Genomic DNA, 124,756 nt, shown 5'->3' with positions numbered 1-124,756 from the left:
ATTTTGACCAAACATTTTGTGCCAAAAAAATGCCCATTTCTCAAAACTGAAGCTATTTGCAGGACCAGGCTGGCTTCAAAGAATTTCCCAGCTTGAAAAAATGTTGGTGGGGAAAAAGAATTTTGAAATTGTCTAAATGTCCCATTTTTTCCAGCTAAAAGTTTTGGTTTTCATTTCAAAATGACTTTTTGTTGAGCAATTTAACTGGATTTAGAATACATTTTTTTTTAAACAGCTCAAATTTGAAATATAACATGTTTAAGATAGCCAAACAAAATATTTCAATTGACCCAAATGAAAAGAAACAAAAATGGCCAGTTTGTGAAAATTGTAGAGATTTTTGACAGTTTGTCCCAATTTGGGATGGTGTAACGGGGCAGGACTCACCCCTGCAGTGCCTCCTGCTGGTCCTCTCAGGAATTATCTCTTCCAGCCTCTGGAGCGCCCTTTGCAGGCCGGTGTCCCACTGCCGCTGGCCCCCCGTGTCCCTCCCAGGACCTGGTGCCCCCTTGTGTTTGGGGTGCTGCCCCCTAGCAATACCCCAGAAATCTGGGTCTCCCCTCCCCAGGGAACCCCCAACCCTCTAGCCCCATTTTGCCTCAGTCGTGGGCTACTGCCAGTCACCATCTAGCCCCCGCTCACTGGGGCAGACTGCAGTGTAAAAGCCACTCGTCATAGGCAAGGGGGTTTTGGACCTCCTGCCTCTGCCTACCCCGGGGTTACCCCCTGCAACCCCAGTACCTAATTGGCCTTCCACTAGGCCACAGCCTGGGGGGTTTCCAGGCTGGAGCTCCCCAGCTCCCTTGGTCTTCCCCCAGCCCTGCTCCACCCCAGGTACCTTCTCTCAGTTCTCTGCAGCCAGGTCCCTCCCTCTCAAAGCTAGAGAGAGTCTCTGTCTTCAGCTTCTGGCCCCAGCCCTCTTATCAGGGCCAGCTGGGCCCTGATTAAGCTGGCCACAGCTGTGGTCAGCTTCTCACTGCTGTCCTCACTCTCTTGCCCTCTCCAGACTTTTTTAACCCCTTCAGGGCTGGAGCGGGGTGACCATCCCACTACAGATGGGGAAAAATCTTTTGAAATCTCAAAAATTCTCATCATCTGGGAAAATCATTTTCTGGCCAATCCTTCTCTTTGAAGTCCTCGAGCAGTTTTGTCATCTCATTCAGCAATAGAGCTGGATGGAATCATCACACAAACAGCCTCCCCTTTTGAAAAAAAATTTGACAAGAAAATATTGCTGGCATTTCACAGTTCTTTCTACGACCTGTATTCTGCCCTTGGCTAATGGTTATCAAGGGCACCCCCAAATACATCATTTAGCCCCAGGACAAGAATATCCAGAGATAGAATATTAAAAGAATAAATGGGAGCTTTAGAAGGGATATAAACGTTCGTGTTCCAGGTTATAAACTAACATCTGACTAACTGGGCTCAGTCAGATGGAAATGTTCTCTGGGGGCAGCTTATCCCACAAATAGCTACTAAAAGGGTTTCTTGCAGATTCTTCAAGTGCATCTGGTATTGGCCACTGGCAAAGACAGGACCCTGGAGAAGACTGACCCCTGTCCGGCAATTCCTATGTCTCTATGAATCGTAGGATTAGAAGAGATTGCTCAATGCATGGCTCATCTAGTCTAACCCCTGCCAAGATGCAGGATTTATAGTGTCTAAGTTATCTAGAGTGAGCTAGTTATCTAGAGCTGAGATCATAAAGGCATAGATTCCTCTAGTGAGGTCTGGATGGACATGCATAACACAGCTTGGGAAAGCTACAATAATGGAAATCTAGTTTACAAGAAAATTAATTTTCTCTCCGTAGATCTAACCCTGGTATATTTTAGGTACTTTAGCTCATCTATTGGAACAACATTGGGATACTGCTCATTCTTACTGCAACAATTTTACTAGTCGCAAACAATTCAGCTGCCCGATAGAAATCTGTTAAAACAATTGCTGTCTATTACCATACTTCTCATGTCAAGAAGCCAAATTCCATTCTCATTCTATATTTAAGTAAATCCAGAGTAATTCTATTGACTTGAATAATGCAACTCCTGTATAACTAAGAGCAGAATTTGGCTCCAGGAATCACCAGGGAAGCTTTCACATTTGGTATTTCCTCCTAAGTGTTGAGCTTGAGGTTTTTGCAGTGCAGACAGTACAAACCAAAGGGTCTTATTCCTAGTTTAATTCATTGCAATCCAACGGACTTTGCTTTAAAAAAAAAAAAAATTCTACAGGGATAATATTTTTAGAGTTGTGGTAGTCTGCTGGATGAATGTAAAATTGAATATCTGAATGTAAAACTGCTGCTTCAGTAAACACCAGAAAGTCTCTCAACAGGTGGAGTAGGGATACATTTTTTCAGCAGTAAATAGAAATCATAAACTAGGAAGTTTGTGAATAACTGATCAGACTGTAACATTTTCATTCCCTTAACAAGATCACAGGAAAACATTCTTCCAAATACTCCACAGTTGTTACCTGTTTAGAAATAGTTGTCCATTTCTTTGCCGTTCCCATATTTTAGATATATGCAATATATCTGTCTTCCCTTACGGTGGAGAATTTCTAATGAGGTGCCATAAAATTAATTCCTTCCCTTATATGTATTACAGTAGCACCTAGAGGTTACAGCTGCTATCACTTTTACTAGCAAGAGTGTCTGAACAAACTGTATTCTGCAGTTTGATTTTTTTAATTTGCCGTGTCAGGAATGTAGATGTAGCAGCTCATTTTTCAAGTAGTATGAATCTGTAAATTCTTGTAAAATTGACACCGGTATCTTTTATACATTTCCATCCCTTGCTTAGAAATGAGTGATTAAATTATCCTCCATCAACAGTTATAAGGAGAGATGAGTTAAGGTCATTTATAATCTACCCCCCCCCCCCCCCCCGCCAATGCTTACTCTGTATGGGTGATCAGGCCTATGCCGTAGCTACACGATCTCAGGAGACGTAGGTTCAATGTCTTGGCCACTTCCTTTGGGATGCTGGGCAAGTTGCTTGGACCCCAGTTCAGTAAATATTTAAGCATAAGGCTAACGTTAAGCATGTCAGTAATCCCATTCAAATTGATGAGACAACAATTGTGCTTAAAGTAAGTCACATGCTTAAATACCTTGTTGGATGAGGCCTTACGTGCTGTCCCGCAGTTTCCCATCTTTAAAATGGAGATACTTCCTTTCTCCCGTTCTTTGTCTCGCTCATCTAATTAGTCCCTGCCCTGAAGTTCTCTCAATCACTGTCTTACTGTGTGCTAGCTCTGTGGGGTTTGTACTAACTCAGTGGTGCTTTGATCTCCACTGGTGTCTCTAGGGCAGGGGTAGGCAACCTATGGCACACGTGCCAAAGGCGGCACGTGACTGATTTTCAGTGGCACTCACACTGCCTGGGTCCTGGCCAGCGGTTCGGGGGCTCTGCATTTTAATTTATTTTAAATGAAGCTTCTTAAACATTTTAAAAACCTTATTTACTTTACATACAACAATAGTTTAGTTCTATATTATAGACTTATAGAAAGAGACCTTCTAAAAATGTTAAAATATATTACTGGCATACGAAACCTTAAATCAGAGTGAATAAATGAAGCCTCGGCACACCACTTCTGAAAGGGTGCCAACCCCTGCTTTAGGGACTACTGTAATTCAAATAATGTTTTCTATGCTGCTTTCTTTAAGAAAATGACCAACAAATATTCTCCTATTTTCAGCTTCATATGGCAGAAAGCCGGCTGTCCCCTCTTCTTTCCAAAGGCAAAGCTATTTCAGTTCAGTGTACACCTTCTTTCCCTGAACCCCCTTGCAACAACAAAAATAAAAAATCACCAGCCACACGTTTGGTTTGTAAATCTTTTTATTACAAGAGTTGTCTTTCCACAGTAGTAAAGCTTTGGCACTTACAGTATAAAAAATAATCACCGATCATAATTACACCAAATTCCTCTTTATCAACTGCATACTAAGTTTCTTCAATACATTTTTTCCCATATAAAAACACTTGAGGGATGGGGAACAAAACTGATAAATAACAGTATGAGATACAAAGATACAGCTAGAAAAATAATAGGATCATTTAGAAAGAATTAGGACTGTGCATATTTTAAATATCACAGTGATGGGGTATGCAGTCACTTAGGTTATTGCTGGCTGCACGCTCAGGTGAAAGCATAAGAGTTCAGTGGACTTTCCTTCCTCTAAACGTTAGTAGTGTCGTTTTTGTTTGCATGGCAAGGGAGCCTTCCATCCCATTTACTCCTCCTGCCCCGGTATTATTTTGATCCCCAACCAATTCAGTATTTTCAAATGAAAAAAAGATACTAAATTGTGAACGGTATCAAACACTGAGAAAAACAAAACAATACACACTGCTATCAATCATGAGAAAAGTCTGAAACGCGCCAAGAATGATGCTTGGAGAAGCTGTGAGTTGAGCTTAAGCTGGGAAAGTGACTCCGGAGCAGAAGGCCATTCTTAAAGATCTGGTTTTGCTAGCATCACTTGTTTGGATGGTCATCTTGGTGGATAGATTTTTGTTGTTGATGGTGTAAGACTTGCTGGATGTTACTTTCCTGGTCGATGTTGTGTGTCTGCCTGTACATCTAAGGGCATGAAGCACTCAATTGGGCAATTGACATTCTGTTGGGAGGAAAGGAAACCAGTTAGTGCTCAATACTGTAAAAGACAAGTGTTGTAACGTAGTAATCTCGGCTGAGAAATGCAGCCAAACTCCTTGCATTTGCAGCTGTTTAGACTTCTCACTACAAACCATTCTATTGATCTGCCTTAGTATGGGAAGGTTTGGAATGGAGAAGAACTCCCATTATTAAGAACTCCCTCAATCCAGCAAAGTACTAAAGCATGTAGTGAGACTTAAACCTGTGATTAAGTCCCATTATAATCAACAACCTTAAGCTCGTGCTTAAAATTTAGGCATGTGCTCAAGTTTTGCTGAATAAGGGTTTAAAGATTTTGTGTCAACTGCAGAACAAATAGAAATCTGCAAGCGGTTCTAATCTATGATTATTATTAATAACGAGTTGTGGGTAATACACTCTTCCCTCCTCCCACCCCAGGCAAGGCTCGTAACGAATGGACATGGGGTCTCTATACGTACAGTATTTGTGCTCTGGTGGTATCTCTGTGAAAACTGTGTGTAGGAGTGGCCAGCAGCGCCTTCGGGGGCCGTCTCAATACCAGGTCTGCGACAGTTGTCACAGCGCCAGCCCTAGAGAAACACACCTCAATCAGATACTGTTTCCAAGGATCCTCATAACAGATGAAGTTAATACTTTATACACAAATCAGATTTCATCCCTGGGGAAACTGCACTGACATCGATGAAGCTACTCCGGTTTGACACCAGTGTAACAGTGATGATTCACATCGCAAGGAAGTAGAAGATGGTGTGAAGTTAAAGTAGGGACTGGTCTCCGCTTTACCCTCCTCCTTATGCATTCCCATTCGTTGCTTTTCTTGCTACTGGCCTCTCTTCTGGCTGTGTGTGACACTAACGTGGACACCCTTTGATTCACAGTTGAGGAGTGTGGGGGTTGGTTTAAGTAAGTCTGCAGTGGGGTTCTCAGACTTTTCCAGCGTGGGCTGCATTTCAACAGTGAGACTGTTTCATGAACACTTCCCCCACTTACATGTCCCACTCTCCTCTCCCTGACCACTGTGTGAGCATGTAACTGTCCACGCAGCAACTGCTTAGCTGGAAAAGTGTAGGAAAGTATGTATAATTCAGCAGCTGGAAAGGCGGATGAGCTAGCCCCTATCTTCAGAGGCCACCACTAAAAGCTTGTGGCCAGAGTTTGAGAATCTCTAGTTGGTGTACTGGACGTGTTTGCAAAGCTGGGAGAGGCACAAAGGCAACCAACTTTGACTTTTCTTGATATTCATCTCTGATTTTGTGGGGGAAGGGCCTTTCCAAGTGTTTTTCAGAGGTGACAGCATTCCCTGGTCATGTAATTGCTGACTCAAACCTAAACGTCTAAGGTTTTAGCAAGCTATTAATAAAATGTCACATTTCCCCCACTGGTTTCCCAGTAATATGCATCATCACATCAGGATTAACATGCCAGACTAGTTTTGCCTACCTGCTGTCCTCCATAACAAGTACAGGAGCAGATGGCACCAAGGTACTCTTTCTGCCACTGTTCTCCTACGTGGTACATCTTACCATCATCATAGCATGTTGCCTCGTCTGCGGAGAATCAGAGGAAGAAGCAAGATTCCGTCACATGGTCTATATTTGCTTTTAAGGATTAGGACTTTGGGGGTAGGGAGGTGGGGCGGCTAGAGCAAGAACCCAGGAGGCTGAGCTCCCATCTCCAGTTCTGCCAATGACTCATTGATTGGCGTTGGGGGAGGCAATTGATTTAAAGCACTCCGTTTACTCATCATCTGTAAGGCAATGCAGTGCTCTGTCCCGGCCAGCCGAGAGCAATTCTGGGCCCCAGGGCCAGGGGTGGAAGTGATGATATGCCGTCACGTCCAGGACCAACTGCGCCGGTCAGCGGGGCCCCCCAAAGTACAGGGCCCAGAGTGTCACACGGGTCCGTAGGAGCCCTGCGTCCCTCCCTGGCGATTTAAAAGGGCCCAGGCTGCTGGCTGCCGTCGCTGCTACCGCAGCAGTGGCCAGGGGCCCCCGGGCCCTTTTAAATCCCCCCAGCCCCTGGGCAATTGTCTCCTTTGCCCGCCCTGTCGGCGGGCCTGGAGGTTGATGAGCCTGCTACAGCCTTGTCTAACAGAGAAGGGTCGTTTAGTTCATGCTCTAAAAGCCAGAGATCCTAGCTTGAGTCCCCCCTACTGTTCACCCACCATGGAGTGCCGTGTTACACAGAGTAAAACAGGCCCATTTTAACCGTACTTAGGTTCCACCCACTCTGTGTCACAACGGTGAGATGCTAAGAGCACAGATAAGATGAAAGCCTGAAACTAATTAACGTCAATGTGAAGGGACGTACGCGGGTCACACTTGAATTCTCCCTTTCCGTTGCCAAGACATGTGCAGCTCATCATCTGGCCGCCCTCGCCCTGGCGGTCCCACTTCTCCCCGATCTTGTAGTTCACCCCATTGTCATGGCACCATTCTGAATGAACCAGAGGAACAACAGTCAGGTGGTTACTCTACACAGGCCTGTTACTTAAGGGGCAGAGAATTGATCTGTGAAGCCTAATGGGCCAACCAAAGGGGAGGAGGGAGAAGTCCAAGGAGAAATCCATGGCTGATGTAAACAGGCACAACTCTCTGGATATGAGCAGAGTTGTCCTTCCTTTTCCCAGCTGTCGATCTGAGACTAGAACTTTACGCGGGAGAGGGGCCATTTTAGTTTGGGTAAAGGTGGAGGAGCCTCTCCAGGAAGAAATGGGTTGGAAAGAATTTAAAAATGTCATTCGTAGGGAATCCCTGGAACTACATAAAAAGGAAGCTTAATTAAACAGGTACGGGAGAGAGGCGGGGAAGAAATGTACTTGTCTTTTAAAGAAGTAAATACACAGTATAATCATTTCACACAGATAATGGGAAAACGACAGTTAAACCTTGTGTACCAAATGATGTAATAGAACGATTAGACCTGTGAAAAAAATGTCTTCCTTGTAGCAATTACTCTCAAAGCTACATACAACATAGAAATTCCCTTTTTGCTTTGCTTACTTTGTAATATAAAGCACAATTTAAATCAGTAAGACACACGCCCTATAGAATCACTTAATCCCGTTGACTTCGTTTCATCCCCGACCCTTCAGCTGACTATTGTCTACGTAAGCCCAAGTCCTGCGAAGACTAAAACTAAATGCGACTGCAGTGGTGCTGTTTGTTTGGCAATGCTGGCTCATTGCCAGCCTCAAGGTGTTAGGACAGTACATTCAAACCAAACCAAACTTTGGTCCCAAGTCAACTTAATGAGAGTTGTATCAAATCCATTGTGCTGATGGATTAAGTTAGGATTTAGAGATCAAATATATTTAATTATGCAGGGTTGTTTCCTTAAATGACTGTTCTGATCTACTTTAGACACGCAATCTCTGATTTTCAAGCATTAACTGGACTCACCTAGCAATGGAAGGGAAAATGTTAATTTCCTCACAGAAGCATTACAGATAAATACAAACATGACCATTGCTTATAAAGTGAACAGCAGGACTGGATAAGCTGCAAAGTTCAACCACAGTTAACCAGTTTTCCATCATTTGATGATGCAAAACATGTACTAGAGTGTGCATTTATTTGCTTCATGTTTGGGTCAGATTGCATCTGCCAAACATGCCATTAGTGCTAATTAGGCATGGAGTTTAGCAGTCTGCAGGGATGGACAAAAGCAAGCTACTCACTAGATGAATCGCATCTGAAATGACCACTGCCAAAGCCTAAGCACTGGCACCAGAGTTTAAAGCCCGTTTCAGACAATCGCTCCCATTCCTCTCCAATGGAGTAGAAGGAGCCAGTGTAAGTATCATAACATGTGTCGTCAGTTGGCTGGTTCACTCCTTCAGACACTGGAAAGAAGAGAACAAAGAGGCGTTATACACAGGGATACAAACCCAGAAGAACGGTCATAACTGAATGCACATTCCTAATAGTGATGGAGCATTCGTTTAGCTGCGCTGTCAGCATAACAGCCTCCCTAGCATTTATTTACAGGTGCGCTTGGCAGAGCAGTAGAGTGATGATAAAAACTTCATAGGTGAAAGTTATTTTCATTTTGACCTGCCAGGTTTCAAGCGTGCACACATTTTGCATTTGCTACTGGAAAGCAATGATCTAACTAACCCACCTTTACAAAGCAACGTGCTGGACTCGCACGGAGCAGTGGGCGTTTGGATTCTGTGATCACAATGGGGGAGTGATACATTTCAGGCATGCTGGGTCTACAGGGGCTCGAGCTGAACTCTGGCCCAGAACGAAACCTCAAGTGACAGAGGAGAAGGTATACCTCAGGAAGGGATCTTGCTCATGTAAGGTCCCAAAGTCTGCCCATGCGTGGAGTCGGACTCCACCCAGCCAGTTTGCCCATATACAGCGAACATGCCAGGTGATTTACAGCCAGCAGAGGTGTTGGTTACACCACAGCTGTCAGGCAGGGAGAGCTGGACCCTGTGGCCCAAAGACAGCCTCCTAGAAGGCAACTCAATTAACCAGGGAGATGACACAGCAATTCATCTGGCCAATTGCCATCCGTTGGTCACCAGAGAGACAGGGAGGAGGAGGTGGACTCAGAGTAACCCCTTTGTCATGGTAGGTACATTATTTTGGTTCCAGTAATTTGATGTGGGGTGGGAATGTTGGCCATGACACTGGCATTATCACAGGCCTAGCATCTCTGACTTCTGCTAGGACAGTCCCTTTCACCACCAGAAGTTGGTCAGCACCCACCTCGCTCTCAATGCACATTCAGGCAGTAGACTAGCCTCAGCTCTTATCATCGAGTCAGTATACTGCATAGTCATCTGCGCCACAGAACCAGAAAGAACTGTTTCTTTAGTGTCCGTTGTAAATAAGATGTGAAACGAGGAAACAGGGTGCTCCTAACCTATTGCACTGCAGCCTAACAAGTGCCCGGTGAGATCCGGGCTGTGGGTAAGAGGTGTAAGGCAGAGTTTTGCCCAGACTGTTTAGCTTTAACCTACCAGCATTGCCCACTGTGACAACCTCCTCCAGAACTTTGTGTCTCCTACGATCTTTCAGTGCCTCCACGATGATGTTGTAGGTGGCACCTCTAGTAAGGCCGGTCAGGGTAGCAGAAGAGGAAGTTCCAGGAACTCTGAACTGCAAGTACATCACCACAAAATTGCTTTAGCAAGAGTATGCTTCTTAGGCTGCAGGCTGCTGGAGGGTAAGGCTGTTGTCTTCATACGTGATTGTACCATGTCTAGCAAAATGGGGTCCAGTCCTGTGGATCCCAGAGTGCCTAACATATCAATGAATTCAGCCTCCATGTCCCATGGTGAAGTAGGGATCTACTATGATCTCAGTTTTAGACAAAGGTGAAGTGATTTGCCCCATATCACCCAGGAAGTCTGTAGTAGAACAGGAACAGAACCCAAATCCCCAAAATTCCCAGGGTTTTACTTTAGCCACAAGACCATCTTTAGACCAGCAATATTAACTTGGCTGCCCCATTCCACTACTGAATTTCATAGTACCATAGAAGTGTAGGACTGGAAGGGACCTCAGTAAGTTAGTTCAGCCCCCTGCACTGAGGCAGGTTTATGTATTATCTAGACCCTCCCTGACAGCTGTTTGTCTAACCTGTTCTTAAAGCCCTCCAGTGATGGAGATTCCACCACCTTGTCTCGGTCTCTTCTTAAGCATTTTTATAGGATAAAATCCCCAAGCATCTCCTTTGCTGTATTAGCACTTTCTTACGGAGAAGTGCAAACAGAGCCCTGGGGTCTTTCTGTTTTAGCCAATATACCTTCTGTTCTCCCTCAGGCACAGTGCCACCCTCAGGGCCTGCCCTCAGCCAGAGGCTAAAACAGCGTTAATCTGGCAGGGCTGCTAATACTACATGGTGAAGTGGCAAATAGAAATTACCTAGGATGGTTGCAGATGGAATCTTGGAACCAGAACTTGCTTATATCAACTCTACAATGCAACCACGGGAAGCTAGAATCCCAAGGTCCTGTCTCCTTAAATGTCTGAGGACTGCCGTAGTCAACTCCAATAGTGTGGCAGCATTCACAGTGCATCTGAGAAAAAACAATCAATTACCTGTAAAGGCTGTTCGTCAGTGCCGACTGGTTGGCAAGAGATGACGTATTCAGAGCTCTCCAGCAGGGGCCTCCAAGAGATGGTTGTCTGAGAAAGAGCTTCCTGGCCTGTGGTGTCATTGCGTCTGGACCCTGGTAAGTGAGGGAATGATTGCTCAACCGAGTCCCCTCTCGGGACTGGGTACCTGTTACTAAGGTTGATTTCTTCGTCCACATCTGGTGTCTGCAGCCTCGGCCGGTGCCTAATGGGAGTTGCTGTGGTGGGAGCGGTGGTCCTTCTAAAACCATGTTCCTCAAAGAAGACTTGCTGTCCCTGGTTCACTAGTGTTTGCTGGCCACTGGTGCCTGGAAGTTGGATACCATTTCCAGTCCTCTCCACAGTGGAAGGTACATCCAGAATTTCCGGTCCGCCTTGGTTGGGGTGCGGCAGGGTTACCAGCTGCAGGAGCTCATCTAGCCAAAGAAAGGTTAGAAGCAATAAAGCAAAGCACCTTAAGCCCCAGCATTAGTTATGATAAACTAGGCAACTACAGTGAATGCTGTAAAGCGCTCAAAGCAATTAAAAGTTAGCAATTCTCCCACGAGTACAGCACACTTTTTTTGACCTCTCTGGGATTACTCTACAGAGGCTATTTTTTTATATCTATATTTTGAAGTGTGGAGAGGGTAAGAGAAAGTCTGTTTTTAATTTTCATACTACTGAGGCAAAGCTATGGTCACTGCACCCAGAGAAGCCACCAATGCGCAAATTAAGAAAACAAGAGGTGATTGCAATAGACATTCGTAGTCTATCAATTGAAGAAAACCTTGGGCATGTGCGAAGGGATTCCCTCTTATGTTATTGAGGTCTCCAGCTGGATGACAGAGATTTTACTGGCTACATTCTCCTTGCAGCGCCTCACAGACAAGACACAAAGTCAGACAAATTCAAATGTATCAAAAGCGTGCATCAAATGAACAGCTTCCATTTATGTGGGCTTCTCCCACTGAGCCCATCACAGGCAAGAAGGAAAAGTGAGTGTTAGCTTTCATTTCATTATGGTTGAAAGGAAGAAACAAACTGAATGCAATCTCAGGTCTTCAGTGTCTGAGTCCACTGAACTGTGCTTTGCATTGTTCAGCAGATCACCTCGTCCGTTGCAGAACCCCTGCTTATGAAAATGTATCCCTCTTTTTAAGGAAGAAAAAGAAAATGAAGGAAAAAATGCTACTTTCTACAAGCAGCTTGTCACTTAGGGAAGGCTTGCATTTGATTAACAACATACACCAGTGAAAAGGATATTTTAAGCAATGTTATAAAATTAGCCCTCTGGAGAAGACATTACCCCCAGGGCTGAGACTCTAATTCCCCACTTCTCCCCTCGGGGTGGACCGGAACATTATTTTACCTGTCTTTTTCCTGCCAACCAATGGCTCACTCCTCTGATTGTTCTTCACAGCAATGATGTAGATGGTGTATTCGGTTCCTGGCTCCAGACCTGGGGAGGAACAGAATGACCTCATGCTTGAGGAAACCCCTAATTACAAAATGAGTCCGGGATAGCTAAACAGAGACTCCTCAAGGTTTCGCTCCCTGCTATGGTTTATAATACTAGAGCTTTCTGCACAAATAAAATGCACTTTCCAATCAGAATCGTACTAAGCACAAAGAATCCATTTAGGTTTCCTTGTGTAATCATAGAATATCATGGTTGGAAGGGACCTCAGAAGGTCATCTAGTCCAACCCCCTGCTCAAAGCAGGACCAATTCCCAACTAAATCATCCCAGCCAGGGCTTTTTGTCAAGCCTGACCTTAAAAACTTCTAAGGAAGGAGATTCCACCACCTCCCTAGGTAACCCATTCCAGGGCATCACCACCCTCCTAGTGAAAACATTTTTCTTAATATCCAACCTAAACCTCCCTCACTGCAGCTTGAGACTACATCGTCGTCTTTGGCTTCTCCTTGCTCTAGCAGGGTGTAATCTGCACTAGCCCTTTACCTGGTACAGATTATTTGTCCTTCAGTGCCTGCTCAGTGGCACTGGCTGGCACGTGGGGGGGATGGAGTGCATCCCAGGCTCTGCCCACATGCACAGCTCCACAGTGTCTGATCCCCACCTGGGCCAAGACCCGTGGTGCTGGTAACCGTACACCTCCTGACCCCCCTGCTGGATCACATGGGGAATGCCACCATCTAAGTGAGATTCTCAGTTCAGTGCAGGGGGCATGAACCAGATGAACTCCCAAATGGAACAGACGTACCGGTAAGAGTGGCCTCCGTGGTGCCGGCATGGGGGCGAGGGATCAGCTCCTTGGGCTGTGTGCCAGGTCTCTCATATCTGAGGATGTAGCCCGTGACCCGGGCACGGGGCGGCTGCCAAGTAATCAGCAGGGAGTTGCTTGTGGTTGTGAGGAAGCGCAGATTGGAAGGAGCATCGATGGCTAAGAGCAAACAAAATCAGTTAATGAATGTGGTAAAAGCAAACATGACTTCATCTCCGCTGCCCTGAGGGCTGAAGACAAATGACGGGTTTCCATGGGCTGCAGTCACCTACTGACGATAATCCACTTCATGCTCAAAGAGGGAAAAATAAGGCTGTAAAATGCAGTAAACTATATATAAGATCAAAGTCAAGGAAAGCATAAGTATAATTTCTGTTCAGATGTAAAAAGAAACAAGAAGTGCCATTTACCGGTGGACGCATCAATCACTACGGGGGAACTGCGGGCATTCTCGTTCACGGTGTAAAGGTAGATCTTATAGTCCGTGCCTGGTTGCAAGCCTGGAATTAGAGTAGAAATATTACAGTTTCAGCCTTGCCTGGTTAAAAAGTGATACAGAAAGCTGCTGCAATCACTGCTACAGGTAGAATCTAACTAGCTCTTAATGCCCAGGCTGGGTGTGTTGGCTGTAGACCTGCAAAGAATTAGGGGTGAGATTTTTCAAAAGCACCCTGTTGGCTTTACTTTGCTCCCAAGTCAATGGGGGCAGAGTTAGGTCCATGCCGAGTGCTTTTGAAAATCCCACTCATAAATCCAAGATGGTTATTACCTTTATCCAAGAAATACACATCTTCTAACAGGGTTCATCCTCCTCCCACCATTGCTCTCCCTTAGCTTCAGATACAGGGCACAAAACTGTGACCAATCAGTGCATAAAGGGTTGCTACAAGGAGATGGGGACATTGTTCTCATTAGTTCTCAATGATCAGGGTAGGAATAATGAATGGAAAAGCAAAACAATATACCAATGGAACCAGCAGAAAACGTGAATGGAAAGATGATCTAAGGAATGGAACCAAGAGGGTCATGAAATGATAGTCACTGGAGATCTATTCAGATCTTAGAAGGTTCCTAATGGAGATGGTCTAGAAAGATCAGACCTGCACGAAATCAGGCAGCTGGATCTCTGGACCGACTAAGAGGGCTCTGATCATGATGTGAAACAAGGTCTGCAAAGTGCAAGTGAAAAATCCAGTACTCAAGAGTATTAATGGTCTGAAAAAGTGCACTTCCTTAGCAGCTGCTCTGGAAAACACTTCCATCCGCAGACAAAATGTGAACGCTCACAAGACTATTTTCCTGCGCTCCCATCAAATCAGGGCCAGATTCTATAACCCCTCCATGCAAGGAATGTCTGTTATCTTCAATCTGCTCTCAGAGGGCTTGGTAGGATCAAAGGCTTTAATGAGGGTTCTCAAGGTTAATGTGTATGCGTGTTAGAAGATCAGCATGACGGGGCACCTAAATTCCACCTGAGCTCCATTCCCACCAAGGTATCCCCAGTACAGATTAGCAACCAAATGTATCTCCGATGAGCCTGGTCACTGGAAGATATTACAATGCAGAAGAGATGGTCTGATGAAGAATCTCATTTACCGGTGATGGTGTAGGATCTAACATCAGGGCTAATGGTCCGTTGAATGGGGCTCTGGCTATCTGCTGAGATGGCTTCAACCTGGAAACCGGTGATAGTTTCTGTCTTGGTGCGCCAGGTGATTGTGACGGTTGTCTCGGTAACATCTGTCACACGGGCTCTGCGGGGAGGGCTGATATCTGCACAGAAGGATCTGAGATCAGTATAACGGGCAGAAGCAATGATTTGACAGGGGGTAGGGAAGGTCTACAAGAAAAAATCCCCTAAAAGAATCCCCTGAATCTTTGAAATTCATCAACTATTTTTAGAGGGCCACATGCTGATGATGTCTTCACTCAGTTGCATCTGCTAGGTCCATACGCAGGACTTAGCCCATTGACTCCATGCATAGCACCTGCTGCTATTTGTAAAGTAGGATTGCTTACTCTCGAGGGTGGTGACCACACCATGGGCTGGCTGGCTAGTCAGAGAGTCCTTCAGAGCATACACACTGACTTCATATTTGGTTGCCACCTAGAAATAACAAAGTTATACAATGATCAGGGAGCTACATGGAATGTCTGATCTTCAGAAAAGCAGGTAAAGCTGGGACACAGGGAAACAAGCATGAGCTAATCAAGAAGTTAGTAGATTCACATTGGTTAGTCACCATGGATGTCCTATTTAAACATAAAAAGAACAGGAGTACTTGTGGCACCTTAGAGACTAACAAATTTATTAGAGCATAAGCTTTCGTGGACTACAGCCCACTTCTTCGGATGCATCCTGAAACCTATTTAAACATGAAACTCGTAAAAAAATAGAAATCAAGTGAGCTCAAAATCACCAGGAGGGTTAGATTTACTTCCAGTTAAATGCAAAAATAAAAAAAGTGAGATCTGATTTTCATCTCAGTTAAACTGGCATAACTCAGTTCAAGTCAATGGTGTTACTTTGGTATAAAACAGACGCAAGTCAGAATTGAATCAGGCCCCTGTTTCCCTCCCCCTCTTCCCCCAGCAAACCACATTTAGGCTGAAACTGTTATTAGCAACTGCTTGAAACCTGAACTTTGAAAATGTATTTGAAATAAATATATGAAAAAAATTGAACTGGGAAGCCTGGTAGAGCAAGGGCAGCCAGCACTAGGAACCCAAGATCCTTCATGAATGTTGGCCAGCAGTGCTAAGTATATATTGGAGTACAACCATAATATTTGCTGGCCAGATAGCTGGCTAAAGAAAAGTTGTGTGATTATCTGCTTACAGCAGTTCCAGATCTATAACAGTAGTAGAATCATAGAATATCAGGGTTGGAAGGGACCTCAGGAGGTCATCTAATCCAACCCCCTGCTCAAAGCAGGACCAGTCCCCAACTAAATCCCCCCCTCAAGGATTGAGCCCATAACCCTGGGTTTAGTAAGCCAATGCTCAAACCACTGAGCCAGCCCTCCCCCACACACATGGAAGCTTAGGATTCCTGAGAAGAAGGTAATATATGGACTGAGCTACCTAACGCTAACAGAAACATTGTACTACCAAAGAGTGCTCTGCTTTGAGAAAAATTTCCATGGACGTTCCAGATCGCCGTTTAACTGGGGTCAGATCAGCAGCCCTTGACTCCACTGGAACTAATTCAGTTTAGAGCAGCTGGAGCTGGCCCAATTCAGGTTTGAAAATGAATTTAATGAAAAATTTTAATTTTTGCAAATTATTCAGAAGCTTCAAAAAAATGATCAATAGATTCACTGAGTCTAAGGCCAGAAGGGACCGTTAGATCTTCTAGTCTGACCTCCTGCATAACACCGGCCAGAGAATTTCACCATTCCTCTGGTAACAAGCCCAGTAGCTTGTGTATGACAGACGCATATTTGCCAGAGAAGGCCCCAGGCTGTATTGGAAGGGGCGGCGTGAAGAGGGGACAGGCAGACTGCAGTTTAAGCAGACAGATCCACTGTCTTTTAACTATTGAGATCCAAGGGACTATGCCCACAGCTAACCAGACTTAAAACAAAGGCCAGATTGGCAGGAGCTCTACTGATTTACCCCTGCTGCAGTTCTGGCCCAAAGCATTTTTAAATTGCTTAAGAAATCCAACATCCCCCCTCCCACGCCGCACCCGTTAAAATGAAAGATCAAAAAGTCACCATTAATCCCGACACGGCAGCAAATGTGCTGTCTGGGGCGAGGTTAATTTCTTTCATCGGCCCCGTCTTTTCCTTGGGATTCACTCGCACCCTGTAGCCAGTGAGACGAACGTTGGGCGCGTTCCAGTTGACTTTCAGGCTGGTTGGAGTTACCTGAACAAACTGCAGGTTCGTTGGAGGAGGAATCGCTGTGAAAATTGTAATTAGACGACCATTAGTTTGGGAGAACATGGCACCAGTCAAGATAGCTTTTATCAATCATGAGTATGAAATAGTCCTAGGTGTGAAATACACAAGCAAGGGCCTAGGGTAATGATCTATGTTGGGTAGCTATTGGATCCCGTCACCGTATCCCTAGGAGCTAAGGTGTTCAAGGATCAGACTTGGATGCCTAAATCTGTGATGCTACTTCTCTCCAGAAAAGCTGGCTTTGGTGGTGCATACATTCAGTAGGTCAGTCTCTATGTCCGTTCCTCTTCTGCCTTTCTCTACTCTTCATGCCCCCAACATGATATTTTAGGTCAGTTTCACCCTGCCTTGCAGCTTGTCTAGCTCCACTGACCTCTACAGAATTACTCCAGATGTACAAGAGCACGAGAGTGGAGCAGAAGGCCCAGTGAGTACAGAGAGGATGTAAAAATACCACCACAGCCAAATGGGAGCATTTGACAGCCACCTACACAGGTGTAGAGACTACACAAGGCACTGGAGACTCAGGGCTGTGAAAGCCATAATGCTGTTTACATATGATATCTTCCTGAGCTAATATACTCAATGCTTGAATAAAGAACTTTTTAGAAGAAATCATTTGGTTCCTATAAACTGAAGAAATAGAAGCACCATGGGACATATTGATTGTCTTATTAGTTGTCATTCTTGGTCTACAACAGAATATATAGCTTACCATCATGCCCACCATTACCACGGTGCTGCAAAGCACTCTGATTGCACAGCATGTAGATACAATGCAATTCTCCCTTGCTTACTGAAATAGGGCCTCATTCAAAGCCCATGAAAATCAACAGAACTCCAATAGCTTTGTAAAATGGTCCCAAAAGGGTAAACCCAGACAGTGGTTTAAGAACTATTTACATTTATGACAGGTATAAACATCCTGTCCAAGATTTCTTTTTTATATTAATCTGTAAATTAAGATCCATAATCTTCCCTGCACTCAGGAAATTTTAGTGTCAGCTTTTCATTTGCAAATTAATGGAGATGTCGATAGTAAAGTGCTATCAGGACTTGGCTGGCAACGCGGGAAACTCTGCAGTAGATTTCAGATTGCTGGCAGCAGACCGAGCTCCCATAATAGTTCCGGTCCCCATTTCTTGAACAAAGACCCAGTTGAAATTTATACGATCACTGGTGTGAATTGGGAATTATTTAGCAAGAGGAAAATTCTAAATCAATATAGGAGGAAACAGTAATTATTTTGTGTGTGCGTGCGTGTGTGCACATGTTTCTCTTATTCCAGAGAGGAGATTGGTTAATAAAAAGTTTAATCAATGGATCTAGCAGGATCTGGCTCTGATGTGGTCTCTAGCGGGACGGCCATGCTCCTGTGAAAGAGTGTATCACACCAGCGTGGATGTTGTCAATGAAGCACAGTTGTAGCTGTGAGACAGCAAACAAGGTAACCTGCAATATCCAGAGCCAGAGAGAGTCTAGGCCTCTCTTGATGGAACTTTTCATGGACTCCATGTCAGGCATCGGATGCTTGAACAATCTTATCTCTCCTGTTGTACCCTTGAAACAAGGACCGGATGGTTACGTACTAGAGGTACTCTTTTGAAGGGAGCCTACCTTTACCCTGTTGTGGGAAAGGTGCAAATGACAAGCTGGGGGCAGGCTGTAAGCATACAGCAGCTCTTTCAGAGCAATGCCGAAGAGGGATGGCAAGCACTTGGGGTACAAAAGGGCTAAGTGGCCTATAAGTATAGCAGGGACTGACCTGAAAGAATATGTATGTTTAAAGGATGGGTCCTGGCCTCCGATCCATTCCTCCTGCGCTGTCCTAGCAGCACAAAAAGGACAGGAAACCACCCTTTGATATCATCTATCCCTGGTCCTGCCAGTGGATGCCCAGGATGGCAAAGAGAGGAGGGGGTGTGGCTAGTGTGTGATATGCTCCTGGAATGGCTCCTTGAGGACTGTTACTCTCTGCTCAGGCTAGGCTGCTCTAATGTGTGCCGGGGACCAGATCACCCCCTGAATTTCACTAGGATCGGTAGACACAGGGGCTAAAAGGTGATGGAAGATGCCTGCTCTGAGGTATCTGTGATGTGGCCCTAACCCTGCTATCCTCAGCAGCCGACCGTTATTGTAACTCTCGTCTTCCAGAGGTTTACTCAATAAATACTTAGTAATCTTCAAGCATCATCCACCTCTCCAACCAAACTAAGCCCCCTCTCAATAGCAAATATCCCCCAGGCTCCTACGGAGGTTCTCCCGCAGCCGGGCACCAGCTGCACACAGAAGGACACAGGAACCACCAGGGCTTAAGCCATGGTTGCTCTGGCCTGCTGGGCGGTGTAGACAGAGGTGTACCTGTGGACTGGGTCCCGATCAGGGGCTGGCTCTCCAGGTCATTGTGCAAGGCAACGATGCTGACAGTGTACTCAGAACCGGGCCTGAGGCCATGCAGCTCGGCAGTGTCGTCTTCACCGTCGGGGGCAGGCACTAGCTCATGGATTCCATCCTCAGGGCTTGAGTAGGTCACCCTATAGCTGGTGACTTGCCCCTGGGGGCTTTCCCAAGCAATTTTGATGGAATCGACATCCACCTCAGTGAATGTCAGTCCTTTAGGGCGGTCAATGTCTGTTAGGCAAATTAACGGTAAGAGGTTATGTGATAAAAGCAGGTTGTGGGGAGGGGGGAAAAAAGCATTCTGATTACATGCAAAGCAGTCTTCAGATTTGCAGGTGCCCGATTCTCCCCTGCCTTGCACAGATCTTTACACCTCCGCTTAGTGAGTGTAAAATGCAATGAGTGAAATCTCAGCCCCGCTGAAGTCCATAGGAGTTTTGCCATGGACTTGAATAAGGCCAATATTTCATCCCACCATGTGTCTGCTTCTCGTTTCCACTAAGGCCCCTTTACGCCACTCGGCTCAGACAGAAAGGCCTTAAAATGCCAGAAACGTAATTTTCACCCGCTATGAGTCTCCTTTCCACTGGCCCAGTGAGGTAAGGCGCCTTGGTGTGCACTGAAATCAGGCCCCACCATTCTGATTTCATAGCCTTTCCCACCTCTGTTGCGCTCACTCTTCACTAGTGTAAGTAACCGTACGAGGCCGAGGAGCATCAGTCCCGCAATTTTCTTTCATAAATTAACATCCAATTAAATCATTTGTAACAACAGCAAATGACTATGTCGATTATATTCTAAATCCATAGAAACCTTTGGCTTTGTAACGAGCGTGCAGGGGATGCCCATATACACACAATGATCTCACAAATATACCCACAAATTAGAGCCCCTCATTGTCGTAATCTCATGCGATTACACGTGAGTCTAAGATCGTAAGCCAGGGTAAATACGCACAGCTCCGGTGAGGACTTCTGTGGAGCCATCCACATTTACACCTGCTGAGGATTGGGTCCGTAATCATCAGCTATGAATTAATCTTCATAATGATTCACAGAGTCACTGTTTTGCAATGCGATGTTAGCCCTATAGACCTGCATTCCCTATGCTTTAAGGTTAGCAAAGGTGATTTTATAGGAAACTTTTGGCTTAAAACTGATGCAGCTCGTGCAATATGCCTATGCAACACTTCAAGAAAATTCCTGTTCTGCTTACCATAGTTTTATAGTTATTTGGGTTAGATTGTGGCTTTACAGGCGGGCCTGAGCAAGGACAGGTTCATAAACCATGATGCACCAGGAGTAGCCCTGGGAGACACTGAGCATTAGAAACACTCCTCTAAGTGACAGATTCTTCCCTGCTTTCCTCCTTGCTCCCCCAAGTAGTACCAGCAGGCCAGTACGCAGACAGATGGGCCAAGACGCCGCCCACTGCCCTCCCAGCTGCTCTCGGGAGTGAGCAATCGGGTGTGTAAGTCATGCTTACTTTTGCATACCTGGTTACAAAGTCTAGTGGCCTACAAAAGGGTGTAAAGCGGGTTCTTACTCCCTCGCTCTGGCAAATGCTCTAAGTTAAAATCTAGCCCTCTAAAACCACCTTTGCCCTCCAGCTCTAGAAATGAGGTCTATGCAAAACATTTTTCAAAGATTCGCTAAAGGCAAACAAAACAAACAAAAACAAAAAAGAAAAATGATTTTGCTTTGACCATTTTTAGTGAAAGAAAATAAAAGCACGGCATTGTGGGGGATTGCATATTTTGGCAGCATTTTGAGGGGACTGCATATTTTGGCAGCTGATCCGGCTAGCTATTTCTTTATGAAAGGGGCGCTTGTCCTTTTCTGGAATCTAGATGTCCCCAGAGTTCCCACAGTAAAAGGTGCACACTGCAGAAGATACTAGAGGTGGGTTTGGTGGTTGTTTTGTGTCTTCTGTGAAATTAAATACATACTGGTAACGGCGGTCTCAACCAGAGGGAGGCTCTCTCCATTTTGATTCTGAGCATAGACACTAACCACATACTCGACTGTGGGCTGCAGGCCCTCGATGGTAGTTTGGGTTTGATCTGCAAGAAAAAGACAACACCAGGATAATTTGGAATAGAGAGATGATTTTGTGTCTTAAGCCTAGATCGTCAAAGGTATTTAGATGCCAAACTCCCATTGAAATCAGTCCCCTTGGTGCCATGTGGCAGAGAGAGGAGCAGAGTCATACTCGAAGCTGTGCATGGTGGCCGCGTGGAGGTAAAAGTGGCTATGCAGATTGTCTCCTGCCCATCTCCGCAGAAACTCTGTGTGGGTTGCTTGGGGAAAGCAGGAGGGGCCAGGAAAAGGAACGAAAGCAATTTCACTGAAGGACTCACGTGCCCCATGCTACTCGCTACGTAAAAACCAGGGACTAGTCAGCGTGGCTCTGTCTGGGAATTCTACTGGAGAGTGCAGAGAGATTCAATCACTAGTGGTCACATGGCAGACCTGCTGTCTTTGCTGGAGGGGGCTGAGCACAGCAGGAACTCTGCAGCCTCTCTGGGTGGCTGCTGAGAACCCGCAGAGCTGGGGCAGGGTTTTCTATGGCTCGCCAACCTTTTCAGCTTTTTGCAGCTTCCTGGCCTAGTCCCTGGCATGGAATGGGCACAGCTCACTGCAGAGCTTGGGGAGGTGGGAAGAAGCAGGGGGGTAGCACAGCCAAGCAGGTACACATTCATTCTCATGGGGAATTCTGACTGTGTGCTTCGACTCGTGGGCCTTATTTTTAAAGCTGGACCAAACTTTGGTGAATTTGCCTTGCTGCAGTACTGAGCAAAGGTACTGAACTGTGCCCTAAGACCCGCTGTGATGCCAAATGGCAGCAGAATCAGACTAGATTGGCAGAACCTGGCCTGACTCACGTATACCAAGGCTCCTTCAGCCTGCTCCGACAATGCAAAGAGCCCTTCAAGTGAGTGTTACTGTCATTCATACCCACTCGAAGGCCCCTTGAGGCTGCTGGAGCCCCGTGATCAGTCTCTCCACTCTCCACGTAAGAGAAACAAAACAAATGCAGCCAGATCCTCACCACTTTTTGGAATGGGATTGAACATTAACCTGACCTCAGCAGCAAGCAGCCTTGAGAGCTAATCTCAGCACAGCTGGTAAAACACACTGAAATGTCCCAGAGGGCAAAATGCAAAGTCACCAGAAGAGCCCTTAAGCCAACATGCTCAGGCCGGGAGAGGGAAATCTGCCCCAGGCACTCTCAAGTGACTCCCCTAGGGGCTTTACGAAGTGGTGCCGATGGACTCCAGCCAATTGGGACGAGATCCCTAGGGATATGAAGACATACTCACCCGCAGGGACAGTTTTCGTTTTCATGGGCCCATGGCCATCCTTGGGGACGCTTGTCACTCGGTAACCCGTGACCGGAGAAGTTGAGGGCAGCCATCTGACACTGATGCTGCTATCCTGAACATCGGTCACTTGCATCTGGGATGGCGTGTCAATCTCTGCACATCGAAAAATAAGCCCCGTGAGCGTCTGCAATGCAGGAAGTCTCCTTTCCTCACCGTATCCCATGTCCGTAGGGCCCACTGTGACCTCCCACCTGCAACTTCTGCTTTTCTTCTTTGAGACTGTTACTGGTTTTTTAATGGAAAACCCATGCTGCTCTGACTTATTATTTGTACCATAATAACACATATTCTTATCGATCGCGTTTATTACAGTGGTGCCTGTGAATGGAACTCCATTGTACAGACAGAGCAGTCGACAGTCCCTGTTCCAAGCAGTTTACAATCTGACTAGGGGTCCCAGTCAAGAATCACATATCAGGACCATAGTACTTAGCTCACTACATCCAATACCCATTAAGGGCAGTGGAAGTCTTTTAAAAGGGCCATTAAAGAGATTTTCCATCTGTTTCAATGGGAGTTGGCTCAAACCTTATGCAAACAACTATCAAAAGACAGTCTCTGCCCCAGAGAGCTCATCAAGGGTAGTTCCTATTAGGGTCAGAGAGTACCTATGTGCTACAGTGCACTAAAAATGCCAGAGATAAGATGCAGCAGACTAGTCATCCTACATCAAACAGCCAAGTGGTTTGACACCCCTTGTGTGAGGAGCCAGCCTTTGCTTGGTATGCTCACGCCAACAAAGATGGATGTTAAATGGTTCTCCCTAAACAAGTCCACAACTCTGGTAAGTTTGTTTAGTCTTATTCTCAACTCCCCTCTCCAAAAGCTGCCCTCCCATTTTGTAACATTATGAACACGATGGGGCTGTAAATCCCTCTGGGGTGTAACTCCATCAAAGCCAACGGGCCCATTACTCCCAACCGAAACAGAGGACAATGATGAGATAAACCAGAATAAATAAATACATATATGGAGATACACCTATCTCATAGAACTGGAAGGGACCCGCAAAGGTCATTGAGTCCAGCCCCCTGCCTTCACTAACAGGACCAAGTACTGATTTTGCCCCAGACCCCTAAGTGGCCCCCTCAAGGATTGAACTCACAACCCTGGGTTTAGGAGACCAATGCTCAAACCACTGAGCTATCCCTCCTCCCAGAAGCTAGCAGCATTGTCCATGTGTCTCACCTGTTTTGTACGTGACCGTGACTGGCTTGCTGCTGGCGGGGCTGTCTCCACGGCCTGTCACTGCGTACACAGTGATGGTATAGTCTGCTGCGGGCTTCAGGTCGTTGATGGTGGCAGTGGACACGGTGCCAGGCACGGTAAACTCCTGGACAGGGCTACTGCCACCTGGGAGGGCAGGTCAGAAAGCAAATCTGATGAAAATGCTGATAATTATTCACGTTTTAAACAAAAAGCAAGGGATGATCCAAAACCCACTGAGCTGAAGTCAGTGGAAGACTCCCATTGATTCCAATGAGATTTGGGTCAACCCATAATAAGTTGGAAAGGCCTTTTTCACCCCAAACCAAAAGGCAAATGAGAGGCCCATGGAACTCCCACTGAAATGAATGAGTTTCTGGATGTGGTAGGCGAAGATGATTTGCCCCACCTTTAAAGTTCAGTCATGATATTTACTTATTGGTAATCTTCTCTCGGTGCATATCCATCAGCACACTGCCTCCATCTGAGTTCTCAGAGCATGCTGCATGCTACAATCATCGATCAGATTTGCCCTCACTATTTGCTGCAGTTTTTAAATGGCCCAAGCTTAAAGCTTCACACTTGGTGTCAAGGGGGAACTCTTGTAGAAGTGGTAATATTAGATCACACTGACCTGTTTCACCATAGGTTATCCTATAGTATCTAACAGTAACTGCGGGAGCATCCCAGGAAATCACCAGGCTGGTGGGGCTAGTGGCAGTAACGTCCAGGTCCCTTGGAACGTCGGAAACTAGAAAAGAGGGCAGGGTTAAAAAAAAAAAAAACGAACATTTGACACTCCCCAGGCTCCTGTTACTCCACTTACACTGGAGGCTGTTGCTACTAACAAGTCTTTCCAGTAGCCCACAGTTTGCCATCCAGTCTCTAGGTGACGTATCTGGCTAAGAGCCTGAATGCAATGGCTATGGAAAGATTGCTATTGACTTCTGTGGCCACTAGATTGAGCCCTAAATGTGTCCCTCCTGCAGAAAAACCTCGGGGAAAGGGAAATTGCCCAGAGAACTCATTTCTGAAGGCTACTGCCCTTGGTGGGAGGGCTTTGATGTCTCCCATTGGAGGGCAAGAAGAAAGGCCTCAATCCTCCTGGATCTACCAGCCCAGGAGCCAACCGGCAGCTCCCTGGGTTTTTCCTTTGCTTTGGTAGCCCGACACTCTGAGGCAGGCTCACCACAAGGTCATTTAAATGTGCACAATGGACATTGGCCCGAGCTATCTGAATTAACACTTAGCCTCTTCAGAAACTCCTTTGTATGATAAAATGCCTTGTCTCCTTAGCAGACAGATTTTCTGTGCTTTGGGCCTGATCCTAAGCTCATGGGAATCAGTGGGAGTCTGTCCATTTAACTCAGAAGCCTTTGAATCAGGCCCTTTATTCTCTAGCCCACTGGTCTCCAAAGTGGGGTGCGCGCACCCCAGGGAGTGTGCAAGAGGATCCTTCGGGGTGCGCAGCAGGAGGAGTGCCGCTGGAGCAGTGCCACTTTTTTTTTTTCCCCTTCGGCAATTCAGCCGGCTTTTTTTTTCTTTTCCCCCCTCCCTCGGCAGTTCGGCTGGGAGTCCAAGCAGCATTTTTTTTTTTTTTTTGCTTCGACAGTTCGGCCGGGAGCAGGGGGTGCGTGCTCAAAAATTTTTTACTGATGGAGTGAGTGATCAAAAGAATTTGAAGACCACTGCTCTAGCCAACTTTCTGCTCTGCTGTCAGTAGTTCAGTTACTTGCCAGCCAGCCGGAAGGATTCAGTTTAACAACTTATCAAGATGGGGCAGGAGAATTTCAATGTACATTATGTCTGTCTTGTCTCCGAACTGACCTGTAGTTTGCTGGCCAACCAAGGGCAAGCTCTCCTCTCTGCCGTTGACAGCAATAATGCTGACCACGTACTCTGACCCCGGAGCCAGGTTAGTGAGGGTGATGGAATTCCGAGAAGGTGGGACACGGTCTTCCCTGGGCCTGGTGCCACTGTGTTCCAGATGGTGGCGAATTTTGTAGCCGGTGATAGTGGCACGAGGAGCAACCCAGTGCACAGTGAAAGAGTTGGCAGTTCTATCCGAAAAGTCAATGCTGGTGGGAGAATCAAGACCTGGTCGGGGTGGGAGGATCCCCAAGAAAAGGGACGTTCAGATTATTTGAATAACAGATACATTTATTTTGAAATGATGACGGATTTCCCCAGCCCCACCCCACGGTGGGATTTCAGAATCCTGCTTGCACTCCTGCCAAACACTGTTCAGCACTGAACCTATAAATATGTAATGATCCAGATCATACAGTGGTGTTAAAAAAACACAGGAACGTAATGGCAAAAAATGGAATCTCATCGCAAGTTCAGTCCACATTTGGAGTCCTCTGAACTTGAGGTATTTGACAATTTTACATGTTTGCCCAAACAAAAACACCCAGCCCTGGTTTCAGAGAACAGAAAAAGCCAAAGTACAAAACCATTAGAATACTTCTGCTGCTTGGTTGTACAATGTCAGAGGGATACAGTGGAGGGACCTGATCCTGAAGTGTCTGGACCCCTCTTGGGGGGACTGAACACTGGTCTTTTATTGGGCCAAATCCTCAGTGGATGTAAGTTAGCATAGCCCCATTGAAGTCAATTATACACCTTTTAATTAAAACCAGCTGAAGATCTGGCCCTTTGACCATTTTGCTCAGCACTTCCCAAGCTGTCTCTCTGCATCACTCCCTTAAAATCTTTTGTGCAACTCCCCAACAATATAACCATACATGTCAAGGAGAGCAAAATCTTAAAGGCTTTTATGCCCCAATTCCCCATAGTGATTAGCGTTGTCCTATCAGTGAGCGGTTAATGGAAGAGATAGAAGCAAACGGAAGTTTTCCAAGCAGGTTTCCACATACCTGTTTTCTGTACGCCAGTCAGAGGGGTGCTCTCATGCTGCTCATAGACGCTGTAGACGCTCACCAGATATTCAGTGCCAGGCAGGAGACCTGAAGGATTAAACCACACCAATTTAGACCCTCGCAATTGTCAGATTCTCGGAGCAACTGAAAAACCTCAGCAATTCTGACTGACACAGCTCATGATGTTAAGTGACCGATTTTTGCTTAGCCTGTGCAAAACCTGAGCTTAATGGATAGTTAGACATTTGAATCGAGCTAAAGCTTGGGCCTGGTCTACACTGGGGCGGGGGATCGATCTAAGATACGCAACTTCAGCTACAAGAATAGCGTAGCTGAAGTCGACGTATCTTAGATCGACTTAGAATCACTTACTTCGCATCCTCCCGGCGCGGGATCAATGGCCGCTGCTCCCCCGTCGACTTCGCTTCCGCCTCTCGCCGAGCTGGAGTTCAGCAGTCGACGGGAGAGTGATCGGGGATCAATTTATCGAGTCTACACTACACACGATAAATCAATCCCCGATAGATCGATCGCTACCCGCCGACATATCCTTGGTTTTAAGCATGGGAATGGCCTTTTGTTTTACGGCAGTTTTAGCCTGCAACAAGTGGTGGTGGTTTCTTTTTTTATTGCTATTTGGCAAGGATATTATTTAGATGGGTTTGTCAGCAGGGATTAGTTTTCCATACAGGCCTCCCAGCTCTGAGCATTTAGTGATACACAGGGCCAGATCCTCAGCTGATGTAAACTGATGTCGCACCACTGACTTTCAGTGAAACGATTCTATTTTACGCCAGCTAAGAATGCGGTCCTTTATTTTTAAAGCAGGGACTGTCTCTCACTCAACCAACTTGTCCAGTTTCTAGGGAAAATCCTCCCAACAAAACACAACTTTTGTATCGAGACGAGCAAATTAATTATATGCTTGTGAGAAAGGGAAGAGATTAGTTACATGGTACTGCTGAAATTTCAGATAGAGCATTTATTTTCCTTTCCAAAATCAGAAGACTCAAAGGGGACCTTTTGCTTATTTTGATCCTTTGTGTCTTCATCTAGACCGCTGCACTGCAAGTCATTGACTTTTTGTCAAACAAGATAGGCAATATGTACCTACCCTTAATAGCTAACCAGGTTCAATTGCCCCCCAGTATGATGAATCATCGTCCTTGTCTTAGCGGGAAAAGGTTTACATGGTTTGATTTTAACTTCGTTAAAACAATGAACCGAGTCCTTCGCTGGGGTAAATTAGCATAGCTCTAGGGAAGTCAATGAAGCTACGCCAATTTAACCCAGCAGAGAATCTGGTCCATTATACTTATTCCAATCAATTTCTTGCTTTTCCTTCCCTTTATGCTGGGTCTCCAACAAGAAATTCACTGGAGAGCTGGGGTTCTCAATGTGTTCAGAGGATGGACCGCATCTTTCGGGAAATTATCTCACGGACCAACTCACCTCCAACTCACAATCAGGAGAACCATGTCTCCCCAATTCATGACTGCTCCATGTCCATGCGGCAGCTATACCCATTAATACATAGGAGAGTAATATTAAGAAAGTACTTTACGTATTTGTATCTATTTTAGTGTAATTTAGCTGCTGTAAAGCAGGGGGAGGGAGCCAATACCATGTGACCACCTACTGACCAACAAGTGCTCCGCAGACCCACCAACCATCAGTGGACTTCAGCTTGAGAAATGCTGCTGTAGAGAAGTCCCTGACGTTCCGCTGACCTAAGCCGGTAACCTCTTACTTGTTAAAACCACCATGTTGTTGGAGGGTGAAATGGTCATCTCAGCAACATCTTCCTCTTTCTTCACAGGTGAGTAACGCACCAGGAAACTGGTTAGTTCAATGGATACTGGAGGAGTCCAGGTCACACGCATAGCATCTGGCCCCACGTTGGTGAAGCGCAGATCAGTTGGAGCAGGAACAGCTACATGCAAAGAATATTGGGGTTGTTTTTTTTTTAACATTTTCTGGAAGGTGAGCGTTTACCAAAGTGGATGCTCAGGGAATCTACAGTGTATCTCATGCGAAAAAGAGGCTACGGTGTCAGACCCATGCAAAACATACTCCTAAGCTACATTAAAACACTCACGCTACTGTCAGGCTCCTTTAACCTCTTGGCAATCGCTGATACTGAAATGTATTCTGTTAAGATAATTTGAAAACAAGGTGGCAGGTTTCTGTAATATTGGGCTTGCAGCTGCAACTTGGGTTATAGAGACGTGGCCAAGAGAGGCTTAAGTTGCCATACAGCAGTTTACATATGAAAAAGTCCTTTCACCAAAACGGATACATGCATACATAGGGGACGAGAGGGTAGCTCCATTAAGTTCCTTCACCTCTACGTCTACTTGTGTGTTTAAGGGTTTAGAACCTCAGCAGCTTACTCACATGTGACAGGGTTTCATGCACAAACTAGTTCTCAGTTCATCTTCTACCCATGCACTACAGAGAACCTTGACAGTGTGACATGCCTGTGACTAGCGTGTGCTCAGGGAGCGATGTTTCTTGTCCATCTTTTAAGGCAAGATTTGAAGAGTTGGGCCACCACCAAAAAAATACAAATAGCTCAAATGACTTGACTAGTGAGAGCGTCAGGGGCTAAACCGAAGAGTGTCTCCAGAATTGTATCGACCCTTTGGGGGGTCCCATCTCACTCTGGGGATTGTGATTCAGGATCTTATACTTTGGGGATCACATAACTCAAGTTTAACAGTGAAACCTGAAAATCCAGCTTGAATAAGATCCTGCCATTGCAGATAACTGCAATATAAAAATGCAGTTCATGCACAGGGCTAAAAAAATGCAAACTGCATCGCCCTTCCCATTCTATATTTAAAACAGAAGCCGGTCCTTGTCCTCCCCTCCCCCCATCACAGTGAGTGGCTCAATTCTTCTCAGAGAAAGCCCCAGTCTCCCTAGCAGCTAGTGACAGCATGAAACACCATCCAGGTCACAAACACGGAAGTTTTCAAAATTCACCCGTTTGCTGTGTCAGAGTGGTAGGGGCGCTCTCTCCGCCATTAATGAGTGTGATTACGCTGATGTCGTAATCAATGCCCGGCTCCAGGCCTGTGACTGTGTAGTATCTTACTGAGGAGTCCACAAAATCTTCAAAAATAGGGACACTTTCTCCTGCCGCAACTACCATGATGCGGTAACCAATAATGGTGGAGGCATTTAGCGGAGTCCACCTCAGGCCGATGCTTGTATCAGTTATGTCAACAAAGCTTAGGTCAGTGAGCTGGGGCACCTCTACTGAGTGCCAAGGGGAACAGCAAAGACACACAGAGGCAAAAGAAAAGAGGAGGGGGAAAAATAAGGCAGTGTGCATCAGGTTACACGTCTTAACAGTGAGGAAACGGTCAAGCGATGATGGTGATATGCATCATTTTCCCACTGAGGGCCCAATTGCGCCACCTTTTCTCACATGAAATAGTACCTTGCAACACACGGAGGGCCATATTTACACAGGGAAAGAAGCAGGCAGGAATGCAGGATTTCAGTGGGAGTTAGGTGCCTAAATACCTTTGAAGAGCTGGACTCTGCCTGGTGGGATGTACAATAGCCTAATTGGTTTAGGCGCCTAATTCCCATTGAGCTTACTGTAAGGATGAGACAATTGGGCCCTGAGGTGGTTTTTTAAAATGATTCTCTTAAAGACATACCCAATTTTAGCATTTAAAAAAAAATTCTCTTGTCTGTTAATCTTTAAGCAAAAGAAAACTGGATTAGTGATAACTGACCCTCGAGAATTTTTTTAAAAAAATACTCAGAATACTATGCCCAGCTGCAAGTGTTCAAATCATAAAATTATCAACACATTGGGAATGCTGAAATAACTGGAGTGGGCCCACTCCTGAGCTGGCAAAAACTGCTGTAGTTCTATTTAAATCAATGAAGGCAGCTGGTGAAAATCAGTGTATCTTTAATGAGCCAAAAGAAATTATGATGATTTTCACCAGCTGAGGTTCTGGCCCGGTATTCTTAAAGTCTTGCAGCTATAGCTGCAGCACAGGTGCTAAAACAAAAACCCCAAACTTGGGAGCAATATAAAGCTTGCTTAGAAAAACTAAGTGGTTAAAAATGAGCTTTTCTAGGATATGGGTTTTCCATATGAAACTCACAGCATCACCCAGCTCTGAATGTTATGCTAGGAGCAGTGTGTGGCTGAGAAAAACTGACTTGGTTTCTTAACCAAACTTTACAATCTTCAAACCAAGCCATTGAATTAAGATTCATTTGAATAACCTTCTACATGCATCCTAGATGTTTGCATAGTTAACAAGGCTATGGAATTTTTCCGATGGACACTACAACTTTAGCAAAGCTGCTCTTTTCCAAATGTTAGACCCAACAGAAATCAGGGATTTTGCTATGCCTTTAACTTCTAGGCACCAACTCTTCAGCTGGCACAAATTGACACAGCTCCTTTGAAGTCAGCAGAACGGCACCAGCTCAGAGTCTGGCCCTGTAGCTTTAAGGACCAAATTCTGAAGTCAGTGGGAGCTGGGGACGCTGCTCCCCTCAGTAAGAAAGGACCTATGGCTTATTACACTTGTGATAGGATCATTAGGAATTAGCTGGAAAAAGGAAATATCAGATAGAATTGGCGCAATAGGCTGGTTTGCTTAATAACTGAGCAAATATTTCTTGCTCCGTTACGAAAAACAAGTATTTTACAGAATAAGTGTAGCAAAATGTCCATTTTCTGTAAAATAACTATTTATCCTCATGGGATGCATTTACCATATCACCTTTCAAGAGTATCAAAAGACACAAAGGATGCCATTTTGGGGGGCTTTTTCCCCCCATTAGAGCATGGCACAGGGTTAAAGCCATTGTTGCTTTAATGCAGCAGTGTTGTATCATTAGATACCCACAGGAGTGCACAGCAACTCAGTGAAGCACAGACATTTTAAAAGCAGGGTTAACAGCAAGCATTTGCCAAACACACGAGCTGGCATCGTTTCATGGCTTAACGGAAACAAAGCCAAACAAAACCTTCACAAAGCAAAACTAGCACCCAATCATTCAGGGATTCAGATGTTTATCGTAGTACTGTGGTACTGGGACTACATGGAGACATCCCAGCACATAGATCTGCCGCTAGCTCCGACTAGTACTACATTACGTCCCGGCTTCTCCTTCTTTGCCGGCTCAGATCTGCTGGCTGGGGTACCATGGGGTGGAGTCAAGGCACTGCTCAGTCCCCAGCCCACCTGTGCAAGTGAGGCAGTGTACCGGTTTCACAGAGACAGCTCTTCCCCAGCGGATGGGCTGCCAATGCGTAATGGGGTATAAGGGCCCCCTTACTCACCTGCACTGGCACATAGGGCAAGTGACTACCTTCCTGCTAGGGTCTAAGCCTGCAAATCCTCCACCAACAGCGTCAGCAGGAGGTTCATGTGCAGACTGCTTACAAGGTTGGTCTGTTACAGTGACCGAGGCGGTTGCTCATCTTTCCATTACCTTGTGTGATGGTTTTGGAGATGGGGACGCTTTCCTTGTTGTCCTTGACAGAATAAACACTGACGTTGTACTCCAGGCCAGGGCTCAGATTTTCAAAGATGCAGGAATTCTGCTCTGCACTGACCACTTCCTCCAGGGTGTAACCCTGCTGCCCACTGGTAGGAACAGTGGTAACTCTGTACCCAGTGATGCCTGAAATACATAGATCACAGGAATCAATGCGGCGGATTTATTTAAACCAGGCTTGGATACAATCGCTCAGAGAAAAAACAGATGATATTAAACAGATGCTCCCTATCAACCTCAGCGGGGCACGCAAGTGCTTGCTCAACGTAGGATCGGTCCATTTTGCACTGACACACTGAGATACATTTCCAAAGAAGTGTCCAATGGGGGCTTAGCCACGCAGCTCCCATGAGCATTAACGGGAGACACGGCTAGTCTCTGCAGCGCTTTGAAAATGGACTCTTAGGAGTTACCCAAAGCCAAAATTCTAATGACAAGAAATAGGAAACGTTGCATCTCTCAGCTCAGGGTGGGGGTTTTCAAAAGCACTCAGCATTGGCCTACCAGTTCCCATTGAAGTCAAGGGAAATACTCCCATCCACATCAATGGGAGAAAGGTTAGGCCAAGATTGGGTGTTTTGGAAAATGCCCCACTCACTTTTAGTGAACTAACCCCACATTTTCCCTTCCGGCCAGAAACCCTCTTGGTCTTTTTTTGCTTTCTTTATTTCAGACTCTATGTTAGCTAGCGAGGATACTGGCGCAGACTCCTCACTCCCCCAATCCTACCTGACTTGAAAGGCAATCTTGATCATCCTTTGGAATGTCACTGTTTGACATGGAAGGTACGGCTTTAAGAGTCCTGTGGCAGACTGTTTTCATACAGGAATGCAGAACATTTGTATTTTATCAGATGATATTTGAATGTAACTGAAAATAACATATGCCAAAAGATGACATGGCAGCTAAACATTTAATCGGTGCCTGGTTAACAACCATCGCTGTGCCGTCAGTTACATTAGTGTAATTCTGGAGTAAATCAGGGGAGATATTCTTGATCTACACTTTCGTAATGCGGAGCCGTTTCTGATGCTATGTAATTACCTGGACTTGTGCTTCTATCCCAGGAGACCGTCAAGATTCCAGTGTCAGGGTTAGGCTCCAGATGCAGGTTAGTCGGTGGGGATAATGCTACAAGAAGCCAAATGCGTGATCAGTTGACAATCCCAAGAGTCATTTGAAAAACAAAACAACCCAAACCCTTAAAATTAACCAACAACTAAAGCTCTAAGATATAACTGCATTTGCTCCAATCCCTCAGATAGAGACAAGCACCTACAAGATCTCTATCAAGCATTCTTAGAACTACAATACCCACCTGCTGAAGTGAAAAAACAGATTGATAGAGCCAGACGAGTACCCAGAAGTCACCTCCTACAAGACAGGCCCAACAAAGAAAATAACAGAACACCACTAGCTGTCACCTTCAGCCCCCAACTAAAACCTCTCCAGCGCATCATCAGAGATCTACAACCTATCCTGAAAGATGATCCTTTACTCTCACAGATCTTGGGAGACAGACCTGTCCTCGCTTACAGACAACCCCCCCAACCTAAAGCAAATACTCACCAGCAACCACACATCACTGAACAAAACCACTGACCCAGGAACCTATCCTTGTAACAAAGCCCGATGCCAACTCTGTCCACATATCTATTCAAGTGACATCATCATAGGGCCTAATCACATCAGCCATACCATCAGGGGCTCATTCACCTGCACATCTACCAATGTGATATATGCCATCATGTGCCAGCAATGCCCCTCTGCCATGTACATTGGCCAAACCGGACAGTCTCTCCGCAAAAGAATTAATGGACACAAATCTGACATCAGGAATCATAATACTCAAAAACCAGTGGGAGAACACTTTAACCTGTCTGGTCATTCAATGACAGACCTGCGGGTGTCTATATTACAACAGAAAAACTTCAAAAACAGACTCCAACGAGAGACTGCTGAGCTGGAATTGATATGCAAACTAGACACAATCAACTCAGGACTGAATAAAGACTGGGAATGGCTGAGCCATTACAAACATTGAATCTATCTCCCCTTGTAAGTATTCTCACACTTCTTATCAAACTGTCTGTACTGGGCTAGCTTGATTATCACTTCAAAAGTTTTTTTTCTCTTACTGAATTGGCCTCTCAGAGTTGGTAAGACAACTCCCACCTGTTTATGCTCTCTGTATGTGTGTATATATATCTCCTCAATATTTATTCCACTCTGTATGCATCCAAAGAAGTGGGCTGTAGTCCACGAAAGCTTATGCTCTAATAAATTTGTTAGTCTCTAAGGTGCCACAAGTACTCCTGTTCTTTTTACGGATACAGACTAACACGGCTGCTACTCTGAAACTAAAATAGCTTCCTTCAGAGCTGTACTCTGATGCCACATGCAGTAATGTTAATGTTATCTGAGAATCAAAGGGAGAGCAGACTCCTTTGAGACTGAGAAGAGAGAAAATGACACACAAATGCTCTGTTTTAGGGGTTTAGCAATACTACTACTACTACTAATAATAATTCTTTTAGCACTCAATTGAATTCAGGCCAAGATCTTAAGGTGCTTTATAAAAGAAAATCATTAGCATTATTCTCATTAAATATAGGGAAGAACTGAGGCAAAGAGACTTGCCCAAGGGTATCCTGCAGTGGCAGAGCTGCAAATAGAATCCAGCCCTTCTGAGTCCTCCACTAGTAACCTACCCACTCAGCCACGCAATGACCTAACGAAGTAGAGCCAGAGCATTACAGATTAGTAAGGGATATTCAGATGTGTCGTACGTGTAGTTATTCTTTTGATGATCGGTGTGTCTCTGTCCTGACCGTCCGTCAGGACTGAAATGCTGTAGACATACTCCACTCCAGGAGTCAGGCCAGAGATAACAATGCTACCAGATTCAGAAATCACCTCCCGTGGGGCTTCTCCACCTTGACTTGGTCGCACACCTAGCTGTAGAGGAGCAGAAAGGGGGAAGGTTGCATTCTAGCCTCACATATGAACCATCTAGGTGTCTATAAGCCTTCTGGACACATCCTCCAAAGTGATTAGCTGACTTGTTGTGGGGAAGTTGGTCTATGCTGGAGCACAGAGGGCATCGAAAGCCCTGTAGCTGGGTAAGCCTCAGGGAACACAGCATCATGCGGCAGAACGGGACAGTGCCACCTCATGGTGCTGCATGACGGACTATCAACTCGATGCCCCAAACATGGGCCTGATCCAAAGCACACAGGAGTCAGCGAAAGATTCCCATTGACTTCAATGGTCCTTGGATCAGGCATGTGAGCGCATCACCTCCTTTGCATAAATATTTTAACCCCTGAATAGTCACTTCAGATTAAGAAGACAAGACACTGCCCCGCTCTACTCAGTGCTCCCATATTTGTGACTACCCTTCCTTCCCCAAACCATCCTCTCTGGCCATTCGTTCTTAATGGGTCCTAGCTGGGTGACAGCTAATGGAATTAAGCAACAGAGAGCAAAACAGATCCAAAGGCTTCCGTGGGAAAATACCTTGAAACCAATCCTTGGCGCAGGTGTCCAGGTAACAACAATAGAAGTTTCTGTCACTTCTGTGTTATAGGGAGGGATGGAACCCATGGGCTGCACTGTGAAAGGAACAGATAAACGGAGTTCAAACGCAGCACTATCCAGATTTCTGTAACGCTCTGGGTAGCCCTTTGTGATTTTAAGGGCAGAGGGGGAGTGAGGGAGGGGTGTCAATGTTTGTTACCATTTACAGTATTTTTTTTTTATTATTCATAATTTGGCTGATCCTGGGATATATTCGCAGACTTAGCATGGAAAAAGCTTTGACTGAGATTTTGCATTTTATTCTTTAAAATACTATCAATTAAAAAAAAGATACAATTACACAACATATTCCTAACCTCGAATAGACTCAGTCCAATCAAGTAGTTGTGAAAGGTAATAGCTTTCTTTATCTCAGCCATGCAGTGTCCTTGCCAGAAATGAGGCCACATCTAAGGCGGACACTATGGGCCAAGTGCATCTCTGGTGTAACTTTACTGAAGTCAATAATATTACACCAGGGATAAATGTGGATGCTTGGTTTTAACTTCATACTGATACAAAATCCACACACTCCGTTGAACAAAGGATGTGGTTATCAGCCTTATTGATGAAAGGTTTTGATTTCTGTTGGTTTAAATCACAGCTTCATCATTATTTGAATAGCAAAATCTATCTATTCTTTCTACAAGTATGCAGTGGTTCTTAACGAATTCATCATAACACTATAATCTTTGGGAAGAAAAGGCCATTTTATCCACTACGCATTCCCTTAAACCACTAGCTAACATATCAGAAAGGCTCAAACATAGAACTGTCTGAAAATGTTTTTTTGAGGGAAAATGGCTCTCATCAAAATGCACATTTCCATGGGAAATGTCAGCTTTTAATCATTTTTTCCCCCTGGGTTTTTACTGCAAAATTGGAAAATCCAACTAACAATCAAAATATGTTGGGTGAAACTGAAAACATAAGCTTGCCTGAAATGTGTTGGTGTTTGGGTTGCCGACAACTGACATTTTTGGAAATGTTCAGTTTTAGATTTGTTTTTCAACAAAAAGCTGAAACATTTCATCAGAAATTTCTAATGGAAATGTAATATTTTTGGTTTTTGTCTAAATTTCTTATGAAGTATGGTGGGAAAGCCATTTCCCGAGTAGCTCCATTCAAATATTATTTCAAAGGAATATTTTGAAAGGCGAGTTAGAATGGCCGGTTTCAAACGCAGCCTATGCTTTTGAAGAGGACAGTGTCACTGGTAAATGAATAAGCACCCATAATGCTTACAAGTAGTGAAGACCGAAGTTTCTCTGCTACTTTGCTGGTTGCCTTTCACCGCCACAAGGTAGACAGTGTACTCGGACCCAGGCTGCAGGTTCCTCAGTGCGTATTTGGTGGCAGATGGCCCCACGGTGTACTCCTTTTGTTGGCCTCCTCTTGTGGGACCTGCAGTCAGTTGGTATCCTGTGATCGGAGCACGTGGTGGAGTCCAGGCCACGAGCACTGCAGACTCAGTAATGTTGTCAAACCTTAGGTTGGTGGGAGCATCAAGTTCTAGAAGGAAAAGCAAAGTGTGTATTAACAGTTCTTCCAGGGGTTTAGCAGCCTACTTTAGGCTCTCTTTTGAAAAATCTCGGTAGTTGTTTTTTTAAAAATACCAAAACATATGCACCAATTTTAATTAAAAAACACCACCACATTTCTGGGGAGGAATACGTTAACCTAAAATAGTCAAGCGGCGAACTATGCTGTAAAATAACCCTATGCATGCTTGTCTCTCCTATATGAATTATACAAGGTCTTTGGAATGTTTCATATGTCTCCATACTGGCATTTTTATCCTTAGGCCCTGACACAGCAAAGCACCTAAGTATGTGCTAAAAGTTAGGTACATACTTAAGTAGTGTGCTGAGGGGAGGGACAGCTCAGTGGTTTAAGCAGTGGCCTGCTAAACCCAGGGTTGTGAGTTTAATCCTTAAGGGGGTCATTTGGGGATTTAGTTAGGGATTGGTCCTGCTTTGAGCAGGGGGGTGGACTAGATGATCTCCTGAGGTCCCTTCTAACCCTGATATTCTGTGATCCCGACCAAAATGAATACAGCAGAGATGTTAGCCCCTGACAAAATGCTTACTTACAGGAATTAAAGCCCAGAAAAGGTCCTGGGAAAAAGAAGGCCCAATGGGAGTTAGGCATCTGAATACCTTTAAAAATCTGGCCCTATGTTGCTTAGTGCAGTAGTTTTCAACTTTTCCATGCCCCAATCCCATGTTGCAACTAGCATCAGTCAAAAAAATGTTCCATCTAAACATTTTTTTAAAAAGAAAATAGTGTTTTTTTACTAAATGGAAATTTATTAAAAATCCATTTAAAAAACTATTAATGGAACCTACCCCTCCAAAAAAAAAAAAAAAAAAAAAGTCAGTTTTGGGGTTCTCAGTGTTTTAATTTTTATCAACATTTTTTGGGGAGGGAAAAATTAACTCCCTTCCCCACCCCCATTATAAAGAAAAGGAGTATGGTCATAAAGAAAGGGAGAGTTATTGTGACCCTCCTCAAGCCTGTTAATGATCCCCATGTTGAGAACCAGTGGTTTAGAGGATATAAAACTCGACTGACACTCGGGCTTCTTCCACACAGAAAACGATAGCGTTGTATCTCTCTTTCGTATGTAGACCTATATCTGGTTCTCTGTTATACTGGTACAGAATTTGACCAGTCAGCTGTAGGAGGCTTTTATCACTTCCTCCACCCATGCAAAACAGATACAAAAGCACACACAATCATAGCTTATTTGTAGGCCACTGTTTAATGGAAGGACAAAAGGAGAAGCAAGTTTGCATCATGGGAAAACTTTTGCTGGAGAGTTTTTCTTGGGAAACCTGACTGATTTCTTTTCCCCAGGACTTTCAATCACAGGACACAACACAGCTGAATACTTTTAGCAATGTGGTTCAGATAAAGCAGTTAAGTGGATGATCGCAGCCTATGGAAAACAATTCCAGACGTGTGTTACTAGGTCTCTGCCTGCCTATTCAAATGACTATGCTCAGCTTCGTATTCCAAATAAACATCTGGGGCCAGTTTTGCAAAAGAGCTCAGCTCCCATTTAGGCACCTAAATGAAGTGGGCGGATTTTCAGAAGCGTTCTGCACCCGGCAAACCCCAGTGAGAACAAACACTGGAACTTTTAGGTCTCAATGGGAGCTGAGCTCTTGGGAAAAATCCGTTTGTTTGTTTGTTTTTTGTAAACAGCGAAGGAAATTCAGGGTGGGATTTTCAAGAAGTGTTTTCAATGGGACTTGTGCTCCTAAGTCATGTAGATGCTTTTGAAAATGTCCAGGCACCTAAACTTATTTATTCTGAGGAAATGAATAAGATTAAAATGTCTTCTGCTTCTTTCTCTTTCAGACACACTGGGCCAGACTTTCAACAGTGACAACAGCCATTCAGAATACGACCAATGAGAGTTGGGCACTTTTGAAAGCCTGGCCCTGTGTGTAACTTCAGAATCAAAAACTGGGACACTTTTGTGTCCACTCTTTCAGGGTTGTGAAATACTCACAAGAGCCACATTCTGACTTTCTTTGATCAGCTTCTCTTGGGTCGGGAAAACACTTCAAGGAGCGGATCAAATCATAGCTATACCCAGCTGTTGTTACACAGCGCTTGTCATCAGTAGATCTCAAAGCACTTTACAAAGGAAGTCAGTATCATTATATCCATTTTACAGCTGGGAAAATCAAAGAGATGCTGAGTTTCACCTTTATCCTGTGCGTCCCTCAGTCCCTTGCTTCCAGCCTCTCTACGGTTGTGGGAAGCAAGGGACAGAGGAACTGCCAGGAAGTCCCTTTCTCCTCACACCAAGGAGCCAGAGGAGGTGTTTTGCAACGAACTGACTGGGCCACTGACACTGTACTGTCGTCATTAACAAAACTGTGAGAGGTTTTGCCCTTGAACAGTGATTAGTGGGAAACATGCACTCCCTACGAGCCTGATCCAAAGTCCCATTGAAATCAATGCAAAAAACTTCCACAGACTTCAGTGGATTTTGAACACAGTTCTGTGTGGCAACAGTGAAACAGGGCTGTAAAAACACCTTATAGCAGGGTAGCCAGAGGTCTTGAACAAACATTTTGTACCCCCAACGTTTTGATTGATGAGGCAATTGATGCCTCCTGAAAGGAGTAGCAGGATATCATATGACGAACCAGGACTGACATGGTAACGTTGAGATGTACTGTCACTTAACGACATGCTGATTTCTGTTCTTAGGGGCACACACAGAGCTCCTATGGCAGTCAATGAAAGCCAAGCGTGCATGCCAGCAATCAACATTTAGATTGAGATGTAAAAAGGCGGTCTAAGCAAGTTAGGCTCCCAAATCCCATTGAAATTCACTCTGAGTTGCCTTTGCAAAGTCATAGCCTCAGACTTTTGCTAGCAATGAGCCAGAAGGGCACACACCTTTTCAATCAATTAAAAAAGGAAAGCAAGAGAACTCCAGCCACATTAAATTGTTTCCAAACACCCTGAGAGTTAAACCTCTATTGGAAAGCGCTGGGAGAGAATTCATCTGCTAAGGAGATCACTGCATGATCAGCTGAATTCTCAGCCCCATCATTTTGCTTATTGGGTGCCACATGGCTGGAACGAACTGTTCCACTTTAGGTGATGTCTTTACATGTTGCTCTAAAGGAGGGGAAAAGAGTCACTTCCAAGTCCATAAAAAAAGCGTCAAGGAATAACACTTACTAGTCGTTTGCTCTCCGGTCAATGGCTTGCTCTCTCGGCCCTGGAGCACTGCAAAGACCTTGAAGATATAGGTCGTTCCAGGTAAAAGGTCAGTAACCTCAGCAAAGTAATTCCTGGTAGAAGGCAGTTTCTGTCCATGTACACCAGGGCGGTTAACCGGGATGACTTCCACCCGATAGCCAGACACTGTGCTCGATGGGGGGGTCCATATGATGGTGATTTTGACATCGGTGACTTCCACAAACTGTAGGTCCGTGGGTGAAGGAACATCATCTGACAGAAGAGAAACATCCAGTAAGACAGAGGGATTCCTTACAGAATGGTAAAGGTGACTCCAGGAATAAGGTGCGGAACAAGGAAGAAGTGAGTTCTGACTGAATAACTAAACTCTTACACATTTGACTGAGACCATTTACACAACAGAAAATGTCAAATAAGCCCTATCTTAACAAATGATTTTAAGAAAATACCTGAGTCTACTGTACATCTGAAATTACACTGGGTGGCTGAGAAGATTTTAGTCTAAGATTTGCACTTGGATTATTTTGTTGGCACAAAAGAAAAGCTAAAAAAATCAAATGCGCGAAGCAGCAGAATGTCAACTTCGTACAGAGCCACAAGTTTGAAACCCCCAATTATCCAATGACTGGAAACAAGAAGCTATTTTGCTAATTAAGAAGAAAAGGCTTTAAAAACCAGCAGAATAATTGGAGAATCTATACATTAATTTTAAACCCAATCCCTTTACAATTAAACTACAGGGTGTGACCCCAGCCTCACTGAAGTCAGTGGTAAAACTCCCATTGGCTTCAATGGTGCAGTATCAGAGCCATTGTGGAGTCTTATATTCAACGGAGGTTTCGGATTACTTGTGCAAATGAGTTCCACGTGATGCCTTATGGTTAACCAATACAAACATCGGTAATTCTCAGACTATATGGATGACAAATCATAAAATCATTGGACCTAGTTTATTCCTGGCATTGTTCTCATCGCAAGAATGTCTGATTCCACTATCACCACACCGGCCCTAATTCTTTCAGAACATTTCTTTTTGGTTCAGTTAAACAGCCAAATTGATTTCTTTTTTAAAATTAAGGGCAATTTTTTTAAAAAAACTGTGGGTGCCTATAGTTAAGCTCCCAAATCCATAAGTACTGAGCAATTTCCATCCTAATGACTTCAGCAGGGGCTCAGTACCTGAAAAAAAAAAATCTGCTTAATTATTCAGGTATTTAAATATGGATCAGGGTACCAAACCCTAGTCACCTGAAATCTGAAGTATCATGGCAACCAGATACCCTTTCAATGCTGGTAATATGATCTCGCAAGAGAACCTTCATGACGACTTAGAAAAATCTGTTGAGATTTTCCCTTTGCCTAGACATGATCTTACAACAGAGATCAGCCTTTTGACTGGCCTGTCATCCTACTGCTAGGAATAGGCAGCAGGTTTAAAACAAATACAAGGAAGTTCTTCTTCACGCAGCGCACAGTCAACTTGTGGAACTCCTTACCTGAAGAGGTTGTGAAGGCTAGGACTATAACAGCGTTTAAAAGAGAACGGGATAAATTCATGGTGGTTAAGTCCATTAATGGCTATTAGCCAGGATGGGTAAGGAATGGTGTCCCTAGCCTCTGTTTGTCAGAGGATGGAGATGGATGGCAGGAGAGAGATCACTTGATCATTACCTGTTAGGTCCACTCCCTCTGGGGCACCTGGCATTGGCCACTGTCGGTAGACAGGATACTGGGCTAGGTGGACCTTTGGTCTGACCCGGTACGGCCGTTCTTATGTTCTTATTAGTATTATTGATTCTTTGTACTGCAATAAGCACCTAGGAGTCCTAGTTATGGATCCCATTGTACTTGGTGCTGTACAAACACAGAAAAAGATGAGCTCTATGTAAGCGGTCTTGTGTTGATCTAGCTGTGGAAGTGTGTTCACTTAAATCTGGCTCCACCGACAAAGTTCCTCTCTGCGCCGATTTAGTATTGCAATGTCCCCAAGCGCTGTAGAGTCATGGTGGATGGAATTAGCTCCACGCAGTGTCAGCGTAGACAATGCGTTGCTTACGTCGACACTTCCTGGCTTTCGGGAGCCATCCCACAACGCACCACGCTGACAATACAATATGAGCGCCCCTAGTGAGGATGTGCACCCCAGACACAAGGAGCAAAGCGTGCACACACAACAATCAATATGAGCGCCCCTAGTGAGGATGTGCACCCCAGACACAAGGAGCAAAGCGTGCACACACACACAAGTGATTTAATAGCCGCGGGTGCTGTATGCCGACGTAAGTTAGGTTGACATGATTTTGTAGTGTGGACGTGGCCTAAATAAGTATTAAGACTCTGCATCCCAAAGTGGTCATCTTTGATTAGCAGAAAGCAGCATTTGACTTTAATATGTCAATGTTTAAAGCTTTTACATGAGCTAAACATTGGTGAGGTTTTCAGTAAAGGCCACTCTTGATTATATGCCCATTCAGAGCCTTTGCTGGTGGTCCACTTACAGCTAAAGCTGGGCTCTAGAGGCTGCATTTTTCTTTTAATTTGGCCCTGCTGCATCTGATAAATTGCTTTGGAATGAGCAAGATCCCAGGAAGCATGCTGGCTGTTACCTTTGGATGGGATGCCCGTGGTTTCCTGCTGGATAAAGACGGGAGTACTCTCTTGATTTTCTTCCACTGCATAGATGGTGATGTTATACTGAACCCCAGGCATTAAGTCACTGAGAGTCACAGAGGTAGCAGTGTCAGGCAAGTTGAGCTCTGTGCTGCTACCTTCCACTGATGGGGTATAGACAATTCGGTAGCCTAATGTGACAAAACAGACATGATCACCAGACGCAATCATTACCACCAGCACAAGGAACTGTAAAAATAAGAAATAAACACATTTTCCCCCAGGGATCCAAAAAACACCCCTGAACTTTTAAGAACATGCTTCCCAGGTTTGTTATGGGGATGACGTGGGGGCAGACAGAGGCCATGGATGCAGACGATAGTGGGGTTGTGGTTAGTCAAACCTGGATCTACATGTAAATGAGGCAGACCTGTGATGGGAGCTTGTGGTCTGCTCCAGCTAACGACAATTGAAGTGTCATCAACTTTATCCACGTTATGTTTGGGAGGTGCATCAGGTGCTGTTTAAAAGAGATGAAGGGAATAACAGATGAGAAAAGCAAGTGAGGCCAAGACATGTCCGAACGTCTGAGAACAATCCACAGAATAGAGATTTCCAAAGCCAAGCACCACATCCCAACATGTACCTGTTGTCTGGGAAGTAGACAGGATCAGATTCTGTTCTCCTTCTTCTGAGATCTGATAGACGTTGACGATGTACTTACGTCCAGGTAGCAAGTCTGGGATGTTAACGGAGGTGGCTGTGCTCGGGAGATCTTTGCAAAAAAGAAAATAGAAAAGACTTAGCAACGGTTGTTTTTTTGTCACCAAACAAACCAACCAAAAACTCTGGGTTGGTTCTGTTGAGTCACAATTTTCTTGTGAGAACATTTGTTTGGTCTGAGCCTGCTCTGGAGTCCCATCACAAGCCCCACAGAGCCTAGGACAGTTCCCTACAACTGGCAGGCTACTTAGAAGAGGGTCAGGGCACAGACTAGCCAGGGAAGAGTAGGTCAGCCGTAAGGTGCCGTGGCAGGTTTGCGTAGCAACCAACTGCACTCTGCCTGACTTCGGCCACTGCTATGAGTCCAGCACTGATTTCACACCAACTCACACCCTGATTTTCTAGTTCTGTCAGGGAGGTTTTGAAAAATTATCTGGGTGGTCCATGCATAATTCATGTAAAACATTCAGAGGGGGCAGCAGCTGAATGGAAATCAATCAAAGAATGTCATTCTTTCCCTCATATTCTTTTCCGGAGCATAACTCCTGGGAGTGTTTAAGCACTATCCTCATAATGCCCCCTGTGAAATATTACCATTCCCATTTTACAGAGAGAGAACTGAGAAACGGAGAGACTAAAGTTGACCTGCCCACAGTCACACCCGGCAGAGAGAGGGATGAAACCCAGATCTCCTGAATCCCAGCCCAGGACTTTAACCACCAGACCATCCTTCCCAGCCAGTCTAATATGCTGATATTATAGAATGTGGAGATCTCAATGGAAAAAAATATGAAACAAGAGTTAGTCAGCTCTTGAAAAAAAGGACGGTTCTAAGAATTCACCCAGATATAAGAGTAGGAGAACCAACTCCCCACCACAGAGCTACACAAATCTACCCCGGCCGAACAGGTTCAAACATCTGGCTTACCAAGATACTGCGGCTCATCCCCCTCCTCGCTAAGTTCGTACTCAACGCGGAATCCTGAGACAGTGTCAGAGGCGGAAACCCAGGAGACTACAAAACTACTTGCTGTAATTTCTGTGACCGATTCAGAGGTAGCAACCACAGGAGAAAGGGGAGTTGTCTCTCCTGAAAGGGTGTTACCTGCAGAGGAAAAAAAGATGGGGAGAGGTCAGAAGGTTTTATTTGAATTAACAAATTCCAACCCAAAAGAAATGAAGGGACAGATCCTCAGCTGGGGTTAACTGACATGGCTCCATTGTCTTTAGTGGAGCTCTGCCGATTTACACCAGCTAGGATCTAGGCGTACCTATTACCTTTCTAAAAGGGTAAGTATGCAGTGTGGCAAATAAGCAAAAAAAACAACCAAAAATACCCAACGTCTATTATAATATCCACAGAGGATGCAGCTGAATTTTTAACAGGAAACAAATAACTTAGGGAACGACCTACAAGGAAGTAAAGTGTAGGAAGGCAGCTGTATGAAAATATGGTTTCATACTGTTACTTACTAGAAATAGGTGTAGTACTAGTGGTGGTAAAATCAAAGCGGGTGACCTCTCTATGTCCATACTGCTGCACGCTGATGAGCTGCCCTTCATACAACACCCCAGGTTTCAGGCCAGAGATCGTGTGGGAGTTCAAGTGACCTGGGATGGTGGCTTCTTTCCACGGCACTCTCTGGTTTTTCTAAAAGAACAAAGACATCCAATACCATGAAAGAGACCCCCAAAGCCCAAGAGCAGAAATCTCGAATTACGCTTTTATATGGTAGCCCATCACTGTGGCATCTGGACGCCTATATCTGTGGCAGGACTCATATCAGGATGAACAAAAGCCCTTGGAAGGAGGAGGGGCGGGCAGGGTGGCCCTCCAGAGGCATTTCGCTGTGGTTAATTTATAATGGGAAACTGGGTAACAATCCTGTTAAAATTAGGGATGTGCCCTGAGGTTTTAATGGTTCTCCTTTGAAAAGGTTTAAGCAGCAATATATACCCAGCGATCATTCAACAAGCTAGAAAAGTCAGCCAGCAATTCTACAGCAGATACAATATTTGGAGATCATCCAGTAACACACTTGAGCTACTAGCTCAGTGGTTTGAGCATTGGCCTGCTAAACCCAGGGTTATAAGTTCAATCCTTGAGAGGGCACTTAAGGATCTGGGGCAAAATCAGTACTTGGTCCTGCTAGTGAAGGCAGGGGGCTGGACTCGATGACCTTTCAAGGTCCCTTCCAGTTCTAGGAGATAGGATATCTCCATTAATTAAATTTAAAAAATACCCCCTGAAAACAATCCTCAGCAAGATTCTTCCCCTCTGACTCACACTTGATTGCTACGGGAAATGCTAAACTAAATCCCCATCTTTCTAAGGTCAGGCCCCCTGGTGTTTAAAGCCCATTTCATTAAGGACCTGATCCAAAGTCCATTGAAATCAGTGGAAAGATTCCGACTGACTTCAAGGGGCTTTGGACCAGGCCCTGATTGTTCTCGTAATGCCAAGCGGTGGGCAAGCACCGACATGTTTAATGGATGAGTAGACATCTGTAATGAGTGTTGTCTGGGGCACTGTCAGACAACTCATTTGCATTGGTTAAAATGAATCATTCTTAAATATGAATAAGCCAGCAAGCTGCGGCTAAGCAGTTTTGGCTCCGACTTTACAGAAGAAAAGCAATGACTTATGTTTATTTAATCTTCTGCCGGCTGTTTACATCTTTATATCCTGCTCATTTTTACCTCCTCGTTAAGGTGATACAATCTATCCCAGTTGTTCCAGTAATATGTCCATGGAACAAAGCCAACGTTCCCTCCAAATAAGGAAACTTTCATAAGGATTTATACTATTCATCCCACACAATCTCCACCTGCCTAATTTCCTAGCATATTTGCTAACTCTGCAGGTCCAGATCCTCAAAGATATTTAGGCCCCTAACTCCCATCGAAATCATAAATTCATAAGCACATGGATCAGTTCTGCTCATTCACAAATATCCATGATCACTGTGCATGGTTAGATAATATCTGTCACTTTTAATCCTCAGTGCAAATGTCCTCTACAGTAGGGCAAGATCACTGAATTAGCAACTAGACCTGGATGAAAACGTCATCTTTCCCCTCCCCCCCTCAAAAAATGCCTTTTTTTTTTTTAATTTTAACAAAACGTGAATTTTTATCAGGAAATTTCTGTTTTCATTTGCATTTTTCAGGTTTTCATTGGGAAAAAAATTCAAAGCCCCAAACCAAAAATGTTTTGATTTTTGGCTTTTGAGAGCTTGCATGGATGTCAGGAGCTACAAACACGGATGATTTATATTATGATTGAAGGACGCACTTACCGGTTTCCATCGGAGAATATACTTGGAAATGTGAGAGGATTCGGGTGCATTCCACTGGATAGGATGGGAGTTGGGATGACTTGCACTCTCGGTGATAATCACTTGCACAGGACCAGTGGCACCTGAAAGGGAAGTTCCCCATTTTAATTTAATTAAGGAGTTTTCCCCTCTAGTTTTCTATTCAGTGCATCCAAAATTTATTAATCAAAATGCATTTGCTTGTCCAATATTATTATGAAGGTTTGAAAGAAATAGTTTTTCACTCTATCCCCCAGGCTCCACCACTCGTTATAGCAAATGCTCTGGTACACCGATCTCTCTTGCTCTAGGCATCAGCATTTGCTGTCTGGATAAACTTATGATGGAAGAATTGTGTCTGTGATGGAAGACTTGTGTCATAAGTGGTATGGAAAGAGACTTGCAAAACAGAGTCAGATCGTTTGGCAGAGCATGGGGAATAAGAGAACTTTTTCAACATGTGCTTATTATAAATGAAATTTTATCAGTTACTATTCACTGCAATTTGGGTTAATTTTTAAAAGCAAAAGAACTCTGCTAGCTTAAAGCCTCATCCTGCTCCATGCTAAGAACCTCTGGCAAGGTGCTGAGGATTCTCAATGCCTAAGCCTAAGCCAACGGGAGTTGGGTATGTTCGGCACCTTACTAGACTGGGTCCATGGAATGCTCGCCCAGAATTAAAATTGATCTCCACAGCTAATCAGAGTCTGTCCCAAGGCAGGATCAATGTCCTGAGAGCGGCACAAGGCAACACTGTAAAATCAGGGTGCTTCAGAATGCTGGAGAATCTTAGATGCTGACCAGCTGGAGAGAAGGTCAACAATATGGCCAATGCCAGCAAAAGGTTAAGAAGTCTCTTACATGTACTGGAACAAAAACAGAACTAGGGGCAAAATAAATTTCCATATAAAAGAGCCACATTTTTGTGGAGATGTTTACGGATAGGTTAAGTATCAGGGGGTAGCCATGTTAGTCTGTATCTACAAAAACAACAAGGAGTCTGGTGGCACCTTAAAGACTAACAGATTTATTTGGGCATAAGCTTTTGTGAGTAAAAACCTCACTTCTTCGGATGCATAGAGACTCTATGCATCCGAAGAAGTGAGGTTTTTACTCATGAAAGCTTATGCCCAAATAAATCTGTTAGTCTTTAAGGTGCCACCAGACTCCTTGTTGTTTTTACGGATAGGTTGTGAACCTCTTATTCAGGAAATAGCACCTCCATCCAGAGGTGAAAGTAAACCGGTCTGGTCCGGTACGGCATACCGGCAAGAGCCAGTACGCCATGCCGGACCACACTGGCTTCCGCGGCGGGGATTTAAAGGGCTCTGGGTTCCCCGCTGGGAGCCCAAAGCCCTTTAAATCCTCCCCGCAGCTCCGGCAGCCGGGCTGGGGCCGGGCTGGGGCCGGGATTTAAAGGGCTCAGAGCTCCCAGGTTGATTTAAAGGCCCTGGGGCTCCCAGCCACAGCCGGTGCCGCAGGGCCTTTAAATCTTGAGAGGCCCCGCCTCTTCCGGTTGAGGCCACGCCCCCCTCAGGACTCCGGCAGTACCGTTAAGTCCTGTAAGTTACTTTCACCCGTGCCCTCCATCTCTCAGTGGGTCTAGGCCCATAACATCATACTATTGTGTGGATAAAGACCCCAGCCTTAGGCTTCAAAAAAAAAAAAAAAGGAGGGGGGTCTCTAACAATCTCCATTACATTTAGTCAAATGATACATTCTTCCATCTTGTTGGAAGAGGCAATTTTTCTGCTAATGATTGAAGATCATCAGTTAAAAGACACTATGCATTTTACTGCCTTAAGCACCTGAGTGGAGGAAAAGCATGACTTGCACACACATGCCCACAAGCCAACCAAGAGCCTGGAGGTTTAGTTGCAACAGAGCACTTTTGTAAACTCAGAGACCAGATTCAGAAAAGCACTTAAGCATGTATTTTAAGTGCATCCCTAAGCAGCAAAGCACTGAAGCACATGTGTATGTCCCACTGACTTTAAGCAAGTGCTTAAGTACTTAGTTGAATCAGGACCAAAGATGCTAATGGCTTGCTCCAATGCCCACTGGAGACCAACAGAAAGGCACCCACAATTTCACTGGGTATTGGATCAAGCTCATAATTCACAGCACCTTTTGGTCTTGTTTATGCTCCCTTCTCCGACTCCTCATCCCTTCCCCTGAACTACGCTGTGAAAAGCTTTCAAATAAATGCGGAAACTCTCATCTGGTATTACACTAGTGAGTGTAAGTTCCCAGGGAATCCAGCATTGAGCCGTCTGACTCTGCGGGATGATCTGTTATTTTAGCCATTAAATCCTCCTTGCCCCACCCCTTTTTTTAAAAAAGATTTCCTTTTATAGTTTGTTTGGATAACAGTGTAACATACATACCTGCATATACTTAAAAAGACTTCCAGCCAAACAAATCCATACCCACACAGAGAATATTTCAAAGCCTGTCTAACCCCATATCTACATTCAGGAACTTTATATTTGATTTATGTGCACATTTCCAGGCACTCTCATGTCTAAAGAAAACCCGAAGCCTTGGTTTCCAGTCTAACGGAGTGCATATTTCACATAACTCAGCGAGATGTTTGTTTTAGAAGTCTGAGGAGTCAATAAGGCACAGTAAGAAACTCAGCAAAGAAATCCAGAGGGCTGTGTCCCATTCTTCCCTTCATTGGCAGTCCTTAGTTCTACCCTCCAATTCCTGTTTTGTCTCTCAGATAGAGTTCATTTGTGAGTCTGATTATGTGTCTAGAGAGAGAGGGGAAGGATGGGTAGGACCTGAGGTACAAAGGCCCCGACCCACAAAGGTATTTAGATTCCTATCTTCCACTGAAATCAACAGATGTTAGGAACTTAAATACCTTTGTTGATCTGACCCAAAGAGACTATGTAATTTGGCCAAGGACACACAGATTAGGGCACTAGTTTGGATTTGGGAGACATTGGTTCAGTCCCCTGCTGTGCCACAGATTTCCTGTCTGACCTTGGGCAAATCACTTCAGGTATGTCTACTCTGCAAAAAAAACCACCACCACCACCACGCAGCGCTGAGTCTCAGAGCCTGGGTCAACTGACTCAGGCAGAGGGGTCTCCCGCTACGGGGCTGAAAATAGCTGCGTAGACATTCAAGTTTGGGGTGGAGCCGGGGTTCTGAAACCGGGTGTGTTTCTCAGAGCCCAGAGGCAAACATCTAGATGGGCTTGCGCTAAGTCCCCTGACCGGAGCTCTGAGACTCACTGCTGTGGGGGAGAGGGGGTTGTATTGTAGCCGCACTCTTAGTCTCTTGAGGATGAGCCTCACATCCTTTCCTACCTCACAGGGTTGCCATGAGGATAAATCATTAAAGATTGTGAGGTGCTCAGGTTCTATGGTAATGGGGGCCAGGGCCGGCTCTAGGCACCAGCAAAACAAGCTGGAGCTTGGGGCAGCACATTTTTAGGGGCGGCATGGCCGGCGCCAGAATGCCGCCCCTAAAAATGTGCCCCGGCCGCCCTAGCTCACCTCTGCTGCTGCCGCTCGCGCGCTGGCTGATTCGCGCACCGCTGCTCGCCCTCCCTCCCAGGCTCTCAAACCTGTCTGACCTTGGGCTTGACAGCCTGGGAAGGAGGGGGGACTCCGAGTGGCCGTGGCGCACGAGCCGCTTCTCCTCCTCCCTCCTAGGCTTGAGAGCCTAGGGAGAGGAGGCAGGGCTGGGGATTTGGGGAAGGGGCGGGGTTGAGGCGGGGCCGCGGGGGGGGGTGTAAGAAAAAACGGGGGGGAGGGGGAAGGGCAGCCAAAAATCCTAGAGCCGGCCCTGATGGGGGCCATACAAGATGCAAGTGGATCTAAAGAACCCACTTTGGCCAGAGCCTGGAGAAGTGGGGCCAAAGCTGCTGCTGGGTTGTCACGCCCCTTTCATGTAACTGGGTGGAGAACGAGCAGCCCGTGCAGGACCACTGATTCACCAGGGGGCTGGAATAAATGGGCTGAAAGGCAGGTGATGACCTCTTCCCCACATCCCCAGTTGGGATGAAAATTAAAAAATCTCAGATATGTTCATGAGCTACAAAATATTTCCGTTTTTGTCAGTCAAAACATGGTGTTTTGATCATTTCAATACATAATTTTAAAAATGTCTTGGGTTTTTTTGTTTACTATAATTAGCTTACATTTCAAACCAAAACCTGATTTCAAACTAGAAACCTGGAATTTTTCATTCCAAAAATGTCAAATGCCAACAATTTTAAGTGGTTTATTTCCCGCCCCCCAAATTTTTGAAGTGAAAAATTTGTCACAAGCTAACAGTTCTCTAGAAAAACTTCAGTTTGGATGAATCGGCATTTTCTGATGGAAAAACATTTCATGAAAAAAAAAAAAAAATCCTGGCCAGCTCTACTTATGAGTACTAACTTGCCAACTACTCACAGATCATTTTATTCTCCTCAAGACAATGTATGTATGTAAAGCCTATTGTTTTGCTTTATCTGTGTTTTCACAAGGATTCCATTTATATAAACTAAAAACACCACTATGCACAGTTACATCTTCACTGCAACATACTTTTGTTATTAGAGCATGCTGTTTTGCCTCAGAGAAATTTGCGTGATCAGACAGTAACTACACAGGTCCATAAAATATCAAAGTGGTCCAATGGTTGTTAACTGAGTGCTTACCTTTTTCTGAGTCTTGCTTTATTAGCAATTTTTCTGCCAATAAGCAGAATGGGAAGCATCTTGTTGATGTAGAAGAAGTTATGCACTAAAATTACTCTGTCAATTTTAATGGAGCTACTCAATATTTATGCCACTGTGGAAGCAAGATCTGGGCCAGTGAATCAAACAATACATAGAGAGTGGAACTGGTTTTCTATAAATCCCTTAGTCAGAGTGTTTGACTGTAAAGTTTTAATATTATTTAAATTAAGGCCCAGTGGGAGAAGCAACCTTTAAACAGAAAAGTTGGTGCAACGGCTGCTCTTATCACGTTATGTTCATGGAAATACAAAAGAACAAACCAGCAAACAGAGACATTGACCTGCCTCTGAATATTTCCTAGAATTGATTGGGCAAAGGAAAGTTCAAAAGTTTTGTTCGGGGCACCTGCCATGGTGCATTTTGCTTCAGCAGGTGGGTTGGGTAAGAAAGGTCTGGCCATACATGGTATAATAGCCTCAAGCAATATATAGATAGTAGATAGATTGTAGAGCTATAATGTCAGTGAAACACCAAAGTGGAAATAAAACTACAATGGGTCAGATTCTAGTGTGAATCTAGTGTAACCCCAGTGAAGCCAAATGAATGACTCCAGATTTTCATTGTGATCAGTCTCTGGCCCTCCATTTGTAAGCTTGACACTTTCTTGTGTCCGCCTTCAGGTGGAAACGGTTCTGCTCTAAAAGAAAACCAACAGGAATTTCCTACCATATTGGGAGCTGAACAATTGCAAACCATCCACAGGCAAAGGAACCTAGAGAATTCAAACCCTTACTTGCTCGTTGTATGTAGGGAAAACCACCTAACCTTATTTGACGTTGACAAGGATACAAAAGGACATGCAGATTGCTAAGATCGGCAGAGGAAGCAGGCTGGGTGTTTACCCTGTGCTCCGCTCATGCAGCCAACCCCATCCTATCACACTAAACCAGAGCTAGTCAGGAGAATGTGTTTAATCGTTAGGATTCTTACCTGGATAGGTCTGCAGAGGTTGACAATGCCACTCTCCAATACCCCGGCCGTAGCAATAGCACTGGTATCTAACACCATGAACATACTTCTCCCACGAATCCCCAATTTGATAAAAGGTCCGGGATTCCGAATCCTGGCACTGGTCTGAAGGCATGAAACAGATATAGGTAAGTGTCAAATGTTGACTTAAATGAACAAAAAACCAAAACCAAAACGTTGAGTCAACACACAGGAGAATGATGAAGAGGGAAAACACGCTGCAAACAGTGTTACTGCAAGCATTACTCAAAGGGGCAATAGAAGTCTAACTTCAAAACTAGAGTACATAGAAACTCATCCAGACCCTAAAAAGCAACAGAGGGTCCTGTGGCACCTTTGAGACTAACAGAAGTACTGGGAGCATAAGCTTTCGTGGGTAAGAACCTCACTTCTTCAGATGCAAGTCTGAAGAAGTGAGGTTCTTACCCACGAAAGCTTATGCTCCCAGTACTTCTGTTAGTCTCAAAGGTGCCACAGGACCCTCTGTTGCTTTTTACAGATTCAGACTAACACGGCTACCCCTCTGATACTTGACATCCAGACCCTAGATTTACTACTGCAATGGCAAGTCAGATGTTTGGGTGTTAATTCAGCTGTGGTATGTTTTGGACCATGACAACACTCCAAGGACAGGCTCTGATCATGCAGTCCTTCCTCCCCCTAAAGTCAATGAGAGTTTCTCTTCCACAAGGAGCTGGCCAACAGATATTATTTTGGAGCCTGGTTCTGCTTCAGCCACTGGGCCTGTTCTTTTCTCATTTAAAGCTCAGTCTTGTTCCCATGAAGTCAATGGCAAAACTCAGGTGTAAACTCTAGAGTAACACCATTCGCTTCAACACACTGATTCCAGACATAGGTGAGTGCAACTCACATCTGAAACCGGCTCAGTAGAAGTCTTATTGATGGACTGCAATGAGCATTAAGAATTTGAAAGAATAGGGACTAGGTTTGGAGAAATCAATGACAAAATTCAACAGACAGCACCTTTAATGATATTTTCCAACTCATTTTAAAACAAATTTCTTTCCTTCTTTCAAAGGAGCAATTTTCAAGAACTTTATGATCTGATCTCTAGTAAATCCGGGCAGACATACAATAAATAAAGCAGAATTTAACCACTAGTCCTTTCTGAACTGTTGCCAAAGAAAACATATTAAAGTTCTCTTGGGGTTGGTAATCGCAGATCAAACAACTAAGTCTTATCATCAGATCAGAGTTCGTTTTTTGGTCAGAAAAGTACAGAACTACGATGGTTTTAGCTAAACTCTGGCATGCTATTAACACGTGCACTCTTAGCATTGGCCTGCTCTCTTCTTGTTTGGCTGCCCAGTATAATAAGCAGCCAAATAAAATAAGTTTAGTCCATGGTAAGATAATATTTGCTGGTGCAATCTTCCATGCTTTTTAGTTCAGTCAAGAGACCAGAAGATTTCCGCAAAGCAGAGGAAAAAGAACAATTTTACAAGGTAGAGTTTAGCATTACTGGCTTGCTCCACACAACAGCTGATTGCATGAAATCTGAGGTTCCCGCTGAACGCCTTATTTGTCAGAGTTCCGTCCAATGAGTAGCTAAAATGACCAGTTACCCCGTAACATTGGCAGCTACTGAAGCTAGAGTGTGTTATAGCGTAGGAATACTCCAAGGGAGGAATCAGTAAGGAGTAAAGTTGCCACTACCTAGGGTTATTGCAGATATTATCAGCTTCTCCCACTACACGTCAGATCGGTTGAGTTAAGTCAAATTCTGCTCTCACTCACTGCGCTGCAACTCCTCTGAAGTCACAGTCACTCCAGTTTTCTCCTAGTGTGATCGAGGGCAGATTCTGTCCAAAGATGTGGCCCAAATTCACCCATCCGCCCTATCACACATTTCCTTGTTATTGCATAGCTACAACAAGTGGGAGCAGCTGGGAATTAACCTACCGACAGGATCACATTTCCATCTCCCACGACCCTGGCCAAAGCATGTGCAGTTCAGCATGTGTCCTTCTTCATGACGCTTGTGGAATGTCTGGTTAACATCATAGGTGATGTCATCAACGATACACTGGTCTGATTGAGAGAGAACATGATACTTCCCTCAATGATTGCTTTAAATAAAAAAAGTTACGGAATACTTCTTCCGCTGAACATATTCTACCCCTTCCCCATCAGTGCAATGAGACTTATTGCCATGAAAAGCTATAGAAAAGAGAGACAGGATTGCAAGTATCTGTCAGAGATAAGTGTGATCTTCCCAGGATAGGATTATAAACTATGATCCCCTGTGTCCACTTGTCAGCATTGATGTTAATGGGACTATTTGTGTGATTAAGGGACGCTTGTAGGAAGGAGGTTTGCAGGATCCAGGCCCAAAGTATTTAGCCTTATTTAAATCGGGTTCCCATGGCATGTGGATTATAGCACATGAAACAGCAACTAAAATGACATATTAAAAAAATCACTGGGTTTGCGTATAAAGGGCTAGATTGTGACATTCTTACCCGTGCTGAGTAGCACTTTACTCCTCACTGATTTCAGTGGAAGTAAAATACTACTCAGTGTGAGCAAAGGTATCACAATACAGCCCCAAATGTTCTCCGCACTTTATTTTGCTTGGTAATTGACGACACTTTGTTGTAACCCCAAGAGAAGAACTGATGCATTATACGCTTAAGTTATTCCTCGTACCCACTGATGCATGATGCAGGGCCAGATCCCCCAATCAACAGAGCGATGGCAATTTATACCATTTCATAGAATGTCAGGGTTGGAAGGGACCTCAGGAGGTCATCTAGTCCAACCCCCTGCTCAAAGCAGCGCCAATCCCCAACTAAATCATTTGAGGACTTGGCCCTAACCCTTTATCCTTAAAGCAATCTGGTCAATAACAGCTAGTTTAAGAAAACAAGCAAACCTGAAAACCCCTGTAGAAGCGAGTTGCTTTGTGAAGCAATCAACCATCATAAATATGGCCTGTTATTTGTGGCAGGATTTAGCTGCACTGCTAGTAGACAGGGCATGGAATCAGCCTCTAAAGACCGGTGTTCGATTCTGGGTCCGCCACAGCCTTCCTGCCCTTGGGCAAGTCATTTAATCTGTGCTGCCCCTGTTACCCATCTGTAAAATGAGGCTAGTACTTCCCTGCCTCACGAGTGTGTTGTGAGACTAAATCCCCTGGTGCTTTGTAAATGCTGAGATATTACAAGAAGGCCCACAGAGGTTTCCCGACAGCTGTGATCTATCAGGGGGGTTGAGAGAACCCACACCCTTTAAAAAAAAAAAAAAAAAAAAAATATTTCCCTGACTAGGTTACTTCTCTCTTTTCAGCAGAAGTTGCTTTAACCTGACAGTTTCCTTTCACTCTCCCCCCATTTCCCCTCATGACCCATCCTTCAGAGATCACAATGCTGAGTGCTGGCCAGTTAGGCAGAGTTAGAAGGGAGCTTTACTGAACAGCAGGTCCTTCAGCTGTGCATCTCTCACCGTTCCGCACAAGACGCATGGAAAACTTCAAAGCCCTTGAGAGAGCCTTTCCGTATAAATTATATCCCATTTCAGCAGTGGTGTTAGCATCCTTTCTTGGCTCTCTGACAGCACCCTCTGCTTTTTCCAGACATGAATCCAACGCTGTAAGTAGCTTTAGGATGATCAAATGTCTACGCTCGCCCCTTTGAAGTCCTCTTTTTTGGTGCTGTCTATGCACTTCCCCACTTGGGCTGCTTAAAAGAAATCTCAGTACTGTCCTGCCAACTTTTCATACAGATTAGCCTGCAAAGGTAATTCAGCCTACACAGAGGAATTAAAAACCTCACTGCAAAATAGCAAAATAAGACTGCACTTCCCTTTAACCCCGCCTTCAAGCTTCAGACTAGCCTGGGGCTTTACACAGGGGAATAACCTCAATTCAGCAACCAGAGTAGCTGTAATGGTGCGGACCCTTAAATATAAGCAAGAGAACGCAGGGATGTGCGTTGATCAAGCGAATTGAGGTTTAGTGAGTGCTGAATTGGCACTATTCCTGAATGTAAACAATATCTGGATCTTTGTACAAATATCCCTCCTGCCTCCACAAGGGAGACCTGTTGAAGTAGAATCGTTTTTGGGGGCTGCTCTAATTCCCAATGAAGTCAGTGGAAAGAATCCCTTTGACTTCAACGAGAGTTGGATCACGCCTTTGGTGCATAAATTAAGACACATACCTCTAAGCTGGGAGTATGCAATGCAGGTCCATTCGCCTCGGCCATTTCCGGCGCAAGTGCATCTCATCATATGGCCCATGTCGTGCTGTTTGTCCCACTGGTCTCCAACACGGTACATGACACCTTCATTGGTTGTGCAGATTTCCTCATGGGCTGTTCAAGAAGTGTGAGGGGTTTTATTTAGAGTTACAATGAACACAAACATTCATATAATCTGCTATACACATTCCCACAGTGCTACGGGCTCCATACTCTAATGTGAGGGGTTTATGACCTCACTAGGTTTCCAAATCCCACTTTCACTAGGTGCTGATGTTCTCTAAATGTAAGTCCCTGACATTAGTTTATTCACTCTAAATCAGGTCTTCCTACCTCCAAACCTGTTCGGCTCTAACTACAGAGACTGTGTAGTTATGGATGGCTGTGCAAAGTGGGTGTAAAACCCACCACTGCTGGCCACTCACTTTACACAGATGTAAATATCTATGCAAGGCACAAAGGGAGTGAAGACCCAGCCATGCTGCCTTTAAAGGACCACAAGAAAGAGGAAACTATCACCTAATTGTCACTTTACTTTTTGGTAGACAGGAGTGGAGGAAGATATCTTTTGTTACAAGCCTCCTACCAAACTATACGTTCATCACCGTCCAAAGGAAAATCATGGGCCAGACCCTCAGCTGCTGTAGCTGTGTTGAAGTCTTTGGAGGTATGACAACATACATCAGCCGAGGACCTAGACCCTATACTTTCACCTAAATTACCTTTTCTAAAGGATTTTATGTCCTGGCCGAATTCCAACACAGGTTGGACATAAAATTGCCGACATAAAATTGCCTTCACATTTTCAATTAGATGTGGTATTCTTTTTTGCCACTTCATGTCTTAAACTGTCACATCTCATTCCTATGCTCTGTTTAACATGTGCTGGGTTCCATCCCAGAGGTGGCTGCATTTCAGTGGCGGGTGGAATGATCCTTGAATCTGTCACCTATGTCACAGGGTGCGGTGGGGTTCAGTTAATGTTTGTTAAGATATTGAGATCCTCACATAAAAGGCATTGCTATAAGTGTAAAGTTCTCTTTGCTCCATACAGAATTGTATGTACATGAGCAAATGTAGCATGGGAGCTGCTGAGTTATAAAAGGTTTGCTGTTTAAAATGGGTTCTCATAGCTGCCTTGTGTTCTGATCTTACAGGAAGTGCTAGTGCTCTCCGTTGCCTTAGATCTAAACACACACAACTCCTTTTGACATCACTGAGACTGGCATAAACTGAGACCTGCATAATTGCCACGGTAACAGACTGATGTTAGAAGCACAGGGTCATCCGTAACGGCAAGATATGGCAAGAGGAAAGGATGAGTAGCGAGGAAGAAGGCTTCTGCAGATATAAGGCCAGATCCTCTGCTAGTGTAAACCTCTGTAGTGCCACTGACGTCAATGAAGCTATGCCAATTTACACCGGCTGAGGATCTGGCCCAGAATTCTCTGCAGCAAATGGGCAGAGTAAATTTCTTTCTATTTGTAATACCAAAGTCACTGGTCAAAAATCCCCTTTAAAAGCCCTAGAAGAAACTTGAATTGGACTACAGCTACCTGGAAGCCACTAATGACTGAAAGTTCACCACAGTGATGGATGCAGCTCAGTGGACACTGAGGGCTCCACATCCCAATTGCATTTCATGGGCCACAGTCTGAGAACCACTGGTCTTAAATAGAAACCTCAATGACTGGTCTTGAACAGAGACCAGCCAGAGATCTTCCCACCCAGCACCACCATCCACAACTTACCAGCCATAGGGCAGAAGCCAAACTTCTGTTCAGCATCGTAGTTCTGGGTGGTTCCGCACCACTTCATGTTGTCTTTCCGTCCCTCAGAAGTACAATCAGTGTAATTGCGGTTGTTATACAGGAAGGGGAAGTGGCACAAGGCACCATTGGAGTTGCCACCCCGGGTTTGGACCAGAACTACAGAAAGCAGGAGGAGTAAAAGAAAGATGTATCTGAGCCGGCATTTTCCTCAGAGGATCCAGGCGTTGTTTCAGAACACAGCACGAACCCTCAGTTTGCATGTGCCCCCTTACCAGAGTACCCTTAACCCTCTTTTCTGACGGAGACTAATTTAATCATGTAAATGTAAACTTTGTGAAAAGTTGGTCCACATTTGCAAGGAATTTGCAAAACCCAAAAGCACCCACCATCCCCCATGCACAGAGGTGGAAAGAGTGGGCCTGGCCACGGGAATCATAGAGGAGTAGGGAAATCCGACATAGGCCCGCTGTGCCAGGGAAGCATCGGCATTGGAATCGTAACAGCAGCTTCACAATGCGCACAGATTCCCCTGGCAGAGAGGATCATCTGAGGTCTGCTTTAGAGTTTCTTTGCACCAACAGAGTCATCAAGAACAAACAGGAATAGGAAGAGGGAGCTGGTCCAGTGAGTCAAATATTCTCTCCGTTATAGGAGAACAGGAGTACTTATGGCACCTTAGAGACTAACAAATTTATTTGAGCATAAGCTTTCGTGGGCTACAGCCCACTTCTAGCCCATCAAAGCTTATGCTGAAATAAATTTGTTAGTCTCTAAGGTGCCACAAGTACTCCTGTTCTTTTTGCGGATACAGACTAACATGGCTGCTATTCTGATCTCCGTTATATGACATCTGTACAACCCCATGGAAGTAAATGGGGCTGGGTGGATTTAACTGAGAGCTGGGCTGTGACCAAGGACTTTAAATAAAACCTCAGCCCTTAGGAAACAGTTGCAACTTAATGATGTAGAAATAGCCAGGAAGAATGAAGCCTTTGCTTGCGTCCTCCTACACTGAGATTTTCCCAGCCCAGAGTGGAGCAAAAGGGAACTCTTAGACACCTATCACCAATGCAATCCAGAGCAGCTGAATTCCATAAATTCTCTTAAAATAGAACAAATGGGACATGATGGAAAGGGATGTAGAGTTTCATCTGAAGGACCCAGAAGATATTTAAAAAAAAACAAACCCATGCGAGTGAAACACTACTCAAAAACGACAGATCTGAGAAGTAGTATTTTACCACTTTACTAAATCTACCAATACATGAATAACTTCAGCCGCGCTTCACTTAGGGGAATTTCTGCTGGATCTGACCCTGTCTGGCTGCTGTCTTATGGAAGGTCCATGGGCTTCCAGACATTGCCCTTCCCTCCCCACCCCAGCTGATGTAGAATGTTGCATTAGCCATGCCACAGCACCCCTTCCCAGTGGCAGATTAGGATTGCTGCTATATAAAGCAATCTGATTGGGGAGTCAGGATTAAGGGAATGACATCAGAGGATTGCACAGATGAGACTCCGGGCAGTATCCTACCCTCATGGCCTAATATGGGCCAGGGCTCTTGTCTGACTGGTTGAAATTCAACCTTGGATCAAAGACCGTGAGCTATACTCTGTTTTAACAGCTTCATTTTTAAGGTCAAGTAGGGAGAGCAATAGAACACAGATTTTCTTAAATAAAAATGCTAATCTGGGCCCTTTCCCATACAACACTACAGGAGGAGGCCCTCGCTAGCTAGTTAAAGAAAACCCTCAAGGGCAAAAGGATAGTCATGTAGTTCCATCATTTCCTCCTTTTCCCTAGCTACTCCTACTTCACCAGGGTAATTGACACCTTCTCCACATCCCAGGATTGGGAGTTTAATGTTTGCAAGATGCAGGGAAGATGGGGAACATGTTCACAAGAACTATTCACGCTCTATCATTTTCATCTTATCTTCAGATGATGCAAATCAGCAGCTTCAGTGGAGCTGTGTCCATTTAGACCAGCTAAATCTGGCCCAGACAGTATTTATATTCACCATACCCAGATACTAGACATTCAACCTATTTTTCCCCAATACATTTCTCTAGACAAGCTTACCATTTTGTTCAGTACAAAAGGAGTATCTGTTGTCCTGTTCAAAGTTGGAGGTTGTGCTGCACCAGAAGTGTCCATCCGAACGACCTTCCGTGGTGCAAGAATAGAAAGTCCTCCCACCATAGGTGAATGGCAGAACACATGGCTCCCCATTAGAATTGCCACCATAGGTTTGGGTCACAGCTTTAAACCAAGCAAAGCACAACATTACATTACGGCTCAGTGTCCCCACTCCAGTTCTTTGTGCCCTAAAGTAACTCTAGCTTCACTGGACCAGATCCTCAGGTGGTATAAATGGCACTGACTTCAATTGTCCCAGGCCAATTTTATACCAGCTGAGGATCTAGCCCTGTAACATCATCATTCAACCTACATCCTCCCCAAAAAACATACTGCTGCAACTTAGTTTGAATAAAGTTGCTAATTCTGAATCCCATGGCTTTATTCTCCCACTGCCGTAGGTATATAATAAAATGGGAGTTACTTCTGTCCTATAGAACCAGGCCCCAAATAATCAAAACCAGGAAGAAATTCTGATTCTTTCCTTTCCCTTCTCCAAGCCCCTTGCTGTTCCTCATTTTGCATGCTCTTCAGAGCACCCTTCTTATACATTCCCCATGATCCTACTTTCTAGTGAGGGACAAAACTCCCCATGGGGTTTTCTCTCCCCTCAATGCACATAGGAGCCATGAAAATTCAGACACGTTATGAGTGTTGACCTAGGAGAGTGTGTCCTTATGTCTTTAGAAACTGGGCTTCACTACAAGTGAAAACAACAGCTGAAATTCTCTTAGTGCCTGATGCACTGAAGTCAGTGCGACTCTTTCCAACGACTTCAGTGGGCTTTGTATCAGGATCTTAGTTCAGAGGCTGCACTAAAGACACTTATGTAGTTAAAATCCTTTTGCATGTTTGTCCCAATCCCGCAAAGCACTGAAACACTGACTTCCATGGGACTACTCACATAGTTAAAGCGACGCACTTGCTCAGCGCTTTGCTGCACTGGGGCCTTGATTTGTCTAGGTGTGAGCATTAAAAGAAAAGCTCATACCTGTCTCCTGGCAGCTGACACCATTGCCCAGGCAAGTACAAAGCATCTGTTGGCTGCCCTGCGTCTTGAGCCACTGCATCCCAACAGAGTACACCACCCCACTGTCAGTAACACAGTGACCGTATGGCTGAGGCTGAGGCTGGGGCTGAGGCTGGTAAAGTGCAGTTCGTACATCTGTGAAGGTTGAGGATCCAGATCCTACGGCAGAAAGTGTTAGAAAGGAGGGAATAAGCAGCAGGCTTTAAATCCAAAAACAAGGAACAGAAAATCTAGGTTAAGTGCTATGATGTTAACATTTAACTTTCTTAGGCATAATTATCTGCAGATATTTTTATGAATCGCTTTCCGTTTTCATAACATTTGTTTGCTCTTCAATTAGTAAATTTCAATAGTAAAAAAAAAAAAAAAATCTCTAGCCACGCTAATAATCCTCCCCAACCAGAGCGACTGCACAGCCAACAACTGTGACTAGAGCAGGTCAAAAAACGCCAGTTTTTCACAGGAAATTTTTTTTGGGGGGGGAACCCCCAAAATTGTAAGATTTTTTTAAAGTTTCCTATGAACATGTTTTGCTGTTGTGGATGACAAACTGAAATATAAAATTGAAACCAATGAAGAAAGGAAAGGAGGAGGAAAAAACCCCAAACTGAAAAACTGGGTGGTTTGGTTTTTTCCCCCCAGTTTTTCCACCAAAAAACTGAAAAAAAATCTCAAAAGAAACCAGTTTTTTCATGAAACGTCTATTTTGGGAAAATGCCGTTTTCCAACAAAAAATATTCTCAAAGGAAAATTTTCAACCAGCTTTAGTTAAGAGTAAGATGAAAAGAGACTCAGAGGCCTCTTCTGCACTTGAAAACTTTTGCTAAAAATTTCCCACTTTTCCTACCACCAGTTTAGCTCCACCTGCAACAGCCAATATGGGAGAAAAAGTATAGGCAAGGCTTTGACAACCATTGGAGTTTTAAAAGCACAGTATGGTTTAGACCTGCTCAGAGCTCTGCTTTAAGTGCTAGAGGTTTCCCGGAGTCTGTCTATACCAGCATTCCCATCATGGAGTGGAACTGGTGATAGCAAGAGTAGGAAATTATTAACACAAAACCTAGTATACCCACCCCAGGGGAAAAGCTAGATTTACACATTAAAAGCAGAACTAGGTCATTAAAAGGACAAAGAACCTACATTAAGAAGGGCTTCAGAAGCTGAATATGTTGCTATAAACCTAGGACAGAGGACAGTGTATACTAGGAAACTAAATAAACACCATACCAAAAATCACAAAGGATCTGACATACAAAATACAATTTAATACACAAGTGCCTTGTTGACGTTTCTACATATTAAAGCTTGAGCATAAGTGGATGTGTTTATCTTGCCAGAAGAATAGTTTAACTTCTGACATCTACAAGATATTCAAGTTTAAATTCGGGATATTTAAAATAAGGCACCCTGTAGAAAGCCTATAGCTCAGTGGTTTGAGCATTAGCCTGCTAAACCCAGGGTTGTAAACTCAATCCTTGAGGGGGCCATTTGGGGATTTAGTTGGGGATTGGTCCTGCTTTGAGCAGGGGGTTGGACTAGATGGCCTCCTGAGGTCCCTTCCAACCCTGATATTCTATTTCAAAAATATTAACCCAAAGTGCCACATTTTCAAGATATAGCCTATATTTATAGGTCCATAAATCAGTGCATGCTATTTTTTTGGCACCTTTGAACATGCACATGTTCTAATCTGCATGTGCAAATCTCTTTTGTGCATGCAAACTGTGTGTAAATGAATTCGGTCATTTGCTCATGCACAAAAGATGATAATGTTTAGTCTCCTGTCAAATTTTGACCTTAAATATTGCACATCTTCCTCTCGCAAAACTCTTGTTAACTTTGACAAGATTTTTGCCTAAATCAGTGCTGTGTGATTCAGCACAAAATCTTTTTTGTGTGACTTGTACTGTTCAATGCCCCCACTTACCAATAAGATTTACCACTTACCAATGCCAGGAGTTTGCACAGATGAATGCCTTTCACATTTCCACTCGCCTCTGCCGTTACCAGTGCAGATGCACTGAAGCAGGTTTCCTCGGTTATCCTTCTTGCTCCAGGTATCTCCAATTCTGTATGAAGTCTTGGTATCCTGATCATTGCACCTATCTGCAAAGGAAAGGAAACATTTATAACAAAGGAAGCAAGGCTTAGTTTTTCCTATATTTAGCAGCATGCCCATCACAAAAGGAAAGATACTGGGTCCTTTGTTGATATTCCATGATTAATCTTCCACAGTACAGTTCGTCTTCCACTACCAAGCTCCATCACCCCTACCAAGGTAGCCATATGCTTTCAAGCCCTGACTCTATTGCAGAAAGGAACATGCTGGGAAGCCATTCTAAAACATTGGATGAAATCCTGGTCCCATGGAAGTCAATGGCAAAACTCCCATTGATTTCAATGGTAAAAGATTTCACGCAGTGATTTTAAACATTCTTTCGGATAGCACGTTTTTGCTCCCAGTGTGGACAAGGCAGAATGTGAAACCGACTCCTGGGTTACTGCCCGCTCTTGCTAATAGTTTTCAAAACCATTTTAAGCACCTTGTTCCTTGTGGGGAAAACCCTGCTAAGCTGAAACCCGTTATAATGTTGTTTAATTCTAAACAGTTTCTGAGAATGGGCATTGCATGCTGTAGACAGGGCCCAGTTGAACCTCATGGACCTATTTCACATGAACTAAATCCTGTTTGATAGGCAATATCTTTGGGTCAAATTCTTCACCCAGAAATATGCAATATGAATCCTGTCTTTAAATAATCTACCACCCGTGATGAATTGAGCAAATAGGTTCAAATGATAGCATAATAAACTATGTCTAGCTGCACGCAGAGCCACATGGATTAACTCATTCTACTTCCATTCCAGCATTTTACCCTCACATGCAACGGCAACTCGATACAATGACTCACGTTTACTCATGGGTCAAAAACGCTTTCATCTACTCTATGAACAACTGTGGAATGAGGTACACACCACTTCAGATTGCCATTGAGCTAGGGTACATTGGGTCAAAAACTAACATGTGGCAAACACATTAACAAACCACAGAAGATAAAATGACACAGGGCTGTGTCTATACCAAGAAAGTGGTAAGTGGCTACAGGGCTGATAATGTATTTATATGTACACCTCTACCCCAATATAACGCGACCCGATATAACACGAATTCGGATATAACGCGGTAAAGCAGTGCTCCGGGGGGGCGGGGCTGCGCACTCGGGTGGATCAAAGCAAGTTCGATGAATTGATTACATGAATGAGGAAAAGTAAAATAGATGTTTAAAATTGGTCTAGTTTTAATAATCTGAGTTATTAAAAGAAGAAGCATAAATAAGGTTGGGATGTGTGTGGTGGGGAAAGATGAAATTTTTAATCACCCAGTGTGCTTTAAGAAGGAAACTCTTTTGAAAAGATTGCTATCATATATGTCCTGCTTTGAGCAGGGGGTTGGACTAGATGACCTCCTGAGGTCCCTTCCAACCCTGATAGTCTATGATTCTATGATTCTATAATGCGGTTTCACCTATAATGCAGTAAGTTTTGGCTCCAGAGGACAGCGTTATATCGAGGTAGAGGTGTATATGAAAATGTGGACATTTGCCCTCAGAAGATCAGGTGTCTCAGGATGGGCACCCAAGAATTTAGGCACCCAAATCACTAGTTACTTTGGAAAATCTTGGCCATAATACTTATATTTTATCCACACATCAGTACTTACACTACTACGTGGGCCACAACTATCATTTTATACTTAGACAATGTATTTATCTATGTGATTACATTTTGGAAGCAAAACCCATTATTGGGGGGAAAAAATGAATAGGTTGCAATTTGCTATAGCGTTCAACAATAGACTCCAGAACTGTGAGATGAAAGCAGGGAGCATTGATTATAGTAACTTCGAAGCTTGCACATAACATGTTCCCCTTCTGCTTTGTCCTTTCCCATTTGACAGTTAATTATTTCCCCCCCATGTGTTTTCAAACAGAGTTGAAATGGTGAAGGCTGGTTTTGTTTCATAGCTTATTTCTTGACTACCTCTCTCCAGAACTTTGACTTTAATCCCAAACCTCTGAGTTTTAGTTCTTTACATTTCTACTGTTTATATTAGCAAAAAGCTATTAGCTTTATATCTCAAGGCAACTGGGCATGAGGCCATTTAAAGGCTACAGAGAAAGATCTCAAAACCCGCATAACAAAGGTACAAGAGACCTGGTCAAATTACCTTGGGGCAGATGTACAGCTGGTACAAACTGTCATAGCTCCACAATGGAGCTTGTTTTACAGTACAGTCATACTAAAAGAGAAGGTAATAAGCAGAAGTAACTTGTAAAGGCCCCCATCTACATTTTACAGGCCAATCCAGGGGGATATTTTGCAACAATGTAGTTGCACTGGTGCAAAGTTGGAGTGGAAAAGTGATGTGCTAGTGTTAAAAGATCTTTGCACAACTGCAAAGTATTTACACTAAAGGTTCACACCATTACCAAAATCCTCAGTGTAGACAAAGCATTAGACTAAACAATCATTGGTTTGGCTTTCGGATGGACTAGACGATGTTAAAAAATGACAAACCCTGCATTTTTAGAGCTCTGCAGGAATTTTTGGATTTGTTAATAATACCAGAATCTCAAGCAAGATAAACTAGGGGACAATTTCCCTTTAAAAGCACCTTCTCTCTCCACGGGGGCAATTCTAGGCCAAACTGTGTAAGGTCTGTAACTCGGCACAATGCCATTGACTTCCTGCGGGATATGTGGAGTGTAAATCAGTGCATAATTTGATCCACTAGAGCCATTTAGCCTAGAGGAATATTTCCCCAAAAATGGCTGTATAAAGCACAGCATGGACCCAACAACATAGCTTTCTGTGCAGGTGATAAGTGGCTAACTCCACAATGTATCCACAAGGAGGTACGGGATTTCAGAACAGGATATGGCAAATGCCATTGGCAAATTTTTGCTTGTGACCCATTCTTATGTTACAGTTTGATCTGGTCACCCCATACAATTTGTTTTGGTGAAATCCAATATACCACCTACTTCTCCATGCAATATCAAGCACACCACACACTTGAAGGTGTCTTCCTTTTTCTTTGTCTTACTTTAAGTGTCTTAGCTGGCGCATTCTGGGCCCCAAAGAAAGGATAAGAAAAGACATCATTTTAGAACCTGAGCTTCAGCAGAATTAAGTGCACCTGCCATTCTGCGTAGCGTTAGTACGTTGGCAAGAGAAATTGATACGTACTCCTGGAGGTACAGGTGATATGTCCATTGCCTTCGCCTAAGCAAGTGCAGTCCACCATCATCCAGCCTTGGTAGGGCTTCTCCCAGGTCTCTCCAACAACATAGGATGTCCCAGCAGTGTTATCATAGCATCTCTCAGCTGTGGGAATGGAGGAAGACAGGGTTTTCTCGTTTGTTTTAAATATTTCTAAAAGCCAGGGGTTCTCATCCTGGGGATGGCAACCCCTTGGGAGGCACAAACAGGTGTCAGGGGGTCATGACCCCCTTTGCCTTCCCATATTGGTAGATCGGAGGAGGCTGCCAGAAAAAAAAAAAAGTTCTAGACACTGCCACTGCTCCAGGCTAAGTTAGAGCAGGCTGAAGGCCTGAATCAGTTCAAATTAGCATCCTGTGTTTTAATATAGGATTCTTTAATGACATCTGTTAAATACTTCTGAAGCCTGATCTCTCAAAGAAATATGCCAAAACCACTACATACCTAGTGGTTTGCAGGTCCATTCCCCTTTCCCGTTGCCCAGACACACACATTCTAACATGTAGCCACCTGTCTCGTGTGGTCTACGCCAGGTATCGCCAATCTTATAGGACTGACCCCCTTCATGGCACCGATCTGTGGCAAACAGAAAATAGTTTAGTCATCACCTAGTTGAGAATTAGGCCTGTGTATATTCACTGTAGAACAGCAAACAATCCAATCCCGTCATTTAAACAGCATCCTCTTCAGGCATCCCAAGTCAACGTGATATGAACTTTTAGTGAAGATAAATGCTAAGAGGAAAAGAGTTACTGTCAGGGAATCTGGGCCTGCAGCAGAGCTAATCTTCAGGCAGCCTCATCGGTACAGCTGGCCTGCAGCAGGCTGCCTGATTGGCCATGCTGCCTGATTGGCTGCAGGCACCAGCAGACCGGTTCTTAAACCAGCAGCCAGGGCCGGCTCCAGGCACCAATGCAGCAAGCTGGTGCTTGGGGAGGCCCATGGAAGGGAGTGGCACGTCCGGGTCTTCGGCAGCAGGTCCCTCATTCCCCCTTGGAGGGAAGGACCCGCTGCCAAAGTGCCGCCGAAGCAGCGGTGGTAGAAGTGCTGACTGCAGCTTTTTCTTGCTTTTTTTTTCGCCACTTAGGGCGGCAAAAACGCCAGAGCCAGCCCTGCCAGCAGCAGCAATTTACTGGCTGTTTGATGCTCATGCTCACCACTGTTTCTACTCCTACCTTATCTTGGGCCTCTGCCTTGAATCCCTCCTTGCCTTCTACCCTGCTTGCTCCAATTCCTGCCGTCTGGTTTGACTTGGCCCTTGCCTCCTGACTCTCACTTGACACTTGGCTCTGGTATCCGGTTCCCACCCTCCAGTTTGACCCTTGGCTTTAGCTGCTGACTCCGGCTCCTATCCTAGTCCTTGGGGCCCGATGCCTGCTCTACCCACAAAGCTAGACCACTCTCCTTCCAGTTGGCTGACAATTATTATCAAAGGAAGGAGTTTCCTGGAATGTCAAAGAAAGAGTTCCAAATAGAAGAGTCGTTGACGCTTTCTGAAGTTCCTCAGTCACCCACAGCACTCAGGTGAGACTTTGGTGTTTCATCAAAAAAATTTTTTTTTTTTTTTCTTCAGGAAAACATCTTTTTTTTAAATGAATTTATTAGGTTTTTTGGTGGGAAATTGCTAAAGAAAAGAAATTCAATTTTTTTCCAATTTCAAATCGCATTTTTCATTTTGTTTTAGTTTACAATTTTTTGTTTTATTTCAGTTTTTAAAAACCAAACCAAAACTTTCTCTTCAAGTTTAATTGAAATGAAAACTTCGGCGTCAAATCAAAACAAACTTTCATTTCATTTAGACATTCCCACAAAAGTTTAAAAATTTCAAATAAATTGTTGTTCACAACTTTTAAAGAAACTGGTTTTTCAACTGGCTCGACTTAGACCTGTTGAATTGCCAAGAACCAGGAGACCCAAGAGCGCTAACCAGAATTTAGAAAACAAGGAGATCTGAAGGGGCTGGACCTTACAGTTGGATATTATGATATTAATCCAGCTAAATCTAAAATTCAATGCGCTGACATACTATAGGCCGATTCAAAGACCTGCATGGCAGTGTTATGATCAGATGGATTTGTAATAAATACATTTTGGATCCACTAGTTAGCACAGATCCATTTGCCGAAAGAACAGCAAGTGGAGTATTGCAAGGGCTGAGTCTGAATGGATAAGGATCATAGCACTGATCAAGATTCAGAGGCACCTGACCTTGGTCTAATTCTTAAAATGACCAAACAATCTGAGCAGTAGCAGTGATATGACACCTGATTCAAAGCCAACTGCAGTCGGGGGAGTCTTTCCACTGCCTTCAGTGGGCTTTGGCTCAAATCCATGAAGAGGAAATGGAAGTCACAGCTTAACAATCATTTAACATCTTGAACCGGAAATCTCCCGTTTCTGATTCTGGGCCAAACTCAGCCGTGTCCAGTGCAACTCCACTGAATGCAAGGCAGAACTTAGCCCCTCGGCCTTTGCAGGATTTCCTTCCATCCAATACTGAGAGTTCATGTCTGATGTCTTGTGGGAAGTATGCAGCGCTGCATGTTGCAAATCAAACCAAACCAGCTGTTGTGTTAAAGATGCAATAAAGCTGTGATTCTCAAAGACAGCATAGGGACTGGGAAATCTAAGCCCAAATGTACTGATAGAGTGCTCTTCATCTACGGTAGCAGAAACTGTTTTGCAGACAGAGTCTAAATCAGGAGCTAAAGAGAAGTGGTTAGCAGGTGACTTAAAGAGTGACCCAACAACTCAAAGGAAAGGAGTTCCAGATAGCGAGGCAACAAAATGAAAGGGTGAGAAGAGAGCAGGGGGGGGGGGATGGTGAGGAAGCCAAGACAGGAGAAGCAGAATGGGTAAGAAGCATGTTGGGAATGGTCTGAGAGATCACAATCTCCAGCACATAGGCTCTCAGAGTGGGTGTCGCTACAGAGGCCACATTAAGGGACAGATACTCAGCTGGTGTAAATCAGCACAAATCTATTGATGTCATTGAAGCTATGCTGGTTTTCACCAGCTGAGGATTTGGCCTTCATTCTCTGCAGTGAGTAAACACTGTTCCACTAGAGTTGCCATCAAGATCCAATGCATCTCTGATAGCTGTAATAAGCATGCAGCAGCTGAAATACTTTATACTGGACCTATTGGAAGGGCACTAACACACGTATCGCACTATTTTTAACATGTCGTCGATTGGAACATTTGCTCTTTAAAGCCCAATCCTGCCAGCCTTGCTCAGACAAATAATTTCATTGACTTCCATGGGACCACTCATGCGAAGAGGATGAGCTTTTTCAATGGAAAGATTCCAATTGACTTCAGTGGGCTTTGCATCAGTCCGCATACTCCTAAGCAATAAGCAAATCTGCATTGCACTTGGGGTTGTCAGGTCAACCTCTCTGGAAAATGCACAACACTGAAGAGCAATGGCTCAAGCGATATCTTTGTTACATACTTGCAATGGTGCAGCTAATTCGCCCACGTCCAGCCCCGACGCAGGTACAATCCCAGATCATGGAGTCTTTGGGGCGCTCGTAAGTCTCCCCTACCCGATAGGTAGATCCAGTGTATTTGTCAAAGCAAGTTTCTTCAGCTGAGGGGAAAATAAAGTCCATGTGATGATGAATTAAGGTGCAGGCTGTAGCATTCAAATTGCAAGAACACAAACCACATACACTCCTATTCCCCTTCCTCCCTCACCACTGTTTTTCCTTGTGCAGGAAAATTCAGATGTGTCTAGTTTTCTCTGAAGAATAACAGTCACATATTAGTGTGGCAGCATGAAAGTCAGCAGAGTGGAATTCATGCAAGCACAAGGCCCCCTACCCAACTGCAAACCAGCTGATTTGTGCTGCGCCAGCAACAAAAGACAGCCATAAACCATCTCATCAATTAAGATAGGTTTATGGCTGCTTGGCATCACCAGAGCAGCCCAACACAGCCTGAGCAAACCAGTGAATACAGCCCAGTAAATAAAGTTCAGTTTGATTATCCAAATGTCCCTGTTACCCCAAACAGGGTCACATCCCCCAACATCTGTTACATTTAAAAATCCCCCTGTTATCCAAAACCTCAATTTTATCCAAATTTATTCCGTGTCTCCCTATGACACTTAGATAGTTGAGATCAAAATAATCATAAATCGGAATAAGAATAATTACTCCAACCTTACACCCAACTATGGGACACTCATATGCAAGTTAGAAGGATTGTGAAACAAGTTGCAAATGAAAGTCAACTTTTAAAATGTTTTTAAAAACTGTTTGACAGCATTAGGCTATGAAGTGCATATTAACAGTCACAGACCATACAATCAGATAAAAAGTTTAGAGAAGTCAGAGCTGAAAAGTTGGGCTCCAGATCTGTTGTGTACTCTGCAATTGTTAGGGATTTCAAATCTAGGGCCAGGGCAGATCATTATAGAGATGAGGCAAAGTTCAGATTCAGATCCACACTTCAGGCTGAGTGTTATCTGGACCCAGGGTTCCGATTGCAGGCCCATGTCTAATGAAGACTACCTCTTAAAATCTCAGGCCAGATCCCCAGTGTAAATGAACGTAAATCCATTATTGACTCTCACGCCCATTAACATGAGCTAAGAATCTGATCTGTGGTCTATACGTTTTTTTAATGCTTATTTTAATTGGCCTCACAACCCATTTTTCATTCATCATGACTCCCACCAACTTACGTTCAGGCTTGCTTTCGCAGTTAAAGCCTCTGCTTCCCCCATAGCAGGTACAGATGAGCATGTTTCCCAGGTATATGCGTTCCCATTGTTGGTTTATCTGATAATATCTCCCATTATCATAACAGCCCTCTGAAAAAGAAAGAAGTCTTGGGTTACATTAGCCTCCTTCAACCACAGCGCTCCAAACAAAAGTCAAAAAGGAGAGTTAAATCATGTGTGGACTATACATTAGGTCCTGATGCTGCATTCTTTGCATATGCAAAACTCCCACTGAGACAATGGGAGTTTGGGACACACAGAGAAAGCAAGATCAGGCACCTGAATGTCAATCCACACCACATTAGATACTGCAGTACTGCACAGGAGTTTAGAGAGACTTTAGTCTTAAAGGTGCCATAGGACCCTCTGTTGCTTTTTACAGATTCAGACTAACACGGCTACCCCTCTGATATTTGAAACAAAGAGTTATCAGATTCAGAATCTCATCTGGGGCCTGATCCAAAGCTCCATTCAATTCAATGGAAAGACTGCCGCTGACTTCAGTGGGGGCTTTGGATATGTTCCAGCCACTGTAGGATTGTTTCCCAGGTTTACATTTACAAGTGTTTTGTCCAGGTCAGTTCCAAGTGTGCCAAGCAGCAGGGCTTCCGCCACATCCCTTGAGAGATCATTTCACAGCCTGATAAATCTCAGTGCCAGGAAGTTTTTCCCTGATGCAGCCTCAAGTTCCCCAGACGCTTTCAAAGGTGACAACTGCAATTGTTCCAGCAAACACCTCCCAAATTGTGTTTGCAGAAAGAGTGTTTTAGTGTTTTGTTTTAAGGTTATTTTTAATTACATGTAATAATAAAACTATTGTTTTCTTAACTAAGGGCTCTAATGAAAACCATATACCCAGAACTGAAACATGAAAATAGCAGCTGTTTAGTTCAAATAAAAGTTTGGCATCTACATTTCATCAACTAAACCAGATCCCATTACACTATACTTCTGCCTTAATGACAAAAAACCACAGGGGCAGATTATGCTATTCTTACTGGAGTAGTACCACTGGGGCTGAGAATCAACTGCATAAAGAAGGGTGGCAGAATTTACCCCACTTGGGCTGGAGCCGTGGTGCATCAGAGTGTAACATCCAGACATTCAAAGGCAAACAGAAAACTTTCCCCAAGCTCACTAAGTGCATCGCCCGCGAGTCCCTCGCTCGCTCTAGGCAGTGCTTGTTGCAGCGTGGAGCTAAAATCTGACCCAGCTACTGGAACAACTGGGATCACTTTGGATCTCCATTTATCACAGAATTCGCTATGCACAAAAAGCACCTACATACCCAGGGCTGCAGCCTGCGGGGGGGGAGATTTTGGCTTGGTTTCTAAAGTCCACTACTGGACACACACACACCCCACCTCCCCAGCATCTGTGGCAGTGTCCCTGTTCCCCCCCCCCTTTGCGGTGGATCTGTGCCCCCCAGATACTCACGTTTATTCTGGCTGCTTGGGACCTGCGGCTGGACTATTTGTTGGCTCTGCCTCCTGGTTTTGCCCGTCTTGGGTTGCGAGCTTTGCACCCCTGTCCCCAGGCACAAGGCAACCAGCAACAGCAGCAGGCTGCCGGGCATCTTCAAAGGCTGGAGAGGGAAAAACGGCACTAGGGAGAGAAGCGGGCTTGTGGCTCTTCACGCTGCAAGCCCAAGGCAAACAACTTTCATGGGGCTCGTCCTTGCACTCCTGCCTGGCTCCTTCTCCTCCTCCAGCCTGCGAGCGAGCAGCAGACGGCTGGCTCAACGGGGTTTATATAGGCCCCTGCTCCGGGGACCCCCCGGCAGGGCTCGCCACAGAGAGAGAGGGGGGAGGAGGATCCCCACCGGGACACCCCTTTGCCGCTCTGATTGGTCCAGGCTCCTGGCTGACGTCATGGGGGTGTGCCTCCAGCCACGGACAAAAGATGCCGCTTGCAGGAGCGGCAGCTCAAGCGCATGGGACGGGCGAGAGTTTCTCTAACTTCCCCTGAAACTTGGCTAAGCCTGTGGCGGGGGCAGGCTCAGGGCCCGGGTCCTGGCTCTCAGCTTTGCAAAGCCGAGGATGCTGAGAAATGAGAGCTGGGGAAGACCTGGAAAGTCAAATCATAGATCCCCCTCCCGAGGGGCCAGTGCAGGGCTATTCGTTCCCTTCGGTGTATTGAGAGGCTGGGAGTTAATAGTGAAAATCAGCCCAAAGGAAAAATCAGTCTTTATTTAAAAAAAAAAAAAAATACTGTATACACTGAAAGCACCCACATCATTTTTGGCAGCCTTGAAACTCGTTCACAAAAGGCACTAGAAACACCAAAAAAACTCTCATACTGTACTCCCTGCAAGCTTATCCATAGGGGAACTGAGACATTAAACATTTAGTACAGTGGTTCTCACACTTTTGTATTGGTGACCCCTTTCACATAGCAAGCCTCTGAGTGTGACCCCCCCTCATAAATATACAAAAATGTGTTTTTAATTTAACACCATTATAAATTCTGGTGGAAAAGTGGGGTTTGATGTGGAGGCTGACACCTCCCCATGTAATAACCTCACGACCCCCCGAGGGGTCCCCGACCCCCAGTTTGAGAACCCCCGATTTAGTACAAAGGAAACATTGCTCTGCACATCACTAGAAACTAGCAATAAATATAAACAACAACAAAATCGGGGGGGGGACAACACGAAATTAGAAACCCTAAGTGTAGTTCTTGATTCCTTATCTAGTCCAGTGTTAATGACTCAAGGCAAAGGTCTTTCATCACTTCCCTTTGCAATTGTGTTGGCCTTTTAAACCCTTTGTTCACAAGCAAATCTGACAATCCATATTTTGGTGGGTTTTTGGGGGAGGGGAGAGGGGATTCTAAAATGTTTGCCTACTTTTTTCATCCCATCTTTATTTATCTCTGACCCAAGGGTTGAGATTCACTTTTGACTACTGGACAAGAACTATTTTTATATGGTTTTCTAACATCCAAATCCCAAACCTGGCAGCATTGGAGAGCTATGGGGGGTGGGGGGGGGGAGAGAAACAATAAAGATACATCTTTTAACTCCCTTGAAATAAATGAAACAATGAAAATAAAATTCTCTGGAATAATAAATATTTTGCTAACAAAAAGGCTGAGCCTCTTAGATAGAAGAGTTTGTCAGAGGTGTGAATCTTAACTGCTGAACTTAAGTTTGGTTGCCAGATGTTAGAATTATTTTAAATTCCCCCAGTCTTCTATATCCTTGTCAGGACCTTGAGGGTCTCTTCTTTTCTTTTGCTTCACAGCCATCCTCCAACCTAAAAATCTTGCTTTGTGGCCACGATTCTCTTCACCAATGGGAACTAGACAGAACTTCACTTGTGCCACTCCTCAAACAGCTGGGGAAATTACTGCAGATCAAATCACTCCATGCCGTCTTCCCCAGAGTGCTTCTTAACAGCCCCTGGTGAGCAAGGTCCAGGAGCCAGCAGTCACACGTGGATCTCCTGCATGGTAGTGGGAAGGTCACATAGCCACCATTGTAATGGTACTTAGTAATTCCTTCCGCTCAGCCATTGCTAACATTGAAAGTTTACTAGTGCTGGGGGCTTGAGCAATGCGGTTTTGTTCTTAAATCCATTTCATCTGCTGGAAGCCCTGGGCAGGAGAACTGTGGGTGTTTTGAGGAGCTGAAAAATCCACCCCCCCAAAGCCAGAATACAGGGATGCAGTACAACCTCCCTCACCCTACAGCTTGTAGGCTGGAGCACTTGACACTGCCCCATGTGCAGCCGGTGTTGTTGTGATGTGTTTAGGGTCACGGGATCCATGCCAACATGGTTATGTTAGCCTGCCCCTGACTAGCCACCTTCTCTGATGGTCTACACGAGACCCTCATGTGTGGCCATTCCACTTGCAGCCCATGATGATGAGCAAGGCTTCCAATAACAGTTTTGCCATTATTTCTTAATTACCAAGGCCCAGATGCACAAAGATATTTAGATGCCTAACTCCCATTGAAATCAATCACAGTTAGGTGCCTAAATATCCTTGAGGATCTGGGCCCAAATGCCTTGGGAGCAACTGCTGCATGTCGTGAGCATTCTTAGCAGAGGAATAATTAACTCAACAAGCTGGATTGGTTCCTGATCTATTAGGTCAGTTCATCTGACATGCATGGATGCTAAATGCCACATGCTGCCCTCAGTTCGTTTGCTAAATTCTCAGTGAGATTTCTGCAGGAAGATCAAGTGTAATGCAAGGTAGAGGTCAAATTCCATGTACAACAACTCCTTACTGAGTTATTTGTAAAAAGAGCAGGAGTACTTGTGGCATCTTAGAGACTAACAAATTTATTTGAGCGTAAGCTTTCATGGGCTAAAACCCACTTCATTGGATGCATGCAGTTTTATTATGCTATTTGCAGGAATGCGTCCAGACCCCAGTCAGAATCAGGGCCCAATTGTACTAACTATGATACCGGAGACAGCATCATTAAGGGATGAGCTTCCCAGACAGAGTGTCTGGGCCAGGTGCTGTGAAGCTCTTGTGGTCATGCACAGCAAGTTGGAACCAGACACAGAATAAAGCAGAGCTCTTGCAAGCACATTAAGCACTGAATGATCACTGAACACCATACTAGGCAATGGATAGACACATCATAAGCTGTTGATAAACTTTCTGCACTGGGAAATCAGCTCATTTGTAAACCTCCTGACTTTGGCATTTAAAATATATTTGCATTCTTCTGCACAGCGACACTCTACTCAACCATTACCATGATGTCTTACCTGCTTGTAAGTTACAGGAGGCAGAAACTGGACCTGTCAAGCAAGGTAGGTGGGTAAGACGGGGGGAGCTCATCCCTGAAATGGTAAATTGTAATCCATCCCAGTTTTAATGGTTTAGATCTAAACTATTTTGAGTGATTAAGGATATACTTCTACACAGTACATTCGCCAAACTGCTGTAGCCATATCAAGGGATGGGGATTGTCTCCTTTAAGAGGCACAAATAATCATAAACTGGTAAACACCCAATTCTTTTATGCTGCAAACAGGAATTGATTTTTAAAAAAATGTGTCTCCATAGTTGAGACCTTGTTTAATGAATGTCATCCCAGAATGCATTTGTATTGCTGATTTGGAATCCCCTGATGAAAGAGATTATGGGAGAGCACTGCTGGGACATGATGCTATTGAATAATGATTATGTTATTAGGAAAATGAACTTTTCCTACACCCATTTGGAAAGGATCACATGGCTGAACTGTCCGCAAATCAGAAAACAAATCTGTCAATTTAGGAAATATACATATGTATTGGGATATCACGTAGTACAGTAGCACCTGGGGACCCAATCAAGCATCAGGATGCCCTTGTGCCAGGCGCTGTTTAGACAGATAACAAAAGACACTTCTGCCAGCTCCACCTAGTTTAAAGTTAGGGTGATTAATCTGGGGAGACTGAAAACGTCTCTTTTAAGCAGCTTGGAAGTTTTTAGAAGACTTTCCTCTCCAGGGGTTTGCAATGATGATGGCATCAGCAGTAAGGGTGGTAAAGGAGATTTTAATCACAGAAGATTGGTCTTGCCAAGAGCTGCTAATAAATTCACAACAATGGAATGGAGGGTGTGTGTGTGTGTGTGATTTCCTGAGTCATTTCAGAGATATGGGGTCTTAGGGTGCAGAAAGATTAAAATAGCCAGGTGGGAAACTTCTGTTCAAAAGCATAAGAGTTAAGGATGATGGAGGTTCTGAGGATATAAGGACAAGTAGTAGACAGAGGTAGGGGACAACGAACGGGTGTATTGTTATTAACAACTATTTGTATTGTGGTAGAACCTAGGAGCCCTAGTCACAGACCAGGACTCCATGGTGTGAGGAGCTGTACAAAGACAGAACAAGAAGGTAGTCCCGGCCCAGAGAGCGCAATCTCAGTAAAGGACAATCATTTCCGTGTGGTAGCACTTACAATGGGCTAGGCACCTTCCAAACACTCAAAAACGACCCCTGCTCCAAGGGGCTCACAATCTCAGGTGGTCCAAGCCATCTAGAATCACTGTCAAGAGCATGTCAGGAGTGGGTGCTTAAGATTAGTTTGAAAAATGTGAGTACACTGTACATGGAGGCAAGCCCCTCAGCCACTGTAAATCAGCTTAGACTCCTTGAAGGCAAGAGAGTGATGCTGATTTGCATCAGCCACAGATGTGGCCTGAAACCAACCCAGCATCTGAAAACAGAACTGGAAATACAGTGCTAGCAAGTGGGTGTCTTCATGACTAATGCCTTGCCACAATATTACATTTACAAATAGAGAGAAAAATGTACAGTTCTCTCATACAGAACCATTAGCTGGAAGGTCACAGAATGAAACCAACTGGTAATTTGCCATGGTGCTTAAATTAGCTGTTTATTTAGCCATCACATTATTCCCAATCTGGGCTGATATTTAGTCATACATAAGCATCTCATTTCCACAAGGTTCACTCAAGGAAATAGCTCAGCATCATTTGGCTGCCTGTTGTTCCAGAAGCTGCCTCTCCCAAAGGAATCTACCCCATTAATCATAACACAACATGTAGTAATTATAACAATACTGCCTACAGTTAAACTTCTAATTTTCCTCCTGCTCGTTTCATGGAGGTTATGTTCTGTCCTTTGGCTTTCTTCAGGATGCTGCAAGTGCATAGGATTAATTTAGTTGCTGATCCAATGGGAATTAAAGAAACACCAACCTGAATTCTTGATGTGCTCATAATGATGTGCTTAGTCTGAATTTGTAGCCACCTTTCAGTGGCATTACCTGATCTTTAGTAGGACACAGTGTTTTAAATCTTGCACTTAGTTGCAGGTATTTTGATTCATACTGACACTTTTTTTCCTCCTGAAAACATCTTTATCTCTTTGATTCCTTGTTTACTCTAGACACCACATAAGCAGGCCTAAGGAGTTCTCCTGACTTTCCTGGCCCAATCAAATCGCCCACCAATAAAATGTGCACACTGGGCCAAATTCTGCTCTCCATCACACACCTATTGAGTGCAAGTGAGAGAGCAGAATTTGCTCGACTGGCTAAGCTCATGCTAATTCCAGACAATACAGAGCACCCATCAAGCAGGATAGCAACCAACATGCCAAATTATACATTGCTCTTTTAGGAGGTAAAGAGGAAATGCCTTTTTCTTCCTTATCTCTCTGTCCTGCACAGGTGATAATCACAGCAAACCTGGATTCCTTTCCCATGACACAGGAATACCTGGGAACCTTGCCTGCAGCTCAAATATTTTACAAGGGCTCCTGCTGTGAGCTGGAACTCTCCTCATGATCAGAATTTCAAGCATGTGGTGGTTCCATTAGGTCCAGTCAAAGCTTAATTCATTACAACAGAATCAAGGTTCTTCCGTGGCATGCACAGTACTTCATTCACTCCAAGTGCAACAGTTCTGACACATTCATCCAGGAATCTGGGACATTTCTGCCTATGCGAATGGTCACGAATGTGGTGTCAATGACGTTGAAGTAATAAGCCAAGGAAATCCCTCCCACCTCTCAAAACTATCTGTTCCCTGGCTCTAAATGTTCACTGACAGCAACACAGAAAATCCACTCCCTGCTCCTTTGTGGAGTCAATTACTTACCTTGGTCCACAACTTGGAGATATCCGTGAGGCTTCCTACCAATGAGGATCTCTGTAACTGTGGCTCTTGTTCTGCAACTGGAGCAACCTGAGCCGTTCAAAAAACATGAATCAGTCTGGAGGCCCTTCCAAAATCACAATTGGCTTAAAAATCATGAAATTTTTCCAAGTTAAAAATGTGAGTGTTCTTTTTATGTGCCTTTAAAATTAGGGTTACCATTCGTCCGGATTCCCCCGGACATGTCCGGCTTTTTTAAGTTAAAAATAGCATCCGGGGGGAATTTGTCAATGTCCGGACTTCCCCCCCATGCAGAGCGTGCGCGGCGTACCGGGCAGCCGGCCGGATCGTTCCACTCGCACGGGCTCTGGCAGCCAGAGCCCTTCCTTCACTTCCCCCCTCCTCTCCCCTGCAACTTGAGACCAGTCCCCTCCTCTCTCTCCCTCCCCCTCCCTGCATTCACAGATCGCCGGCCTTCGCCTCGGCCTCCAGCAGTCTGGAGCTCCAACCCTGCTCCCCTCCCCCGCTGCCGAGCGCGCTGCTCTGCAGCACAGTAAGGGGGCCAGGGGGTCAGAGAAGCGGCAGGGAGGTTCGGGGGGGGGGGGGTAGTCAAGAGACAGGGAGCAGGGGGGAGGGTTGGATGGGTCAGGAGTTCGGGGGGGCTGCCTGGGGGTTGGGGGTGTAAGGTTTTGGGCAGTCAGGGTACAGGTGGGGGGGTCTCAGGAGGGGGCAGTTAGGGGACAAGGAACATAGAGGCTCTCTTAATGGCTCTCCATGCGTCTCTGGACCCTCTCAGCTGTCGGGCTTGGACGGAAACATTGCCTGAGGGTAGTGAGAGAATGGGTTATCGGTGAGGTGGGGGTGGGCGTGAGCCCAGTCAATAGGGGCAACCCCTACCAAGATCTGAGCCTTTTCTCACACGCCCGTTAGAGCTCGACATTATGCTGTTTGGGACCCCTCTTTGAGGAAAGCCTCTGGATTGCAAGTCCAACCGCTACCTCCTCGTGGTGAGAGTCGGTAACTGGCTTGGATAGCCAGGCGGATTGCGGAGGATGAACCCACATCCCACATTCAGTGGGGTGTGGGACGGGGTTGGGCAGCCCCATATGGTGCCACATGGATGCCCCCCTGGTAAGGGTAGCCTCCCCCAGGTACGGGTTGACTCCCCCTGGTAAGGGTTAGATTCCCCCTGGTAAGAGTAGTCTCCCCCAGGCACGGGTTAGTTTCCCCCTGGTACGGGTTAGTTTCCCCCTGGAAAGGGTAAGTTTCCCCCTGGAAAGGGTAAATCTTTTAGCTATGGAAAAAAGTAATTTATATTTTTATACCGGATTGGCGCTGGACCGGGTTAATAACGCCCCCGCTGTTGGCTTTGATGCCCCGGCTGACAGTGTTAAATATATTAGGGGTGTGATCAGGGTCGCTGGACCAATGGATAAAATGGTGTGGACTATAATGAAGTCTCATGAGCATGAGAGTGAGAATCAAGTCCTCCCAGTGGAGCATGGAGAGGAGGTAGAGGAGAATGTTTGTGATGATCATGGTGAGGAGATTTTATCTATCTTACCGATGGTTTTTACAAGGGACACTTTTAATGATTTAACTATGGACAGTTTTAATCCAGATTTTAAGTATTTAAGTACATTTGATGATCCATATGTTAGGGAATCGGGATATCTTAATGCTCATTTAGTTAATGGGTCTAGTTTATTAAATAGTTTTAGACCAAGTACTGATTTTAATAGGGATCGTAATAAGGATCTTAACAGTACTGGTAGTAATATAAATATATTAGAAAGTAGTTCGTGGAAGGATGGGGTTTTTTATTTAGAGTATCCCGTTGATAGTTTTAATTGTCCAATATGTCCCCAGATATTACCAACATTTGGTAAATGGGCCAAACACATTAATGTGGTTCATAAAAGTAAAGCCATACGAGTTGTATGTAGTAAATGTGAAAAATCTTCTCAATATCATAATATAGCTTGCCACTACCCCAAGTGCATACCCAAGAAGGCGGATACCCCAATGAAGAGCCATACGTGCTCGGTCTATGGGCTTGGTTTTCATACTAGATCTGGATTGAGCCAACACTGTAGACATAGACACCCTGCTGTGAGGAATGAGCAAAGAAAAGAAGATATGGCTGCTAAAAGTAAGATCAAAGAGGGATCGACTAGATCTCGTATATGGACCAAAGATGAGGTTGCGCAGCTTATACAGTTGGAAAGGAAATATATTGGGAAAAGGAATATAAATAAATGTATTGAGAGCGAGATGAGGACCAAAACGAATAAACAAATATCAGATAAAAGACGAGAATTAGCAAAGAAGAAGTTAGTGGTAACAGGAGATAGGGAGGAAGTGACTGAGGTAGAGGACATTAGAGTAAATATATTAGAAATTCCGCCCCCAAGAGAGAGGATTTTCCCACTAAAAGGACATCCAAAAGTGGATTTAGTGGAGAAAATATGTAAACGGGGAAAACAAAGTAGGGAGGGAAGAGAAATAATAAATAGTTTAGGGGAAATTGAAGGATTATTAAAGGAGGATTTAACAAAAGCTCTCGGATGGGCAATGTTGGAAAAATGATGTTATTCATTAGTAGAGGGAAAGGACCCTAGAAATGAAAGTCAAATAGAGTTGAGGAATAAAGGAAAAGGGAAGATGAGAAAGGAGGGGAGAAGGAAGCAATTTAATGCAATTAGGAGATATGCTACAAAGAAAGCTAAGTATAAATTCTATCAACAATTATTTGATAAGGATAGAAGAAGATTGACTCGCATTATAATGGGAGAGCCAGATAAGGCTAAGTGTGCTATCCCTATGAAAGAAATTGAGGAATACTATGTAAATATTTTGGGAACAATTGGACATGGTAATATGATAGGGTGGCCATCATCCACAGAGAATGCGGATAATGATATATTAATGAGTCCGATCTCTGTGGATGAGATTAGAATAGCTTTAAGAGAAATAAGAAAAGATAGTGCTCCTGGCCCAGATAAAGTAAAAGTGAGCAATTTGTGGGATATTTTTAATTTAGACTCCTTAATACTTACAAAAATTTTTAATATATGGTTTCTAAATAGACAGGTACCAGATGAATTTAAGAAAAATAGAACGATTTTAATACCAAAGACACAAGATGAGGAGGAAATGAAGAAGTTAACATCTTGGAGACCATTGACAATTGGGTCAGTTTGGATTAGAATCTATACCAAAATATTAGCAAAAAGACTGGTGGAAACAGTTAAGATATGTAGTAGACAAAAAGGGTTTATATCCGCCCCTGGGTGTGAGGAAAATATTGCTATATTAGATAATTTGATTAAAGGGGCTAAACGAAATGGGAATGAAATTGCAATAGTGTTCGTAGATCTGGCTAAAGCATTTGATTCTGTGGGACACGGACATATAATAGCCGGGATGAGATTTGGTATAGATGAACATTTTATAGATATTATTAGGGACCTTTATGATAATTGCACAACTAGGGTATGGGTGGGTGATGAAGCTACTGAGTCTATTTTAATTAGGAGGGGGGTCAAGCAGGGTGACCCGTTGTCCCCAATTTTGTTTAATATTGCTATGGATCCCCTTTTAACTAGATTAGAAGTAGAAGGAAGTGGTTTTTATGTTAAGGGTAATAGTGTCACGTCATTGGCTTTTGCCGATGATGTGGCAATTTTAAGTAGCTCATATAAAGGAATGATCAAAAATTTGGGTATCTTAGAGGAGTTTTGTAAAAATACTAATCTCTCTGTTAATGTGAAGAAAACGAAAGGCTTTCATATTTTAACTAAACATAAAACCTATGTAGTTAATCCTAAGGATAATTGGCAGATAGGGTCAGAGGAGATTGAATATGTTCAACCAGGGGATTTTGAAAAATATTTAGGGGCTAGAATAGATCCCTGGATAGGTGTAGGGGGACCGGTACTTAAAGAAAAATTGAAAGATTGGAGTGAGAATTTAATTAAGGCCCCATTAAAACCGGCCCAAAAACTATTAATTTTACAGACATACATCTTACCGAAGCTATTTTATAATCTTCTTTTAATAGAACCCCCTTTTAATCTTTTAGACGATCTTGATGTGTTAGTTAGAAAAATAGTTAAAGAGATTTTACATTTACCTCAGTGTACCACAGATGGGATATTTTATTCTAGAGGTAGGGATGGTGGTTTAGCTCTCACTAAGTTTAGTGTGCAAATCCCAAATATGTTAATTCGTAAATGGAGGAGACATATTGTCTCGAGAGATGATTGGATGGACCTATCTTATCTATATGCAGGAGAAAATCTTGTGGATAAAATTTTGTCATTTAGTGCAGTAACATCTCATCCCAAGAAATGGAGGGAAGAGGAATTTTTAAGATGGTCGGAACTGAGATGTCAGGGAATAGGGATAAAATATTTTAAAAATGATTTAATTAGTAATTCGATTTTTAGAAACTCTAATAAAGTTAAATCGTCAGCGTATATTGCAGCATTGCAGCTTAGGGCAAATATTTATCCTACTAGGGAGACATTAGCAAGAGGAAGAGGAGGTGTGAATGCTCTTTGTAGATGGTGCGGTAAAGTGCGGGAGACTGTTCCCCATATCTCAGGACAATGTTATAAGACTAAGAATGCTAGGATAAAAAGGCATAATAGAGTAGTGTCTGCAGTTGTAGATAAGGTTGGTAAATTAGGGTGGAAGGCAATGATAGAGCCCCATTTGAGAAATAGTAAGGGTGAGTTAAGAAAGCCGGATATTATATTTATAAAAGGAGATACAGCAGTGGTGGTTGATGTTACAGTGCGATGGGAGGATAATGCCGGAAGTTTGGAACAAGCCCACAGTGAGAAGGTGGCTTATTATCTTGAGTTAGAGGAAGAAATTAAAAACTTAACGGGAGGTAAAAATATTCACTTCTTTGGTTTTGTGCTTGGGGCGCGTGGCAAGTGGAGTGAAGGTAATAATGATTTGTTACAATTATTGGGAATGGACAGAAGTAAAAATTTTAAGGAGAGCATATGTAGACTTGTTTTATATTCCACTATTGGTATGATGGCTATATTCAGTGACAGGTAAAGATCCCGGAGTTTCCATTCCGTGTATCTTGCCAAAACTAAATTTTAGCTATTTTGGTTTCCATGCTCTAAATTTTCAAATTTTTAATATTGTTTTGAACATTAACATATTTAGTGTTATTTAATATCTGTCCCTCAATAGAATGGTTTTAACTATATAATAAATACTTATTAATGGATGAAATTCCAATTTAAATTAGTTTATTTTTTTTTTTAACTACTGGATGTGGATGCAGACTGGCCGCGTATAATAACCAGGAAAGGGCAGGTAGTCACGCCTGTACATAAATAGGGGGTGGGGTTCTGGAGGGCAGTTAGGAGCAGGGTCCCAGGAGTGGGCAGTCAGGGGACTGTGACGGGTTGGATCACAGAAACCCCCTTGGGAGCTGCCACCCGATGTGCAAAGACTACCCCTGCTTCTGTTTTCCCTGCCAGCTCAGGACTCCAGCACCCTGTCTTGCTGAGCCAGACACTCCTGTTTGGCTCCAGACACAGATCCAGGGTCTGAATCACCTGTCCCAAAGCTGCAAGTTTACCTGAAAACAGCTCACAGTAGAGTGCTTGTCTTTAGCACTCAGATGCCCAACTCCCAGTGGGGTCTAAATCCAGATAAATCCGTTTTACCCTGCATAAAGCTTATGCAGGGCAAACTCATAAATTGTTCGCCCTCTATAACACTGATAGAGAGATATGCACAGTTGTTTGCTCCCTCAGGTATTAATACATACTCCGAGTAAATTACTGAATAAAAAGTGATTTTATTAAATACAGACAGTGAGATTTAAGTGGTTCAAAGTAGTAACAGACAGAACAAAGTAAGTCACCAAGCAAAATAAAATAAAATGCGCAGATCTATGCCTAATCAAACTGAATACAGATAATTTCCTCACCAGTTCCAGAGTGCTCCCTTTTACAGGCTAAGCTCCTTTTAGCCTGGGTCCAGCAATCACTCACACCCCCTGTAGTTACTGTCCTTTGTTTCAGTCTCCTTCAAGTATCCTGGGGGGGTGGAGAGGCTCCTTCTTTAGCCAGCTGAAGACAAAATGGAGGGGTCTCCCACAGGTTTAAGTAGACTCTCTCTTGTGGGTGGAGACTTCCCTCCTATGCAAAGCCCAGCTCCAAGATGGAGTTTTGGAGTCACCTGGGCAAGTCACATGCCCCTGCGTGACTCAGTCTTTGCAGGCCAACGCCATTGTCCACATGGCATCTTGCATGTCTCCAGGAAGACTTCTTATGTGGATTGGAGCATTCCAAGATGCATTGTTCCCTAAGTGTCTCCTGATCAGGTACTTAACCTGGCAAATTCCTTCCTAAAGAAGCTGACCAAATGCCTCACAAAGCTTACTTAGAAATCAGGCAAGCATACAGCCCATATTCTTAACCTCGAGTAGAAAATGATATATATGTACAAATAGGATGAATAGATATAGTAGACCATAACCCTTACGGAGATATGTTACATGGCACAGGCAGCACAAAACATATTCCAGTTATGTCATATGTACATTTATAAGCACCCCCTCCCCATAAAGCCTTATGGGGTACACTGTCACAGGGACAAGGAGCGGGGGGGAAGGGGGGGTCAGGAGTTCGGGGGGGGGCTTTCTGGGGGGGGTGGATAAGGTTTTGGGCAGTCAGGGTACAGGTAGGAGGTAGGGTCCTGGGGGGCAGTTAGGGAGAGGGGTCTTAGGAAGGAGCAGTTAGGGGACAAGGAACAGGGAGGCTTAGGTAGGGGGTGGGGTTCTGGAGGGCAGTTAGGAGCAGGGGTCCCAGGAGGGGGCAGTCAGGGACAGGGAGCAGAGGGGTTTAGATGGGTCAGGAGTTCTGGGGGGGGCTGTCAGGGGGTGGGGGTGTGTATAAGGGTTGGGGCAGTCAGGGGACAGGTAGGGGGTAGGGTCCTAGGGGGCCAGTTAGGATGTGGGGAAGGTCTCAGGAGGGGGCAGTCAGGGGACAAGAGGCAGGGAGGCTTAGGGAGGGGGTGGAGTCCTGGGGGGCAGTCAGGGGACAAGGAGTGCGGGGGAGGGTTGGGGGTTCTGAGGGGGCAGGAAGTGGGAGGGAGTGGAAGGGGCAGGGGCGGGGCTAGAACAGGATGGGGGCGGGGCTAGGGAGGGGCTCCTCCCGTCCTCTTTTTTGATTGTTGAAATATGGTAACTCTATTTAAAATAAAAACATTAAGGTGCACTTGTCACATTTTCAGGCTTTTCTCTGCAACCACAAGGGTGAGAAACTTACATTTTTAAGCTGGGGCTTTAAAAAAAAACCACCAAATATCACAAGAGACAATAAAATTGAGAGAGATCGCACCACTGAATCCATGTGGTAGGCCCTGGTTCCCAAGAGAAACCTCATTGATTTTTGTGGAGGAATGCCAATTTCAGTGCCAACTTCAAGAGACCAAAAACCATGAGTGAAACCTCCCCCTCAAATCATTAGATATTAATGTGATTTTTTGGTCTGTCTTTTGACTGATGAATTCCTCCTCCCCATCCACAGCATGTATGTGAGAAAGAGAGAGACAATTAGTGTTGCCAGCACTCCCATTTATTGGGACAGGTGATTTTGGCTTTCACCTCTCCACCTGCCCGTCCCCTGCTCAGCTATTACCCTATCACCCATCCCCACATCAATCCTGTCCCTCCAAATCCCACATCACTTCTGCCCATCTCCCGCCCCCGACCCCAGCTCACATCTGTTGCTTATGGGGTTCTTCACTTCCCTCCCCCAGGGCTGGGGGTGCTGCAGCAGGGTCCCCCTTCCAGGCTCGGCAGCTCCAGGGGCTCTTCATCCCCCTCCGCCCCTTTCCAAACCAGGGGGCATGGGAAGCTCTGCCTGCAGCAGCTCAGAATGAATCATAGAATCATAGAATATCAGAGTTGGAAGGGACCTCAAGAGGTCATCTAGTCCAACCCCCTGCTCAAAGCAGGACCAATTCCCAGCTAAATCATCCCAGCCAGGGCTTTGTCAAGCCGGGCCTTAAAAACCTCCAAGGAAGGAGACTCCACCACCTCCCTAGGTAACGCATTCCAGTGTTTCACCACCCTCCTAGTGAAATAGTTTTTCCTGATATCCATCCTGGACCTCCCCCACTGCAACTTGAGACCATTGCTCCTTGTTCTGTCATCTGCCACCACTGAGAACAGCCGAGCTCCATCCTCTTTGGAACCCCCCTTCAGGTAGTTGAAGGCTGCTATCAAATCCCCCCTCATTCTTCTCTTCTGGAGACTAAACAATCCCAGTTCCCTCAGCCTCTCCTCATAAGTCATGTGCTCCAGACCCCTAATCATTTTTGTTGCCCTCCGCTGGACTCTTTCCAATTTTTCCACATCCTTCTTGTAGTGTGGGGCCCAAAACTGGACACAGTATTCCAGATGAGGCCTCACCAATGTCGAATAAAGGGGAACGATCACGTTCCTCGATCTGCTGGCAATGCCCCTACTTATACAGCACAAAATGCCGTTAGCCTTCTTGGCAACAAGAGCTCACTGTTGACTCATATCCAGCTTCTCGGCCACTGTGACCCCTAGGTCCTTTTCTGCAGAACTGCTACCTAGCCATTCGGTTCCCTAGTCTGTAGCAGTGCATGGGATTCTTCTGTCCTAAGTGCAGGACTCTGCACTTGTCCTTGTTGAACCTCATCAGGTTTTTTTTCGGCCCAATCCTCAAATTTGTCTAGGTCCCTCTGTATCCGATCCCTACCCTCTAGTGTATCTACCACGCCTCCTAGTTTAGTGTCATCTGCAAACTTGCTGAGAGTGCAGTCCACACCATCCTCCAGATCATTAATAAAGATATTAAACAAAACCGGCCACAGGACCGACCCTTGGGGCACTCCGCTTGAAACCGGCTGCCAACTGGACATGGAGCCATTGATCACTACCCGTTGAGCCCGACGATCTAGCCAGCTTTCTATCCACCTTACAGTCCATTCATCCAGCCCATACTTCTTTAACTTGGCGGCAAGAATACTGTGGGAGACCATATCAAAAGCTTTGCTAAAGTCAAGGAATAACACATCCACTGCTTTCCCCTCATCCACAGAGCCAGTTATCTCATCATAGAAGGCAATTAGGTTAGTCAGGCACGACTTCCCCTTCGTGAATCCATGCTGACTGTTCCTGATCACTTTCCTCTCCTCTAAATGTTTCATAATTGATTCCTTGAGGACCTGCTCCAATGGTTGCAGTGCCCCAGGAGGTGGGCAGGTGGTGCAGGCAGCCAGAGTGGGGTTTCCCCCACAGGCATGGTTGAAATTGGCTGGAGGGCTGGAGCTTCGTGTCATCACCCGACGGGCTCCTGCCCTGGCCGAAATCCCATCACTGCAAACACAGGGTGGGAGCTGGCAGCAATGCGTGAGCGTGCACCATCTGATCACATGGCCATGGACCTTCCACTTCAGGGATGTCAAGCTGGGATTTTCCAACGGGCCCAGGGGAGTTTGAGTCACTAGCTCTCATCGGCTCCCCCGACATCGCAGCATGTCTGGCAATGCAATGGGAAACACCAGCAGCCCTCTCACACATGAGAGCCCTGCCTGGTGGGAAATCCCCTCTGATTGGCTGCTGGCCCCCTGGGGAAGAGCAGCCCATCAGGGCTGCCGCAGGAAGCAGACAGAGCTCTCTGGGAGCCCATGTGTTCTGATAAGAGCTAAAGAGCCCAGCGCTGCCCATCTGCATCTCTCTGTCCCCCCACCCCTTGCTCTAGTCCTCCCCATTCCCACCATGCAGCACCTGCCTGTGCAGGGGCGGAGAGGCTGAGGAATCCTTTCCTCTCCCCTATGAAGGGGGCAGCTCAAGGTACCCTGATGTAGCGCCCTCCTCCCCACCAGACCTGGGATAGCAGTCGAAGAAGGAGGACCAGAGGTGAGGCTGGAGGGGGCAGAAGGGATGGGGAGTTGAGGGTAGCACTAATGGAGGGCAGTAATAATTTCTGGGCAGGGGGATTGACAGATGTGGGGAGGCTAAATCACTTTTGTAGATGTTGGAGCCCTGTCAACACTAATTGAAACACACACACGCTGGGCAAGGGGAGTTCAAAGATCAAAAGACCCACCACAAACCAACATATCTATTCCCATGATTTTCAGCCTTTTCACTTGCAGACCGCTAAAAATTTTCACACACACAAAAAAGGAAGACCCCTTTGGAAATCTTAGATAGTCTGCGGACCCCCACAGGTTGAAAACCAGTGATCTATTAAGAAAGAGAGTCATGATTTTGAGGCCAATCTCATGATTTTTGGCAGTGTACCCCATGGTTTTGAAGCTTGGTGGTTGGCAATACTGAGCATGGGGCCCATATCTCACTGGAGTTACCTAAATCTCTTACACTCCTTTGAAAATCCCAGCCTGAGCTTCTCAGCGATATGTTCCAAGACGTTCGTTCAGACTACTTCAAAGCAATGCTTGAAACGCATTAAGAATTCCAAAGCAACAGGGTCTTTGTCAGTATCATTGTGGTGAGGCTGTGGCTACAGAGACCATAGGGTATCCTCCATTTTGGAAGGCAGTGCTTGGAACCATATTCTAGATGCTCTTGTGTTAGGACTGTGTAATTTTTAAATGAAAATAGCTTAGCTTTTACCACAATCCCCCATTTCTTTAATGCAGAAAGCAACACAGCAGTTTTGTGTTACTGAAGTAAGTTATGACTCTTCATCAAAGATCTTAAAAATATAAAAAGTGAACTTACTTGTTCAATTACTACTATTACCCATAGCAGCATTAAGTGAACACAGCAATAAACTATAGTGTTTATGAGCGTGGATTTGCAGAGAGCATTTTCAGACCACACCAACATTGGTTTGGCTTAGGCAGATTGGGTATCATACAGAGACAAAGACTAGCAAGCAGTTGTGCTCACCTTTCTGTAGGAAGCTGAATGCACTGAAGAAGGTTAGTCAGTTCCCCTGTCCTGTGGGACCTCACCCTTCCTCCACGAGCTCTCAAAGATCATGGCTAGTGGTTCTGAGATTGCTTCAGCTAGTTCCTTACGTATCCCAGGGGGAATTTCATCAGGACCTTTGGACTTGAATACATCCAGCGTATCTAATATTCTTTAGCCTGTTCTTTCTGGCCACCATTAACCTTTTTAGTGAAGACTGAAGCAAAATAGGCATTAAACACCTCAGTCTTCTTGATGTTGTCAAGTATTAGCTCTCCTTCCCCACTAAGTAGAGGACCTACACTTTTGTCTGAGAAAAACAGAGTTCTCACTCTCAGGTTGGGTGCAGCAAGTCAGATACATTATTATCTTTAGCAATTGCATGGAGGGAGAGAGCAAAACAGGTCTCTCTCTAGGTAAACAATGACAGCAAGCATTTATAACTTTCGTTACATACAATAATGAGCAACAGCTTTATACATAGGTCATCCTGATATCTTATTTTTCTCACCTCTATTTAGACTCTAGTCTACATTCCTTACTTATCTAACACAAGGTCGCAACAACTTCTCACACAGTTCTTTCCCACTTGCCTCACATAATCCTCGCTTCTACAAATCTCGCGTTATTAGGGTTACAGCTAGCCTGACTCTTGCTCACAGAGGGGACTGTTTGCATTGAAATCCCCTCCAAATCCCTGTCAGTTCTTTCTCTACTTCCACACTTTCCTCTGTCTTTCTCTTGCTCCTAATGTATTTAAAGAACCTCTTCTTACTGCCTTTTATGTCCCTTGCTGGGTGTAACTCATTTTGTGCCTTGGCCTTTCTGATTTTATCCCTACGTGCTTGTGTTGTTCTTTTGTGCTCCTCCTTAGCAATTTGTCCATCTTTCCACTTTCTGTAGGATTCCTTTTTGATTTTCAGGTGATTAGAGAGTTCCTGATGGAGCCATGTTGGCCTCTGTGATGAAGTGGGAATTTTCTGTGATATATGTTATGAATCCTAGGCCTGCCTCAGTCTCCCTCTGTATGTCACATTGATAGGGTCAGCACTGCTCCTGGAACAACGCAGGAGACAGAAGATGTGTGTGTCACCTCGCTGCCTGGCAGAGTGACTATAGTCATCAGAAAAGCTGGCTGAAACAGACCGAAACCAAAAGAAGGTGCAGCAAGACAAAGAGATGAACAATCGAGACCAAACAGCAGGAACCCCCAGCAGGTGGAACAGGGAACGGCTGGAGAAGAAGCTGTCAGATGACTGGAAGAAGGGGGCCCTTTTGCGGAACACAGGAGCTCAGTCCCGGGGAGAGCACGAGAAAGGGAGTCCTTGGTCAGGGTGCACGACAGCTTCATTTCTGACCCCCTTTGCTAACCTCAGGACTTTCGGGTTCTGTAGACCCGATGGATAAATGGTTCCCTTGTTTGTAAAAGACTGCCTGTGTCACGGCAAGTCCTCACCGACAGCACGGAGCCCAGCAGAAATACCGCACAAGCCTCCCGTGGGCATCTGCCTGGGCTGGATTGGTTGCAGGGAGCCAAGGAGAGAGACAGGGTTTGCTGGTGCCAAAGGCCCAGTGTCCGAGTCTTGGAGGCCCCGGGCCTGCCCCTATGGAACTGGGTGGGTCCTTGGGGCCCGGCACACTAAGGGGTCGTTCCGGTCACAGGCTGGGGCATAGACCAGACCCTGTGACAGACTCTTTCCATCTTTTCTTTTCATGGGGATAGTTTGCAGTTGTGCCTTGAATCCTGTCTTTCTGAGACTCTGCCAGCTCTTCTGAACTCCTTTTTTCCTGAGATTTTCTTCCCCTGGGACCTGACCTACCAGCTCTCTGACTTGGCTGAAGTCTGATTTTTTGAAGGCCACTGTCCCAGTTCTGCTGCTCTCACTCCTTCCTTTCCCTAGAATCATGAAATCGATCCGTTCATGATCACGTTAGTCGTTGCCTAGAAGTTACACACAATTCCATAACAACACTTAAACCACGGCATGTTGAAGACAATGAACTCCTCAAATATTTAATTCAATAAGGTTTAACTTAATTCCATAAGGCTGGTCCAGGACATTGCAAGGTATTGTCAGATCTGTCCCAGTAGGTGTCCCCCAGATAGGGACAATGGGGGAATACCAAAGGTTAACAATGGTACTTTCACCCGGATCTGTGATGATCTCGTCATGCTCCGAGGGTGAAGGAAGATTGTAAAAATAGGAGCTGGAACCTGGTCTCCCTGAGTCCTGCTCTGTCTCTCACTCCTTTCCCATTTCTCTCTCTCTCCCGCTTCTCCCAATTCAGTCCAAGGTGAAAGTTTCCCCCATGAAATCAGAGTCCCAGCGCATCGCAACCTGCTGGTTTGCTCCGTGTCAGGGTTTTACCCCGGGGGGATCGAGATCAAGTGGCTGAAGAACGGGCAGGAGCAGATGGCCGGGGCGGTGTCCACGGAACTGCTCCAGAACGGAGACTGGACCTTCCAGATCCGGGTGATGCTGGAGATGAGCCCCCAGCGAGGGGACATCTACACCTGCCAGGTGGAGCACATCAGCCTGCGGGACCCCCTCGCCGTGCACTGGGGTAAGAGCTGCTGGGTGTGGGGCAGCCCCTGATCCCGCAGGGGCAGCCTTTGGGGGATGGGCCTGGGTTAAGCCCTGCCCCACCTCTGGGGCAGAGAGCGCAAGGGGAAGGAGAGGCTGAGCTCAGCCTAAACCACCCGTGCTCTTCTTTCCACAAAGGCACGGGCTGACTCTGCCGGGGCAAGGTGCTGGCTGGGGTCGGGGGCTCCGTGCTGGGGTTGGTCTTCAAGGTCCTGGGATTGCTCAGCTGCCTGAGGAATAAGAAAGGTGTATGGCTCAGGGATGGGGCCAGCGGCCCAGGAAATGAGTCCCCAGTGGGGCCATGATGCAGTGGCACTGGAGGGTTTCACTCGAATTTTGATTCACCACAATTTGCTTTAATTTCCCCTTCAGGCTTGAATCCAGTGACCCAGGAACTTCCTGCCCGTCTCTCAGCCCAGGCCCAGGAAGTGCGGCACTAATCCCAGCCCCTGGCTCCCCATAAACCTGAGTCAGACCATTCAGAGTCTGAGCTCCAGTGGTGCCCTCCTGCCTCCCCTCCAGGTCTCCTCTCTAGTCCCACACACTCCTGGCCCGTCAGGGAGTTGCAGACACGGCGTGAAGTGCCTGCAAATCAGTCAGTGCCTCTCTAGTTATGAAACAAATCCACTTCCCCTTTGAAAAATCCAACTCACTTGAGAAACGCACCAGAAACGGATGAACTCCTGACCCTGAATTTTGAGACTGACTTGTGCTACTCTCCAAGCTGCTTCCCTTTTTGCCTAAACGTGCGAAAGAACTTGCAACCACTTGCAGGTCAGAATGCTGACTGCGTGATGCCCGTGTTTCGGTGTTTTCCCAGGAGGGTGGACATGAGCAACGACGTCCCTTTCACACTCACACACCACTTCCCATGTTTTCCCTGGGGCCTTTCGCCCTTAGAACAATCTTTCTAAAAGAACAAAAGTCGCCCCTTAAATCAAGCGAGGAGAATGTGGAGTGGCTGGAGCTGGAGTTTGACTCGACGTGTTCTCCGCTAGCCTCACTGCCAGGGGGTGATATCTCTCTCCCTGCCGGGCTCCTGAATCAGATCCCGTCCTGGAGAATGTAGGAGCTGTGAGCCCAGGGGTCCACTCTGCGCTGCTGATTGAGACCTGGTGCCCTCTGGTCTGTCATTGTCCCCTCCCTGGGCTCTCCCCACCCTCCTGTGCTGCTCCCACCCGGGGGAGTCCTCACTTTCTCATGTACACATCCCCTAAGTTAAGGGTCGCCTGGCCCCCTGCCCAGCCCCACAGTCACTCTCGCTGCCCTTGCGGGAACCTGTCTGGGATGGCCCCAGCTCCCTGCACAGAACTATCATGCTAGCAGATACGTGACCATAGTGAAATGTGCAAAACTTAGGCAGACTCTAAGGCCTCAACATTGGGGTACAGCCTGGAAAGTACAAAGCAAAGTCTAAACCCAGAGAAGAGCAACGGCAGCCAGCAGGACAGGGGAGAGATTGAGACAGGGACACTTGCTAGCCAGTGTCCCCCCCACAAGGAAACATGAGAAAAATATTTCCTCTGGTTATCAGGAAACGTAAAAGTCGTCTCCTCATAACGTGATGATGACAATGCATGCGTGACCCGGGGAGAAAGGAGACAATAGGGATTGACATGTGTCAACCTGCCGCCCAGTCAGGATAAATAGACACCAGGGATCTCATCCCAGACTCTGTGTGAGCCCTCCCCTGACACCTCGGGCAGCGCAGGCACAGCTGGGCACGTCAACAGAGTCTGATGGAAGTGGAACTGAACTGGATTGACTGATCTGGAGCGAAAGGAATGATGCCTTTGAGCATTCGTGACTCTTCCAGGGGCTCCTTTCTCGCAAACCAGTGAGTCTGAGAGCCCCAAAAGGCACTGTGACCCAGGAACCTCCTGATGCCAACTGGCAGAGGGCACACGGCGTGCACAGGAGTTTCACAAGGATCCCCTGGGTCAGACAGACATGTAATCATTCATTAAAGGGCGGCATGTGAGGACTCTAACAAAAGACAGCAATATGCAGGTGGCCATAAGCATTATGAGATGTATGTGTAGATGAGATTTAAGGAGTTCTGTATCTATACAGAAAAACTATGTTCTTAAAGTATAGAACAAAGGCAGGTCACTTGAAGTTGAAAACATGTTTCTGTGCAGGCAGGGGTTAGGAGACCCCTAGCTGGTCATTGTGTATTGTGCTGTGATGGGCTGGATCACAGAAACCCCCTTGGGAACTGCCAACTGATGTGCTGAGACTACCCCTGAGCCTGTTTCCCTTGGCAGCTTGGGACTTCAGTGCCCTGCCTGGTTTGAGCCAGACCCGCCAGCCTGCTGCAAACCCAGATGGACCTACTTCTTCTAGCTTCTCAGCTATTTCTCAGCTAGCCTTGAGTTAAAACAGAATCCCCGCCAATAAAAATGATTTCTTTCCCTATTCTTTTTTCACTTGTTGGTTTGTCTGCAGAGCTTGCATTCTGGATGAGCGTTGGAACAGACTCAGAGCTGTAATTACCCAATGTGTTGTAGCAGCTGCCAGGGACAGTCAAGTGAGCACCATGCTGAGCTCTGTGAGCCAAAGACTTCATCAATGCCTGCACCATCTTGTCTAGGGCTGTGTGACAATCCAATCTCCATACTAAACCTTTTCTTTGGCTTTTTCTGAGCAGGCTTATAATTATGCCAGATCAAGGATGAATTTTGTGGTAAGGATCTCTGTTTGCTAGGGCTGCAAGAGAGACCCTTAAACCAAATTTATTTCAGACGTTTCCTTTCATTCCAAACTGATTCTCAGCAGCAAAGGATTTTCTGGGCTAACCCATGTAGTTCTGCTCTGTCATTAATGTTTTGAATTAATTCCTTACATCCAAATGATGATTATGGTGGGTTAGACCTTTCTTTTGCTGGCATTCAAAGCTGATAATAGTTTGCACATGTTTTCTGGTCATAGTTGTAGCTCTCTCTTGGGCTGCTTTCAAATTGGATTGACTCAGTTAGGCACTATGTGAGGAACTAAATGACCATGCAGCCATGCACATTTAGAGTAGGTATTCTCCAAAAACTTGTCATTTGTTGCTTTTACCTTTTTTACAGTGTTTATGGTATTTGCAGCATTCCATGGTTGGAATGAAGAATTATTATAGTGACAATAAATATTTGAAATGCAGTTTTTAAAGAACACATTCATTGTACTTAATTAATTCTCCAGCCCATTTGGAGCGCACATTCTCATGCAAAAAACAATGGCTTTTTTGTCTTTGTTTTTTGTAGAAGTTTCACTCACCCATCCGTCGGTATTTGCAGGCCTTGGTGTACAAATAGCTAAATATACTGCACGCATTTTTGCATATGAAATGATGATAAATAAAAGCACTGCACTAGATGCTCCAGTTGGGTGCAGCCCCATTAACTTCAATGGGGAATCTGATCCCGTAACTCCTACTGCTGATACACTGCTTTACAGTTTCAAAGCACTTGCCAAGCATTCAGCCCATCTCTGTTCCCACTGGGCCAGATGGTGCCCTCACGCATAGGCCTGTGTGAGGGATGATGCCTAGGCTGCACTGACCCAGGAGGAACCCTGGGTACTAGTCCTCCCATGCTCCCCTTTTCCTTTGTGGGAAGGGCAGTATGCTGCACCCCACCCCCATTCTCCACCCTCATGTCCAGCCAACTTCTCTGACCAATGCCTTGGAGTGGGCAGAGTCATAGTTCCACCAACTCTCTCCTTGTCTCCATCCCCTCCCTGTCCACTTTGTTGTGGTAATGGGAGCAACAACAACCATGCAGGCACACTGATACAGGGAGATCCTGGTAGCCAGCAGCCTTAATGCATGGGGTGGAGGGTAGGAATTCTCTCCCCTGCACAGCTAAATTAGTGGCCTATTAAACTGAAGGGTAACATTCCAATTGATTCCAAAAGGAACAGAATTGGGCCCAGTAACTAATGAATCCACCCAAGACCCTTTGAAGTAGATCAATATTATCCCCCCATTTCATGGATATGGACACAGAGAGGGGCAAGGTTTAATAGGGAAGAAACCTCTAACCAATGAGAATTACTTTGGAACAGGGGGCTTTTCAGGACACTGTACAAAACTGTCATTCTGGCCATGCCAGAAAAGCTGGACAGTTTACTAGTGGGGTAGGAAGCTTTGAAAAGATGAGGTTATGATCAGTCACTAACCCTTCTTTCTTCCCTCCCTTCCCCCCTCCCTGCCCACAAAGAAAGTACCTGATGTCTAGTCTAGCATTTGTGCTCACTGTACATAACCCGAGCCACATATATTTACTTCAGGACACATTTTTCCTTCGCCCAGTCATGCGGCAGTGAAACAAACGTTACCAAATACAAATAATCAGCTCAGGGTATCCATCTGCTTAGATTAGCTTAAACCCAGCTCACTGTCTGTTATATGGCTGAAGGATTTATAGAGCCAGGTAAAGGCTTTAGAGTCTGGAGATATTCAATGCTTCTGCTTTTAATTATGCTCTGTAGATTTATACACAACATGGAAAGACAGCACGACTTACTTTCCAGTCCAAGCACTCATATTTTCCATCTGGTGTACTACTGTACAATATATATTGTGTCCACATTACATAAAGGCAAAGTTCCTGTAGCAACGTGACTCTTCTCTCTGTTTATAATCAAAAACATAATTATATAGTATTGAAAATAAAAATTAATACTACACATGGCAGTGGCATTTACCTCCTGAATCACCATTTGCAGGTACCATTCCAGAAAGATGCAGGTGGATGAAAACTGGGTGCTGGAAAGGAAATGTATAATTCCCATAATTTCATTAGAAGTTATTTTGTGTGCTATTTTCCTAAGCACGGCTTCTAAAATTTACACCTTTTCCCCTTGCTAAAATAACATAGTGAGACATAATATTCTCTTACATGGAAATCCTAGAAAGGCCAATAAAAAGGAAGAAAAATCCTATTTTGATCAAAACTTTTATTATAAATTGGAGAGACGGAGGGCGAGGTGATATCTTTTATTGGACCAATTTCTGCCTGTGAGAGAGACAAACTTTTGAGTTTACAGAGCTCTTCTTCTATCCTGGGACTAACCTAGCTACAACAATACTGCATATAAACACTGGAACATCTGTGCATTGTAAAGAGGAAACATTCAAGTCACAGAAATGCGAAGGAGTGTAAAAAACTCAGTAGTACTTCAGCATTGCTCTACTACGGTTAATATGTTTGGTAGAATTTATTTATGGTTTTCCAGAACTGATTTTTAAATACAAAAATGCCGAAGTGCCTTAAAAGCCTAAGTCTCAATTGAAAGAGTGGGGCAAGATTTAATAGGGAAGAAACCTCTAACCAATGAGAATCATTTTGGAACAGGGGGCTTTTCAGGACACTGTACAAAACTGTCATTCTGGCCATGCCAGAAAAGCTGGACAGTTTACTAGTGGGGTAGGAAGCTTTGAAAAGATGATGTTATGATCAGTCACTAACACTTCTTGCTTCCCTCCCTTCCCTGCCCACAAAGAAAGCACCTGATGTCATTGGAATTTCAGTGGGGATTAGACACCTCAATACCTTTGAGGATCTAGGCCAAAGTGCCTAAGTCGCTTTTGAAAATGGGACTTAGGCTAAGTCTCTTAGGTGTTTTTGAAAATTTTACACACAGTCAACCTCTTTAGGTCCCATTTTTTACATCATTTAAACATAAGTCTGATCCTTAAAGACTACTGGGGGAAGAGCTATATTGAAGATCAGTAAGGTGGGAGGAGTAAAGCATCAGATTACAATAAAGCTAGTATATTATTTACTATTAATTATCAATATTTGTTGTTATTATTGCATAGTCCACAGCACAGAGATCTGTGAGTGTGCATAAAACTGTGCAGATATATAAGAAGAAGACAAATTCCTTTCCCATTAGCAGTTTCGAGCCTTAGGTCTCAATCCAGCAAATACTTATGCAGGAATAATCCTATTAACTTGTTTCACCTGGGTAGCCCCTTGATGCCAATAGGACTAGCTATGGGAGTAAAGTTAAGCATGTGTTTTCACTTTGCAGGACTCACTGTACTCCTATGAGTAGCACTTAATCATGAGAGTAGTCCCATTCTAGTCAATGGGACTACTCATGTGAATAAGGGCTGCAGGATGGGGTCCTAAATTAGACAGATAATACAACAAATATTGGCAACAGACCATGATGAGTGGATCAATTGCCTCCCCTTTTCATGATATTGTCTTGAAATATCATGAAAAGGGGAGGCGATATTTCTATTTACAAGGGAAGCAGAATGTTATATCATTGGATTCTGCTCCCATTGAAGCCAAAGGGAGTTTTGCCCTTGGTTTCAGTGGGAGCAGGATTGGGCCCATAATTTGTTTTGTTTACTATGTTTCTTATTATTTAACATAGAAGGATTGAAACTCTGGGACCAATAGAAATGTCACTATTTAAAAAAAAAATCAGTGTAAACTGTTTTTTTTTTTTTAGTTAGTCTCTGATCCCACTATACATGCTTACCTTTAAGTATGTGGATAGTCCCACTGACTTCATAGTGACTATTCACATGCTTCAAGTTAAGCATGTGCTTAAATCTTTGCAGGCTCGGGGTTTAAATATTTTTCTGCAGTGTTTACAACCCCAGCATGGAGGCACTTCATGAGACCCTGAAAAGGAAATTGATGAGAAATGCATAGCAAACAAAAGTGATACTTATTAATCTATATTCATTGGCCAATGCAAAATATAAACAACAGAATTAATTATCAAAATTAGTTTATTTAAAATTAATCATAGATAGTAATCAAAAGTGCTTTTGGTAATAGACATTTAAAAATAGGTTTATGATTTTTTTAATCTTGCATTGTCTCATTAAGGCATATTTAGAAAACCATCAAACATTTCCAAATAAGTAAGAAAAATATCGGAAATCAAATGAGGTAATTCACATGAGATTTTTCATCTGGCCTTTTGGAAATAGAGTATTTCATGTCTGAATGTCATTACTAATGAAAAATCAAGAGAAACAATAAGTAAGTAAAGCCAGAATGTTGGGTTTGATGTCAGCCTGGGCATACGCTTAAATAAACTCCACCCTCATAAGTAACAATCGAACAAACCATGAGTGTTGTAGAAAGGGCTGCAGTTCTTTTTTAAAAGAAAAAATAAGAGACATACTGGAATGTTTAGCCAATCAAATTACTTTTAAATTAACAGATAGGGTAGAATTTTCAAAGCCACGTAAAAGTATCTGCATGATGGCAATTTCTCATTAGACGAGAGTGGGAATTCGGTATTCTAACCTGCTAGGCATCTGTGAAAATCCCACCCATAATATAACACTTTGTGCCAAATTGATCCCTGGTGGGACTCCATTGATTGCATGCAGTTATATCATGAATGAATATGGCCTCTGATATTTGTGCCCAAGTGTTGATTCTTTGCTGGCTTTCATGACTTGTACTATAATATTTTAGATCTAAAATGCTCCTGCAATCAAATTTCTTATTCCTAAAATGGTAAAGGGACTCGGAAATGGTATGAACCTAATCTGTCTGTAGGACATTCTTAAAATTATAAACTTGTGGGTCACCCTGAATTCCACTCAGCAGGTTTCATTGCAGTTGAATTCAGCCACAAATCTGCTTACTTATAATTTCCACATGCATTATTGCTTTTAAGGTTGAAAGAACATGCCAATGTGTTGGAGACACATTTTATTGTCTAACTTGTGGCGTGAACACTTGAAAAGGGGTCCAATATCTAAACATTTTAGGCCAGAGACTACATAAAGAAATAAAAATAATTATGTATTATTATTATTATTATTATTATTATTATTAAAAATGAGTCTATACAGTTTGCAGTGTCATATGCACATGTTCTTTTACAGCTGCAAAAGGAGATCACTAATAGCTTTCAGTGAAAAATGACTGTCCAGACTTTATACCCAAACTGCATCTTTATGTTTGTTAGGTCAAATTCTGGTGCTGCACCATTTGCATACAAAATGGCTGCACACAGCTTTAATGTGACCAGGGTTGGCAGAAGCTTCCTAACAGTGTCGGGGCCACTGTGGTCCTACCTCCCAGACCGCACCTTCTCCCCAAGCCTTTGTGCCGCCTCTTCCCTCCAATACCTCACCCCCCTCCTCCCGTCACTTGTCCTTACAGCTGGTAAAAAGTGGGAGGGCCCTCCCCAGAAGTGGGAGGGCCCTCCCCCATTCCGGCACCCCTGAATATGACCCTGTGCTCTGGCCATCTCTGTCGCCATTCGCATCCCTCCCCGTATGAATTAGTCTATCTATGACCAGAAGCAGACTAAATGGGTTGTTTGTGATCAGGGACTATTGCACAACAGGGGACGTCTGTGCCAGAGTGTGTAGGCCATGTTTTCTGCCCATTAGTCCCACTCTTGGTCTGATATGGACTAGAAAAGGCCTGCAGAACGATCTCTTCACATGTCTGGAGGGTGTAATATGGATTACACACACGGGGACACTGGCAAGAAACTGAAATTTGGTTTTATTTTTTTATTTTATTATTATTACTCATTGGAGTAATTTTAGACCACAAGTGGGGGTTATTCTAACTTATGGCGGCCTCCCTACGATTCCCAGTGGGCTGCTGCACAGCCCAGAATGGTTGTAGTCCTGAGTGATATGGCTACTCCCCTCCCACCCCAACACACCTTTTCCTTCCCCGACATGCCCTGTCACTGGGCAGCCTGCCCCTTTAAGGCCAGGGGGCCCAGGGCTCTCTGTCAAGTTAGCCCTGTCCTGTGACACCTGTGGTGGGTGTTAGAGGCAGAAAGCCCAGCGGTTGAGGCTGACTGGATAGGGGAGTAGGCAAGCTGCTCTGATGTGGGATCGAGCTTGGAACTGACTGAGGCCCGCGGCGGAAGGGTAGTCCTGACCCAGATGGTGGGACTGTTTTGAGCCTAGGAGCTGGTGGTTAGACAGTGAGAGGGGCTGTTGTCCCTGGGTCCTGCCTGTAAGGGAGGCTGTCGACTGAGCCCAGCAGGGCTGAAGATTGTTTTGATGTTGTGTTGGACCTGGACTAAGGGACTCTGTTATGCTCGAAGGGGCTGAATGCTTTAGAGTGGCTTGACTCGAGGGCCAGATCACCTCAACAGCAGGAGTAGCTGGAAGAACATGGTGGGGGTGCTCTGGGACAGTGAGCCACATGACACATGGTGGAGAATGTGGGCAAGACTCGCCCCCAGAATCATAGGAGAGGACTGACACTTTGGGTGCACAGGTTATCAGATGGAGGATGCTATTCGTCTACTGGCAGAGCAGCAGCTACAGATCCAAGCTAGGGTGACCAGACAGCAAGTGTGAACAATTGGGACTGGGGGTGGAGGGTAATAGGAGCCTATATAAGAAAAAGACCCAAAAATCGGGACTGTCCTTATAAAATCGGGATATCTGGTCACCCTAATCCAAGCACTCTTTCAGCAACTCCTGCAGGGTCAGCAGAAGCAGCGAGAGGCACACTGCACCGCTCAGTGGGAAATACAGCCAGTGTGGTTTGTGGCATAGTGGCAGGAAGGCCACTGCCACCTGCAAAGGGAGAAATGCTTTTGTATTTCTGGTGTAGAAGACCTGGTCACTGAGGTTTGAGTGCCCAGTAGGCAGCAGGATGATCAGGGGTGGCCATGTAAGAAGCAGACCCTGGAAGGCAGGAACCCGGAAGGGCCTGCCTACATGTTTCAGAGGCGGACAGATGGGGCATATCAGGTGAGTCTGCCCCTTGAATGGTGAATATGGAAAGACAACGAGGGAAGTCTTAAGAAAAGTGAAGTTTGGGGAGTGGGAAGGTGAAGAAGCCCTGCGCATGAAAAGAAATGGTCTCCAGGACAGAGTCTCAAAGGGAGGAGTAGCGTAGTCTACTGACTGAATTGTGTGAGCCCCTGGCAGCCATGTGCTCCAACTTATGGCAGCCTGCCTATGATTCCCCAGTGGGCTGCTGCACACTCAGAATAGCTGTAGTCCTGAGCTACTCCCCTCTCACCCCGACACACCACTTCCTTCCCCAGCATGCCCTGTCACAGGGTAGCCTGCCCCTTTAAGGGCCAGGAAGCCCAGGGTTCCCTGTTCAACTAGCCCTGTCCTGTGACACCTGTGCTGGGTGTTGGAGGCGGAAAGCCCAGCTGTTGAGGCTGACTGGGTAGGGCAGCAGCAGGCAGGCTGCTCTGATGTGGGGTCAGAAGCCAGGCTCTCCCTTGGAACTGGCTGAGGGCTGTGATCTGCCAGAGGCCCTGGGTAAAAGGGCAGATTTGACCCGGATGGTTGGGTTGATTGGAGCCCAGGAGCCGGCAGCAAGACAGGCTGTTGCTGCTGCGTGTCTGCCTGTAAGGAAGAGGGGTGAAGTCTGAGCCCAGGGGGCTGAAGACTTTTGTCTTGATGTTGTTTTTGGATTGGAAGTAAGAGACTCTGTTACCCCGGAAGGTGAATGCTTTGAAGTGGCTTGTTCGGATGGCCAAGTGACCTCTGTGGCGAGAGTAGGCTGGAGTTTGTTATGAGGAAACTAAGGTGCACGTGCTGCAATGCCAGGACTCGCCACAAGGGGGTATGCCAGGATGGTGAGTCATGATGCAAGATGCCTGCTCTACCAGGGACCCCAAGAGGGGATAGCCCAGGGCTGCATACGCTCACCCCATACTCCTTCTGCAGCAGGGTAATGTTCCATTGGGTTGCTGTGGCCCTTTGATGGTCCCTATATGTCACTGCAGTTATGTATATGAGCTGAGACTAGGGCTAGAATCTGCCCCCCCCCTTCTATATGCAGTTACTGTCATTGCCTGCACAAATTGTGCATACAAACAGCCATAATTGCATAGCTACTTGTACATGCACACTACTGATTTCCATGTACAATTCTGGTAATGGCACACTGAACTTGTCTACCTGCCAGGCTCATCTCCAGTGAAGGTAACATCTTCTGAAGTTTAACCCTGATGTTAGAGATGGACCCAAGTTGAAAAGTGCAGATCTGGATTTCAAACACCCCAAACCTCAAGTCTGGGGTTTGATTTGGCCCGTTGCAAAGAGAGGGTCCACTTACAAAAAGTGAATCTGGGCTTGGATTTCAAACACACCCTAAGCTTGGAGGTGTTTGGATCTGGGGATTTAGCTGACACCCATCTCAAGCTAATATCAGGGTTGCAAAATTTCTGCATAAATTAGGGTTACCATATCTAGCAAATAAAAAAAGAGGACCCTCCACGGGCCCTGGCCCCGCCCATTTCCCCACCCCAGCCCCGCCCTGACTCCGCCCCTTCCCCACCCTAACTCCACCCCCTCCTCCCTCCCACTCCCAGCCACGCGGAAAGGGCTGCCCGAGCGCTACCGGCTTCACGGTTTGCCGGGCAGCCCCCAGACCCTGCGCCCCGGCTGGCGCTTCCCCAGCGCAGCTGGAGCCCGGGAGGGGAAGCGCCCAGCCGGGGGTGCAGGGTCTGGAGGCTGCCCGGCAAACCGTGAAGCCAGTAGCGCTTGGGCTTCGGGCAGCCCCCTTGCCTCCGGACCCTGCGCCCCCAGCCGGGCACTTCCCCTCCCGGGCTCTGGCGGCGCAGGGTCCGGAGGCATGGGGGCTGCCCAAAGCTGGTAGCGCTCGGGCAACCCGGCTCTTAAACAGAGCCGAAGAGTTGGGGAGGAGCAGAGCCGCCGCGGCTGGAGGCTCTGCTCCTCCCCTGACTCTTCGGCTCTGTTTAAGAGCCGAGCTGCCCCAGCGTTACCGGCTTCGGGCAGCCCCCATGCCTCCGGACCCTGCGCCGCCGGAGCCCGGGAGGGGAAGTGCCCGGCCGGCGGCTGGGGTCCGGAGGCAAGGGGGCTGCCCGAAGCCAGTAGCGCTCGGGCAGCTCGGCTCTTAAACAGAGCCGAAGAGTCAGGGGAGGAGCAGAGCTGCCATTTTCCTGGACATGTTCGGCTTTTTGGCAATTCCCCCCGGACGGGGGTTTGAGTGCTGAAAAGCCGGACATGTCCAGGAAAAAGAGGACGTATGGTAACCCTACATAAATGCACTGACTATCTCATATTCAACAAACTGCTGGATAAGGCTCAACTACGTTAATCTGTTATTAGAGGGGTGAGGAATAAGCAGAGCACCATGAGCGTGTCACATATGGTGGTGACTGCTCAATCTCTTCAGTAAAAGGGCTTGGTGAGATCCTGTATGCTCCTGCATGGAAATTACTTAGAAATCAGAGTTCCAATCTACTCCTTCCTGCAAAGGAACCTCACTGAGCTTTCAGGCGACTGTTGAATCTCAAGAGAACAAAGGAAACATTCTGTCACCATTTGTAAATTAGCAGTAAAGTGTACCTCAGTAGCAATAGCTTTGTGTGAACTGCACAGTCATCCTTAGTCATGCTGTTTATACTCTTGAGTATGTTGAACATAATAGATGCTGTTGGGGTTAAACATTCCAGAAGGAGCACCTTTTTATCTTCCTCTTCTCAAAACCTTTTGCCAGTCATGCTCATGCATAACAAAATGGCAGGTGACTCTCAGTAAAACATGACAATTGCATTGGGCTGCAAACTTTATTCTAAAATTAGATTTATGACATTTTAATCAACTTCTCCTTCTCGCTATGCTGCAACAGTAGCAGAAAGCAGTAGTTTTGGTGAACCATTTTCTTCAGAAATAAAGGCAAAAGGGCGTATATTCTCTTCGGATAGCCATAATGTTACTGGAAACCACTAGATGGTGCTCTCACAAGTAGTCTTACAAGTTCTGTTTAACTGATTTTATAGGCAGCTAGATCTTGGAGAAATTATTTGTGGTGCAGTTCTTTGGGGAAGCCGATCCTGCTTCTACTAGTAAAGTCTACTTACTCCCTGTGGGCTTGTCTTCGCTGCAAACGTTAGTTCAAGTTAGTACACGTGAGTTAATGCACTCGAGCAGGGCTAGCACGAGTGCCAAACTTCAGTGCAACACTGAAGTTATGCAGACTGATTTAATTAGCTGCACAGAGGTTGGATTAGCAGGGTGATTGGATTAGCAATTGATGAGTTATTGTAACACTGGCTACTGCATCCCCACTGCATTACTAGCTTGAGCCTCAGCATCATTTGAGCTTCAATCCACCCCATCCCCACCCCGACAGTCCAACTAGCTTGAGTTTAAAGCGCCACTTAACTTGAGTAGAGATTTTTGTGTGTTGATGAGAGTCGAGTTAGGGGTAACACTTGAGTTATAATTCAAACTAACTGTGCTGTGATGGTCCACTCCATGCATCTGAAGAAGTGGGTTTTTTACCCATAAAAGCTTATGCCCATATAAATCAGTTAGTCTTTAAAGTGGCACCGGACTCCTAATTGTTTTTGTGCTGTGAAGACATACCCTTAGTTTTTCTGACTAGATAATTGTTTAGGTGTAGGACATATCCACACAAACAAAAACATACTGAGTGTCACATTACAATGACCTGAGGAGTTACAATACCACTATACCTAAACATTGTTAAATGGCAAATACTGGCAATGGCAGAGATAGTATCTCTGGATCCTATATCAACACTGCCCATTGCTGTCCAAATGGGTCCTGCAATGGATCTATATCTGCTTCCAATAACACTGATCTGCATGAGTGAGCATTGTGGGTGTCTCTCTGCAGCAGGCTGCAAAAACTCTGTCTCTCAAAATGGCTTCTTGTCACGGCAGACAGCAGAGTTCTTGGAGAGTTAAAGCTGTGCTATCCAGAAAGCAAAACTTTAACAGATACATAACGAAATACATCACATATACTAAATCTGACAGAGCACTGGTTGTATTTCTTTCTGGTGAGGCAATAGCCTCTTTTACCACATCGGCACTGCCCTTGCTGTTTTGTTTTGCCTATCTGCCCTGTGAATACTAGGCCCTGCTAGTATCACCCGACACCCTCTTACCGAGGCCACGTTTCTTGTGACAACAATTATATCATATTTTTTCCCCAACCCACCTGTATCAATGATATACTTTTTTAAAATTGAGAACCCACACACTGGTTCCCCTGCATTCTAGAGTAGCTAGGGGTTCACATTTGGCAGGGGCTGCAGAGCACCATTGAAAGTGGGTGGGGGGATGGACAGATTTGCCCCGCTTGCCCCCAACCTGGCGCACAGGGTTGCAGCACCACTCAAGTTTGACTGGGACAAAAAGTGGTCAGACCATGATCCAGATGGCCCCCCTCAGCTTTGTGGCCTATGACATTTGGCCAGAGACTTTTGGAATCCTGTACTCATGTGCTCCTCGGCTGACTGGTTGACTTCATCACTGATTTGTCCCAGGCTTCCTGAGGGCTGATGCTGCAAAAACCAGCTGTCCCACCAGCCCTGCCTCCTGACTCATGGAGCCTGATCCCTTGCTTGGGGGAAGTTGAGACAATAGCACAGAGATGGCATTTCCCCCAGAGTATTTTGTCCTACCATTGATCCGCCCATTAGATTTGGTTCCGCTCTACTCACTAACCCACTGTATGGATACTAAAGACCTGATTCTCCATTGTCTTCCATTGGTGGTATAAGTGCTCAAAGCTCCTAAAAATCAGGCCCTGCATGTTATGTTGTTACTGGTGGGTACATTATGTGCCTTTTTATGTGGGTTTATATTTCTTCTCTCCTCTCTGTTCTGAATAATAATAGAAGAAGAATAAATGAACTGGTTGGAAAATTCCAATTATCATTTAGTTTTTCTCTAGGGAGTTTTTCAGTATTTTTGTTTTTGTCTGAAATTTCCTGGTTATTTTTCTGCTTTTCAGTGAAAAAACAAAGCTAGAAACTGAAAACTGAAAATGTTTACTGAAAAAAATCATTTTTTAATTTCAATTTTTGTGTGTGTGGAAAAATCAGAACATTCCAACCAAAATTTTCTGTGAACATTTTCAGGTTGGTTGAAAAGCCTATTTTGCATAAAAAAAGTCAATGAAAAAATATCAAGCATCTGTAATAATAAATGAAAAATGACCAGCACGATGGACATGAAAGTTTTCAGCTATCCAGAGACTGACCTGGAAAACAATAGTGAGGGAATTAAGGAAGGAAGTATGTTAATGCAGGAAGAGATGATTGCTTCCTATAGGGCATATCAAGGAGCCATAAAGCCAGGGGTCTGTTCCAGCTGTAATTGGTGGAAATGACACAAGATATAAATGAAGGTGAAGGTGGAGGGGATCTAGGATCTGCTTATCACAATATCATCCAGTTTCTTTTCTGGTGTTCTTCAAGCCTATAAGTGCTATGGGAGATAAAAGCAAGTCAGTGCCTATGGTGTACTTAGATGTTAAAAATGCTTACCCTGAGGCCAAACATGAAAAATAAACTGATTCTTCAGAAGAATTCATTTTGTTATTTCCAAAGGATATGGTAACATTCATGATCTGTCTAGCTGTGCACAGTTAAATACATGCTGCATTTCAACAATGGACAAATTAAATGAAACCTTGGACCTAAACTCTGGATCAAGAGCTAAATTTCATATCTGTTTAGGCCAGCACATAAGCACAGGAGCAATCCTGCTAAGTTCAGCAGGATAGACATACTCAGTACCTTGCTGAATCAGGGCTATAATGGGTAGAACATAAACCCAAGATATGAACACTCCTCAATTTGGGATTTGAAGTCCAGATTGAAGGGGTTTTGGATTCACTGAGTGAAATCCTGGCCTCATTGAAGTCTATGGCAAAACTCCCATTAATTTTAAAGAGGTCGGGACTTGTCCTATTATTTGATTTTGGTTTATTACAGAGATAGACTGGGTCTGCATCTGGTGTTAGGTCTGGTGCTCAGTATCAGAGCATCTCTAAAATGTACAGTCATCACCATTTCATGAAGGGCTATACATTTACAGCATAAGATACATGGGGAGGTAATGGAAGCAAATAATATAAATGAGTTTCAGAGATGCTTTGTTTTATTCCTGGAGAACCCAGGGATTGAGGGGCTTGAAGGAAAAGCAGACAAGGGCATTAGGATCAATTAAACCACAAGGTGTGAGAATGTGGCCCTTCTAAAAAAAAAAAAAAAAAAAAAAAAAGAGAATAAAGCCCTACAGATACTGGAGAACAAAAGTTTAAATGAATTTCAGAGGTGCTTCTGTATAAGCCCCCAGTCCCATATGGAGTTAAACCTGATCTTGACTTTATGCACTGCGAAGGTTTCAGAGCTTCAGTTGCACTACACATTTACTACACTTGGAGGTTGCCTGGGCAGTTGCTAGGTCTTCACTAACAACAGGATGTGATGGGGTGTTCATCCCACGCCAGCCTAGAAGGGGTTAATGAGGCTGAGGAGAGGCCAATTAATTGGATAGGCCACAGCTGAAGGGAATGAGCTGGCCTAAGTAACCCCTGAATAATGATAGAACCCAGGTGGGAAGAAACAGGCAGGGCTAGAGTAAAGCCAGGGAGCTGGCAGTACAATGGGACTGCAGTGAGAGAGCCTGTAACCAGTCTCTGGAGAGTAGAGAGGGAATGAAGGGAAACAAGAAAGGGTAGGGAAAGGCTGATGGGAAAAGGCAGCAAGGTTTAAGATGGTGTAGGCCTTGGCTGCTGAGCAGAGGGTCCCTGAGCTGGAACCTGGAGTAGAGGGTAGGCCTGGGCTCCCCTTACAGCCACCAGGGAAGTGGCATGGTTTGGGCTGTGAAGGGATCGCAGCCATCTTTGAGGAAGGACTTTGATACCCTGGAAGGGGGAAAACATGCAGTCACCTGGAGGGCCAAACCACGAAGAGAGAGCACCACCCTGAGTCTCAGAGAGAGCAGTGGCAGGGGGTATGAATGAGCAGCAGAAGGGGGGTGTTGAATCTGGAAGGAGCTAATCCCCAGAGCAGCCAGGAGGAGATCCTCTGACACAGGCTTACTGGATCAGTCTTGTAGTGTACATGCTTTAAACATGTCCGGCACTACTGTGTTGTAAGCAGGTCCTGCAGCCTGGTAGCTTTCTGTTATGAAGGTCGGACCTGTTTCTAGATGGGGTCTAACTATGTTATAAAATGGTTTATCGAATCTTGGGAATAGTAGCAGCCTGGACCTCATTGATATTTTAGAGTCATATGGTAAACCCCTTACTCCAGAGGCACTATCAAGTAACTGCTCATTTATGTGAATAACAGCTCACCCGTGTGATTAAGGGGATCACAGCTAGGTCATTAAAAAAGATTTTCCAAGGGCTAGCAGTGCATATAAATGGTGCTGGAATTCTGGTGGTCCTTGTGTCAGACCTAATAGATGCCTTTGTCTCTTCCCCCTCTGGAGGTACACACATGCAGTTGAATAGACTCTGCTGAGTGCCAACATCTTTGGCTTTATTTCAAAAGGTTTCCATTGCTGAAGGCCATCAAAATGTCCCTTCCGGAGACTGGCTAATTTAGATCCTGTTGTTCCTGATCTCTATGCCAGGGAATCAAGATCCATATAAAATGGACATATTTTTTGACCGTATAATCAGTCCAAAAGAAAACAATGATAAATGATAAAAATACATCTTGTTTAAACCAGGACTTATCCAACATTTCCTTTGTTTTCTAAATTAAAGAGACTTAATCAGTTGCTTATTCATGGTCCCTTTGTGAGATTGCCAGCAGTTTTGTTATGCATGTTGATAATCAGTGGTAGAAGATGAGATGTAGCTATTTGATGATGTGGATACATGTTCAGGGTTTTTAAATCCATTTTACTATTTTTTTCTTGTGGATTCATCATCCCAAGAAATATGTAGAAACTTGTGTAAGCAGTAGCAGCATGAACAGCCATCAACAAAAGATCCTTTCTGTCTGGCAGAATAATTTAAAAATAGCAGTTCTGTCCTAACCCAAATAGCAGTTACGTGTTTCAAGTGTATGTGTTTTGAAAACAAACTGAAGAAAAGTGAATCACATTGGAATAGCTTCTCAGACACATACTGTTAGCAGATCCCAGAATAGCAGAGTCTGTCATGGGAAAGATTCGTTGCTGATAGACAGATAGAGAAGAGAATTGTTTTTGATTTGCCTGAGTCACACTTTTTAAAAAATTAATTCTTTAGCTAGTAGTGTCTGCTTTTTTGCTCCCAATCAGCAGAGCAAGGAAAGAGGTGGCTTTTGCAGGAGCAGCCTCTTAAACTCAGATCCAACAATTTTGTCTATTGCTGTGTCTCCAAATCACAGAATGAAAGGGGCGGGGGGATGATTTAGTGGCTAGGACACTAGTGCTAGTGGGCTAGGAGAGCTGGATTTTTTTTTTCCAAGTTCACTGAAAAATGCAAAACATTTTCATTTCAGATCAACCCAAAACGAATTCCCTTCCCCTCCCCCGCCCCAGGTTTTAGTTCGGTGGCCACTGATCTGAAAAATCAGTTATTTGCACAACTGTACTCCTGAGCTATCCAGATCCTCTAATCTTGACTTTTAAACTTTATCTTGTGTCCTGCAATCAGTGAAGGATTTGAAAAGTTTAAGGGGACTGATACAGTATTTTGAAGAAGGTACGTAACCTGATAGATCCAATACATGATTTACAGGGCAAAAAAAGTTCAGTTAAAATGTCTAAGTGATGTCTCAGAGCATCTCAAGCAATTGGACTTGATTCTGATCTTGCACCAATGTAACTGAGAAGTAACTCCACTGAAGTCAACAGAGTTAGATCCATGTAAAACTGGTCTGAGATTAAAATAAAGCTCACAGTATTTATGGGATTGAGGCATATAACAGCTGACTCTCCTCTATAGCATTTTCAAACGGTAACAACTTTCTTCTGCTAATCCAACTAAAATGGAATCCAAATCCCCAGAGGGACAAACTGGTACATAAATCATCCCACCTTGCACCTTAACCCTCCAGTTGTAGATTTTCAACAGGAGAACAAAGGTCATAAAGGGAATGCAGTCTAACCTGTTTTTGATTATAAAACTGTTGGGGGTCCACTTCTTGCAGTTACACCTGTGTAACCCTATTGACTTCAGTAGGTGATAAACACCAGTATAAGAAGCTAGCTAGACAGATAATTGGGCCTGTAATACATTTGACAGGTCAGATTCAAAAGCTGTTTTTGTTTTCTGTTTTTCCTGCTGAAATTTAATATCCTTCTCAATGTAAGAAGAAACTGTCTGTTCACAAAATGTCCCCGGCTACAAAAACACACCCACTGATGTTATTCCACGGTCAAGCTGCTGTTCCCCTAGTTTCTGTGGTCATTCTCTTGACAGCTGACATTTAAAAGTGAATAATCTGAATCGCCATTTTAATGAAAAGTTATTGTCATTGTTATGCTGAAAGGGAAACGAAAACTTCCTGTCTCAGCCAGCAGCACTTTCTGGTAGCACAAATACCAGTGACAAAACAGCAGCCTTCCCATTGTGTGGACAAGCAGGGGGAAACGATGCAAGGCTTCTCAGGAGGCCAACTCCTTGTGGTTCATTGGGGAAAGGGACTATTGTGGGCCAGATTCTCAGGCGGTGTAATTCAATGTGACACCATTGATTCAGTGGCGTTACTCCAGTTTCCATCAGTTGAAGATCTAGGCCGACAGGTGTAAATCCTCAGAAGTGCTTGCACTGAGAATCTTTGTTATAAATATTTCCATTATAAAGTGATCTGTTGACAGCAAACATTAAGTTCAATCTGTTTGCGCTAAAATAGTAGTCTCAAAATCAAGGCTGAGGGAGAGAAATGTAGCGGCATGGGTTGGAAGGCGCCGAGTACAACCACTGCAGCACATAGGTGCTGGAACTAAGAGTGTGGGGGGATACTGCAGCACCCCCTGACTTGGAGTGGTTTCCATTGTATACAGGGTTTACAGTTTGGTTCAATGGCTCTCAACACCCTTACTATGCAGATAGTTCCAGCATCCCTGCTGCAGCAGTTACACAGCTGGGAAGGAGGTGCATCTGAGCAAAATATACCGTAGAGCACCTTCCATCCTGAAGGATCTGCAAGCGCTTTTAGTTACTCATGCTCCATGCAAAGGTGGATGTGACTGGGGTGGAATGCAGCAGCCATTCTGACCAGCATTCCTGCACAACAGCATTTACAAGTGGAAGTGAAGAATAACTTCTCCAGTTAAAACCACAAGAGAAATTATAGGTAGAAGGAATGTAATTACCCAAGCTGAAACTGGGCCAGGACTCTGGGCTCTCACTCCTACACTTGTGGCAAGGGCAGTGGGCTCTTTAGTGACCACAAGCAGTCAGGGCTTTAGTATGATGTCTTATTTGAAAAGCAGAAGGATCTGCTTTCATTAACACTCTACCTTTTCAATTGACATTATGCTATGCTACTTATTGTCTTTATTTTCAGTCATCAGAAAAGTCCCATGTGATTTGTTTTGTTAAAAGTTTGTTGTACCGCTATTTTGAATTCTTTGCAGTCCAAACGTGTAAGTGTTGAATACATACCTGAGTAACCGTCCATGCAACCATGTTGTCATTAGAGCTAGTTGAAAACTTCCCAACAGAATGTTTTCCAATGGAAAAAGCCATTCCATTGATATGGAAACTTTCCAAGGGAATATGGTGGTGTTTTTTTTTTTTTTTTTTTTTGTCAAAATTTTGTTTTTCGTCTCAAAATTACTTTTTTTGTTTCTAAACTTGCGTAAATTTTATATTATAAAAAATATTAAAGTCCAAATCAAACCAACTTTATGAAAATGGAGCGTTCTGTGGGAACAAGAGAACCGCTGGGGCACTAGGGATTACGGAGGGTCTTGGCTAGTGTGTGTTCGCTAGAAAACCCTGGCAGATTCCTTAGCTGCAGCATTGAAGCTTGTAGGTATCTGTGCCCTGCTATGTAAAGCAGATGCTGAAGTGTATGGGAACATAGTGCAAGCCACTTCTGGAGCCCTTAAGAATAAAAATCTGTAGGCTTCATCTATTGCCTGTGTATTTTATGCATGGCTGGAGTTGTGTGTCACTCACTAACAACCCTACAAGGTTCCCTTGTTAGATGAGCGCTAGGCCACTGAAATAAGGATGGAATGTGTTGTTAGCTAGGGGGATGTGTTGGATTTAGGGAAAGGAAACTTCTTAGTCATCCTGTTTGTGCTTAACTATCCCAAGGTATGTCTTGCATTACCCTACCCCACTCAGAATGTAAAGCTGGTTTGTTTTAAGTATTAGGAAGTATGGAAAGCTAATTCCCTTTTAACGTAACGTATTTCCTAGTCACACACTCTTCCCCCCCTCTCCCGCCCTGCCCCAGAACACAGATGGCTTATTTTGGCTGCTGTTTCTATTTGCTTTTTTCCAGCATCACTGCCTTTCTTTGACCTATTTTCCATCACCACCTCCTTCTCTTCTGAGTCATATGTTGACATAACTCTGTGCTAGCCATGGTTATTATGAAGGGACAGGGAGACTGAGTACAGGTACAGGGAGACTTTTTCCCAACCTCACCACAAGCACTTACCAAAATTACCCTAAACTTCCCTATCTGTTCAAGGTTAAGTACTTACTAGCTTAGATCCTCAATTAGTGTCAACTGACATAGCACCATTCACTGGTTTACCCCAGATGACGTCTGGCTCATATTACCACTGTGGACTGACAGTAGAGCAGTGATGTGATGTGTTTTGTTTTTTTCCAGCGAGGGGCTCCTTTTCTCTTTCCTGACCTCTTCTCATCCCTTCTTCGTGAAGGTTGGCTTTAAAATTTGCAGGCTCAGGTTCAGAAAGGTTTGTTGGGGGGCGGAGGCAATTGCAACACATTCTCATGACATTGCAATGTTTGAATCTTCACATTAGCAGGTTGCATCAGTTCATGTGGGGGTGTGATGGCTGCATTGTGTCGGGCATACAGAGTTGTCACGTATTGACTTGGGGCCTGACTTTCTTTGACCGCATGTGGTCATTTACACTTGTGCAGTGAGGGCACAAAGTGTGAAATGCTCCCGTAGGCGTAAGAGTAGAGAATTCTGATGTGGTTGTAATTTAGATCCAGTTGGCACAGCTGAAAGAGATGGTGCAAGGTAGTGGAGAATTTGACCCTTAGCTACATCTATGCTTGGAGCCCGCGCTGTGATTGCCAGCTCCTGTAGATGTACCAGCACTAGCTCTCATTGAGCTAGTGTGCTAAAAATAGTAGCATAGCTCTGGTAGCAGTGAATGCTGGTACAGGCTAGCTGTCCTAAGTGCAAACCTACAGGGTCCCGGTGGGTTTGTACCTGGGGTGGCTAGGCCGTGCTGTTGCTCACTACTGCCTATGCTACCAGGGCTACACTACTATTTTTAGCATGCTAGCTTCTTGAGCTGGGAGCCAGACCCCCAGCTCCATGTGTAGACATCCCCTTAGTGTTATGTTACAAACATCCAACTCCCTCACATCATGATATTGCTCTGTAATACTCTGCCCTCCCTAGTTAAAAAAACAAAACAAAACAATACACACCCATCAGGGTGGCCAGCAACCACGCCCTGATTCTTGGATCTGACTGCTTTTGAAATTCATTTCCCTGCTGCTACAGGAATGAGAGTGTGAAGCCAACCATGCTGCTTGTTGTACCAGTTGCTCAGTTCTTGCCTGCTATCATGGTTATATTATCCTACCATGTGACATCACTGGTGATACACTGAACTGGTGGTTTTATAAGGAGAAGTTCACAACCATCTCAAACGTCTCTTTATTTAATAAACTGTTGCTTCCTTTAAAATGAATGCAATCAAAGAAAGCAGTTCTTAGTTATTTCCTTTCCCTATGACAATAGAGGATAGTGTGGCCTCTGGGCACTGAAGGGCAATGAAGCAGGAGAGCTGGGGTCTATTCCTGGCTTTGCCACTGACCTGCTGTGTGACCATGGTTGCTTCACCTCTGTCTTCCCTCCCACCCTCTGTCTTGTCTCTTTAGGCTGTAAGTTCTTTGGGACAGGGACTGTCTTATTCTGTGTTTTATGCAGCACATAGCACAGTGGGCCTATTAGTGCTACCATAACATCATAATAGTTCTGAGTGCTGTATCTAAATTAGTACCCAATAAAATATGTGGGCAGGGCAGATTCATTAGAGTTAGCAATATAGGACCTTATGCAAAAACTGTATTTAATTTGGGTAATGCATTTCTAATCCAGCATTTCCAAACTAGCATTGTCCCAGAGGCACTTCTGGCATCACATTCTGATTTTCTCCTCATTGCTCTATTTTCTGTGCTGTGGCTTAGTGCTCTTATTGTTGCTAGCCTTCAATCTGTTCAAATTCCAGAGCCCAGTGCACTATGAACAGGGTTTGTGACTCAGCAGTAGAAGGATGAATATTGCAAACATGAATTTTTGAATACACCTGAATGGGCTCTTTCTCAATAGAAAATGCTGACTCGCTGTTTTCCAGAAAAGCTTCCGTTTTGACAAACTGTCGCTGAAAAGCTGGCCGGCTGCTATAGAGCCCAGGTCGCCCCTCAGTCATGGCAGCTGTCTGCTCCGTTTCATTTTGGAAAAATCGTGTGAAAAAATTTGATGTTTCCAAAAACACTTTTGGAATTTTCTTTGTGCAGGAAATGTTCTTAAATGGTTAGGTTTTGGTCCTACCTACTGTATTTGGAACAAAACCTTTCTGGAAATGGCATTTCTGTTCTATGGGAAATTCAGGCGAGTTTTGACCTGCTCTACTTTGTGACCGTTTGTTCAGCTAAAATGCAGAACTTTGTTTCCACAATCTTCATGACCCCTCTTCCTCCCCCCGCCCAAACATTTGTTCAAGTACACTTTCATCAAAACCTTCCTAGAAAGGAGAAAAGTGTCACAAATATTTATGGATTTCCCCAGGAGACACTTGCGTGGACACTTTAGCAGTCTCCTAGTGCACAAAGAGTTTCCACTCATTTAGCAGAAGCAATACAAATATAGTCTAGTAAGTCTGGTGACCATATATACAGCACACACAGTGTGGTAAGCAATAGCTGTGAGATGGAATTCACCCCATGCAGAGGGCCAGCACAGCCTGTATTCGCCACCAAAGATTCACTTAAACTCTCAGAAGAAGGGCGTTGTGTTGAAAGTGGGTGGAATCCCTTTTCTGGTACCCTGCAAGAGGGCTTAAATGTGACTTCAGTGATACTTGCAAATGTAATCCCTGGCTAACTCATTCTGAAATATGGTGATGTTGACACTGTATTGAAGGATCTATATAAAAAGAAATTCAAAAATGTTTTTATCAAGAGGCAATCAACATTAAAAGCAAAAAAGGGGTGTTGTAGTATTGAAAACAGGAAGTGACTCAAGAACAAGGGAGAAGGAAAGAATTCCAGAGACATGGAGCCCCACACAGCACTGAAACAGCAACCCCCAACTGCAGTACCTAGCAGTCAGAGGGGAGGAAGGAATTAGAGAAATAAAGTCAGTGGCTAAGGGCATAGGTTAATGAAGGCAGAAGTAAGATAGAGGATCTTCAAAATCCGGAGAGTAACTGAATTGGATTAAGTGATAGACAGGAGTCTGAAGTCAGTAAACATTTCTGAGAATGGATGAAATTTGTTCCCACTGCCTCCAGTAAGAGTCATCTGGCTGTAGATTTGCAAACCTCATGAGATTTAGGGAGCAAGGGTTTGGAAAGCTTATAAAAGAGCATATCACACGAGACGTGACACGAACAGAGTAAGCATTTAAAAAGAAACAGGGTCAAGATAAGGACAAAGTCTGGCCATGTTCCAGAGGTAGAGATGGGAAGACTTGCCGACACACACATTGTGAGAAGAAAAAGATATTGCAGGGCGAAGAATAACTCTGATTTCTGACCCTGAGAGTGAAGTTGAGATCTTGATTAAGGAAAATGAGAGCAAAGTTAGAGGCCTAAAACAAAGAGGACCATTTACCTAAGAGGATTTCAGTCTTCTAAGCCTCCATTGGAAGGAATTTATGATGCAGTAGGGAGCTTGTATTGTACAAAAAGTTGTAAGGTGCTCAGGTACCATGCAGATAGCATGAGATAGATGCTTAGACAACTGATAGTTAATGCAAACAGGTATGCAGGCGATAAATGGTTCAGAGAGCATGTCGAGCGATGTAGAGTGGGATATCATTCTCAGTGAAGGGATGTTCACAGATGAAGGTAGTAATGACACATCCCAGAGAATACGGAAGGAAAAGAGTAGGAAAGATGGACAGGATATATCCCACTAATCTGTGCCCTGCCATTGGAGGTGGCCTCAGGTACTGGTGCACCTCAGTTCCTATTCTTCTCTCCCTGTGGCACACAATAGTTTAGTCTCCTGAAGGCTGTAATACTTTTATCTGATTCTGGTTGTTGCTTGGTGTGGTGGTGGTTGGGTGGTGGTCAGTGATCTGTGATGGACAGAAGGTCAGACTAAATGATATGGTGGTGCTTTCTGGCCTTAAACTCTGAGTCAGACAGGTAGGTTGCAAAGCTATGGAACAATAGGTCGTTTCAGAACTCAAGAAATAAACATGAATCTGAACTAGATGTGAACTTGAGAACCTTAATTTAAAACGTAATAAAATATATCCTCATAGCATTAGGAATCTAATTTATAGCTCATGAAGCAAGGAATATTTGTTTTAATTTAGTGATTAAGTACAATGAACACTGAAAAAGCATAATGTATTAAATTTTCCTTATTACTTCAGCTCTTTTCCATGTTCTCTTTGTTCCCCCCAACCCCATGTTTTAGTGGCTTAAAAGGTGCCCTATTAATGTTATGAAACATAAATGTAATCTTTGAGGTAGTCTGATTAAGGTCTTCTCTGGGAAGAAATCTGCTCTCAACTTCTGGTCTGCTTTGAGCCATGCCAGACTGGGATTAGCAATACTGCCATTGCAAGCATTCAAAAATCACGAGACTGGCTTAAAAAATCATGAGACTTTAAATATGAGGTTTGAGTTCTTTTGATTTGTGGCCTTTGAATTTTTAGGGTGCTCTGAGGTCATTGATGCTTTTCTGACAACCATGAGGGCTAGCAGCTTACCCTTTTTTTTTTTTTTTAAAAGAAAGATGAGATTCTCTTGCAACCCCATGACTCCAGGAGCTGGGGATTTAAGAAAACCCCCCACCAAAATTATGAAATGTGATAAATTGCAAGAGCTGGCAACACAGCTTTGAGTTGCCATGTGTTTCAAAATGGAAGGTCCTCTTTTTCTTAGTTTTCATCAGTGTGTTTGAAAGATGGACAAAAATAAGACTGAACACTCAATAGCTGAAGAATTGGTCTGAGTAATGAAATCTGGGCCATGTGCACACAATTCACTATAATAGTAACAGAATCTCACAATTCTGAGATGAAAGGGCCCCATTAGCTCCTTGGGGATTACAAGTCTATTTTCTGGGCCTACTCAGTGCAGAATGCTTCCACAGAGGACATTTTCTAGTGCTTTATCTAGCTTTCACTCTGTCTGGGCCAGATCCTCTTCTGGAGTAAATCACCACAGCTCCACTGAAGTAAAAGGCCTTGGAAGTCAATGGAGCTGCATTAATTTATAGATGGTGGTTTTATAGAAGGGCCTTTCAAATGAGGTGCCTCCATACTGCCCCTCATTGAGGATGGGTTATTATCAAAACAGTGTAAAATAATCCATAGCAAAAAATCCCAAATGTGTAGTCCATTTCTCAACCCATTGCAAGTAGTCATTACAATCTCAAGACATCGTATCCCTTGACACCCCACATTCCATGCTCCAGCACCTCAGGCCACACCTGGTCTCTGTCCTCTTCTGTCCCTCTGGTCCTAGACAGCCACCCAGCCCTTCCAACTCAGGGTTCCTCTTCCCATTAGGAATCTCCTGTGACACTTCCACAGTGATGCAAGAGCATGAGTACCAACCTCAGGGCAGAGGTTGGTTAAAAGCCAGAGCACAAATCCCAAATTGGTTGTGAATTCTGAACTTGGATTTTACCAACCAACTGCACCAAGTGCAAACTCCTCAGGCACGCTAACACCCTTAACATGCAGTCACCAACAGTCCCCTTGGGTACTCTGGTCTGTCGTGCCACCCAGGTGACTGGATCTTGGTGATAGATGGGCCTTACAGCAAGAATCATAGCAATATTCAGGTTACTCCTAATCCTGAAAGGCCAGTCACTTACGCCAGGTCAATTGCATTTTAGGTCTCACACCAAAGACAACACGTGTAGCCAATCCTGTAGTAAACTATTTAATAGGAAAAAGAAATTAGAGTTAATGACAAGGTTAAAGCAAGCAAACAGACACGCAAATGAGTTAGTCTTAGGTTTCAAAAGGTAATACGGGCTTCTGTAATCAGCAAGATCTCTTTGTCCTTCAGGGCTAACACAGGCTAAGCAGCTCGGGAATCTCTTGCTTATGCCTAGAAACAACCTGCCATTCCGGAGTCCAACCAGCATGGAGAACCTTACTTTGGTTTGTGGGTTTTATCTGCTTCTTGCTACGTGCTCTGAGCTGGTACTCAGTTGATGGGAGGAGTCCCTTGCATTACTCATCTTCACGGGGAAAACGGAACAACAATAAGCGTTTTTAGTCCCCTTGGTTTTTCAGTCCAGATTTAGGGAGTTTCCAGTTGTAAGGTCCAACCCTAGCCCATCTGGTATTGATGGGTCTCCTCCTTTGGGAGGAGCATAACAATTTCTAGAGAAGAGTAGCTCTTCACACTAACATCCCTCTCCTGTATGGCGATTCATACAATCAGAGAGACTCCCAATACAACTGCTCAAATATTTCATTACAACACAGAACACAGATCTTACAAGAAAGACTAATGCATGTAGCAACTCACAAGTACTCGATAGTCTAAATACTAAACACTTTCTTCTAACTGCAGTTTTATCGATACTAACCCACAAGTGAGCCAGACCAATTCCAGTTGAGACATGGGAACCTTGGCATAAGCTGGCACCTGGCCTTCTAGCATCACACCCTCCGCCTCTTCCCTGGAGGCATCTTTACCAGGGGAGCATCTCTCACCCCTCAACCCTCTTCCTGTTCTCCTGGGCCCAGTTCTCCAGCCCTGGAGATGTCAGCAGGTAAGACCCCTCTGCGGCTCCCTTGCTGTCAGCCACTTGCAGCCTTCCCTCTCTGGTTTGGGGAGGTCAGCCAGCAAACCCCTCTTGCTGCTCTTCTGCCTTCAGCCTTCTCCCAAGAACCACCTGCAGGTTCACAGTTCTAATCTCCTGCTCTTCTCCTCCCTTCAGGCCTCTCCTTCACCAGCTCTCTTCTAATGCCTCTTTTAAGCCCAAATTGAAAACAGCAGATGAGGCACAGGTGCACTGGCCCTTCTCCCTCTTAAAGGGCAAGCATCACCCTGTGACGTCTAAGTAGAAATCCATGCAATCCTTTATTGTTGTGCTTGTTCAGATCACTTCCTGTCTCTTGGGGCCACCTTAACATCTCACCACCTGCTGTAGCCTGTAGATGTCCCCATTTACAGTATATGTCTGGACAGCCCCCATCCTCCAGGGAAACACATGAAGACAAATTTTAATTGATATACATCAGGGGTCGGCAACGTTTGGTACACGGCTCGCCAGGGTAAGCACCCTAGTGGGCCGGCCAGTTTTATTTACCTGCTGACGCGGCAGGTTCGGCCGATCGCGGCCCCCACTGGACGCGGTTCACCGTCCCGGGCCAATGGGGGTGGCGGGAAGCGGCGCGGGCGAGTGATGTGCTGGCCACAGCTTCCCGCCACCCCCATTGGCCCGGGATGGCGAACCGCGGCCAGTGGGGGCCACGATCGGCTGAACCTGCCACGTCAGCAGGTAAATAAAACTGGCCTGGCCCGCTAGGGTGATTACCCTGGCGAGCCGTGTGCCGAACGTTGCTGACCCCTGATATACACCAAAGGTTCCTATCAAACTCATATCAATGAGACAATGGTGGAACCCTGTGTGAAAAAGGTGGGCAGAAGTTTATGCCTGAATTCTTTGTCACTGGTAACAGAGCCCAACTTTGCGTGTGCACCATTACAGGCAGGAACTAACGCAGAACCTTGTGATGTTAGGTCCCTCTGAGGCTATTGTAGTGTTATAATCTAAGAGCCCCAGCGCTGCTGGAAGGTAGACTGAGGTACCAGCTGCAAGTGAAGATGCGCAAATAAAGAGCATTAATCCTATGCCTGGGCTGGTACCTTTTTTTTTTTTTTTAACCAATTGTGGCCTTGACAGATTAAAAAAAATTCAGACCTTTAAGGGAAAATCAGAACCCAAATAGACTAAAACCAAAATAAAAAAGGCAATTTTGCAATATTGCCAACACCAAGCCTTTGAAAAGCATGAGTCGGGCCCCCAAGGTCATGATATTGTCTTAACAATCGTGATTTTTTTAAACAAATAAATAAACTCTGGCCTCTTTCTGTTTCTGGGTTCTGAGCCTTTAGCATAGGTTAAGGTTCATGTTCTCAAGCTTTTCTCTACAACGGTGAGGACTAGAAAGTTGCGTTCTGTTTTAAATGAAGGTTGAGGGTCTCATCCAATCTGATTCTGGCAGCTGGAGCTTTAAGGAAAACACCAATTATTGGAAGTGTCGTGATAACATGATGAGATTTTTTTTTTTTTTTTTACAGCACTGGTGTTCTACCCCAGATGGTGCTCTGTCAGCAGCGCTAGCATCATGGCATGTGCACTCGGCGTGATAAGCATTGCCGAAAAGGCTCCAGAGGGTCTGTCCATAACCCAGGACCTGAGATTTTGTTAATTATAATGAAGGGTGACTAACTGTGGTGCCACTCAATGGCAAATGTCTCTTTCTAAGATAAACTTCTAATCTCTTCCATGGTGTCTTAGTAAAACAATACCAAAAAGGGGGCTGCAGGCAAGCTTGGAGTAGCTGTGAGAAAATTAATGGCTTAGAACACCTATTTTTCATGCAGTTGCCTCGTGGGCCAAGTCAATGGTTGGTGTAAATTGACATACTTCTATTGAAATCAAAGTAACTCTGCTGAGTTACACCAGCTGAGTCTCTGGCCCATGTCTTAGTTTTCCCTCTGAAGGTTTTTGTTTGTTTCGGAAGCAATAATACTGTGGTTCCTCAGAAGTACCATTTCAAGAACACCCTTTATCTGCTCGGGCAAGTGGTAGCTCTGCCAGCCACATAGCTATCTAACTGTCTGCACTCTCAGCTTGGCTATTACTAGAACATCATCTCTTCCTTTGACTACAGACGCAATGTTCAGCACTTTAATCTCCCTGATCATTGATGCTGGAAGGCAGGCAACCACCTGGGATCAAATTCAGCCCTGGTCCTACCAATTCTTTGTGTTCAAATGTTCCCATTTTACAGATAGGGAACTGAGACAGAGAATGACTAAGTGAGCTGCCCAAGGTCACAGAGGAAGTCTGTAGTAGAGCAAGGACTTGAATCTAGGTCTCTAGGTTAGGGCCATAGACCGAGCAGCAGCCTTCCACTATGTGAACCATATGATCGTCATTCTACACTGCTTGCTAGGTTCATTTGCGTATATCTCACCATTGCAGAGGCATCAGCAGTGGATGCACCTTGGTCCGTCTTGTTCTAACTGTGGCACACAATAGCTTACTCCCCAGAGGGCTGTAATATTGTAACCTACTCCAGGTAACTGAGCTCAATACAGGGGAAATCAGGTGGGGGTGAATGGCCTGTGATGTGCAGGAGGTCAGACTAGGTGATCTGGTGGTCCCTTCTGGCCTTAAACTTGATGACATTGAAGCCAATGGAAATCAATGGCAAAACTTCAATAGAGGCAGACTCCAAACCTTAGAGTAATAGTTCTCCTGGATACTTTTAATCAATATAGACATTTCCTTGTCATACTTTTCCCCATGGAATTCCCTCTTCTAGCTTCATCTGGAGCTCATGCATCTATGTTCTCTGTAATGAAAACTCCAGCAGCAGGACTTTTATTCTCCTTTTGTAAATGAATGACTTCAGTTTCCAAACAATCATTGAATTTAGTCACACCCTTCCTGCACATGGACAAACATTTAAAATTAGATCAAAACAGGCCCATGCTGAGGTATGCCGCTGGGTGAGTAGGAGAAATGCTGGTGCTCCTTAAGAGTTGGATAGAAATAACAAGGTAGTTGGGTAAATATAATCCTTGAATTGGCCAAAAGAAGTATTATTTCAAACTGAGAGCCCCTTCCTGTTATGATTGCTTAGCTGTAACGAGCACCAGTCCAGTGTGAGCTTACTAGGTGAGTAGTGATTCCAGCTGCCTGTCAGGAGACATACTAATGAGGGAAGGAATACAAGGGGTTTCTCCCCAGTGCACCACCAGGATGCCACTTGTGCCCCCTCAGGTTGACCCATACGCTGTCCTGGCAGTGCTTTCCAAGGTGTGTTCAGCTCGGATGGAGATAAGGTCAGGAGCTTGCCTTCTTGGGCACCTGCAAGCACCTGAATGTAGACAAGGGGTGCAATGCAAGCAGCATCTTTCTGAAGCAGGCTTAATGGGTGCTATTCAGTACTCTCCGTTGTGAGCCCTGGGGCATTCCACCTGTCCTGAGCTGCAGTGTGCCAGGGAGCACCTCTGTTTGTCCCTGCATCTTTGCCTGCTCACAGCCTCTCATGGGAGCAAGGGTATGATTTGGCCATACAGGACTCCCCTTTCCTGAAGAGAAATGGGTATGAAATAAGCTGCTGAAGTATTTGTCTGCATGGACATATGAATGTGGTCATGTTTTATATATT

The 124,756-nt window shown here is 44.8% G+C and overlaps 1 protein-coding gene and 1 pseudogene across 5 annotated transcripts; one reads left to right on the top strand and one right to left on the bottom strand.

Annotated features, from left to right (window-relative positions):
- Nucleotides 1-3,836: 3,836 nt before the first annotated feature.
- FN1 (fibronectin 1) lies at nucleotides 3,837-73,861 on the bottom strand. 5 transcript variants are annotated; one of them, XM_054044707.1, is made up of 46 exons: nucleotides 73,584-73,861; nucleotides 72,108-72,236; nucleotides 70,872-71,009; nucleotides 67,862-67,993; nucleotides 67,385-67,522; nucleotides 64,083-64,241; nucleotides 62,097-62,294; nucleotides 61,049-61,228; nucleotides 58,945-59,121; nucleotides 57,155-57,307; nucleotides 54,897-55,025; nucleotides 52,935-53,078; nucleotides 47,246-47,367; nucleotides 45,420-45,597; nucleotides 44,875-45,051; nucleotides 43,870-43,998; nucleotides 43,654-43,743; nucleotides 43,220-43,414; nucleotides 40,593-40,865; nucleotides 37,128-37,394; nucleotides 35,823-35,917; nucleotides 35,093-35,261; nucleotides 33,348-33,434; nucleotides 32,238-32,429; nucleotides 29,748-30,020; nucleotides 28,510-28,692; nucleotides 26,757-26,846; nucleotides 25,705-25,974; nucleotides 24,512-24,628; nucleotides 23,860-24,024; nucleotides 22,609-22,764; nucleotides 21,235-21,348; nucleotides 19,248-19,517; nucleotides 16,698-16,885; nucleotides 14,998-15,085; nucleotides 14,575-14,751; nucleotides 13,389-13,478; nucleotides 12,958-13,137; nucleotides 12,103-12,192; nucleotides 10,716-11,167; nucleotides 9,632-9,770; nucleotides 8,336-8,500; nucleotides 6,967-7,092; nucleotides 6,097-6,203; nucleotides 5,115-5,225; nucleotides 3,837-4,636 (listed from the first exon to the last, which is right to left on the bottom strand). In XM_054044707.1, exons 1-46 carry the CDS (start codon nucleotides 73,720-73,722, stop codon nucleotides 4,562-4,564), a joined length of 7,416 nt encoding a protein of 2,471 aa, XP_053900682.1. In that variant the 5' UTR covers nucleotides 73,723-73,861; the 3' UTR covers nucleotides 3,837-4,561. The 5 variants fall into 5 exon arrangements, with proteins under 5 accessions (XP_053900682.1, XP_053900685.1, XP_053900683.1 ...); XM_054044710.1 differs by having other exon boundaries at nucleotides 10,716-10,846; XM_054044708.1 differs by lacking the exon at nucleotides 19,248-19,517.
- Nucleotides 73,862-91,854: 17,993 nt separating this feature from the next.
- On the top strand, nucleotides 91,855-93,565 carry LOC128845224 (DLA class II histocompatibility antigen, DR-1 beta chain-like; annotated as a pseudogene).
- The last annotated feature ends 31,191 nt before the right edge of the window (nucleotides 93,566-124,756 follow it).

The sequence above is a fragment of the Malaclemys terrapin genome, chromosome 11 (assembly GCF_027887155.1).
Source record: "Malaclemys terrapin pileata isolate rMalTer1 chromosome 11, rMalTer1.hap1, whole genome shotgun sequence".
Classification (NCBI taxonomy): domain Eukaryota; kingdom Metazoa; phylum Chordata; order Testudines; family Emydidae; genus Malaclemys; species Malaclemys terrapin.
The sequence above is the reverse complement of the archived record's forward strand: the minus strand, read 5'-3'. Positions and strand labels throughout refer to the sequence as shown.

Coding starts and splice junctions, on each gene's coding strand:
- FN1 (XM_054044707.1), bottom strand. CDS start 73,722: ATGCCCGGCAGCCTGCTGCTGTTGCTGGTTGCCTTGTGCCTGGGGACA. Junction 61,229..62,096: donor TGTCAGCTGCCAGGAGACAG/GTATGAGCTTTT, acceptor CTTGGTTTAAAG/CTGTGACCCAAACCTATGGT. Junction 59,122..61,048: donor CTTTTGTACTGAACAAAATG/GTAAGCTTGTCT, acceptor TGCTTTCTGTAG/TTCTGGTCCAAACCCGGGGT.